The sequence below is a fragment of the Achroia grisella genome, unplaced genomic scaffold, assembly GCF_030625045.1.
Source record: "Achroia grisella isolate CSIRO2021 unplaced genomic scaffold, CSIRO_AGI_Agris_v1 utg4131, whole genome shotgun sequence".
NCBI lineage: Eukaryota > Metazoa > Arthropoda > Insecta > Lepidoptera > Pyralidae > Achroia > Achroia grisella.
In genome coordinates, this window is record NW_026712847.1 from 48,991 (window position 1) to 192,997 (window position 144,007).

The following is a 144,007-nucleotide window of genomic DNA, read 5'->3' on the forward strand; positions in this document are numbered from 1 at the left end:
GAAAGCTGTTTTGACATCCATGTGGTCTATCTGTAGACCATTTTGCGCAGCCAAAACTATCAACAGTCTCAGTGAGCTATGTCGCACTACAGGGGAGAATGTCTCATCATAATCGATGCCTTTCCTCTGACTGAAGCCTCGGGCAACTAAGCGGGCCTTGTATCGAGTTTTATTCCCCGCCTCCTTTTTGATTCGGAATAACCATTTCGAATCAACAATGTTACTCGCTTGGTCAGCCTTCACTAGGACCCAAGTTTTGTTCTTTTTTAGTGCATCTAGTTCTTCCTGTATAGCGTCTCTCCATAGCTTGGCATCTTTTCTAGACAGTGCCTCTCTAACATTAAGTGGATCATCTTCTGATATCGCTTGGTAAGTAACGTAATCAGGAAATTGGACAGGTTTCCTTACTCGAGTCGGATATCTCCTTTCTTGCACTTCAGCTTCTTCACTTACGGTTGTAGGTTCTTCATTAGACTGTCTTCAAAAGATGTACACCGGTCAACTTCGTATTCAATATTCTCAGTTTCCGTGATTGCATCGGTATGATCTCCATCATTCCTTTGCAAATCCTCTTCCTGAACTGCTTCTTCATGTTGAAAGTTCTCATTGGGTTGTTCAGTTTCCTCTGAAATTTTATCAAGGTTGACGGTTGTATACTTTTGTTCTTTGTTTTCATCGTTTATGCGGTAATACTGGTTTTCAAAAACTATGACATCTCTAGATCCGTAACAATTTTCTGTTGAGGGGTCGAATAATTTATATCCCTTTGATTCTTCGGAATATCCAACAAAAATAACTTCTTTGCTTTTAGGAATCCATTTTGTCCTTTTGACATCTGGGATATGTGCAAAGGCCATACATCCGAAAATTCTTAAGTGGTTTAGGTCAATTTTTCTGCCGGTCCATACCTCTTCAGGTATCTTATTTCTAACTGCAACTGTTGGACTTCTATTCTTCAAATAGACTGCAGTATTCACTGCTTCCGCCCATAAACGAGTAGGGAGACCTGCTTCTTGTAGCATCGCACGTGCCTTCTCTGCTATAGTGCGATTTGCACGTTCGGCAACTCCGTTTTGCTCAGGTGTGTATGCATTCGTGAGTTGACGCTTAATGCCATGTTCCCTTAGATACTCGTCTACTTGATTATTTACATATTCTCTTCCATTGTCTGTTCTCAAGACCTTTAACTTTTTACCAGTTTGTTTTTCTGTAAAAGTTTTAAAAAGTTTAATCTTATCAAAAGCTTCACTCTTATGCTTAATAAAGTATACAAAAGTTTTTCGAGAATAATCATCGATAAATGTTATATAGTATCTATGACCTCCGATAGACTCCTCAGTCATTGGACCACTAATATCTGAGTGAACTAACTCTAGAAGTTCTTTGGCTCTCGTAGCCTTTGTATGTTTAAGAAATGGTTGTCTTGTTTGTTTACCCATCAGGCATGCTACACATTGTAAATTGCAAGTAGGTGCATTCTTGAAACTTACCCCTGTTGCCATTTTATCTCTTAGCAATTTAAGGTTACGTACTCCTAAATGCGCTAACCTTTTGTGCCATAGCTCCAAGCCTCCGCTTTGTGTAGTCGCTAATGCACTTTCCTGTGAAGAAGATTTTAGTTTGTATACACCTCTATCAAGCACACCTTCCAACCAATTCTTACCTTTCACAATACATTCATTCTTATTGATTCATTCTTATTCTCTGAGAAAACAACAACCTTGTCGCTTTTGACCAGGCTACTTACGCTCAATAGGTTTGATACAAGCTTTGGTACATACATTACACCTCCAATAGTAATATTTAATGACTCATTCGTCATCACACCAAAACCTTCACCATATACCTTACCTCCATCCGTGCAAAATATTTCTACCTTATTACTAGCCTCTACATAGTTATACATACAATTTCTTCTAGAACTCATATGTGTCGATGCTCCAGAATCTATAATCCATGTCTCATCGTGTTCTCTTGATGTGGATTGGTGATGCTTTAAAGCTAATGCCGTCATTGTGTGAGCAGTTTTAGCTTCTCTCGCATTGTGCGGACAGTCACATGCTTTGTGTGGACCTTCGCAAATAAAGCATTTTATTTTCTTTTCCACTTTCACACTCTCTTTTCAAATATACAAACATACTTCATCTGCCATACCAGCCAGTCTAGACATCGATTGCAAACCTCGTTCTAACATTGCCAAATATTGTAAGCGGTGGAGACGGAAGCAGATACGGGTATTACACACTGGAAGGGATCGGGCGAGTAGGTACACAACACGACACGAACACTTTAACACTATTATTTACAATTTATAGAATACGTACCTATATGACACACACTTTTTCAGTTTTTTTGAGAGTGACTATAAACAAGGTAGCCGTAGTAACCTTACCATTAACATCTCTTTCTTTATAGTATCTTCTATAGTTTGTTTTTAATCTTGGAATCTTAAATGGCAAACATACACCTATTTTAAATATTTAGCTGTTTGAAAGAAAAAAATTGTTGGTTTGTAGCTTAATACTGTAAAAAATTACTATATCTGCAAAACCACAAAAATGCAATTTCGTATTGTATAATATAACGACAATAATGGAAACACTAATATATACCTATGTATATACTAGTGTTTCCATTTTTGTATGTACCTATGTACGTAAATTTTAAAAATCTGTTGAAAACGTAATGTAATGCTTTTATATGGGAAGTTACCTCTGAACTTCTCCCTTTAACAGAATAATTATAGTGGTGTCCAAGTAAACAACGTAGAATAAATAGATAAACAAAATATATTTCTAATCAAGATAATATAATATAAAAACACATTTAATGCAATATATACAATAATATAGATAAGTTATACGGATACATAAATACGACGACAGAAACAGTTTGAATTCAAATATTCAAACATACTTCTTTTGTCAACCTCTAAGCAAATCTCCTTCTAACAGCTTTAAAAAAATATATTTTTAAAAATTAATACCTGCGATACTGATTAAACAAATCGGTATCATAGGTACAGCACTACCCTGCTATAGGTGATAATAATATTTTAAAAATTGACATTTATACCTATTAATTTTGTTTCCGGGATTAAAAAATAGACTCCTTTTGGTATAAATACTTTACTCTTTGAATAGACTCTTTGTATACAAAGCAGTGTAACAAAAATAATAGAGAACAGGAAATAGCCGAGATTATTAACATAAAGTTAATTACTCTGTAGTAAAGAAGTGTGTTGTCTGTCAGTCAGTTCAGTTACTCAGTCACCAATTGACATTTATTCACTAATTCTTGTCTTGTTTTAACCCTAATTGTACGAATTTCTAAAAAAAAGTAGAAAATTCTTTTCTTTTTAATTGTAATATAGTGAATTTTATTACAGTGCTACTTGTTTTATAATTTTTAGTGTTTAAAATAATTAGAATTCGGTTAGAGTGTGTTTACAACCATTTCACTATGTCTTTATCTACTATTGGCGTCCATATAGGAATCATAACAATTTTTATTACGTATTTGCTATTATTTGCCAATATTCCAGTAGAAGCAAGGGAGAATGAAGTTGAGAGTATTACAAAAATTGGTCAAGGAGTAGGCCATATCATGAATATTTATTATTGGTAAGTATAAATTGGTCTCACATTTAAGGATATTATACCAGACATCAAGTACAGTTGGATAGCTATGGATAGCTGTTATACAAAAAGTAGCTACACATTGAATATATCAATTGATTTTATAACAAATTAACCATCAGCAGTAGTCCCTGTAGTATGTATAGGACCTCACAGTCACTGCTTCATTCACATAGCTCTTCTTATTATCGTGACATTGACTTGTTATTATAATATATTGTTATTACTAATTTAATATATTCAGATATAAATGTTTTAAAACATTGTAGATAAGTGGCCATTCAGTGACACTAATAAAAAATTGGGCCTTATTATAGTTCTCAATGTATTTTTTTGAATACATATATTGATGACCTTAATGATGTAATAGTTAGGCACACTTCAACTGGTTGTGAGTTCAATTCCTCACACAATACAAACATTTATACTCATAAGTATGATTGTATTTGTCTGGGTGTTTATATAAAAAAATTGTATATATGTTGTCCAGTACCTATAACACAAGCTCTGCTTAACTTAGGATTAATTGCTACTGCCTGACAATTCACAGAGCACCATCCATATATCAAGACAATTCCTGAATTATTATTACTGTATAAACTTGGTTCTGGTACAAATATTAACTTTGAATGTATTCTTTTATCAAACCATATGTAAATTTTCACTTCGAATACTTCAAATGTATTGATGACATATTAAATGTCAGGTCAACTGGGCATTGCCTATCTGCCTGTTCACATTTACACTAAATTAAATAGTATATATCTAGTCTAAATTAATTTAATTTAAATAGTATGTTAAAACCTATTTTATGCCTGATTCTCTGATCTTGTCATTGCTAAAAACCATTTAATTATACTTAACAAACACTCATTTTGTTTATTGGAAATATTTTTATTTCCAATAAACACAGGTTGACCTCCACCAAGTTAGCCTTAAAAGCATTTGTAAATCATTTCCTAATGAATTCATCACTTGACATTAGACTAGAAACACCAACTGCATACTCATACTATCACTTTCCAGCTACCAGTGTATACAAATTCAAAAGAGTATACCCATTCATCAAACAAAATTGATTGCAAACTTATGTTTCCATCATCATCAATTCCAGCTGCCATACAAAATGCAATGTAAACTTATAGAGCAAGAGCCCACAACGGCCAAATGTGTGTCTTATTAGTAAATGTGAAAGTTCTTGTATGTGTGTCCCCAACGCAGGTAAGAATGATCCCCAAACATGAAACCTGGATCGTGGTTCCTTTGGCAGGTAACAGGCAACAAAGGTGTAAACAATTTCATATCAAATTCGTTATTTTAAGAAACATGAATTGATGAATTACACATTTACTAATAAGACGTAAGTTTGGCCGTTGTGGGCTCTTGGACTATTAGTTTCATATGTAGGGTGAGATTAGGTGGTGAAATTACAGGATAAATAATTTAAGGGGGTATTCTAGTGTAGAGCAGTGAATTATAGGTCATTTTTAAAATGTAAAAAAAGCAATAAATATTTTTACTGTACATTTTTTTATCACCTGTTTATTAATATTATTAAAATACAAAAAATAAATTAAAACAAAAAAGGTTAAAATTTTAATAAACTGGCAGCTGATGAAGTGGGGAGTCTCAAAAAATTGGCACCTAAGTCTTGTCATGATTCCAACTAGGGTTCATGATTTCTCGAGCTTTTCAATTTCTCGGGTCTCGAGAATTCTCGAGCTTAATTTCTCGGGTCTTCTCGGGTTGTCGAGAAATTTACATTTACGTACGTTTTCTCATATTATTTGGTTCCAATAACGTCAAAAATCTCAGTGGTTTCATTTGAGACGAAAACCACTGCATTTTTTGTTAAATATTAAATATAAAATTTAACTATAAAATTAATTATAAAACTTTTATTGTTATATATTATACATATTATGAATATGCAATATTTTTTTTTAAATACTGAAATATATTAGCTTTGTCGTACTGGCCACTTTGATCTTAAATATCTCCTCATTGGTTAGAAATTTCAATTTCAAATTTATACGGCTATTCACTCATGTATTTGTTTTTCAAAAACCGTAATACATATGCGTGGTTTTTTCTTTGGGTCACTCAGCTTACAAAATGGAAAACTTAAAATATCGCGTCATTTACAAGTACGAGTATGAGTTCCGCCGACTAGTGCTGCAGAAACGGCTCGAAGGATTAATGATGTGTATGGTGGTGCTGTCGCAAAACAAAACACAATGCATTTTTGGTTGGAACGTTTTTGTTCTGGAAATTTCGAACCTGCAAAACAATCCCCGTGGGCGGCTGGAGCCCAAGGTTGGTAATGAAGAATTGAAGGCTATTGTGATAGCAGATCCATCGCAAACCACGTCCGAGTTAGTTGCAGGTTGCGGTTTAGTTACAAAACTGTATTAGTCCACTTGTAGCAAATTGGGAGGGTGAAAAAGCTTGAAAGGTGGGTCCCTCATGAATTGAGTGGACAATTCGCGTTTTGATCGACAAACGCGCGTAGACTGCTGCATTACATTAGTCAACCGGCATAATAATAAAGGGATTTTAAATCGAATCATTACCTGTGATGATGTGGATCTTGTATGATAATTGGAAACGCTCATCGCAATGGCTGAACCCTGGCAAACCAACCAAATCCTGCCCCAAGCGAAAATTGACCCCAAAAAAGTTACTTGCGAGCGTTTAGTGGGCTAGTTCCGGTGTTGTTCACTTCAGCTTTCTTAAATCTGGCCAGATGATTACGGCAGATGTGTTTTGTCAGCAAGCAGAAACCATAATGGAAAAGCTAGCTGCTAAACAACCGAAGGTGGTCAATCGCCGTAGGCTACTGCTGCTTCAGGACAACGCTAGACCACACACTGCACAACTGACATTTACCAAATTAGAAGAGGTTCAATTGTAATGTCTAAGACTTTACAATTGGTCCCCGGTTCTTGCTCCAACAGATTACCATTTTTTTCGAAATTTGGATAACTCTGATTGGGAAAAAATTCAAATCCGATGGGTCCAAAGTCCAAAGATTTTATTGATATGTCCAAATGTTCCCGTTCAAATGTTTTTTTTTTTCAGTAAAGAGATCTATGAGATGGCAAAAGTGCATAAATAGCAATGGTACATAGTTTGATTAAATAAACATGTTATATTTTGAAAAAAAAAAAATACCTCAGGTTACTCCCTTACAAAACACCACTTTCATATGTTAGGACCTAATATTATTCAGACTTATATTTATAATGACAGCACCATTTTTGGCTGGTTATTTAGAAAAAATCTACCTTAAACTTGTAAACAAAAATAGTTTCTGTAAAATAAAAAAAAATACATGAAAGAAAACCTTAATATCTTGTATTATTGCGCCGCCACGCAATACAACAAACGGCATTTTAATTTCTATATAGGTACTTGATTTCTCGAGTTCTCGACTTTTCTCGAGCTTAATTTCCCGGGAACAAAACCCAGCGATTTCCCGGGAATTCTCGACCCGAGAATTCCCGGGAATGAACCCTAATTCCAACCCTCCTAGTCATCTAAAATAATAAAAAAAAAGATTATTAATCTGCAATGATGTCACAATCGCACGAACTAGCGATAAGTAAAAAAAAATTTTTGGACAAAATGGCGACTGAAAAAAAAAGTGATTTTTTTTACTGTTTTTTTGAGTTGATCGAATTTTTTAACAATAGTAAAAATTGGAATTTGGGGATGTGGCTAGTTCGGGCTACAGATAGATCTATAAACAAAACTCTCTGAAAATTTCAAGTGAATCGGTCCAGTAGAACTCGAGAAATCGTGGCAAGAGTACTGAAAAAGTCTGTTCTGACAAAAACGCATTTAAAGTTTCGCGTGAAGTTTTTCGCTGTCAAAGTCATAAAATGATATGTTATCCTTACTTTTATTTAATCTGCCATTCCTGCCATTCTCTCTTCCAATCGAGCAGTTCTAGCCTCCTTTGAAGCGTTGGTTGTACGTATTTCAGATCGTTCAATCCGGGCGTTGTCTCGTCTCACAGCAAATGAATGAGTTTCTCGCCCAATTTGCATTCCCATAAGGGTCATCATTTTTAAAATCGGAAAGAAACCTTCATTGAATATGCAAACAGCAATAAATGTTGCTATTTCAATTACCTGAGGTCCGGAATGAATATGTTTCGGCGCGAAAGTCCAAATCAACGAGTTTCGAGACTCATTATTGTTCTGAGTTTCTGAGCCTAAACATCGAGTTAATAATTCATCTGACGATAAACTGTCATAAATTGGTCTATTAATTTTTAAGACTTCATTACACAGAGGAACATTATCATGCTGAAACTCCTCTTCGATACCCTCAGATGCAGCTTTTTGCCACGCACACCAACTCTCCGCACCAGGTGGGCAATACGTATGCTGTGGATTTTCGTCTGTGGAGCTATTATGATAATAAGTAGCCAAAACTGCATTTTTCATGTCTTCAACAGAGTCTGAGTGCCGACGAATTGCTAAGCCATAATACAAAGACAATTTATTTATAATTTTATCTGTTAATTTGCCCTCTCCTTTACCACCAATGCCTTTATTGTCTCTTTTCGCTTTCCGTAGCCTTGCACCCATTCTTTTTTGCACATGTCCTACACATCTTCTATGGATTCAGGTAGACGGAGAAACCCTAATGCTTTTTGTCCAATTAGGAGACCGGGTCAGTAAAATGCCTATATCTCCGAAAATAATTCAAATTTTCAAAAATCCTCTCGTACTCATATTCTTAGATAGTTAAACTTTGAAAATATGAAAAAAAAAATTGATTTTTTTTTTAATTCTACACTAGAATACGATATTAAAGATAAGAGAGTGACATATTAATTCTTTGGAACGGCAATGCATATATCACAGGATAATGTGATGTCATTACTCATGTATATATGTTATGGTCACCACTTACCGTCAGTTAATTTGGTCTAAAGTCAAGTCTAAATTTACCAAGTCAGTATATCTCTTAAAGTAGACATAGTTGTGTAGATGTTCAGTCTTACTAGCAGCAATCAATTTATTCTTAAAATCATTTAGGTCTAGTATAATAATAATAAAAATATTTCTTTACAGTTATTCCTGTGGATACAGAAAAGTTTTTGAAGATTATGCTGGTATAATACAGCAGAAGTACCCAGAGATATCTGTAATAGGTGCAAATTATGATCCACCTGGCTTAAATATGTACTTATCAAGAATGATTGTAAGTAGATTAAGTATTAATAGATGGAATAAATAAATAATAAGTAAAATATGAAGGTCACCTATAGAGTAAATTTAGAGTTCTTCACCAGTTTTCTTAAATTAAATTATAGACTAATTTGTTATAAGATGTCTTACTTGACCAATTTTAATCATTTAAATATTTGAGTTCTGGTCACCTACATCAATTATATTATTAGATGATTACATTATGATCAAAAACAAGACTCCAAATTAATACTTTATGAACTCGGAGTCTTGTTCTTGATCATGTTGCTATCACTGTTGTGGTGAATGTATATATGGAACTGCTATATAATTGGAATTTGATGGGAATAATTGAATCCAATAATCAATCCAACTATAAAAATTATTAAATAAAATAGTAAATATTCTTTAGCCATCATATAAAAAGGAACTGTGTGCCCTATATAAATGCAACTCCATCTCAGGCATCCTATCTAATAGGGAATTGGATATTGTATGATGAAGGTTACATTTGTTTTGAAATTTCTAAGCATAGTATTATTTCTTGAATTTGGTTAGAGAGCTTCTCACTATTCTAAACCACCAATGTCTACAGTATTTAATGTAATATGTTTCCTGGAAAATTATATACTGTAAAAGTACTTTCAATTCTCTAAGTGGCATACATTTAGAACACCTTTAATATAAAATTATATATAACAATCATACTAATTTTATAAAAACCAAAGTATGTCTGTATTTTTACTAAATGGCGGTGTATATTTTAATATATTTTCCTTTATCAAATTAGATATAATTTTGTGTAATAAAAACTCTTATAAGCGCGTAATAATGATGAATGTTACCGACCCTTATTTTCGTTTATTTCCCTTCGATTGTTTAATATATCTATTCCATTCGAATTTTCTGTACTACATATGAAGAAATAGAAATAATCTTTTTTTTTTCAAGTAAACTTCAATAGTCATATTTTTAACCAATCTCAATTGAACTTATGTATTGTTTGTAGTTTGCAAATTGTTATTTAGCAGTCAAAATATTTTTATAATCAAGGGAAAACTTATATTTAGTTTAGGTGTTTTAGAAACTTTCAGAATAATGGTCAGGCTTGACTTAAAATATATTTTTATTTTGTTACAGGGACTAGGCAAAATGATACTAATCATGTGCATATTGAGTGGAGTTAATATATTTGCATGGTTAAACAAGCCCCAACCGTCATGGTGGAGTTGGTGCTTAGAAAATAAAATCTATGCTTGTATGATGATGTTCTTCTTAGCGAATATGATAGAAGGACAGTTAGTGTCCTCTGGAGCATTTGAGATATCACTCAATAATATACCGCTTTGGTCGAAACTGGAAACTGGAAGAATTCCGCAACCGCCAGAATTATTTCAAATAATTGATAATACTTTACAATTTTCTAAAATAGATATACCAAATAATAACTTGGTCCAATAATGTGTACATTTTATTATGTATTTATCAGTATAAAGTTACAATAAAACTAGTTATTTTATTACAAATAGGGGCTGTGGTTTACTTTAAATCTTAATCTGGTAAGTTATGGGGATGAACATTGTAGCATTTACTATATTTGCATAGTTAAAGAGTCATTCAATCTTATCACTAGTAGATACACTATTGTTTGCCAAATATTATAATAATATTAAAGTCATAAATTGCAAGGCAGTGCCGAATTATTACAGTCTACAGTACTTCTATTTTACAACAGATCAGACGGATTGTTTAATTATTTTTATTTATAAAAGTCTATTATAAGTAAACAAAAAAGTACATATAAATATTTAAAATTGTATGAATACAGTTTTATTAGTAAAAAAATGTCTACAATTGAAATAACACACTAAACTACATAACACAATAATTACGAAAGTATAGTTTGGCTTAAATTTGTGATCAATATTAGTCGCGGCACCTATCGATTCTTTTTGTTTTATTTTAGGAATAATACTGGTCTAATCTACATGTTAATGTTAACTAAATATGGTTGTACTGGAACAAAACAAGTAGATGTCGAGTGGTACTTGGTAAAAGACTTACATGCTATATGCTCGCAACAAACGACGAAATACATATTACATTATAACATTACTTGGAGGAGTGTGCTCCTTCGTTACTGGGAACACTATATACTCAGATTCTGTGATTAGATTGATCTAACTGTAAAATATTACTGAAATAGTAATAAAAATTATTACTGATATAGTAGTAAAAACACAGCATTGCTAAATTTATAATCGTCTTCATAACTGCAGATATTTCGCTGTCATTGATTTTAACAGGATAATAAAGTACACATAAGCTTTTTTTAGATATCTAATTCTCTTTTTACGTCAAACTTGGTAATAATTAATAAACCGGTGCATGAATAATATCGGTTTTTATTTTGTAAATTTAGTAGTATATTTTTATATCTCACTAAGCCGTTAGGAAGGTCGAAATAGCAACAAATTATGGGCCTGGGTATTGTGCCTGACAAATCCAAGAAACATACACAATAAAATACTCTTGGAAATGTTCTTTTTATTTTTAAAATAATAAAACATCCATGAAATTCGACCTCTCTGAATTCCACCATTTTTCCACGTTTCAATACAATAACAGCAGCATCACACAGCATATATCGCGGAAATGACGTCGCGTTTTGTTTCAATAAATTATAAGGATTAAAGAAAAATGGTGATGCTTTTTTCTAATTTGAGTTTTCCATTGCATACTTTGCACTTTTAATAACAATATTAATCCAATAATTAATATTTATATAGAAGAATAAAATTCTAAGAAGACCAAATAGCAGTGAAAGTAGCATTTTCATTTCTTTGGGATGAAATAGCAAATTGTGTGACAAGTTTCATTCTTCAGCTCCGTATATTCTCCTATTATGCTATTACCAAATATAGTAAATGTTTGTTTTACGCATCTCCTTAGCATTTTTGATCAATGAATAACATTATACATAAAGGATTATAATTTAGTTCGTCAGTTACCTTTAGGATGAAAATTATATTATGCATTTATAAAAATATGTTCATATTGTGGCTTACAAATCATTATTATATAGTTAATGCCAAGTTCAAAATAATTGTACTCTGACAAAAATGAACAAATAACAAGTCATATTAAAAATGCATTTTCAATATTTTTTGGTTTAGAAACTTGTATTTTGTGAAACAATTTTAATTAAATATTAGAACAAATATTATTTTAAATTTCCTTACATTAAAAATAACTTATAAAATAATGTATTATAATAAGACTAGATATAAATAAGTCAGGAACCTGTATAAGACTAAAACATAATTAAAATGGTAATAGCTGTTTATAGTTACATACACAGTGATTACACTATCAGTTTCCTGCTGTATGCAGTCATAAAAATATTCATTTTGCAAATAATACTGTTTCGCCACTAGTAAATTCTAAACCGACCTGCCCGCATACTATATCAATACGCTGTTCTACATGAAACAATACATATGATGTGACTAACATGGACATTAAGAAAGTTTTATCGCATCATAAACAAGTCTTACAAGATTACATCATCCATCACGTGATCGTGCATCGACATTAGTGATATGTGGATATTCTCTTTTAATAAACAAAGACGGTGAAGTATCAAATCTGTAATCGCACTCTCAATGGTAGTCGCAGTGCGATAACTTTGTGCCAAAAATAGTCGTGCGATGAGAATATAGAATAGGAAATATTTTTAAAGCATTAACTACTAAGTAACTAGACAGGACAAAATTCCATCGAGTCCTTAGTATGGTGCGCAGCAACAGCAGTCAGTGTGGCGGGTCGAGTGCAGCGTGGCACATGGGGCACGAGTGACGCAGCACGAGCTCGTGGGGCATCGCGCGCGCCCCGCACGTGGCGCAGCGCCACGCGACCGCGCCCCCCGCCACTCCCGCGACCCCTGCGCCCAGCGCGCGCCCCGACACCGCGCACCCCGCCACTATCGCACCGCATCCCGAACAACTCGGTGACCTGTCAGCGACTACATATTTATTATCTAATAATATTAGGCACAGCGCTATTATCGTAGTCAAACTACAATTATAATCAATATTTAGCGATTAATGTTCTTTTCTATAAATATAGCGTAATAAGATACAACCTCCACATTGTGTGGTGCATATAACGTTTTTTTGTCATTAGTCTATTGCGACTAGCATATAGAGGTCTAGCGGTTTAGCACACCGTCGTATTTCCGTTGGTCGCGGGTTCGATTCCTCGCATAGTACAAAGATTTGTATTCATGAGTATGATTGTCTGGGTGTTTCCTATGTATATTATGTAGGAATAGGAAACACCGGAAAGACAGTTACACAAAAGTTATTTCTATGTGGCTGCAAAAACGATTGCTCATCTCATCCCATGTAGCTGGAACACGTTTTAAAACAATAACATTTGTACATTTCATGCATGCATGTCTGCTTTCACCATAAGATTTTTTATTTTCTGTAATACGGTACAATAAATAAAGAAATTACTCACCATTCGGATATAGAGGCTTGGCAGTTTGAACAATCAATTTTATTTCCTTTTGCATCTGTAGGTTTACATCTTGTAAAAATTTCTATCGCCAAATTCTCAAAAGTAAAAGGCTGCAACAAGTATTGTTTTTATAATTACACATAACAATAATAATAATGATGATAATGAGATTTTTTTTTGGAAGATAATGATAATAATCTTTATTTGTCTCAAACAAAAACTTTTCACACAATACAACTGTTGCCCATACAATAATATAATTTAAAACTAATGAATGAGACAAAACGGTCTATAACTCAGTGAGGGCACCCTCTTTGCTATTCTGTTATAGCCTTTATCAGTAAAATAATACAATATGAGATCAACGACGACAATAGCATATTAAGTTTTAAACTACAACTAACAAAGTAAACATAGAAATTGACAATGACAAGATTACAAACTAATAAGATTGGACAATAAAAAACTTAAATATATATAATCTAAACATTATTCAGGATTAGTTACAACATTACATAAAAACTAAGAATTATTCAGCATTATTTTATCATATATACCATCAGATGCAGACTTTTGCGCGTACACACACATATCAACACAACTTAGTAGATTACAATACTACGAAACGAGGGATTGTTCTTGCAGCAACCACTTGCTACATTTGCGCCTAAATATTGGTAAGGATAAAATCAGTGATGAACGAACTGGCGGGGGCAAGTCGTTCCAAATTTTTGCTGCAGCATACTTACACACAACTTAATACTTAACAACCCCTAGTTCTTGTGAGCTTTATGAAAGGTTTAGAAAACTGATGATATATGTCTCTGAGGGAGTCTATTTTAGATTTATAAACACTAGTTTTTAGATATAAATATGAAATGATTAAAAAATGTGATGATATATATATATAGAGGATATTAAGAGAAAATTATTAGTTTTATATTGCTTACATCTATGGCTTCAAGTTTTATAAAGGCTTTTGAACACAGATTAAATGCTCGAGCTCGAATAGCAATGGCTGCTATAGTACACCAGGCCTGAAAAAATGCAATTAAACATAGTTCATATTACCTATAATTAAAATATATATTGTAAAGTAACCTTTTAACAACTAATTTACATTTAAAATCTAGACATGCGGTAGCGTGTCAAGCCGAGTTTCAAGTAACTGGCGAGCAGCACCGTGTGTATATTTACACGAACCATTTGGAGCCACTTTTGACCCCCTCATAACTCAAAATCTTTCACATAAACCTGTCAAATTTGGTTCATATATTGAGACTTGCGAGATAAATATGTGTTCCAAATTTCATAAACATATCTCAAACGGTTATTTAGATATTAACGTCCAAATATCGTCATTTTTATCACTGATCAACTATAGATCAAAATTATAACCCACTTCCAGATGACCTAGGAAGTTCAAATTTGCCATGCAGATAGGTAATTAGGTGAATATAAAGGAAAAAATCTGAAACTGGTAAATTGTTATCATTTTATTATAATTTTTCACTTTAATTGATTCTATTTCAACTTATATTGGCCGAATACTAAAATTCTATGAAAACGTCGATAGCCAAAATGAACATTGATCCCTGGCAAAAATAGCTCATCTTGTACTGGACGGACTGTAATATTGTATGAAGTTTACGTTAACCCCTTCTGTGTAAATATACACTCGGTGCTGCTCGCCAGTTACTTGAAACTCGGCTTGACACGCTACCGCGTGTCTAGATAAAACAAGAATGAACAACACGCGGCCCGTGAGCCGCTAGCAACCCATAAACATTTACATATATGTAGCCCGAGCATTTCTATATTTTTTTTTACTTTTTCCCATCAATATATTGCGATAAAATGAATTATAATAAAATGTAACAAGAAACACAAAAAAATGTTTGAATTTAGTATGTACCTACTGCATATACTAAAGCTAATTTTTTTTACGGGTTACTTGTAAGATTCTTGTTCAAACATGCAATACGATCGTTTGTATTAAAATTTGTATAGGAGTCTTTACTTTTTGTAAATGTTACATTTCTTTATTCTACTGTTTATTATAAATAAAGTTTGTATATAATTAATAGACATTAATTTTTGTGCGAGCCGCAAAAATAATTTATATAAATGATGTGGAGAGTGATCTTGAATACCTCCCCTGCGATAGATCCCCCGTCCAATTCGGGGATCGATATTACGGCGGCCTGAGCCGAGGTTCGAACCCCTAGCGGTGCCCTCATACTAAAGTCGTATCCGTCAGGCGGGAGATTGCCTTCAGCCGTTCCATAAATCCTTCCGCGGGTTTGGAGTGCCAACTGGAATTACCCGCTATCGTCTGGTGAAGCTGTGAAGGCCAGCTGCGAACATCAGCATTTTTTTTTTATAACACAGGGGACAAACGAGCTTGCGGCTCACTTGATGGTAAGTGATTACCGCCGCCCATGAGCACCCGCAACACCAGGGGAATTGCAAGTACGTTGTCGGCCTTTTAAAAAGGAATAAGCACTTTTCTTGAAGGTTTCAATATCGTATCGGTTCGGAAATACCATTGCTGGAAGGTGATTCCATAATGTGGTTGTGCGAGGCAAAAAGTTTCTAGAAAACCGCACGGTGGAAGACCGCCATTTATCCAGATGATCAGGATGGTATTTCAGTTTCTGGCGGGTGGTACGGTGGTGAAACTCAGCAGCTGGTATTAATCCGAACAATTCGTCAGAACACTCCCCGTGATATATGCGGTAGAAAATGCACAGAGATGCAATGTCACGCCGCAAAGCCAATGGGTCGAGTCTGTCATATAGACGTTGATTACCAATGATTCTGGCTGCTCGGTTCTGAATGCGGTTAAATGGAAGTAGTTGGTATTGTGGTGCTCCCGCCCAGAGGTGAGAACAGTATTCCATGTGCGGCCGGATCTGCGCCTTGTATAATTGCAAGCGATGGGCCGCCGTGAAATACCATCTCACTCTACTGAGCACACCAAGCTTTTTTGAGGCTATTTTAGCCTTGTCCTCCAAATGACCGCAAAACTGACCGTCACTGGATATATCAACGCCAAGGACCTCGAGATTTGGCTTCACATCAAGGAGAGTGTCTTGAAACTGAGGAGATACGATAAATGGATTCTTTTTAGCGGTAAACGCGCAAACTTGTGTCTTCTTGGGGTTGAATTGAACACAATTTTCCTGACCCCAAACCGAAACTTGATGGAGTGAAGTTTCGATTTCGGACACAAGTTTGTTCCGGTACTCTATAACTTTTGCCTGCGACATATTAGCATGGCCGCTGTACAAGGCATCTCCGGTACTGTCATCCGCATAGCAATAAATGTTGTTGATTTGTAACATGTCATTGATATGCAGAAGGAACAGAGTCGGAGATAGCACACATCCTTGTGGAACACCAGCATTCACAGAGTGAGGGTCGGAGCAAGCACCATCGAAAACGATCTTGATGCTCCGATCTGCGAGAAAGCTGGCGACCCATTTGCATAACTTCGCAGGCAACCCGAAGGATGGTAGCTTTGAAAGAAGAGCTTTGTGCCAAACACGATCAAAGGCCTTCGCAATATCCAGACTAACAGATAGGGCCTCCCCCTTACTCTCAATAACCTCTGCCCATCGATGTGTCAAATACACTAGAAGATCACCAGCTGAGCGACCCTGGCGAAAGCCATACTGACGATCAGAAATCAACTGGTTCACTTCTAGGTATCGTAGGAGTTGACGGTTGACAATCGACTCCATTGTCTTTGAAAATAAGAAGGTGATGGCTATGGGCCTATAGTTAGCTGGATCTAAGCGATCTCCCTTCTTAGGGATCGGATGAACCAAAGCCGTCTTCCAAAGTTTCGGGACTACACCTGTAGAGTAGCAGTACCGGAGCCAACTCAGGTGCACACGTCCTGAGCACAATAGCAGGAATACCGTCAGGCCCACTCGACTTGTGGATATCAAGGGAGAAAAGAGACTTACGTACCAGCTTTTGGGTAAATTTTACCTCTTGCATAAAAGTCTCACACCGCGAGATGACCGGCGGTGATTGCTTCCTATCGTCCAGTGTCGAGTTGGATGCAAAAAGAGACCCAAGGAGATCGGCCTTCTCTTTAGCATGTTGGGCCAACGAGTTATCCTCTCTGCGCAGTGGTGGAAAAGATGGCTGACAGAAATTTCCCTGAGCAGCTTTGGCAAGAGACCAAAAAGCCCGGGATCCAGATGGAAGACTGTTTAGTCTCTTACCAATTCTACTGATGTGCTCCGACTTTGCTGTGGCAATAACTCTTTTGAAGGACCTGGAAGCGGAGTTATACTTCCTTTTATGGGCACTGGTATCTGGATCACTCGACTTCACAGCTGCAATCCAGGCACGGAAGCATTCCTGCTTATGGCGAAACGCCGATCTACAGGATCCGCCATACCAGGACTGAGATCTACCACCGACAGGTACCTGGGAATTTGGAATAAATATCTCCATTCCCTGAAGTACCACATCGGTGACAGATTCAGCTATTACATCAGGATCGTCCAGTGCGAAGCAAACTCGCCTCCATGGGTAAGATGCAAAAAAACTTCGCATCTCATCCCAATCTGCCGACTTAAAATGCCAAACACGACGTCGACCAGTAGATCGCGGCAAAGAAGGACGCGTGAGAGGCACTTCGCTCCGTATCAGACAATGATCAGAGGATCCCAATGGGGCTTCCACAGAGATCTGATATCCGTCCGTGTATAAGTTTGTTATTTTATATAGAAGCTTTAGTACTCGAGCTACATACTAGATGGCGCTGTGTTAAAAGTAGACGTCGATATGGTTTCGTTGTATTACTGTGTACATATAGTACGCCATTTTGTAAAAATAAAACCCTTTTTAAGTTCAGCAATCCAACATCGCTGGTTGTTTTATTTATTCACACCAGAGGACGCTGTAGTAGTCCAGAGTTTAGTGTTGGGTTGTACATTTTTTTGGTCCAAATTCGAGCCGCATGCCGATCTTCCCCAGTATTAAGTGGTAATATGGCGGAAGATAGAACCTAGTAGGGGCAGTGGTTCGCTACTCGGTTTACAATCGGAGGACATCGGAGTTGCTAAGCGCTCAAGGAGTGAGCGAGACAGCAGATCTGACGACGGCGTTGGAGTGAGAGGTCAGAGGCGAGCCAACGACGTCACGGTAACCTTGAAATGTCACATGGTGTGACAAGCGCAAGTGCAGTTGCAGTAATATTGTTGTGGTGTGAGTGAAACGGAAAATATTGTGAGTACATTTAAATTTATTTACGGAAGTTACGCGAAATTGAACTTTCTATTTGAGAAAAAATAAGGTTGGAAGTTATATGGACAATAATAATTTAGAAAATAATTATTATATAACATTTAGTAAAATTTGTAACACTTTTAATAGTTTTAAGAAAAGAGTTGATACGGAGAACCTATGTCTGATTTTTTATTTATTACGTTCTAACACTTGTAAAATTCTTAACTGTAAAACTGAATTTAGAGTAGTTTATAGTTTGAATTTTAATTTATATAGTAATATGTCAGAAACATAAAATAATTTGCTGAGTATGAACATTTAGGAACTTAGTACAATTATTTTCATTTGTATTTTTTACGTAAAAATTGGCCTTAGTATATTTTTATAGTTTGAATTTTCAATTGAATAGTAATAAACCTACATAGAATAAATTGTTAAGTTTATAAATTTAGGGACATTTCTTTATTTGTTTTAGAATATTTTTTATAGTTTCGATTTTCAATTGTGTAGTAGTATACCGCGAACATATAATAATTTGCTAAGTTTAAAAATTTAGGAACTTAGTACAATTTAAAACTTATATTTTTTACTTTCAAATTGAACTTAGAATATTTTATAGTTTGAGTTTTCATTTGTGTACTAGTATATCGGTGACATAGAATAATTTACTAAGTATAAAGGTTTAGAGACTTAGTACAATTCTTGTTACTTTTAACTCTTTAAAATATAATTGTAATTTCTGTAATTAAATAAGATGGAAGGTTTATTGAATTGTCAAAGAGACAATTTTAATAGAATATCAAAGGCACAAATTAACTTTAAAAAATCTCCGAAAGACCGAATAACGGAGTCATATGTAGAAACTAAACTGGATAATATAGAACAGTTGTGGGTTGAGTTTCTCACTACACATCAGCAAATACTTAAGGATTATAAGTGGGAAGATGTACAACGTACTTTTTATGTTAAAGATGAAATATATGACAAAACTGAAGAAATATTTTCTGATTATAAAAGCACACTTAAAAGATATTTAAAAAGTTTTAATGAAAATAAAATTAGTAGTGGTGATAAAGATTCTGGTTCTTCTAAAGCAGGCAATGGGTCCTCTTCTGCGGTAAAACTTCCGAAAATAATTATTCCGCAATTTTCAGGAAAATATACGGAGTGGTATTCCTTCAGGGATTTGTTTATTTCTTTGGTTCATTCTAATAATTCAATAGATGATGTACAGAAGTTACATTATTTAAAGGGGCATTTGACCGGAGAAGCGGAGCAATTAATTAGACATGTTCCGATTACTTCTGCAAACTATATACAGTGTTGGCAACAGTTAGAGAATAGGTACAATAACAAGCGATATTTGGCAAATTGTATTTTAAAAAGATTGTTTAGCCAAAGATCATTAGGTAATGAATCCGCATCAGTTTTAAAAGAATTACTAGATACTACAACTGATTGTATACACGCGTTAAAAAATTTGAATATAGATGTTAGCACATGGGATATTATTATAATACACATTATAAATTATAAACTAGATCAGGAAACACGCAAACAATGGGAATTGAAAATATCAGCTGAGAATTCAAATGAACTACCCACTTTCAATCAATTTTCAGAATTTCTTCAAAGTAGATTTCGGGCTTTAGAATGTATAGAACCAAAACAGCGATCTTCAATTCCTAGTAGCGGGTCTTATCTTAAAACTAAAACTTGTATGCACGTGGCTAAAATAAATTGTGAATTCTGTTCGGAAACGCATAAATTATGTTTCTGCAAAAAATTCGCAAAATTAGATTATACTCACCGTTATGAATTTGTAGCTAAAAATAGTTTGTGTTTCAATTGTCTTGGAGGCAACCACTCTGCCAAGTTCTGCCAGAGTACTACTATTTGTAAAGTTTGTAAACGTAGGCATCACTCTCTCTTACATCCACAGAAAAGGGACCATTTAGAAATTTCAGGTTCTGGTAATTCAACAAATAAAGTCGAAAGTAAAGATAAAAAAGTAGATATAGATAGTGGGGAAACAACTAGTAATATAGTTTCATGTTTTTCTGCTGGTCAAACTGCAGTTCATAGTCAAGTATTGCTTGCCACCGCACTCGTTCAAGCTGATACTCAAAACGGGGAGAGTCGGGTTATAAGGGCGTTACTGGATCAAGGTTCACAAGCATCCTTCATCACAGAAGCGACTGCTCAATATTTGGGGGTAAAGAAAATTCCAGTACAGGGAACGATATCTGGTCTAGAAGGAAATAAAAATGTAACTGCCAAATATATGGTCCAGCTGAAGATACGCTCACGCATCAAACCTGAAATAATTATCATGGTGCAAGCATATGTACTGCAAACAATTACTACTTTTCTACCAAATAAGAAAGTAGTTGAATTGGACTGGTTGGATTTAAATGAAATACAACTTGCAGATCCTCAATATCACACTCCAAACAAAATCCATATTTTGTTGGGAGCTGAGATATATGGACAGATTATTGAAGATGGGGTTAAAAGAGGACCTCATGGTACACTAGTGGCACAAGCTACGTCGCTAGGATGGATACTTTCTGGTACAATAAAGGAAGCATCATTTAGATCAGTAACTAATGTTACAGCCTTGCATTTATGTACGCATGAGAATGATTACCTTAAAAAATTTTGGGAAATTGAAAGTGATCCTTATACTTTAAAACGAATCTTGACAGAAGAAGAAATACTCTGTGAACAACTATATAAAGAAACTACAAAACGAGACAGTGAGGGACGATATATTGTCAAACTCCCATTTAAGTCTGAAAATCTGCAATATATTAACGGAAACTCGAGAGATATAGCTACAAAACGATTGAAGAGATTAATGGTGAAATTAAATAGAGATGAGACACTGAAAGAAAAGTATACAGAGATTATAAAGGAGTACTTACATCTAGAGCACATGGAAAGGATACCAGAAACAGAAAAAGAAAATAGATTAAGTTTCTACTTACCTCATCATGCAGTGATAAATAATGCCAAAGATACAACAAAGGTTCGCGTAGTATTCGATGCTTCTGCAAAAAATGAATATGGTGTATCATTAAACGAGTTATTAATGATAGGGCCAACACTTCAGCCAGAGTTGCGCCATTTAATCATGCGGTGGAGAATATATAAGATATGTTTAGCTGCTGATATCAACAAAATGTATCGGCAAATTAAGGTGTACGAACAAGATGCAGAATATCAGCGAGTACTATGGGGAGATAATGAAAATGGAACAATTGAAGATTATAGATTAAAAAGACTTACCTTTGGTACGGCTGCTGCTCCTTATCTAGCTGTAAGGACACTGCAACAAGTTGCATTAGATGAAGGCGATAATTGTCCAAGTGTAGTTCAAAGAGTAAAAAACGACTTCTACATGGATGATCTTCTGACAGGCTGTGATACTGTTGAAGAAGGTGTTATTATTTATCAAGAAATGAATCAACTATTACAAAAAGGTGGATTTCAACTGCAAAAATGGATGACTAACAGTGAAGATTTGTTAAATGAAATAAAGCAGGGAAATGAACATGCACAGGAAGGGTTGAAGATAAAGTTAGATGAAGTAGTTAAACTTTTAGGACTTACCTGGAATCGTTCAGCAGATACCTTTCAATATTCGGTGAATCTTCCTCCGGTGTCTGGACCTGTAACAAAAAGAAAGATTATCTCAGAAATAGCAAGATTATTTGATCCGCTGGGTTGGGCAGCCCCTAGCGTGATTATAGCAAAGGTATTAATTCAGAAGCTTTGGATCTTGGGAATAGATTGGGATGATGAAGTTCCAAATAATATAATTAATGAGTGGCATACTTACCGCACAGGCTTGTCGGAGCTAACAAAAATTAACATACCGAGATGGTTCGGAACTAAATTCACATCTTCACGAGTCGAGTTACATGGCTTCTCAGATGCGTCGAAGATAGCATATTCAGCAGCCGTTTATATACGATTAACAGACGAACATGGTAATATCCATGTCACTTTGGTTTCTGCTAAGACCAAAGTCGCGCCAATCAAACAAATTTCAGTCCCTAGATTGGAATTGTGTGGTGCCGTATTGGTGACACGTCTTTTGGTCGAGGTAGCTGAAGTTTTAGGCATCCCTAAAAAAGACATTCGAGCCTGGACTGACTCTACGGTGGTTTTAGCGTGGCTTAATAGCCATCCAAGTAAATGGCAAACCTTTGTTGCCAATAGAGTGTCCGAGATCTTGTCAACTTTAGATTCTCAACAATGGGCACATATAACATCAGGTCAGAATCCTGCCGATTGTGCGTCCCGAGGTGTTAGTCCATCAGATCTATGGCAAAATACAATGTGGTTTAACGGACCGGAGTTTTTACATAAACATGAGGTGCATTACAATAAACCAAAGGATATTGCAACACATTTAGAAGAAAGTAAAGTACACCTAACAGTCACTGAAACTACACTTTGGGATCGATACAATTCATTGACAAGATTAATTCGAGTAATATCATACTGTAAACGTTTTTTAAATCTACGTACCGGACAACAGCGACAGAGTACTACTTTTCTTTCAACACAGGAATTGGCGGGTGCTTTAAAAACTTGCATAAAAATTTGCCAAAAACAAAATTTCCATGAAGAAATAGCTCAGATTAATAAAAATATAGAGTACAGTACAGTTAAGGGTCCGCTGAAATCGTTAAATCCGTTTATTGATAGTTCTGGAGTTTTACGAGTAGGTGGGCGACTTGAAAAATCACAACTCAATTTAGATGCTAAACACCCTATATTATTGCCAAAAAATTCACCATTTACAAAACTTATTATTGCTGATGCGCATACGAAAACTTTGCATGGAGGACCACAACTTATGTTGTCCTTTATTGGGACTAAATATTATATTTTGAGTGCGAAATATTTAGTTAAAGCCTATGTTCGCAAGTGTGTTAAATGTATTCGCTACTCTGCAACTACTTCTACTCAATTAATGGGTCAATTACCTACAGCTAGAGTATCTCCAGGAAGACCCTTTCAGTGTAGTGGTGTTGACTATGCAGGTCCTGTGAATGTTAAAACTACAAAGGGTCGCGGTTATCATTCTACAAAAGGATATATTTGTCTATTCATATGTATGGCCACTAAGGCGATACATCTTGAGTTGGTTGGAGACCTTACCACACAAGGGTTTTTGGCGGCTTTTAGACGTTTTGTTGCTCGCAGAGGTTTATGTACAGATATTTGGAGCGATAATGGAACAAATTTTGTTGGCGCCTCGCGCGAATTACGAACTTTGTTCGCTTCTGAGAATAAAAAAATTTCAACAGAGGTAGCCGAAATTCTAGCCACACAAGGTACTACGTGGCATTTTATACCACCACGCTCTCCTAATTTTGGAGGGTTATGGGAAGCCGGGATAAAATCTACCAAATTTCATCTAAGGCGAATAGTTGGAGATTTAATTTTAACTTACGAGGAATTGTCCACAACTTTAGCACAAATAGAAGCGTGCTTAAATTCACGTCCACTATCCAGAATAGACTCAGAACAGGATACAATAAATGTTTTGACACCAGGGCATTTCCTCATCGGAGGACCATTACTAGCTCCTACAGATTACAACTTTGAAAGGTCCAACATATCTAATCTTCGTAGGTGGCAGTTGGTTCAAAGATTGACGCAAGATTTTTGGAGGCGTTGGTCTCAAGAATACCTTACACGGTTTCTTCATCGGTATAGGTGGTCACATCAAAAACCAGAACCTGACGTTGGGGATGTAGTTTTAGTAAAAGAAGAGGACTTACCTCCTTGTCGATGGTTGCTCGGGAGAGTGGTTGCTAAACATCCAGGCATGGATAACATCACTCGGGTAGTTACTATTAGGAATCAGAATTCACTAATTAAACGCCCCACTTCAAAGTTATGTGTACTACCTATTACAGAGTAAATTGTTATTTTTTTTATAGTGTTAGTGTTGATTTACTCATTTTTAGTTAATTAATTATTTAGTTTATTTTTTTTAAGCCCTACTATCTATAGTTTAGTTGTTTATAATATGTTATTGCCCTACATTTGTTATTACGTATCCATGGTGGGCGGCTCCAAGTGTGAAGGACAAATCATGTCCTTGGTGGGCGGAATGTATAAGTTTGTTATTTTATATAGAAGCTTTAGTACTCGAGCTACATACTAGATGGCGCTGTGTTAAAAGTAGACGTCGATATGGTTTCGTTGTATTACTGTGTACATATAGTACGCCATTTTGTAAAAATAAACCCCTTTTTAAGTTCAGCAATCCAACATCGCTGGTTGTTTTATTTATTCACACCAGAGGACGCTGTAGTAGTCCAGAGTTTAGTGTTGGGTTGTACAGTCCGGATGAGAAGTCAGCAGAAAGTCCAACAGTGAAGGTATATGGTCAACAACATCAAGTATTCGCGTTGGCGAGGATATCAGTTGCGTCAAACCATATGCCAAAGCAAAGCCATGAACAGATCTCCCCGCATAGTCGGTGGTACGTGAACCGAGCCATTCAGCGTGATGGGCGTTAAAGTCACCAAGAATCACGACCTCAGCGGAGGGAATCTGTTGGAGCAAAAAATCTGTAGCCATTTGGACGTGTTCAATGAGTCGGTCAGTTTCGGTGTTACCGCTATGGGACCTGTATAAGCATGCATAGATGCGGGGGTGGTCATCGCAATCTACACGCAACCATAAAGGTCAGTACCTTCAAGTGTACCAAGACGGCGACAGCAAATATCCTCTCTGACATAAGCGCACACACCGGCCCGTGGAATAAAATGGTGTTCCAATCTATATCCAGGGTAGGTCAGGTACGAAATTTCGTCGGGACAGGATATTTGCGTCTCCGTAAGGAAGAGCAAAGCCGGCCTCGCCGTCTCTAGGTGGTGGTGGACGGCGTTGAGATTGGAATGAATTCCCCTGATGTTGCAAAAACTGACTCTGAGCAAGGGAAATGCCGAAGGAGATTTGCTCGGTTTCCTGTTGGCCAAATTGAGCGGAGTATTGCCCACCCCAGAATACGCAGGGCAGCCTGAGTGTGATATCTCAGGGGTGGATTCTCCAGTAACACGGTTACTGGTACCACCCTGGGGTAAAAATCTCTTATATTCCGCTGCCATGGTATGTAAGAAAGGGGTGGGTAGGGGAAGGAAGTAGGAAAGGGATAGGGGGAGGGGGAGGGGCATCCGGAACCTACAGCTCACCATGCGAAACGCGATAACGCTTAACGCCGGTTTTCTGCCGAGGTGTGGTATTTCCCGGTTCGAGCGGCCCAATCGAGCTGAACAACCACGTGTGATCGTACAGCTTGCTCTACCACAACTAAACTAAAATAAACTAAAGCATTAAAGTAGTCCGAAAAGAAAACAGATTAAGGTCCGGGCGCTCAGAGTTTGCGTTTCTGATAAGTCGAGATCGAATGGGCGATGTAACTTTAAACTGACGTACGTACATAGTTTTAAAAAGTCAAACCACAATAAAACTGCGTCAATAAAACCAAAATAAAATTGTACGTCAGTTCAAGTCACATCGCCCATTCGATCCCGGCCTGTCCGAAACGCAAACTGTGAGCGGGCGGACTGTACCTGTGGGTGCTGCGCGGGGTGCAGGTCGGGCACGAGCGCGCACAGCCGGCCGGCGGCGCGCAGCGCGGCGTCGGGGCTCCCCGCGCCGCCCGCCGCCGCCGCCGCCGCCGCCGCCAGCGCCCGCGCCGCGCACGCCCACAGCCAGTGCTGGGCCGAGCCGCGCCCGTAGCTATTTACAGCTAAGCGATTCTTAGCACCTTCTATAATGACCAAACTGTATCTAAGTAATCGCACGATAACCGAATCTACCTATGACCTACCAAAACCAAACTTACCAAAGACGTTTTTCGATTAATAACATTGTTGTGGAAATAACACTTGAAGAATTTCTATGGTAAGAATTATATTTAAAACATTTTATATAAATCTGTTCTAAATGTTTTAGTTATACTTTTCTTATTTTTATTATTAAACGTATCTGAGATCACTGCAAATGTACTATTTAAATTCATATGAATTATTATTTTTGTATGTTTGACAAATATCTAATGCACACGTATAGGTGAATCAGTAAAAAACGTTTTTGGTTTAGTATCTGCTGCTTACACTTCGCAAGTACATAAATACTTTATATTGTTACCTATTAGCCCAAGAGCCCACGACTGCCAGACATACGTCATTTTAATAAACGTGAAAGTTCTTGTATGTGTGTCCCCAACACAGGTAAGAACGATCCCCAAATATGAAACCTGGATCGTGGTTCCTTTGGCAGGTACCAGGTAACAAAGGTGTAAAAAAAATCATACCAAATTCGTTATTTTAAGAAACTCCATATTTTCATATATTGTTCGTAGCACTATTATAACTTGCGCTGCTCATTGCCAGACACGTAGTGTGGTTCCAACCCCCTGCCGGACCCCCCTAAACTATACTATTTTAGAAATAAACTTACGTCATTTTAATAAAGCTGAAATTTATATATATTATTGAGAGTTCTCTCAAACTGAGTTTCCTAAATTGCCAGACAGTTTTCTTGGTTCCTTATCATACCAGACTCATTGAAACCGTATATTGGGTAACAACGGTGTATACAATTTCATATCAAATTCGTTATTTTAAGATGCTCCATTTTTTCACATATTGCTCGTAACAGTATTATAACTTGCTCTGCTCATTGCCAGACCCTTAGTGTGGTTCCAACCCTCCGCCGGACCCCCCTAAACTATACTATTTTGTAAATAAACTTACGTCATTTTAATAAAGCTGAAATTTATATATATTATTGAGAGTTCTCTCAAACTGAGTTTCCTAAATTGCCAGACAGTTTTCTTGGTTCCTTATTCCACCAGAATCATTGAAACCGTATATTGGATAACAACGGTGTATACAATTTCATGTCAAATTCATTATTTTAAGATGCTCCATTTTTTCACATATTGTTCGTAGCATTATTATAACTTGCGCTGCTCATTGCCAGACACGTAGTGTGGTTCCATCCCCCCGCCGGACCCCCCTAAACTATACTATTTTATAAATAAACTTACGTCATTTTAATAAAGCTGAACCTTATATATATTATTGAGAGAACTATTAAACTGAGTTTCCTAAATTGCCAGACAGTTTTCTTGGTTCCTTATCCTACCAAACTCATTGAAACCGTATATTGGGTAACAACGGTGTATACAATTTCATATCAAATTCGTTATTTTAAGATGCTCCATTTTTTCACATATTGCTCGTAACAGTATTATAACTTGCTCTGCTCGTTGCCAGACCCTTAGTGTGGTTCCAACCCCCGCCGGACCCCCCAAACTATACTATTTTGTAAATAAACTTACGTCATTTTAATAAAGCTGAAATTTATATATATTATTGAGAGTTCTCTCAAACTGAGTTTCCTAAATTGCCAGACAGTTTTCTTGGTTCCTTATAATACCAGACTCATTGAAACCGTATATTGGGTAACAACGGTGTATACAATTTCATATCAAATTCGTTATTTTAAGATACTCCATTTTTTCACATATTGCTCGTAACAGTATTATAACTTGCCCTGCTCATTGCCAGACCCTTAGTGTGGTTCCAACCCCCCGCCGGACCCCCCCAAACTATACTATTTTATAAATAAATTTACGTTATTTTAATAAAGCTGTAATTTATATATATTATTGAGAGTTCTCTCAAACTAAGTTTCCTAAATTGCCAGACAGTTTTCTTGGTTACTTATCCTACCAGACTCATTGAAACCGTATATTGGGTAACAACGGTGTATACAATTTCATATCAAATTCGTTATTTTAAGATGCTCCATTTTTTCACATATTGCTCGTAACAGTATTATAACTTGCTCTGCTCATTGCCAGACCCTTAGTGTGGTTCCAACCCCCCGCCGGACCCCCCTAAACTATACTATTTTATAAATAAACTTACGTCATTTTAATAAAGCTGAAATTTATATATATTATTGAGAGTTCTCTCAAACTGAGTTTCCTAAATTGCCAGACAGTTTTCTTGGTTCCTTATCATACCAGACTCATTGAAACCGTATATTGGGTAACAACGGTGTATACAATTTCATATCAAAATCGTTATTTTAAGATGCTCCATTTTTTCACATATTGCTCGTAACAGTATTATAACTTGCTCTGCTCATTGCCAGACCCTTAGTGTGGTTCCAACCCCCCGCCGGACCTCCCCAAACTATACTATTTTATAAATAAACTTACGTCATTTTAATAAAGCTGAACCTTATATATATTATTGAGAGAACTATTAAACTGAGTTTCCTAAATTGCCAGACAGTTTTCTTGGTTCCTTATCATACCAGACTCATTGAAACCGTATATTGGGTAACAACGGTGTATACAATTTCATATCAAAATCGTTATTTTAAGATGCTCCATTTTTTCACATATTGCTCGTAACAGTATTATAACTTGCTCTGCTCATTGCCAGACCCTTAGTGTGGTTCCAACCCCCCGCCGGACCCCCCTAAACTATACTATTTTATAAATAAACTTACGTCATTTTAATAAAGCTGAACCTTATATATATTATTGAGAGAACTATTAAACTGAGTTTCCTAAATTGCCAGACAGTTTTCTTGGTTCCTTATCCTACCAAACTCATTGAAACCGTATATTGGGTAACAACGGTGTATACAATTTCATATCAAATTCGTTATTTTAAGATGCTCCATTTTTTCACATATTGCTCGTAACAGTATTATAACTTGCTCTGCTCGTTGCCAGACCCTTAGTGTGGTTCCAACCCCCGCCGGACCCCCTAAACTATACTATTTTATAAATAAACTTACGTCATTTTAATAAAGCTGAACCTTATATATATTATTGAGAGAACTATTAAACTGAGTTTTAAATTGCCAGACAGTTTTCTTGGTTCCTTATCCTACCAAACTCATTGAAACCGTATATTGGGTAACAACGGTGTATACAATTTCATATCAAATTCGTTATTTTAAGATGCTCCATTTTTTCACATATTGCTCGTAACAGTATTATAACTTGCTCTGATCGTTGTCGAACCAAGAAAACTGTCTGGCAATTTAGGAAACTCAGTTTGAGAGAACTCTCAATAATATATATAAATTTCAGCTTTATTAAAATGACGTAAGTTTATTTATAAAATAGTATAGTTTAGGGGGGTCCGGCGGGGGTTGGAACCACACTAAGGGTCTGGCAATGAGCAGAGCAAGTTATAATACTGTTACGAGCAATATGTGAAAAAATGGAGCATCTTAAAATAACGAATTTGATATGAAATTGTATACACCGTTGTTACCCAATATACGGTTTCAATGAGTTTGGTAGGATAAGGAATCAAGAAAACTGTCTGGCAATTTAGGAAACTCAGTTTAATAGTTTTCTCAATAATATATATAAAGTTCAGCTTTATTAAAATGACGTAAGTTTATTTATAAAATAGTATAGTTTATTGGGGTCCGGCGGGGGGTTGGAACCACACTAAGGGTCTGGCAATGAGCAGAGCAAGTTATAATACTGTTACGAGCAATATGTGAAAAAATGGAGCATCTTAAAATAACGAATTTGATATGAAATTGTATACACCGTTGTTACCCAATATACGGTTTCAATGAGTCTGGTATGATAAGGAACCAAGAAAACTGTCTGGCAATTTAGGAAACTCAGTTTGAGAGAACTCTCAATAATATATATAAATTTCAGCTTTATTAAAATGACGTAAGTTTATTTCTAAAATAGTATAGTTTAGGGGGGTCCGGCGTGGGGTTGGAACCACACTACGTGTCTGGCAATGAGCAGCGCAAGTTATAATAATGCTACGAACAATATGTGATAAAATAGAGCATCTTAAAATAATGAATTTGACATGAAATTGTATACACCGTTGTTATCCAATATACGGTTTCAATGATTCTGGTGGAATAAAGAACCAAGAAAACTGTCTGGCAATTTAGGAAACTCAGTTTGAGAGAACTCTCAATAATATATATAAATTTCAGCTTTATTAAAATGACGTAAGTTTATTTACAAAATAGTATAGTTTAGGGGTGTCCGGCGGGGGGTTGGAACCACACTAAGGGTCTGGCAATGAGCAGAGCAAGTTATAATACTGTTACGAGCAATATGTGAAAAAATGGAGCATCTTAAAATAACGAATTTGATATGAAATTGTATACACCGTTGTTACCCAATATACGGTTTCAATGAGTCTGGTATGATAAGGAACCAAGAAAACTGTCTGGCAATTTAGGAAACTCAGTTTGAGAGAACTCTCAATAATATATATAAATTTCAGCTTTATTAAAATGACGTAAGTTTATTTCTAAAATAGTATAGTTTAGGGGTCCGGCGGGGGTTGGAACCACACTACGTGTCTGGCAATGAGCAGCGCAAGTTATAATAGTGCTACGAACAATATATGAAAATATGGAGTTTCTTAAAATAACGAATTTGGTATGATTTTTTTTACACCTTTGTTACCTGGTACCTGCCAAAGGAACCACGATCCAGGTTTCATATTTGGGGATCGTTCTTACCTGTGTTGGGGACACACATACAAGAACTTTCACGTTTATTAAAATGACGTATGTCTGGCAGTCGTGGGCTCTTGCTCTATATGTATTATTGCACTCATTAAATGTTATGTAATATGACTTTTATATTGAAATATAGTCAAGTCAAAGATTTTTTAGAAAAAAGAAATATACACGTGCATTCCAAGTTTATCCCAGATTTTTGTGCTTAAAAAGATTAGCAAAAAGCAAATTATCATTGCCCCTTTTGGACAGACAGGCATAGACAGGCAATACTACAGATATTTAAGGTTAAATTGCACCTGTTTACCGAAGAAAATAAAAATTGAAAGTGAAAGGTCGTGGCAGTGCAAGTAGTATTAAAACATAATTACCAACAGAATTTTGACTATACAAATGGCCTGCCAAAATGAAAAGTTTCTTGATTCGTAATGGTGACGCCTTTTTAGATGCTTCGTCATTAGCTAACTGAAAAATATAACGTCGTTAAGTAAACTAATCGTCAAAAACTGGATCCAAACCGGCGAATACTTTGCGAAATATTATTCAAGACGTTTGCGACATTTGGTTCGCCGGTATTTATTTAGATGTAAAGCTATGAAAAATGAAACAAACTTTGAATTGTGTGTAAAAAAACACGATTAACATTATACACTTACCTGAAACGCCATCGTTGCCGCTTGCAACATCCTTCCAGTCTCTTTTAACTGTACAATACCTTGAATTGAAGGTGTTTGATTCAAATTGTCGCTAATTTCATCCACTGTGTTTTGTTTAGTCGTACCATCCTATTTAGAAAAATATTTGGATTTTTTAAATATAAATTAGAAGTGCCGTGGTGTAGGTTATAATTAGTGATAAATCATAGCGTAGGCTGTCCATGCGCCTATGTTAACGAGTCAGAGTAGGTACTACAAAGAGTACCACAGATGATGATATATGTACATATACCAACTATCAGGTCGATCTTTTGTGCCATTTCATAAAAATTACATTAATGTGGCGTCGATTATAATATGTTAATTCTTGAGGTTTTTTCCGAAATTGCTTTGCAGTAACTAAAAATATTGTACACTAGTTGTACCCGCTTGAAATTTACATCTGTTATTTCGATGCTATATTACAATAATATAAGTTTCATCAAAATCCTTTCAGTAGTTTTTACGTGAAATAGTAACAAACATGCATCCATCCAACCATAATCACAAACTTTTACATTTATAATATTAGACTATGTTGGGTACTATTATTGGGTATATTACTTTCCTTCATTATCTAGCGTCTACATATATTACAAGTCATTCAACAATACCTTATATTTAGAAGATCCAGTGTATAATTTAGACAAAGATTCATTATCTTCCAAAGCCATATAACACTTTTTTAATCCATCGGTATTATTTGACATTAAATAGTATTCTACTGCACCTGACCTGTAAATTAAAATTAACAATTATTTATTTATTAAAACTTTAATGCACAGATACACAAATAAAGGTGCACATGGCGGAATTATGGTGACATTATTCAGGTGCTTTTTTTGTAAGGCTCCAGAAACTATAAGTTTTCAAAGGTAATTTCGGTGCTATTCGAACAAATACTCCAATAGACTACTGCTATTGAGTAAAAACAACATATGCATGATGACTAGGGCCCTCACAAAACACTGCAAATTAAACAAATAAGTTTAAAAAATAACAAGTAACACATAAGTATTATTTTTTTATTCTATTTAATTTCGTTCTGTAATCACACAACAACAAAATAATTCTCTTTAAAATACGGTATATTCCTGGGATTTCCAAAAAGTTGTACTGTCTAAAACATCTCAAATCAATAAAAATCACTATTTAAATTATTCATATACATAGAAAAGAAAAAATATATATACCAATTCTGTCGGTCAATGTAGTAATCGCCGATGTTGCTATATGTTTGCTTTATTTGCGTGTCCACTGTACTAGGCGACATCTTCAGTAGTTCTACCACACGAAACCAATGACCCAAACGTTTGCGAAGGGCTATAGCCAGATCACTGAAAATTAACGAGAACGTGAAAATGGCATCGAAGTAAATGCACTAAAATATTATATTTTTAATTTATGTTCATTTTGCATTATAATCTATGACTATATATAATACGGGAATTTAATTAAGTTACTATGTTTATTAGGTACTTATGCAAGAACGCTGCCGAAATACAATATAATATAATTAGACACTGCAGCGACACCTAAAATTGATTTATATTTACTGTTAATTTACATTTTTTTTTTAATAAAATACAGAAACTAACCGTCTGTCTTCATTCTGGTATATCTTTTCAGCACCGTCGAAATCTTTGAAATAAGCAAGTATTTCTGCTTTTTTAAGGGCATTTGAATGTAGCTGATTCAAACGTGACACAAATCTTATACCGGCGTAGTCATTTCGTCTCACAAATGCAGCCTCGGCCGTCTCTAGCGCCAACTCAGATTCAAAATTCTTCAACGCTGCTTCTGCTAGTAATAACCTGCAATTATTAAACTTAACAATAAAGAAAGTATATCGTATTTAGAGTGGTTCCATTAAAAACAATTATTTTATAAATAAATATTTTAAACTGACCCGGGCATTGTCCTGTCTTAACTATAAATAATGAGATTAGCATTGGTAAAAACAAATCGCGTAAATTTTTCATTTTTTACGTTTTTATTACTCTTTTCTGAGATTAATAAACAACAATAAAAATAAACGAAATCCGTACAGCTGTTCACGGGTGCTACAGTGACGAAGGAATAAGAGATTCATTTATGTATGGATTTCAGATTAGATTTAGAGAGAAATAAGAAGGCTGCTGACAGACAAGAAATAAGTGAAACATATTTTGCTGTAGGCATCTATTTTTTATTTTTAATGGGTTGTTTGTTCTATTGTCAGGTGCATGGAACTGGAGTACTGCGACCTACATAGATCTATTGTGCTCGTCCTTTTAAAAGTTGCTATCTAGCTATAGTTATCAGTGATTTAACATTTTACTTATACATTTAAATTTAAAGCTTTAGTTTATGCTTACCACAACTGTGGATGAGGATTGTCTTTTATAAAATTCTCTGCTTCTTTCAAACCAACTTTTTCTATAAGTTGTCGAGTATCTCTTAAAGATTTCACCTCAATTCGCACTACATGTTGTGGAGTACATTTATCAGTTATGCTGTCTAAAAGTGCTGTTGTTATCTCCAGTTCCTACATAAAAATAAATTATTTCTTATTAATGAATAATTTATTGGATAAATAAATTTACCATTATAATTCTTAATCACTTGAAATGTAGTTATATATAAAGTATATAAAGGGTGATATGAAACTGCTCTAGTAATTGTATTTTTAAATCAGTGCAATTAACGGAATATAATTAAAAGTATCTAATTACACTAATATGCTTGTAATGTAAATGAGAGTGTCTGCGCTAAGTCGTAATAATTATAATATTTATAGTCATTTTGAAGTGGTATATAGTAAACTATTAATACCTAAAGTAAGGCAGAATTTATTATTACACAGGGTTATGCGGAATAGGTGATATATAATACAATTCAACTGAGAACTTCCTTTTTGAAGTCGGTTGAAGGTGTATATTTTAATGCGATGATATATAATTATTGTAATCCGTACTTTAAATTTGCATAAGTAACCCTGCATGGTGAGGGGTTCTTCTGGTTCGGAGTCACGCAGGACGTAGAGGCGAGCTTTCTCTGCCACCGCCAACATCTGCGGATTGTCACTTGCCCACAGTGCGCTCCAAACATCTTTACGTAGTGCTTGCCCGATGCTTATATTGTTTGCCATGTCTGTGTCCAATAGATATAGCGAGCCAGGTTGATCGATTATATAAAATTTACTGAAAATTCAAGTTTTAACAATTTCTATAAATCTTACCAGGAAGTTATGTGCACATATAATGTAGACTAAAAGGTGAGTTTTACATTATTCATAAAGCGATAAAATTAGTAGACAATACTAAGATAGACAATTATTCAAATTCATACCTTGAGTTAGAATTAAGCCCAATTTTATAGGGCTTAGAGTTCATATTAATGGCGGTGATCTTCTTGAAATGAATTAATGAAAAGAGTGTTATATTTCCTGAATCCCTTCCAACTAGTAGATGACTATCGGAACACGTGATACAACATATTGTATCATCTTGATATGCCACATCGTTATTAGATGTAGCAGGAGTTCCATCGGCATGGTATAGTTGCTCTGTACTTCCTAAATAAAATAATATATTAACTAAATCATATCGGTCATTAATACTACAAAAGTGTAATAGCTGTAATAACATATTTTGTGTTACAAATTAATTACAAAAGGATTCGACAACATCAGTCGAGTTTAGGGGAAGATAGTGTGCAACATTAGAATAGAGACTTAGATGTCCAACTACATTGTTTAGAGTCGTAAGAGTAATCAACAATATGATTGTTGACTACTCTTATGACTCTTAAGCAATACGCTAATTAATAAAATAATTTGTAATTGGCTCATAATTTGTAACCATTTCACAACCATGAAAATTGGTTCATAGAAGATAAGACAATTTACGCATATTTTGCTAATAATAATTTTTTTTTTTGCTATGGCAACATGTGCTTTTGTACGAATAACTTACTTGGTCTACTGGGCGTGGCAAATTTCCAAATTAAGAAGGAATCCTTAGAAGCGGCCACGACGATAGCTTTACTATTAATCGTAACATATGATACAGGTATAGTAACTGGCTTAGCTGAAATAAATACATGTAATAATACAGCAAGTACAAAATAATAAAATATATGTTGTATAAATTTGTTATTATACTAACCATCACATTGAATACCTTGCTGATTGGATATTATAAGAGTGCTTAGTGTTGCAATTACGCAATATTCATTAACACCGCTCATGTCAATAACATCGGGTATGTGATTGATCCAAGACTAAAATTACAACAATTAATCAATAATATATTTAGTCATGTAGTTCTATTGCCGATGTATAAGATAGTCAAATCTATCATGTTAGTTAAGAACGTATTTTGATCAGAAACGAGACATAAAGATCTTCTATTACTCTTTCCAAATGAGATTGTATATTATGAACAAATACCAGCAGTAAATGGTATTAATATAGAATAAAATAATTCGGTTAGTAGACAAAACTAGAATAAATCAGTCACCAAAAGCAGTATCAACAAAAGGCATTGCAAGCTCTGGGTCATTTCATATCTTTAGATTATTTTAATAGTAATTTTACTTAACTTAAAACTTAAACAGCAAGTAACCAAACTACTTCAAAACTAAATTAATGGATTGTAAATCGTTATGGGACGAATTGATTTCTGTTATCAAACTTACCTGATGAGTATCCGTGTCCCAAAACGTGACAGTTTCAGTTCCAGACACGAAAGCAAGTGTATTCCCATAGAATGCATATTTATGGTCTGGTTTGACATTAGCAAAATATATGAAAGAGTCAATTGCGATTGCTAATCGTAGAGACCGTTTTTCCCAAGAGAGTGCTCGCAACGTGCCGCCTGGTACGCGTAGTGTCCTTATATGCTATTAAAATATTAAGGGGTATATAAATGTTTTTTTATTATTTGATTAAAACCAACTCTAAAAATTCAAATAGGTTTTTTCAAAAAAACAATATACATCATGGCAGAAATACCGACTCTTAATTTATTTCATTATCTTAGTTTATACGTATAACAATTAAGGTAGCTATTATCCATACGGTTCTGTAACCCATAGACACAAAATGTAAAACTACGAAATTATATTCTATATCAAATTGAATTGACATCTTATAGTTGGATTGGTAATCAACTATACACTCATTACTTTACTCACTGAATATTAAAACTAAATTAAACAATAAATGTACAAATTATTATAACGATAATTGTTTATTTATTACCTCTCCGTATGCAGTGAAGAACTGGACTACATTGCTTTGATCAGACGTTCCTGCTGCTGCAAGAAGTGTTCCGTTATGGTTCCAATGACAATCAATAGCTACCATATTAGTTTCTACAACAACGCTATCTGTAACAAATGCATATTCTAACTATAAAAATGGCAAAGAAATAATAATAATTATAATATTTTCACAACTTAATGGTTTATCAAATCCTGACGAAAATATATCATAGGCATATGCAGCATATGAGTCATACATATAAATCATACAAAAACAGAGATTATGGTCAAGCGCACTAATTCGTGAGTTTTCTAGCTAGTGATATACTGAGGTTCATAAACAATACTGACGCGTTATAACCATTTATCTATTACATATTGACCTGTAAATTATTTTAGAACCATTCTTTCATATATAAGTACACAGCTTATTACATAATTTCAAGTGAACTCATCTTCGATCTATGAAGTCACAAAAACACCTATGCTGTTGTGTATGTTTATTTTAATACATGAATTAAGGAGAAAATACCTTCTTCTGTACAATTCTTCATCAATAATATTAAACCACTTCTGTAGCATATTGCTAACACAGGTCTATTAGTAGGTGCACTTCCAGCAAACCAATCCATTGATATTACCTCCATAGAACCCGCAACACCATTGACTGTCACTGGCATCTGAAAATATTAAAACATGTAAAAATCTATTATAGGTACTGTGCACCATCGTTTCGCCAGATTAATTACAGGGTACACATACACAATTTCAGTCAAAAGTTCGTCTTGTCTGAAGTTTTTTTTATACAAAATTTTTAAAGAAATGAGCTTGCGGCTAACTTGATGGTAAGTAATTACCGCCACCCAGGAACACCCGCAACATCAAATTTCCAAGTACGTTTCCGGCCTTTTATGAAGAAATAAGCTCTTTTCTTGAAGGTTTCAATATCATACCATTGCTGGAAGTTGATTCCAGTGAGTTTTTTTATTCCTTTCATTCTGTCCTACTGACCCATAATAATTCGATTGTTTGATTGATTCAAAGTGCTGGTATTAGTATTTTCAAACTTCCTTTTAAAAGTAGGACGCCCCGGTACTTACTCTATTATAAGCTATTTGTACCTTTAAACTAGATTGCCCGTGAAAGGTATCCAAACTTGATATTTCTATAAATATTAAAATACTAGCTACTGGCCCCGGGTTTGCACGGGTTTACATGTATTAAAACCTGTATATAGATATGTATTATAAACCTTTCTCTTGAATCACTTTATCTATTTAAAAAAACCGCTTCAAAATCCGTTGCATAATTTTAAAGATTTAAGAATACATAGGGACTGTCAGCGACAGTGACTTCGTTTTATACTATGTAATAATGATAAACCTACTGTAAAATTTCCTTGATCATCATACAAATGAAGCTCTCCATTTGTTAGTGCAAATAGAAGCAGTGAATTGTCCGGCGACCATTGAACAGCCGCTAGTCCTGGTCCTTTAATGTCTTTACCCCATACTCTGGAACCATCCACTGAACCCACTATTACAGCTCCTTAAACATATTAAACGAAACTAGTGTCATGTGAACATATTCTTTATTTATATTATTAACAGGATCTTACGAACGAACTAATTTAATGGCAAATAAAGGTATTAACTGCACCTTATAAATGGTTACAGATTATAAGAATTTCAATTTCAATTTACTTCAAATGAGAATGGCTTGCAACTTGCTATATATTTCTACTCTTGGATTCCACTCTAAGGAAAATATTTCTTATTTACCATCTTCATATGCAATGCAGATCTTCTGGCCATCGGAACCCCAAGCCATGCCTGTTACCGTTGACTTGTTTCTGTTGTTTATCATTTCTTCATACCATGAACCCTTAAAATAAACTTCAAGAGTAATTCCAATATAGTTAGTAGTAGTTAGTTAATTACTAGTTAGTTCTGGAATTTTAACACTAACCTGGACTATGACACTAGGATAACCAAACCAGGAAGGCAAAGTATAATATTTGAAATTATATTTTTGTATGTTTTGATAACTTACTTTCACTGTAACTTTCATGATTTCAATGTGATATATTTATTGTTATGTAGCTATTTGTATAGATGATTTATTTATGCCTACAGTACTTAATCCTAATAATATTGAGTTATGTAAATTCTTCTTCTGGGTGAAGTTTGAACTGACCCATAGTTGATAATAATTTCATGTGAAACAATTAAAACTTGTAAGACTACTTTTGATTCCTTCATAAACTGGTAGGACAATATTTAATAACCAATGATAATCTCACCTTGTACAACATCCAAACAATGATGACACCATGCTCATCACTTGTGGTCAATTTTTGAAATACCTCATTCCATATAGCAACACATAGTTGACCAGTATGACCTTCTAAGCTAAGATTCATAGAAAGGTTTCCCCCTCCTCCTTTAAAAAAAAATAATTCGATTATTATGTCAAAGATTAAAAAGTTTTTATAATGAATATAGAAACAGCAATTAATGTGAGCTTTTATTAGCAAATAGACCATAATTTTTTTTAATATACATCAATATTGATATGTTGTTTTAATTTTCTATAGATATGTTATCTAGTAAATAGTAAAAACAAAGTTTCCTTACCTGATTCTAATTTCAAAACTTTCAACATTCCATCCTCTCCTCCAACAGCAATGTATCCAGATGAATGATTCCATGAAATACATGTAACATTTGATTGTTTCGGGATAGCAATCTGTCAAACCAACATTATTAACTTAAAATTTGATTAAAAATAAGTTTATGTATAATATAACCATTCATATACCATATGACTAAAACATGTTAGATATCACTAGAATTTGGAATACTGTTGGTTTCTATGTGCCTTATCATAATGAACAATTGTTTCCACTTTCTTTGCAAAATTATAAAATATGCTGCAATTATTGCTTTTATTTTAATATTACCAACTTACGACGAAAACTAGGGTAAAAAAAATATATTGAAGTTAGATATTAACTTATTATATACTTCAAATCACACACATTTTGCCGATTTTTAGAATTAGTATGAATATATGAATATAAATGACAAAAAATTATTGTTCAAATAACGTGGATTAATTTAAAAAGTAATGTAATTAAATTTTAACAGAATATGTTGAGCAAATCACAACATACAATCGGACCCCTATATCAGTGAGACATATATACAATAATAAAGAAGACACTCCTTGTAAAACTCCTTACGTTACTTGTATAAATTAAAACATCGAAAAGTTGAAACGGGAAACATAACACTCTTTAACATTTAAATTTTCACATGTCAGCCCTTTTCATGTCATAAAAATATTCAAACAGTTAAATTTAAAAAATACGGAAGATCTCTGGGACATGTCAATTAAAGTACTTAGTTCATTCATAGATATTGTTGCTCCTTATCTGGCTACTATTTTCAATAAATGTGTTGATAATGGCGTGTTTCCTCAATTAATGAAATTTAGCAAATTAATTCCACTCTTTAAATCTGGAGATAGATTTGAGCTAGGCAACTATAGACCAATTTCTATTTTGCCAGTTCTAAGTAAAGTATTTGAAAAGATTATGTTTAACCAAATGTTAAAATACTTCAGGGATAACGGACTGCTTCACAGTCAGCAATATGGTTTCACTGCCGGCAAGTCTACTACTGATGCAGGTGTAGCGCTTATTACACATATATTCGAATCATGGGAAAACTCACAGGATGCTCTCGGCGTTTTTTGTGACTTGTCGAAGGCGTTTGATTGCGTAGATCATGAAACACTTTTGTACAAGCTCAAATATTATGGTATTAGAGATAATGACCTAAGTCTAATGAAAACTTATCTAGAGGATAGGGTGCAAACTGTAGATATTGATGGTGTAAAGTCTAAGGGAACTAATATAAAAATGGGCGTTCCTCAAGGTTCAATATTAGGCCCATTTCTCTTTTAATTTATATAAATGACCTTCCCTACATGGTAGAGAAAGTTGCAGATATAGTGTTATTTGCGGATGATACTTCGTTAGTGTTTAAAATTGGTCGCCAATGTAATCAATTAGACGATGTAAATTATGCTATCTCTGCTATACTAAATTGGTTCACATGTAATAATCTATTATTGAACTCCAACAAAACTAAGTGCATTAAATTCACGCTGCCTAATGTAAAACAAGTAAATACGCAGCTATTGCTTAATGATGAAATAGTAGATTTTGTTAATGATACAGTTTTTTTAGGAATAACAGTGGACTCGAAGTTACAATGGGGGCCCCATATTTCAAAATTAGCCAGTAGACTTAGTTCTGCTGCTTATGCAATTAGAAGGATAAGGCAATTAACAGACGTGGCGACGGCAAAACTTGTATATTTTAGTTATTTCCATAGCATTATGTCATATGGCATACTGCTATGGGGTAAAGCTGCCGATATAAATACTATATTTATTTTACAAAAGAGAGCCATACGTTCTATTTATGGTATGGGTTCTAGAGAGTCATTACGTCAATGCTTTAAACAATCAAATATCCTCACCGTTGCCTCTCAGTACATTTATGAAAATATTATGTATACAAGGAAAAACTTAGATAGTTTCAAGAAACTTAAAGACTGTACAAGTAGAAACTTACGCAATAAAAATAAGCTAATTTTACCTAAATGCCGTCTACACAAAGTTAGTAATTAATTTTATGGTAATTGCGTAAGATTCTATAATAAACTGCCAGAGTCTACGCTAAATCTTACAGAGAGGCAATTCAAATCTTATATTAAACAAATGCTATGTAAAAAAGCCTATTATAAGATAGATGAATTTATAGATGATAGCAATATATAGCAAGAATAAGTTTATTTGCGGACAACGTTATAATTTTAATTTTCATACTGCTTTCTTGATATATGATAGCGTAGCAGCTTTTGTATTGATTGCCGCATGCATCCTTATGTAAAGTGCGAATACTGTAACTACCATATAGTAATTTTTGTAGCTGTGACGTGGTCGTGTGGAATGAGTAGTCATGCTCACTAAAATGTCCAGACATGTGGCGGCGTGGTGGGCCGGGTCAATGGGCTCCCTAAAATATGGTCGAGCGCAGTGATGGCTGGCTCATCCGTCATACTCGTGAACGAGTGCTGCTTGTAGGGACTGGTCTGCTCTTATCACTACGACTGATTTAATCTTATTGCATGATTATATTTGACCCAAAAAATTTGTGCTTGTTGGTAGTTTGTATTCACACGTTTCGACTTGTAAATGTAAACTTACAAGGATTGTTTAAAAGAGCAACACACAAGTTTCTTGCTCGTTCTTCTTGTGATGAGACAGCTTTCCGAACGAGTGGTAGATAAAAAACAAATTGTTATTGCAAATATAACTACAAATAATGTTTTAGGTGTTTATTACTTATTAGAAAATTTGCAACTGAATATACAATATTTGACTTATCAGTTTTTTCATGTTACTTAGCGACAATTCGAATTTAGAATAAGCATACGTCACAGTCCGCAGCGAGAAAAACCGGAAGATGAACAATGATATGTGAAATATACATAATGATAATATTTAACATGTGAAGTCGTTAAGATATCGTGGTGGTCTTAATTCGCGACCACTACGTGAACGTAATACTCGTGTCGTAGAGTCTGTGTTGTCATGGACTTCTTCTGTCATGTCTTGTTCAGTCATTGTCCCATTAGATGTATCACTATCATGATTATTGGTAACATTGTGTCGTATTTCTAATGGGAATAGTCGTTGAACAGGCCTTACTCTATCTCCAGTAGCTGTACGAACTTTGGCCACTCTAGAGAATTGATCTGTACCGTCATAAAGTTCCTCCACTATACCTAACGGCCAATTAATCCGTCTGTTATCCTCCATCTCTATTAACACCACAACACCGCACTGTAGCTGAGCGTACTTCTTGTTACGAGGTTGAATTAACGTACTGATATATTCTTTTCTGAACCGCTGTCTGAAAGCGTCTCTTATATTTTGACAGTGTTTTGCTCTTACATTCAATGACTTGCTATCAATTTCATCTAAATCTCTTACTTCACACTGTGCCTGCGGTTGTATAAACATAGATGGAGTTAATGCTCGAAGTTCATCTTGACTGTTGCTTATGTAAGTCAGAGGTCTATTGTTAATAGTAGCTTCACAATCGCAAAGTATTGTTTGCAACTCGACGAATGAAAGCGATGCTCTACCTAACACTCTTCGAAGAATTTGTTTCAACGTGCCAATAAGCCGTTCGTAAAACCCTCCCCACCAAGGTGCGCTGGGAGGTAAGAACTTCCATTTGATCCTTGTTATGGTAGAAAACTGCAATATTTCATTCAAATCAAGAGTATTGAATGAATTGAATTGAATGAATTATCTAGTCCTCTAAAATTGGTACCGTTGTCGCTGTATATAGTTTTTACTCTACCTCTTCGTGCTGTGAACCGTCTTAACGCCATTATGAAATCTCTTGTAGATAAGGACTCGACGAGCTCTAAATGGACGGCCCGGTATGTAGCACAAGTAAACAAGACAATCCATACCTTTGATTCTGATCGTAACATAAGTGGACCTGCTAAATCCACGCCAGTGGTTTCAAATGCAATATTTGCCTCCATACGATCTGTTGGTAAGCTGCCAGTAGGAACATAGCAACTCTTTGCTTTAAATCTTTTGCATTTTATGCAATTACTAACAACCTTTCTTGTTATTTTTCGTAACCCTATATATATCCAAAATGTCTCTCTCAAATTACACATTAGTGATTGTACACCTGCATGTTGAAGAGTAATATGTCGTTGTTGTACCATACGTTGTACGATAGGCTCTTCACTTGGGAGTATTATAGGATATTTAAAATCATACCTTTCAGTTCCTTTATCAATTTTTGTTTTCAGTCGTAATAATCCATTATCATCTGTAAATAGTAACAAGTTTTTCATATTTATATTATCCTTATACCTACTCTGAATTATTCTTATTAATTTTCTTTCAGCATTTTCATACTCTTCGTAAGTCAAGTCTGTTGTTTTTGGTTTTCTTTTTATTCTTAACATCCAACCTATCATCCTGACTATTTTTATATAATTTGAAAAATATCTGAGTTTTTCTAAGAATAATTCTTCTTCAATAAGCATAGACTGAATACAATGTTTTTTCCTTTCTTGATTTACCTCTTTATAGTCAATTCCAAACTTCTCATTTGGCCAATCTTCTTCATCTAATAATAAAAAAGCAGGACCTTCCCACCATTTACTTTCTAGTAACCTCTGTGGATTTATGCCTCTAGAAGGTAAGTCTGCTGGGTTGCTGTCTCCAGGAACATGTCTCCAAGCTGTAGAAGAGGAAGAATTTTTTATTTCTTTAACTCTGTTTTTCACAAAGATACTCCAATCACCGTCTCCTTTGATCCAGGTCAGTACAACGCTCGAATCTGTCTAATACCAAACCGGACAATTTTGTAAAGCTAATGTTTTTGTTACAGTTGCAGCCAATCTGGTCGCTAGCGTCGCGGCGATTAATTCGAGTCTAGGTATAGTAATTTTCTTTAATGGTGTCACTCTAGCCTTCGCCATAACTAGTCGTACGTCTATTTTCCCGTTGTAATCCGCGCGTAGAAATATACATGCTGAATACGCATTGTTACTAGCGTCACAAAAAACGTGTAATGAGTTTTTACTCTCATTTATGGGTGAACTAGTGAGACGTCTAGGTATTACACACTCATTAATAAGGTGAGCTTGACTAAGCCATGTTTTAAAATCTTTTGCAAGGTTTTGAGGTAACTCTTCATCCCAGGTAAGTTTATATGTCCATGTCGCCTGTATTATCATTTTTGGAATGATGGTAGTAGGGCATACAATACCTATTGGGTCGAAAACTCTTTGTGTTATAGACAATAACGATCGTTTTGTTATTTTCTCATCTATATTTTTTAAGGAATTGCAGTTACATCTGAGATTATCTCCATTTATATTCCATAGTACTCCTAGTATAGAGCTATTTTCGACCTTGTTATCTAATAATATTGGACTCGATACCCAACCTCTAAGATTAAATTTACCGTTTATCATTAGTTCCTTCGACTCATTGATGAATTTATCTAATGCTGCCTTTGATGGTAAACTGGTCACACAGTTATCAACATAAAATGAATTTTTCAGTTGTTCTGCTGTTTGTTTCAGGTGATCATGATAATGATCTAAATGATGATTTATAGTCGCAATCAAATGAAACGGGCTTGAGGCTACTCCAAAAACAACTCGTCTGTGCCGATAAGTGACGATAGTTTTATCCATATTACTTGGATGAGACCACCACAGGAATCGTAGATAATCGCGATCGTCCGGAACTATTGCTATTTATAGGAATGCTTTAGCAATAACTGCTGTTACACCTATAGCTTCCTTTCTGAAATTAAGCATAAGTTGAGGAATTTGTTCAAGTAAGTTGACGCCTTTTTCTAAACAAGAGTTCAACGATATGCCGCATTTGTCCTTTGCTGACGCATCGAAAACAGGGCGTATTTTAGTAATAAGACTCGATTCCTTTATAACTGCGTGATGTGGCATGTAGTGACCTTTAACATCTTGATTGGGTGCTACTTCAATAATATTTAGTGCAAGCCATTCTCTAAATACAGTGTCATATTGTTCTACCTTACCTAATTGCAGTAATTTTTTCATCGTGGAATCTAAACGTTTTCTCGCTACTTCAAAATTAGCAGATGGACGAGGAACGTCATGCCAAGGCAAGCATACCTCATAACGACCTTCTTCATTGATCTTTACTGACTGTTGGAATGATTGTAAAACCTTCAACTCCTGTTGAATTTTATTACTTTGTTCTACTGGATCTGTAATACCCAAAGTCTCCAATGTCCATAGATCTGAAATGTCAATTTTTGTTAAACAATGTAATGTTGTTGTCATTGTAACTACAGAACTATAAATACCAGTAGTTGGTCCTTGAATTGTCCATCCTAATTTAGTTTTTATAGCGGTCAAGTTTTCTAAGTGGATTATGTCACCGGTCAGTAAAGTTCCAGAGAAGTCGGCTCCAAATAATAAGCTTACGTCATCAGGTGAGTCTACTTTGTCAGTCAAAATGATACCTTTATCTCGCAGTTGCTCAATTATTACAGACGATCTTATTTTAGGTAAAAAACCGCAGATGTTGTGTTGTTCTAAAACTGATAAATTCAAACTAAAGTCATTAGTAACACTATCAACACTTATGTCAAAAACGTCACGTTCTTCGGTTTTCGTTTCTATGCCGCCAAATAAACAATGAGTTATTCGCTCTTTTCTAGTTGACTTTAAATTCAATTTTCGAACAACATCTTTTTTGATATATGATCTTTGAGCCCCGCTATCGATAAGAGCTCTGACAGGAATCCTTTTATTTCCCAAACTTAATTACCACTACCACGGTTTGTAGTAATGTTGTAGGCTTTAATTGACATAATAAATTGTTCGCCTCATTCTCACATATTTCCTTTTTCTTTTGTCCTTGTTCATCTATATCCGGACACATTATAGTAAAATGCCGTTTTTTACAGAATAAACATTTTGGGAAACTTTTACATCTCTTCATAAAATGATGATTATTTGTTAAACAGATTGGACATGCTTTCTTCGATTTAACAAACTCTTTTCTCTCTTTTAAAGTCATTCTCGCCGCCTTATAACATTCTGAACTACCATGCGAATCCCTATCACACCATATGCATATTATGGAACTTTTACGCTTTTCTTTTGTTTGTGTTTTTGTTTCTGACATGAAACATATAGTAGGGGACTTTGGTTCACTAGATGTTGTTGGCGTTAGAGTGAAACCTTGTCGAGCTAATTGGACTCTCTCTCTTCCGATTCTACCTCTTGTCTTAAAAATTCGACAAGTTCAGAGAGTCCTTTGTTATTATCGGACCTATGCCTGTTCGCGTACCTATGCGCGTAGTATTTCTTCCGGCAACACTGACTCTGCCATAGGAAATAAGATTGAAGCGTACTTATCTTTTGTTACTCCAAGAGTCTCCAGTGCTTGGAGATGCGTTTGGAGTTTATCATACAGCGCAGGCAGGTCACTAGAGTTAGATAATTGATTTTTATCTTGCATTAATGTTAATAAGCCCCTGTCATACGTCTCTATTAAGACATCGTCTCTTGTGAATCTAGCCTTCAATGCGTCTATAGCTTTTGGATAGTTTGCAGCGCATGGTGGATAACTTTCGACTAGCTGTCTTGCACTGGAATTTGTTGCCATAGACTGAAGTAGATATTGGAACTTATCGGAGTCATTGATCTTCTTGTTATCATGTACCTTCTGGAACTGTCCTTAGAACAACAGCCACGACTTCACGTTCCCGTCAAATTTAATTATCTCTAATTTCGGGATTAGGAGCCTTTGTTTGTTGTTGCATTGGTTATTATGTGACTTCACCATAGTTTTAGCTGAAACGATAGAATGGTTGGAACTACATTGTAGCGGATCACTTCCTTTTATGTACTTCGTGTATTTTGTCCTTATCTTTGACCATTTTTCCCGATATTCGAGTGTTTTGTCCTGGTCGGCTTGAAAGGACTGTTCGTCGAAGTTATCATTCTCACACCATAGGTTGCGAATTGCTGCTTCACATTCGAATAGACTTTCGACACTATCTGTGAGTGTAGTATATTTTTCGTCGATTGTCTCGGAGTCTTTTGCTTCGAACGCTTTTTCTATTGCATCGGATATGATGGTGAATTTCCGTCTAAATTGTGTTCTTTTGCGTTTCAGGATATCCATGGTGTACTATTTTTGTTTTATTTCGTCACGGTCGCCACTATATTGCAAATATAACTACAAATAATGTTTTAGGTGTTTATTACTTATAAGAAAAATTGCAACTAAATATACAATATTTGACTTATCAGTTTTTTCATGTTACTTAGCGACAATTCGAATTTAGAATAAGCATACGTCACAACTATATTAATGACCTAAAAATCAAAAATACTTGAACAGCTTTGGTCTTCCTCTGAAAAATATAGTTGATAAAGAGACTTGCGAACTAAATTGGGCTCTCTGAGATGTGAACTGCAATATTCTGCAAACTGTAGGCATGTTGCAAACTATTTTAAGCATAAATCAAATTAAAAATAAAATTAGTTAATTAAAAGAATAAGCAATGTCAGAAGATTTCAATTTATGATATTGCTAACCTGTGCTACATTACTACTACATTCAATTCAATATACAGGCAAAATTATCCTTCGGAATTACTGAGTGTGTAATATTAAATTATCAACTGTTTATCTCCCCTAATGGAGAAACATGCGGGTAACATAGACTAGCGTCTAATATAAACAAATTTTAACAAAATAATTCCAAGTGAAGCGGGTCTAGAAATATAATGTATATATATATATATATACTAGCTGTCCCGACAAACGTTGTTTTGCCATATAAATTAATAACGCTATAAAAAATAGGGGCTGATAATAGAAGGGTGAAAATTTAGGAATGTATGTATTTTTGTATGTTGTATCATAAAAAAAAATTAGAAACTAAAAATTTGTCTAAAAAATAAAAAAAAAATTAGGGGTGGACTACCCCTAACATTTAGGGGGATGAGAAATAGATGTTGGCCGATTCTCAGACCTACTCAATACGCTCACAAAATTTCATGAGAATCGGTCAAGCCGTTTCGGAGGAGTATGGGAACGAAAACTGTGACACGAGAACTTTATATATACAAGAAACATTCTTATTTACAGTCATTATGCTATTGATGTGGGTAATGGCATGGTGCACCTGCCTTTTTTTTATTTCATTAAGAAAATCTATTATGGAGACCCGCCTATCTCAGGGGTTGGACGGATGTGTACTGTGAGACTCCTACTCACCATGAACCCCACAATAGCGGCGGTTGCCCGCCAGCGGGCCCTCCTCGACGCATAGGGGGAGGGAGGAAAGGGTATTATTAGTAATGTGGACTGATGATCTCATTGCTAGCAATGTACCTTGTCAGGTTGATCTCCACGCGATTCCGCCTGGAAACCTTCGTGATAAATTCTTGGTCAATTTGTCACGATGGGCTGACCTGAATTTATGTTCTTCTTATTTCCTCCACTGGTGCCCCGCCAGCGTAAACCATTAGCGCAGGCGGGTACAACGTTCCATTATCGTCACTTTTCCCATTTACGCCACCTCCGCCCACCAACCCCTGAGACTGCCGCCCACACAGAGCCGCGCCGAATCCGTACGTATCTTTACAAAGGTAGAGTCATAGCAGCAGCGGGCCAACAACGCGACGTTTAACGGCCGGGACGGGACCCCACCTGGGCCCATTGTCCCAGTCTGCGACATCTCCCTTCACCGGTCTATCGGCCAACACAGTAGCAGTAACCCGAAGGTATTACTACCGTCCCGCCCAGGGCGTACCAGAACTGAACCGTTGCTCGGCCACCGTTGCCCGCGGACGTATTCACGAAGATGGGGGACCTCCCAATGGCTGGATTATACGAGGTCGTCCGACATGGTGCCCCTTGGTGCACCCGCCTAGACTAACGGTATATGCGTACCGTATTTGCGGATCATTAATGCAAGATGATGAGTTTGTAGTCTGTTCAGTTAGCCAATATTGCGAATACACCACGAATTAACTACGATGGTTTCCAGTAGATTCCACGGACTCGACATGATAGGGTAAACCTGCTAATAATAATAGGGCCACTGGCTGCCATCAACATACAACCACTTTTTATCACGATACTGATAGTAGCTTGTGGGATACCTAGACTCGAGTGTATATTTATACGTATAATAAGTAAAAAATCACGGGTTCTTACCACGTTTTATTTTTATTGAGATCCCGTGATTTTGATACTAATAATATGTATAAATAAGGACCGTGTCAAATTTAAAATAAATAATCAAGTGTATATTGTATTATATAGGCTATTAGCCTATTAGTAATAAGGGCTAATGGCGCCAATAATTAATTGAACTGATATAAAAATTTCATCTTCGCACTATCGTCTATCACTGGTGCCTCATACATGTCCATCCGTTACTAGCGCTAATAAAATTTCCATTGCTTGCACGAATTAGCTGTACAATGTTGACTATAGCAACATCCCGATATTTCTGCAACAGACGACAGACAGACAAAAATGTTTTTTTGCTGTATTTATATTCATATGCACGTAGTAAAAAACGGTTATTTTAAATTTACAAAGAGATGTGACGGGGAAATGAATAAATCATATTAAAACTATAGAAAGTATTTCCGTTTTTTTTAATATTTTATAAACAGCAAAAATACAAGATTAAAATATAACTTTTAAATTATACTAACATTTAATTATATTAAATAACTATTCAAATATAATAAAAAACTATTTATATAAAATAATTTACAAGTATAACTGCTTATGATTATTATTATATTCTTTTTTATTTGTATAATGGCATCTAAGCTCGATACACGTCTAGCCCACAATGCACTTGGTGTGAAAATAAATATTAATATTCATATATCGTAATGACGTATGGAAGATAAATCGATGTTTAAATTGTTCGCTTTTATGTAATTTCTGACGTATTCACGATCACTATCTGTCAACAAAGTCCAACTTTCCATTTCTACTAATACTTCTAAATTCATGCAACTTTGAATAATTCGCTCTACAGAACTCATTGTTAAGAAATCCGACTGCATTATTCTAAATTCTTTCAGATAAATGAGTGGGTTTTTATCTAAAATATTGAAAATCAAATCATCTGTGAATTGCACTGCTGTTCCTGTATGAATATATTCCACATTTATACAATTTGTAAATATAAATAACAGTTGCTCATCTGTGCATTTAGATACGCAAGTTAATTTCTTCAAGTTTCTGTAAGGTAAAATTTCTAACTTTTTCGTGTATAATGACGTATGCTGTATGAGTGTACAATTGTATAAAGTTAAGTTTTCTAATAAAGGACACATTTGGCTTATGTACATCAATGCATTTAAATCGATTTGATCAACATGTTCGAGATGTAAATTTGTTATATTGCACCCTTTTACCTGCAAAACATGCTTAACTTGATCAGCATAAAAATCACAAGATAACAATTTTAAATCCGTTAAATCTTTGAGGCCTATTAATACCATCAGATCGCTTTGCAAAGTGTTATGAAATACAGTCATACTACAAATAAAGGGACACATCTGCACTGCGAGCTGTAAATGTTGCATAGTGGCATAGCGACTAACATAGACTTTTAAGTTAAATGGCTTAGCAGTGGAATTTGTTAAGTCAATAAATTCCAATATTCGACCAATGTCGTCACACCTACCAATATCTTCTAAAGTTTTACACTTTAAAAGTAATTTTGTAAAACCTTCTTTTGATACGAAAGTTCTATACAATTGTACACTTCTTAAGTTTTTTAATTTTAATATTATATCAATACTTTCATTTGTAACACATTTAGAACATGAGACGTCCAACTTTTCAATGAGGTGACAGTTTTCAACTATGCATTTTAATATATTATCTGTGCAATCATAATTTATAAATAAATATTTTAAACAATGTAATTCTTTAAGGGATTGTACAACACCCTCTTCCATATCAGCTGTTTTCCACCCACCTGAAAGCGATCCGAGGTTCAAGTAAACAAGGCCTCTTAGCATCGGTAACTTTGAATAAAATACAGAACGTAACATTTTTGGTATAGTATCGACACAAACACGAGTTAAATTTTTAGTAAACAGAACTTCTGTCATCCTTACAATCACATTCATTTGTGTAACGAACTTTCCCATAGAAGCTCTAAATCCCAAAGACTGTTTTGTTTTTTCCAGTAGTTCAGATAAAGCTCTAATAACTTCATTTGCTAATAAATCATGTATCATCCATGGCACGTTGTAATTCAAGAACTGGCGTAAATAGTTTACGTTTTCTGTTAGTACTGTATGTGCTTTATTTATGTCTTTTTGAGCTAGTGTTGCGATTGGTTTCATATGAATTTCTGCTAGTAATGCTACCCAGTCTCCCAGTTTTTTCAATGCCAGTTTTTCGAGATTTTTTGGTTGCTTGTATCTTGACATTGTTGAACTGAAAGATAAATAAAGTAATAATATTAGTATAAGTATAACTGTCTCTTATACCCATCTCATATCTTAAAAAACAATGCAAGACGTGGAAAGTCTATATAGACACAAGTATTTTTTTAAAGGCAGCTAATATTCGGTAAAATGTAAATATGCTTGTGATAAACGCAACATTTGAACACCTAAGCGCGCCCACTGAGTTGTTTCCATCAGCAGACAGTCAGTCGGAAATAAATTTTCACCAAAAATTTTTGGTTGCTGTCTGTTTAGAACGCACAATGGGCAATAGGCCCTAAATCGGTGTAGTAAATCACTGGAATGTCACGACCCTGCTGAAAAACAGGAATACAACTATAATAACATTGTACCTAAATGTGAAAATCGTATATTTGGTATTTAATCACTTCTATAGATCAGTGGACATTGGTTTAAGTGAATATTTCTTGTTGCATTTTCTAATTGTGTCTCATCATTAAATAATAATTTAGAGTTTGTGTTTGCTATATAAGGTTTACTATATATAATAAACACAAACTGTATTTTTATGTATATATATACACTATACTTGTGTCACCGACGTCAAAAATGATTAACAGAATTTTTATCTGTTTGTCTATGTGTATTTATATATTATAATTTCAAAAACAAGAAGGAGATTTTCACTGTCTTATTCGTAAGTTAAATAAAAAAGTTATGTAAATCTTAATACCACACATACAAAGTCGGAGGCATAAAATTATTTTTCAATAAAAAACAATACAAAATATAAAAAAGCCGTAAATTAAGATTATTTCGAATCTATAGCAACAACACTTATCGTGGGTTGCTGTACTATCTCCATTTAATTTAGAACTATTATTTCTTATTTAAATATAATGACGAAATTTTATTGGTCAATTGTCGATGTTTTATTTCATTCTACATATTTAATTGTAATACTTACCAAGTTTTAACAAATGCACACAACAAAGTAATCGTTAACCCAGTAAAAACCAGGAATCGAAAGCAATCATAATACAGATGCCACTAGGTACGGTACATATTAATAGAAAATGTATTTTTAACTTTCAGTACGAATTGCGACGTAACTAGGCAGCTACTTGTTAGCATCTCTATTTACCATTTAGCCGTCTATTTGGTGCGTAATTCGATGCAAAAGGTACATGCAAAGAATCAGAATAAATAGATAATTAATGTAATATACTTACATATACTTTAAATTAATTTAGAAAAATATATAATCTATGAGAAGCAGTTGTTGATTATGTATATATTTTGTTACCAAAAACATAAGGGTTTGGTTTCTATAATACAATTCCTAAATAAAATATGATGATTAAAGCACCGATGAAACTTTTTAAAAAGTGTATTAAACATATAACGTTATGGAGTAGTAAATTATGAAGCCTTTATATGAATATTTTTTATACCTTTACTGTCATCCCGGATCTGGTAGTCCGAGGCATTGTTCATTTTCTATTTTGTAGTGAACGTAACACCAGATTTTATTATTTAAATTCACTCTGAATTTAATATGATGACATATAATCTAGTCGATACCTAGGTACTAGGCTTCTGGAAAAATAAAATTAAGGACCTATTTCGACTGAATTTTTCGGATGACTTTTTATTGTTCGTCTAGTATGTATTTTTAATCCACATAAATAAACGGATGTCTGAAGAGGACAAAATTTTAAACCGTTAATATTACTTTCCTTAATTTTCAAATCCGTCGCACAAGACAGAAATTTTAGTGGATGGCAACTTTCATATATATAATAAAGTACTCTGTGATGGCAACTTACGCTACTTATCGTATTGATCACTATTTCCTTAGGGTTGTTCACTCAAAGAATACATTCAATAAAATATCGAATAACAGAAATGTTTTTGCAGGAAAACATCGATGTTTTATTAATATGGAATACGATCCAATTATCCATAAAAACATAATATCTGTTTCTTCCAGTCAAACGCAGATAGTTTAGATAGGTATTTCTTATGTGTAAATATAGAATCAGAGATCGGAATGTTAATCTAACATAGACATGTGTCTATGTTACTAGGTACTTATATAGTTTAATAATATTTAAAAGTAAAAAAAAATTACCTAATCGCATTACAGTAACTAAAGTGGAATTTGACTGATCTGAAGGTCGAGTGAATGATACCTTCTAAATCCACTCATTACAAGAAGGCGTAGAGCGTTAGTTCGATCAAATATTTTCGATAATCTCCTGCAAACTAGTACCTATTGTTTAATTTAGGCCTCTCAGCAAGACCTTTATTGCATTATTAATCAACCTAAATAAAATGCTACGAATCTGGGAAATCTTCGCATGTATTATTTTTAGTAGGGCTCTCAGAACTAGTTCGTTGTCAACTAGATTAACTACGGTTCCATCTCTATTATGTATTATATATTATGAAGTTCCTTGATTATGAATGATAGTTATTTATTTTGTTTGGTAGTGCTTTATATTGAATTAAATTGTTTAAATATCAATAAATACGCTAAATGTAAATATAATCATCGTAAATTTATTTAGTATTAGAAGAAAATTGTGGGGCATAATTTCTAATACTTATCAAATTAGTAACACCAAGACAGGAGAATAATAAGTAGAGTAATAAAAATCAAAGACATTTTTCAATTGTAAATAAAAAATAGACTGGACCGTATTACTAAATGTAAAATCATAAAATGCACTTAATCTTTCATTATGTTAACCGAAGTTACAGTACGGAAACATACACCCAATTTTGATCATATTGTTTTACGTTACTCGTTGATATTTTCCTTTAAAAATTATCTTCAAACGTATAAAAATGTTAGGGAGAAAACAGAGCTTGAAGGGAGAACCGGTCCTCGCGGACTATGGTCCAGAAGAGTCATTAAATGAAAGTGCCGATATAGAATGGGTAAACAAGGTAAATACTGTGATAATACTGTGGTAGTGGTGGATAATTGAATAAGAATTAATATTATCTGTTTTATATATATTAAGAACTCTCTTTGTTCACACTTATGTTATTCTGCTAAATTTTATATTGTTTCTTTTACAGTTATGGGTTAGAAGAATTTTAAGATCATGTGCTCTTTTAAGTTTATTATCTGTTTCATTAAACACTCCAAAATCTTTTGAGAAATATACTTACCTGCAAACTGTTACATTTGGTGTTGATTGTAGTGTAACTCTTTTGTTTACTGCTGAAATGATTGCTAAAATGCATATAAGAGGCATACTGAAGGTAATGTAACATTAAAAAAATACATTATTTTTTACAAGCTGTATGATTTTAATTTTATTAATTTCAATGTTACAGGGGGATGTAGCTTACTTGAAAGATCATTGGTGTCAGTTTGATGCTTCTATGGTGTTTTTCTTGTGGGTTTCTGTACTATTACAAATGTTTGAACTAACTGGAATTGTACCCAGATATAGTTACCTAAGTATATTAAGGGCCCCAAGACCATTGATTATGATAAGATTTCTCAGGGTGTTCTTAAAATTCTCTATGCCAAAATCAAGAATCAATCAAATATTCAAGTAAGTCCAATCCATATATTATCTTTTAATATATCAAATTAATGTGTATTAAATTTTAAATTCCACTTTGCAGGAGATCAAGTCAACAGATATATAATGTGACACTATTTTTTCTCTTCTTTATGTCTTTGTACAGTTTATTAGGTGTACAATTCTTTGGTGAACTGACCCACCATTGTGTCCGAAATTATACTAATCCCAAGTAAGTAGTAGTTGTTATTATATTAAAACTTATAATGCTTATACAAACAATTAACTTTGTACCTGGGACTTTTGTAAAATACATAAATTTAACTAACTTATTGCTTTTTTTTCCAGTGAAGTTACAATAAATTCCCTAGCTATACCCGATACATTTTGTTCACCTGATCCTGATTCTGGATATCAGTGCCCAGCTGGAATGAAATGCATGAAACTTAATTTGTCCAAGTATATAATGGGTTTTAATGGCTTTGAGGAATTTGGTTAGTGATTATTGTTTATTCAAAAAAATATTTGATATGTTCTCAGTATATAGTTTATACATTTAAATGAGTAAATTGATAGGAAAGTACACTATTATTGCTTTAAAAATACTGTCTGACATGTCGCCCCTGCGATGCAGCATACTCTGCAGTTACATGCTCTTCCCTCACCTGTGGTACAGGATAATTTCTAAATTCTACAATATTATGATACCTTGAATAATACAAAAATTCCTACTACACATATTGACTTTTTCATTGTTATTATATTAATTTAGCATTTAAATTTAAAATAAAGTTATCAAGTAAAAACTTAAACTCTTTATTTTGTTACAGCAACAAGTTTATTCACAGTTTATCAGGCTTCATCTCAAGAAGGTTGGGTTTTTATTATGTACCGTGCTATAGACTCGTTGCCGACATGGAGGTCTGCACTTTACTTCAGGTAAAAGACAATTACAATTATAATTAGGTATATCTTTCAATTACAAGTGTATAAATAGCATAATATAATGTTGACTCAAAATATTACAATTTTTACTATGAGAAAATGATATATTTTAATCCTAAAAATCGATTGTTCAAATTTGGTCGACGTTAAAAACAATTTCCTGTTAATTTATACTTTCGACTGACTCTGTCGTGAATTGAAAATCGATAACGATCAAAAAGTTAATCCATGGTCCATGGTAGTCTCGGTCCTGTGCCACTTTGGATAAAAATATAATTATATGTATACCGACTGAATTGTATGAATGTCATCTGTTGCGATCATGACGTAGACAATTGAAAATGCCTCTAATTACCCAAATCTGGAATAACGATCCTAATTATTTTATTTGATATAATTATTGTAATTATTTTACAGCACTATGATATTTTTCCTAGCTTGGTTAGTGAAAAATGTATTCATAGCTGTAATAACAGAAACATTTAATGAAATAAGAGTACAATTTCAACAAATGTGGGGTGTTCGAAATCCTATAACAAAAGGTAGTACAACACAGTTTTTCACTGGCGATGACAATGGTTGGAAGCTTGTAACTATTGATGAAAATAAACATTCAGGTAACATATACAATCTGAATTTAAAATACTTGATAGTCATTTATTTTTATTTAGCAAAAGCACAATTTCCCAAATGTATTAAAAATAAATATTTCATTATCAATAGGTATAATAAATTCTTAATAAAATAAATTGCCTCTCTTTATACTTATTTTTTGGTACATATTTACTTAGCTTGCGGAGGTTCTGTTTTAAATATTAATATAATAGTTGTTGTATGTCGCTAATATATGTCACTATAATTTAACTGTGTTAACTGGATCCAGAAGGGACATAGTGCCAAATATAACTTTTTATTAAATTCTACTATCATACATAAATAATGTATGATTATGAAACTTTCAGGTAGTGCACCAGACATTTTCCATAAAATGTTACGCTCTGCATATTTCCGTTTACTAGTGATGGGCGTCGTCTTAGCTAATGGAATCATAACGGCAACAATGAATTTTAAACATGACAACAATCCAAGAGAATTCTTTTATGAAAAATACTATTACATTGAGGTATCTATAAAATTCATTCTTGTGTAGATTTAGGATAAGTAATTTCTTTTTAATTATACTATGTTATACATTATATATTATTATACCCAACATCTAATAAAAGTACAATAAAAGACTATGTGATTACTAAAAAATGGTGCTATGATGTTTAATTTCAGATTGCATTCACAATTTTCTTAGACTTGGAAGCATTAATAAAAATATGGTGTTTGGGATTGAAAGGTTATTTCAAGCATTCTGTTCACAAATTTGAATTGTTACTAGCTATTGGCACTACTATACATATAATACCGCAACTTTATATGTCAGTCTTCACGTATTTTCAGGTAAAGTAAATATTAATAACCAGTAGTTCCTGTGATTAGCGCGTTCAAACTGTTTGTTTGTTTTACAAACAAACTCTTCAGCTTTATAACATTAGTATAGATATAAAATCCATTGTCACTGCAATGGGTGGTATAAGAGTCATTTTTAATTTACTGACTTTTTATTTCCCCAGGTTCTTCGTATAGTAAGATTAATTAAAGCTTCACCACTTCTCGAGGGATTTGTATACAAGATCTTTGGACCAGGAAAAAAACTTGGTAGTCTTATTATATTTACTATGTGTTTGCTCATTATCAGTTCTTCCATCTCAATGCAATTATTCTGTTTTCTCTGCGAATTTACGAAATTTGAAACATTTCCCGAGGTAAGTGATTTTTATGAAAAATTTGTGATAACATACAATGTAGTATTTACTACGTAACTATATATAGAAATACTAGATAATACGACAAAACTCGGTTGTTTTGCCATATCATTTAATATCTATTAAACTATACAGGTTGGTGGTAGAAGGGTGAAAATTTAGGAGTATATACATTATTGCTTGACACAAAGTAAAATAATAAATTTTATATAATTTCATCAAAATCGGTTAAGCTGTTTCAGAGAAGTATTTAATCTATTAATAGTTAACACTGTGACACGAAAATTTTGTATATTATTAAATAGATAAAAGATATGTACACACATAGAATTTGGTAACAAATAATTATTTACCTGAAATTATTATACAGGATTACTTGGGTGGACTTAAATTCTTTGATCACTGCACCAGCCCTTCACTTTCAATCACGGTTATATTATATGACAGTCAATCAATTTTATTTTTTATTAATTATATTATTATATTATTAAGCTTTTATTCAAATTGTTAAAATAAAAAATCAAGAATATTATACTATCCTATGTGTAAATAAAATTTCAAGTTATTAAATCGTATTAATAAAGAATTTATAAATTAAAAAAAAATATGTTTTCTACCCCAAGTTTTTTAAAAGTAAATAGAATAAAGATATACTACTGTTTATTTAGCAAATAATTAAAGTATTGGTATACTAAATAGACAAATGTCTTTTAAATTTCAGGCGTTTATGTCTATGTTTCAAATATTAACACAAGAAGCATGGGTGGAAGTTATGGACGAAACTATGGTGCGAACAAGTCAGACACTTACTCCTCTGGTTGCTATATATTTCATATTATATCACTTGTTTGTCACCTTGGTAAGACATATTTACATTAAATAGTTCTTATTTATTTTCTCTATATAAATACATTTGTATATAACGAATTAATATGTATAACATTTCAGATAGTGTTATCGCTTTTCGTAGCAGTTATTTTGGATAATTTGGAGTTGGATGAAGATATAAAAAAGTTGAAGCAACTTCGATACCGTCAACAGAGTGCAGAAATTAAAGAAAGCTTACCTTTTAGATTGAGGATATTTGAGAAGTTTCCAGACAGCCCTCAAATGACTAAATTGCATAAAGTTCCTGGAGATTTTAATTTACCTAAGGTGTGTTTATAATCACAATTAACACACTCCCATTGTCCCCTTGTCCCAGCTAAACATAGCTTGTGTTAAAGTTCCTAGACAATCATATGAATACTTAAGTACATTTTTTTGTAAATACATACATAGAAAACTAACCAATACAAATAATAATACTAAAGGTTAGTAATGTTTCCATCGTGCCTGGAACGAACCTCCGTCCATCTAAAGTAAATCGGTGCGCTAAACCCTTAGAGCAACACATATAAACGCTGCTTGTTTTTTATATTATGTTCTCCTGGTCACTTATTAACGTAATGTTATGTAGCCTTCTTCGATTAATGAGTTATTCAACACTAAAGGAGTTTTTTTATATCTATGACATAGTTTCTAAGATTGGCGTATTCATCAAAAAAACCCTTCAGATTAGTAATATTTGTATAGATAATGATTATGGTACATAATTGTAAGTAAAGCATGTTTTGCAAAATACGTATTTATTAGAACTTTACATTACTTTATTGATTTTTTGTGATAATTAAAATATCTATAAATATATTTTATATTAGATAAAAAAATCGATGGAAAGTTAGATACAAATATTTATAGTATAATAAACATCTACTATTACAATTTATGTTCAAGTCATTTCGTATCGATCTGTGTGTTTTCTACATAAGAAGTATGTATGAACAATTGATTAACAGAAACGGCCAGTTTGTTAAAAAAAAGATCGTTACTATTGCAATTACATAAACTAAATACGTTTATCAAAATCAACATAATTAATAAAAAAGTCTATAATTTCAAAGGGCTAAAATATAAAATACATAAGCCAATTCTTTTTTCATCTTAAAATTGGATGTGTATATATATATATGTATATGTAGTGGTTTATGGATCGATCAGGTGCGGGAGTCGTTCATGCGGCAGTTCGTGTGCGAAGAGGGCGGCGAGGAGGAAGCGAGCGTGGCGGGCGTGGTGGGCGTGGTGGGCGTGGTAGGCGGCGGAGCGGGAAGCGGCGCGGCGCCCTCACAGGGTGACGTGTCGCGGCGCGCGTTTGAGTACATCGGCGTCGCGAAGATCGCCTTCCCGTATCGCAAGCGCTGCCTCGTCAAGACCCTGGTCGTGGCGCCGCCCTCGCAGCGGCCCAGCTCCGCGCTGCGTCGCCACGTCGTCACCACCATTATCGAGTGAGGTCACAGCTGTATCTATCATAATGGACAGCATAACCTGTTAGAATGGACTGATTGACCTGACTTTATGCTTAACTTATCATTTAGTGGTTCAGTTTTACTTTTAAAGATTTTTACTATTTTATATTAAGTTTGCATTATTTATTTATTTTCAGGTATTTTTAGTTTCACCCAGGTTTCATCATGCAGGTTTTTATTTTGTTTTGTTACGCTATTTATTTTCATTTTATGAGTTATATATCTACGGTATAAGTACTTTATAAAATACCAATTTGATTTTAAATTAAGAGAAAGTTTTTTTTATTCTTCATTACTCCAATTGCTCAATAAATTTAATTTATTATATATTCAGGGATTCTAACAACCATCGTCCATTACTGGGAGACTCAGCTATGCTGGCAACAGGTGGAAAATCCGGCTTAAAACCTCAAGGGACCATATCTAGTGCTAAACAGTTACGAGTCGACCAAAAAAAGTAAGTGGAATACATTTCAAGGCAGTCAATAACTACAACTATTACTATAAAGAAAGAAACCCTACAGATTAGTCAGAACCAATATATAAGGTTAAATCAAAGTTAACTGAACTGGAGGAAGAGTTGAGCAGATTGCATTATGCTGGCATGTCGTGGGATTATCTGAAGTCCGAAGAAAGGGGGAGGACTCGATAGTCCTGAAATCGGGCAATCTGCTTTACTTCCGGGAGGGCGATCAACTGTCCCAAGGCGGTGTCGGGTTCCTCGTCCACAAGTCCCTTGTGAATAATGTTATCAAGGTCGAGAGCGTGTCGACTAGGGTAGCGTACCTGATACTCAGAATTACCAAACGGTATTCATTGAAGGTCATCCAAGTGTACGCTCCAACTTCGACGCACTCCGACGATGAGGTTGAGGCTATGTATGAGGATATCTCCAGAGCCATACATAGTACAAAGACTCATTATAACGTTATCATGGGGGACTTTAACGCAAAATTGGGCAAACGAAGCGGTGATGAGCTGAGAGTGGGGCAATTTAGTGTCGGTGATCGGAACTTCTGAGGTCAAATGCTGGCCGACTTCATGGAGAAGGAGAACCTCTTTATGATGAACTCCTTCTTCAGGAAGCCGGAACACCGAAAATGGACGTGGATTAGTCCCGATGGTGCCACAAAAAACGAGATAGATTTCATCTTGTCAACGAGAAGACAGATTTTCAACGATGTCTCTGTGATCAATGCCGTCAAAATTGGAAGTGATCACCGGATTGTAAGAGGCACATTGAATCTGAATCTGAAACTAGAACGATCCCGACTGATGAAATCTACGCTCCGCCCTACATCTATACAGATCCAAAACCCCGAAAGCTTTCAGCTAGAATTGCAAAACCGTTTCGAAAGCCTTGGTGACTGCGTTGACGTGGACGATTACAACAACAGGTTCGTGGAAACTGTCCGTGCGGCTGGGTCTAAGCACTTCAAAACCCGCCGCGCAGAAAGAACCGGAAAAATATCTATCTCTACCCTCAAATTGATGGATGAAAGGCGAAGTATGGTCCTGCAGTCTCAGACTGACGCTTCTCAGTATCGGCAACTTAGCAGGCAGATCTCTAAGTCCTTGACTCGTGACTTACGCCACTTTAACACAAATTGTGTAAAGGCCTCCTTTACACAATTTGTGAGAGAGAAACAAGGGCTCAAAAGTCTTTAACAGGGATCTGGCTGCCGGATAGAGCCAGCTGACGCGACTTAAGACGGATAACGGCAGGATCGTTTTGTCTAAACCCGAACTTTTGAGGGAAATTGAGAAGTTCTACGGACAGTTATACACGACAACACGGGCACCTGTTAACAACACGGCGAAAGACACTAGAGCCAAATTAACCCGACACTATACCGAAGATATCCCGGACGTCAGCCTGTACGAGATTGGTATGGCTCTTAAACAACTTAAAAACAACAAGGCGCCGGGCGATGATGGAGTTACTGCTGAGCTTCTGAGGGCTGGAGGTAGACCTGTTCTACGAATCCTCCAGAAGCTATTCAACTCCGTCATCCTCGAGGGCAAAACGCCTCAAGCATGGCAAAGGGGTGTGGTGGTTCTGTTCATCAAGAAGGGAGACAAATCGCTTCTGAAGAATTTCAGACCCGTAACACTGCTGAGCCATGTTTATAAGTTGTTTTCCAGAGTCATCACGGCTTCAGTACCATAGACCACATTCATACGCTGCGGCAGGTAATTCAGAAGACCGAAGAATACAACCTGCCACTTTGCTTGGCGTTTGTGGACTATGAAAAAGCCTTTGATTCGATCGAGACGTGCTACAGTCTCTCCAGCGGTGCCAAATTGACTATCGATATATCGAAGCGTTGAAATGTTTGTATGAAAACGCTATGTCAGTTCGCCTCCACGACCAGAATTCGAAGCCTATCCAACTGCAACGAGGTGTCAGACAAGGCGATGTCATATCGCCAAAGCTGTTTACCGCTGCGTTGGAAAATATCTTCAAGCTTCTGGACTGGAGCGGGCTGGGCATCAACATTAACGGCGAGTACATCAATCACCTTGGATTTGCCGACGATATCGTGGTCATGGTTGAGACCCTGGAAGACCTTAGCAAAATGCTCGAAGACCTCAGTAGAGTCTCACAAGGAGTAGGTCTTAAAATGAACATGGACAAGACGAAAATTATGTCAAACGTCCATGTCGTACCTGCTCCCGTAAAAATCGGTGATTCTACACTCGAAATTGTCGATCACTACGTATACTTAGGGCAAACTATTCAGCTAGGTAGATCCAATTTCGAGAAAGAGGTCAGTCGTCGAATCCAACTCGGATGGGCAGCGTTCGGGAAGCTCCGATATATCTTTTCGTCCAAATTTCCGCAGTGTCTCAAGACGAAGGTTTACGACCAATGTGTGTTGCCAGTGATGACTTACGGAACAGAGACGTGGTCGCTAACTATGGGCCCCATCAACAAGCTCAGAGTCACTCAGAGGGCAATGGAGAGGGCTATGCTCGGAGTTACTGTGCGTGATCGAATCAGAAATGAGGAGATCCGCAGAAGAACCAGAGTGACCGACATAGCCCGAAGAATTGCGACTTTGAAGTGGCAATGGGAAGGGCACATAGCTCGTAGGACAGATGGCCGTTGGGGCAGTAAAGTCCTCGAGTGGCGACCACGGACCGGAAGACGCAGCGTGGGAAGGCCTCCAGCAAGGTGGACCGACGATCTGGTCAAGATCGCTGGAAGGCATTGGATGCGAGCAGCGCAGGACCGATCGTCGTGGAGATCTTTGGGGGAGGCCTATGTCCAGCAGTGGACGTCTTCCGGGCTTCGATGATGAAGCCAAATCATATTATTAAGTTTTTAAAATGTTTTTATTTAACTTTAATGCACTTATAAAAGTTACATATGTCGGATTAAACACTTTTTTGTCGTTATCAACCAGTCAGCCATGAGTGGTGCAGAGAAAGATTATTGGTTGATACACTTATATTACTGCGATTTTTCATAACAGCGTTTTTTTTAATCGACCGATTAAAGAACGCTGATTTAATCGATAGATTTGCTTTCTTGATTTAATTATTTTAGAAATATGAAAGCGTAGCGGTTATTGTATTGATTGCCGCATGCATTCTTATGTAAAATGTGAATACTATAACTATCAGATGGTAATTGTAAGTAGCTTTGACGTGGTCTAGTGTTTTGAGTAGTCCTGCTCACTAAAATGTCCAGACTTGTGGCGGCGTGGTACCCGGCCCACCACGTTGGGCTCCCTAAAATATGGTCGAGCGCAGTGATGGCTGGCTCATCCGTCATACTCATGAACGGGTGCTGCTTGTAGGGACTGGTCTGCTCTAATCACTATGACTGATTTCCTCTTATTAATTGTTTAACCAGTTGGTTATATATTCAATATTTTTTAATTGAATTAGTGCTAATTGGTGGTTTGTATTCGCACACTTAAACTTAAAACTGTAAAGTAATCATAAAATTATTTAAAAGAGCAACACGCAAGTTTCTTTCTCGTTCATCTTGTGATGAGACAGCCTTCCGAATGAGCGGTAGATTGAAAAAATGTAATGACTATTCAAAAGTGCTTCAATGTAAGTTTATTTGAATAAATGGTTTTCTATTTCTATTTAAAGATTATTTGTCGCACTAAAATTATTAATACTCCATTTATTCTGAAAAAGTGTGCTAGTATAATCGGTTGTACCAGGTTCGGTTCGCGGTCCATACGACGCTCGGTACGCAGCGGTTCCATCAAACTGAAGCAGACGTATGAGCACCTGCTGGAGAACGGCGACATTGGGGCCGCCTCCCGCGTTGTGCCCGCTTCGAGGTCCCGTCCACCCTACCTCGACATACGCCTACTACAGGCCAAACGACAACAAGCCGAAATGAGAAGGTAAAGTGCCTTCTAATTACATACCATGAACATACCTATGAAGGTATTTGTTTACCGTAACTAACAATATGATTAACTTTAAAATTAACGTAATATTATTAATGATCTTTCAATTATACTTGTGATGTACCTTATAGTGCCTAGCATCACCTGTTAAATATTTATTATGTTCACGATATAATAATATATTTAACAAGTGGTGCTTGTGGGCTCAATATGGCATCACCATATGTCAAAATGTGTTATTGCATGATAGCACTTAACCATTAATTGATTAATTTTATTTAATATTCGGCCAATAACGGTCCGTATTTTATTCCTTTTTCACTCATAATTTTTTAATGCACATATTAAATTTTATGTTCAGATACCTCTATATATGCGTCTACGTTTATATTAATTTTTCTGAAGAAGCCATCCGAAAAGAATAATACTCAACACTTAATAAATGTGTATTTATTAATACTTATTTTCATACTAAAGTCAAAGAAATCGCTAAACAGCAATAAATGGAATATGTTTTAATTTTAGAAATCAACGAGAAGAGGATTTGCGAGAGAACCATCCATTATTCGATACGCCATTATTGATAGTCCCACGAGAATCACGGTTCCGTAAAATATGTCGTGCTATCGTAGACGCCCGGTACGATGCTCGGTTGAGAGACCCTGTTACGGGCAATGAACGAAAGGTCCATTACAAAAGCTTTCAGTAAGTAAATTATAAATGCTTAGGTTAACAAAAAAGCTAGTCAAATCATTATTCATATATTTTGTTTATTCTTATAAATATATATATATATATATATATATATATATATATATATGTATATATATGTGCTTCGAATATTATATACCCGAGGTGCTTAAAGGGGAATAAGCATACAAAAAATGCTCTTTACTATTTCTAATTATATAGGTATATTATATATGTACATTCGCATACTGTAATATTAATATATCTCCGTACATGTAATACTATTAATACATTTTATTTCAGTAATTTCCTTGGCCTAGTTACATACATGGACTGGGTTATGATTATGGTCACTACTCTATCTTGCCTGTCGATGATGTTCGAGACGCCTACTTACAGAGTTATGGAAAATTTTGTGTTACAGGTAAATATATAATAAAGTATACAACTAGTTATCAGTCTTAACATAATCTATAGATTCAATTATCACCCCGCATATATGTATTTCAGATAGCGGAGTATGGATTCGTGATATTTATGAGTCTAGAATTGGCCTTAAAAATTCTTGCTGACGGTCTTTTCTTTACACCTAAAGCATATCTTAAAGACGCTGCCGCTGTATTGGATGTGTTTATTTACATTGTAAGTAGTGTTTATATATATATTTGCATACAAATAACTTAATAAGTGTGGTGCGGCGGTGGCTATGATCTAGCCTTCTTCGATGGACTATATTGTTGTATAGGAAACTGGCTGGTCAAATATGAATGACTTACCCTTACTTCAATGTGCTTGTTCTTCAGTGGGCCCACACGGTTACAGGAATCTCAGGAATTCACTCAGGTTGATTACAACTATTAAGACATGCGTGCGATATGAGTGCGACGTGCGCGCGCGGCGAAAGCTATGACATCACTGATTATTGAATTAGCCGGGAGGGGTGTCAATGCACATCAACAAACCAGGTACGCATCGCGTTTGGCGTAACCATGCCCCCCGCCTTGACATAATGTCAAAGTAAAATTAACAAAAAAAATAAAGGAACTACATAATTGAACCTTATTGCGAATGCGACAAATACAAAAAACAATAAAGAAAAAATACAAAAAATATCAAATGCGGAATTTACTAAATAAGAAAAATGCAAAGGATTTTAACTTAACTTATTAACCTATTATAAATGCGTACTACCTATCTTATAGAATACATATTATTGCAAAGGCAATGGACATATGCGGTGCGTTAGGAGGGATAAGGGTCCATTTAATTCCATTGTTAGCTAATTCCTTATCCCAAACAGATCTACATTCTTGCGATAAAAACAAATAAAGTTCACGTAGGTAGGATCGTGCCCCTATAAAATTAGTACCATGATCCTTATACATGCATTGAATAGGACCGCGGCGAGCGAGAAAACGTTTTAACGCGGCGAGAAAACAAACTGTACTCAATTCACTTGCGAGCTCAATATGAACAGCCCGAGTGGTTAAGCACGTGAATAAGCAAACGTATGCTTTGCGAGTGGTTATACCACGACCGCGATAAGGGTTACAAAAAACGGACCTGCGAAATCACAGCCACAATGGACAAAGGCTTTAGGAACTTCCTTCACCCTTAGTGCAGGCAGATCACCCATCGGTGGGAATGTAGGACGCGGTTTATTGCGGAAACAAATATTACAATTAGCTACGATCGTGCGAATCATACGTCGAGCTGCGAGAATCCAATATTTAGTACGTAGTATTGACATTAACAATTCTGGGCCTGTATGCAGGTTTTTACGATGAAAGTGTGTTACAATTAATTGAACTATATGATCTCTGCCCGGAAGTAATATAGGGTGTTTATAATCGAAATCTTCATCAGAATGAGTCAGACGACCACCAACTCTTAAGAGATTGTCTGATAAAAATGGATTTAATTTAATTATTGATGCGGTACAAGGTTTTTTATTATTTAACTTGCTAATATCGTTTTTAAAATGAAACCCCTGCACAGCGCGAACAATTATACGTTCGGCGAAATCCAAATCGGAACTGGATATGACGCCGCGTGGAAGAATGTTAGCGAACTTATAAATATAACAAATTACACGAAGTAATTTCATCCATGACGAAAATTTGCGAGCGAGCGAATATAAATAAGGTTCCATAGAATCTTCAATGGTAACCAGTGCGATAGGTTTTAATTCTGGAATGTCCGATGAATCCGCAGCAAGAAATGGCTTAATTGGCCATTGTCCCTTTGGTTTACAAATCCATGGTGGACCATTTAACCAAAGGGGGTGCGTTGCGAGTTGAGCAGGACTCAGTCCCCGAGACAGGCAGTCACTGGGATTGTCCGTGCCCTTAATGTGATAAAAATGCGTTGGTTCCATGTTTTCATGAATTTGCGATACTCGATTCGCAACAAACGTATGCCATTTGTGTGGCGACGAGTGTATCCAATTTAATGCGACCGTAGAATCCGAAAATGCGAATACCGATTCTATGGGGTATCTTGGCGAATAAACTTGATAAATAATTTTGATTAATTTAGAAAGAATTACAGCGGCACACAACTCCAATCGTGCCAAAGCAATTACCTTTAATGGTGCTACCTTTGACTTGGCACATAAAAGTGTAATATTTGAAGTACCATCTGGCAGTTCAATATACGCGTATACACAAGCACCATATGCGCGTTCGGATGCATCAGCAAATCCGAGAATGTTTAATTTGCAATTATCAATAACACCTATATGACGAATAAATTTAATGTTAGAAATGAGTGGTAATTCAGATTGGAATTGATTCCACGTGCGAACAATTTTTTGCGGGGGCGTTTCGTCCCAATCGAGTTTTAAAATCCAAAGTTGTTTAATTAAAAGCTTTGCATATAATATTATAGGCGCGACTAAACCTAAAACATCGAAAAGTCGTGCGACTGATGATAAAATATTGCGTTTGGTGCATGGACGATTAATGGGAGTAACTTTAAATGCGAAAACATCATCTGATGGAAACCAACATAAACCTAAAATTTTAAGCGTTTCATCCTTATCGAATTCCAGATTTTGCGAAAAACGATTACTTTCTGGAATGTGCTCTAAGACCTTTTTACAATTGCTAGTCCATTTTGCCAGTTCAAATCCACCAGTCAAAAATAAAGCGGTGAGCTCTGATGCTGCCTGCGAGGCATCTTTACTATTCTTAACTGAACTAACAACATCATCAACATATATGTCTCTCTTTACAATTTCATGCGCGATTGGAAATTTATTTCCTTCATCGGAAGCTAACTGAGCTACAGTACGTAATGCTAAGTACGGGCTGCAACGTAAGCCAAATGCAACTTTATTAAATTCAAAGACTTGGAGCGGTTTATTAGGACTAAATCTATATACAATACGTTGAAAACAACGATCTTGCGGGCGAACTTTTATTCGTAAATACATTTGTCGCACATCAGCTGAGATGGCGACTGCGAACAATCTCATATTCAAGAGAATAATAAATAAATCCTGTTGTAAGGAAGGACCTGTATGTAGAATATCATTAAGCGAAAATCCAGTACTAGACTTCGCGCTTGCGTCTAGTACCGGCCTTATTTTCGTGGACACTTTGTCCTCACGTAAGACTGCGTGATGCGGTATAAAATAACTAGGGCTGTTATTTTCAATTACGTCTACGGGAGAAATATATTGTTTTCCTATATATTCGTGAATTACCTCATCATAAAGGTATTTCAGTTGCGGTTTCGATGCGAATTTACGTTCCAAATGATAAAATCTGCGTTTAGCGATATCGAAAGAGTTCCCTAAAGACTTAGAACTATACTTAAATGGTAAAGCGACTTCGTAGTGACCTGATTCGTTACGAGTGGTCGTTGTGGTATAAAAATCTTCACAGTATTTATCGTCTATACTTGTTATTGGTTTGCGATCTACTTCTTCAATCTCCCAAAATTTGCGAATTAATACTGAAACCTCGCACGAAGTGGTGGAACAGAACGAGAATGAAGAAGACGTAGAAGTTAAGGTGGGAGCTTCACCTAAAATAAGATAACCGAGAACAGTCTCCAACGCGTTTGGAGTACCAGGTGAATTTATAATTTTACCTCCAGACAAAAGGGTCGCGAATAGATTGACACCAATCAAAAGGTCAATTTCTGATGGTGTTCCCCACGTATCATCTGCGAGCGGAATATTAGTTAAGTAACTGAGCGCGCCAACATCAATTTGACATGTTGGTAAGTTACCTGTTATTTTATTCAAAACTAAAGCGCGAATATTATAATATTGCTCATGATTAAATCTCGATCGCAAAGAGAGATCAACTGCACCCTTAACTGGTTCAGTGGCGCCACCTATACCCTTAACGGTGGTATGTGCGTCCGGCTGCATGGTTAAACCCAATTTTAAACAACATTTAGAAGTAATATAATGCTTTTGTGACCCGGGGTCCAATAAGCAGCGAATGACAACATCACTCCCATTACGAGCAGTAGCAAATACCTTGGCAGTAGCAAGTACTTCAGTCACATACGGCTGCTCATGAATGGACGATGAAAGCGTGCATAACGACTCCTTGTCTCCACCAGTGGTGGTTCCAATAGGAACGGGAGTTGGTTCTAATCGTGTCTGTTGTGTGGGTTGTGTGTGCGCAAGCGGAGGCAATTGCGACGAAGAAGATGGTGGTAATTGGCGACCGTGCGTGGAAGATGTCTGTGCGTTTTTCGTACCCTGAGATACTTGCGTAGGTGCGGAATTATTATTTTTAAAACAAAGCAACGTATGATGTCTCGGATTGTTACAATTTCGACAGGCGGAAGTTGATTGACAACTGAAAGAGTTATGTTGACTACTTAGACATCTAGTACACATACGGTTAGTTTTAATATAATTAAATCGATCATTAATTGTGAAAGTTGAAAATTGTTTGCATTTATATAATTGAGAATGTGAATCACCTTTACATAAGGAACAATAAATGCGTTGCGTAGGATTAGTACCTAAAAATGTACGTGGCGATCGAGCGATCGATCGTTGATGCGACTGTGCACGACCACTGGCGGACGCGGCGGCGGGACCGTCCAACTTGGTGGCGGCAGCGGCGCCGGCGGTGCGGTTACACGTGCGTTGTAATATTTTTACGTGTTGACGTATAAATTTTATAAAATTTTCAAACTGCGGTATGTCATCTTCTCCTCTAATTGATGACTCATACGACTGCGCGGTAGCCTGATCTAATGCCTTTAATCCCATATAAATAAATATAAAATCATCCAGCTTTTCAATTTTAAGTTGCTTTAATGCTGCGATAGTCGACGAGAAAGTATCAATAAATTTTTCTAAGTTTATTGCCGAAGGACCGTTAATTGATTTTAAAGAAAATAATTTATCTAAATATGACGTTGCAAGAGAGCGTTTATCTTGATACTTGTCGATTAAAGCTTGCCACAATATAGGATAATTTTCGGCTGCTGGTACTAAGCCAGCACACAGATTTCTAGCCTTTCCTGACAGGTGACTCATAAGATAATGAAAACGTTCTGAGTCCGAAAAGGATTCATTGTCATGAATAACCTGTTTGAATGTTTCGTAAAAGAAAGGAAATTCTAAAATATCACCTGAGAAGACTGGTAACACAATTTGGGGGATCCTTACTGATCCCTGTTTGTTGTCTGGTAAAGCAGACTGACAAGCGGGAGCTGGAGTTCGCGAAGATTGAGGTTGTAACGAGACCGCCATCATCTTTATAGAATAAAACATTTCGTCAAAAGCGGTGAGAGATTGATAATTAACTACATAATCAGGGTTTAGTTCCAAATTAAGGAGAATAATTTCATCGACAATTTTAACATACTCGGTGCGCATTTGATCGATCAGGCTAACTTTTGCAATAAAAACATTACGATGTTTCTCCATTTTAGTTTTCGAAGATAATTCATAAATAGACTGAAGTTGCGAAAAATATTGTGCACGTTTTGCTTCATACATTTTTAATTTTGCGTTTGTGTTAGCCATTATTATTATTTATATATATATACTTCTTAAAAAATAACAAAGGAAAACCAATAAATGCGATATATAAAACTATGTGCGGTAATAACGTACAACTATACCTGTACTACCGTAAAAGGGCGAGCGATAAATATAATAATAAAGTATAATAGGTATTTAATGTACTAAATACCTACAAGACAGACAGATGTACTTGTAGCGAAAATAAGTACACAAATGCGAGAAATGATGCGCGATATAAACTAGCATACATAAAAAATATATGCTTACTATGCTATAAAACTACTAATTAATAATGCGAAAAATAGGTACAACTATTATCTATATATACCTATATGCGAGAAAAATAAAATAATGCATAAAAGCAATATTTTAAATATGCGGTGCGAGAAGTAAATCACAATAACGTTTTAAACACTAAAGCGCGTGACAAATAAATTTATATATACCTACTCATAAGCGGTAGTATGTAGGTACATAAGTGCGACAATGCGAATGTAGGTATCGACCATACATCTACAAAAAAATATGCGAGCGAAACATAAACTATACATAAAGCGAAATCGAAGTGAGTGATGTCATAGAAAATCAGATAATATATCTATAACTATAACTAAAAAGATATAAAATAACTATGTTCACAACTATTATTTTACGCGGGAGTATTCTAAAGCGTTGTTGTTAGTCACTGTGTCGATACACCACGTATAACTTAATCATAGGTACGTAGGGCACGATCTTTAACCGACATGCAAGGAAATAAAATATCTATTACGAACAGAAATAAAATCGCTGCTTATCAATAATTATTCAGATTAAATAGTGTGCTTTCCCTGCTCACTTTCTTGTGTAAAGACTACGGTAATTAACACTAACAATCTTAACATTCAAACACTACAATCATCATACATAATATTCGACAGGTAATATTGTTTCGTCAAATAGTATAACGACAACTATAATATTTCTAGAAGCTTCGATCGATCGAACAATATCGATATAATGCGGGTGAATGTGAAATTAAATGAACGAAACAACGCAAACAGATATAAAGCGAAATTGAAGAACTGAGCTGCGAGTTATGAACAATTCATAAGCGACATAAATATAAACTTATTTATTAACGAAAATACCAATGTATCGTTATATTTGTGCAACCGTGGTATGCAATTTGAATAGATCCTATTACATGCGCAATAAGGTTCAATATTACATGCGAGTCATTCACTCGACTTTCACAATAGGAAAAAATTAAAACAAATTTTAAATAAATAAATTGCGATTCCTATTGTGATCCGGCGACGGAAGGCCAATAAATGTGGCGCGGTGGCTATGATCTAGCCTTCTTCGATGGACTATATTGTTGTATAGGAAACTGGCTGGTCAAATATGAATGACTTACCCTTACTTCAATGTGCTTGTTCTTCAGTGGGCCCACACGGTTACAGGAATCTCAGGAATTCACTCAGGTTGATTACAACTATTAAGACATGCGTGCGATATGAGTGCGACGTGCGCGCGCGGCGAAAGCTATGACATCACTGATTATTGAATTAGCCGGGAGGGGTGTCAATGCACATCAACAAACCAGGTACGCATCGCGTTTGGCGTAACCAAAGTGTTTCCTAAATTATCCTCATTTTCAATATCAAATTGGAACACAACCATCGGTGATTTATATGATAATAATCCTATTATGATATAGGTATCAGACTGATCTGCACCTTCCTAGGAAGGTGAAGGTTGAGCGCTCGGGGCCAATACCTTTCCTCCGGCATTGACTATAGGGCGACAACCTCCAGAGAACAGGATTTAAGCCTTTCAGGCGGATGAAATTACTAGATAAATATCCATCTTGTTCTTCACCCTGCACATGTTGACATGGAAACCATCATGGTTAATTTATGGTGAATTGATTATAATGGGCTAACTGACATAACTTAATGCTCTTCCTATCATCCTACACTGGTGCATGGCATCAAATTATATTCATCTATAAAAAAAGCGGAGAATGTGGAAATTAGTTTAGTTAATTTCCCCATTCTGAAGCTAACGCGGGCAGGTGGGAAGATGAATACTGAAAATACAGAAAATGTACTCCCTCTAATATGGTTTAGTGCAATGATGGCTGGCTCATCCATCATACTCGTGAACGGGTGCTGCTTGTGGGGACTGGTCTGTTCAGCGAACACGGATTAGATTTTTTTGCCAATAGCATATGCTGGTGGTCACTCTATTCTCCCAAATTTGAGTTTAAATGAATCTATTAATGTAAATATGTACAACAATTAAAGAAAAAAAAATACAATCTGAGTTTCTTGTCAGTTCTTCTCATCTCGAAATCATTCCGAACTGACGGTAGATTTGACATACCATAAGAGTCTGTAATGGACCTACATGAATAAAAATATTTTGAATTTTGGATAGGAAGAGAAAATTGGAGAAAGGGAGAGATGGGGTCATGTTGAGTTGAGTATCCTACGCTCCTTACTTGCCGTATGTTTCCAGGTGTCGCTGACATTCTTATGCTGGATGCCTGTGCGTGTACCTCCAGGGTCGGCTGCGCAGATGCTTATGATCCTACGCTGCGTGAGACCGCTTCGCATCTTCACACTCGTGCCGCACATGCGTAAAGTAGTTTACGAGCTGTGTCGCGGTTTCAAGGAGATCCTATTGGTATTATCGCTAATTGATGACTAAACTGTGTGTAATTGTCGAAGATAGCAGACGTATGGTTTTTATCTTGTAACAGATGTTTTAGAAGAATCTCTTTGTTAAAATACCGAACACTGCAAAATTTGATTTAATTTGTGATATCTCTTTATTAATCTAAAATAAAGGTTATGTACTATAAAAACTTTGTTATGTAGAGGGTGACCTATGTCTAAGTATTTGTGTACCTAACAACTATCTTTAAATTCAATACAATAAAAATTGAAATTTTAATGTTTCCATCTTGTACTATTATTACCGTAAGATTAAAAGAAACTCAGACTTAAAATGGGTTACTTTTTAGACTTTCAAGTTTTTTTTATTTTGTATCACTTCTAAAACTGCTTACAGTTATAATTTGTTATATTTTTATTCAGGTATCTACTCTGCTGATTTTGCTAATGTTCGTATTCGCAAGTTATGGTGTTCAGTTATATGGTGGAAGGTAATTAGAATATTAGTTTTATATACATATTTCGAACTATAACTAAATAAAAAGTACACAAATCTGTATAAGATTTGTGTACTTTTTATTTAGTTATAGAGTTCTCAACATTTGAAAGTTGAGAATTTTATTGTCTTCATTCTTCTATGAAAAACGACAATTGGAAGTATATTAAAAATTGTAACAATCCATGTAGTTAGAATAGAGTAGTATATGATTAACGATTAATATCAAATGTTCAATTAGTTTTAAAATACCACATTTTATAAATAATATACGTTGTAGGCTGGCACGTTGCAATGATCCCACTATTAAGCGTCGTGAAGACTGCGTGGGTGTATTTATGCGACGAGTATTTGTTACAAAAATGAAGTTAAGGCCTGGACCGAATGAGACTTTTCCTTCTATGCTTGTCCCCAGAGTATGGTAAGTCATTGCAAATTATTGTCTTTGTTCATTTAATAAGTATAGTATGGATTTGAATTTGTGTTGATAAATAGAGTGGAACTTTCAGCTGGTGTTGGTCGATATTTTATACAAATTTAAATAAAAAATATTATTATTTATGCCCGAAAATATGTAAATATTCTGTATTATGCTTGTAATATGTAAATATTCTATTGTATAACACATTGTTGGCACATTGAATGTTTCGAATTAACACATTCAATTTAAAATAAACAGATATAGCTCAATAACAGATTCGCGTAGGCGAAACTGCTGAAACAGTTAATTCATTTAAATATCACATATAACGCAATATTATTTCTTATATTTTCTTATGCAGGGCTAATCCGAAGAGATTTAATTTCGATAACATCGGCGATGCTCTGTTGACTTTGTTTGAAGTGCTATCATTTAAAGGATGGTTGGATGTTCGTGACGTGCTTATCAAGGCGTTAGGTCCCGTAAGTGTTTGTTTTATTTAAATATATCTTAAAAATCTCTTTGAGGGTAAGATATGGTAGTGAAATTACCGGCTACTAAGACATACAAGAGTAACACGATAACGTGATTTCTGTAGCGTTGTCCACGTATATATGCGAAGGTTGCCATTTAAAATCTGATGAGCCGTCAGCTTCTTAGCTTTTTGAGTTAATTAAAAAAATGCAATTTATTCCAGGTGCACGCACTTTACATTCATGTTTACATATTCTTGGGTTGTATGATCGGACTGACGCTATTTGTTGGCGTGGTCATAGCAAACTACTCTGAAAATAAAGGCACGGCTCTGTTGACTGTAGACCAAAGACGATGGTGAGTATGCAGTTCTGTTCAATTTCATTAGTTAATGTTTAATTTGCTTAAAGTTATGTAACGAATAATTATTTTCTTCATACTAATATTAGATTTTTTAAAGTTTGTGCATTTGTTTATATATACTAAATATAAATAAATGGTCAGGACTACTAATTTACATAAATCACTTTATCTTAATTCACGGGAGAAAATTCGCGATGTTTAGTATTTTGGCATCATTAATCATATCTATTTAAATACTTCTTCTTTTAATAAATACGTCTTAATTTGTCATAACTGGATATATTGTATCCTATTAAATTTTGTCCTTATTAAATCTTGATAGATTTGTAGTATCATATATATAATTATATTCGTTTATTCTTATATTATATCTATAAATCCTGCTTCGATTTATTTTGACTGTATTATTAAAATTATTAGAAAATGATGACTTATTGTTTTAGGTGTGATTTAAAGAAGAGATTGAAAATTGCTCAGCCGCTTCATTTACCGCCGCGACCAAACAAACGGAAAGTGCGAGCTTTTGCTTACGACGTAACACAAAATTTGAGCTTTAAGAGGGTTATAGCTATTGTCGTACTAATCAACAGTGGACTGTTGGCAGTAACTGTAAGTACTGGCAGTTTACTAATATTTCATAAAAATTTTAATACTATACAGAGTAAATATTAAAAATTTGAACATTGCACAAAATTATATTTATTTTTAATTGATAATTATGAATATTACTTCAGATACTGTAATATTCAAATTATTACCACTTTACCTATAAAGTTCTGTTTCATTACATTTATGTTATATATACATTGTAGTGGTCTCGTTATTCACCTTACACCGAACAATTGGCACTCACGTCGGCTCTCTTAACCCTGGTTTTTGTCGTGGAAGTTCTACTGAAGACAATAGCGTTCACCCCTCGTGGTTATTGGCAGAGTCGTCGCAACAGATACGATTTACTTGTAACAGTGGCTGGGTGTATCTGGATATTTATGCACTTTATACTAAAGGTGAGAAAATCTATACTATATGTTGCAATTCTTAGCTGTAAAATATTCTCCGGCCTGGGAACGTATGTCTCCCCACAGTCAGCACATGATGACGTGATGACTGACGTGAGTCGTGAGTCTGACACTCCATGTGTTTAAAGGCCAAGTCCCTTATTGTCAGATGACTATAAACTATTAACCATTTTAGTTACATAAAAAAGATTGTCAGTTTATTTATCGTTGTAGATGTTCTATAACAATAGTTGACAACAACCTTGGACAATTCACACAACATTATATATTCCCAAGCAAAACAGAGGTTGTGTTATTGGTACTGGAGAACTGATATAAATACTTAAATATTTACTTAACTTAACTTTTTGTAAATACATACTTAATATGCATTTAAATCACCCAGACCAAAACAAACAATCATACTCATGAATACAAATGTTTCCGCCGTGTGAGGAAATAGAACCCACGAAGATTTCTTCTGATGCCATCCATGAAATAAAAAATATTGCACTAGTACATTTTTGTAGTGAACATTTTATATTTAAGCCTTACTGTAAGTCTATTTTTAAATGTACTATTCATATCGTTATAGATATAATTTCCTTTTTTTAGAATGACTTATCATACTTCGTTGGATTTATGGTAGTGATATTGAGATTTTTTACAATAACCGGCAAGCATACGACACTAAAAATGCTCATGCTGACAGTTGGAGTGAGTGTGTGCAAGAGCTTCTTTATCATATTCGGCATGTTCTTGCTCGTGTTCTTCTATGCGCTGGCTGGCACTATTGTCTTTGGGAACGTTAAGTATGGCGAGGGTATTGGTAGGTGAGTTGAACTTCCCATTCATTTAGTATAGAATAATTATTATACATTTAACTGTTGTTAGATATTTCGCGATATTACGATTTTCTTTAATAGCCTTTATATATTATTTGCATGCATTGTTTCGTTCAAGAATTACATAACAATTATTTAAATATATGAGATATCGCATTGGCGCGATATGTCGATGTCGCGGCTTGGTCAATACACATAATACATTTATTACCAATTATTAAAAAATAATGGTTTTGGAGACAAAGGCGGCGACTTGTAATATTATTGTGTACAATATTATCTGTACTTTTTGGTAATTATTATAAACTGTCACATATATTGCACATTATAATGTTATATTGTTTTTCAGGCGTGCAAACTTCAACTCGCCCATTCACAGTGTGGCGATGCTGTTCCGCATTGTAACAGGCGAAGACTGGAACAAAATAATGCATGACTGCATGGTCGCACCACCATATTGTACTCCCGCAGACAATTACTGGGAGACGGACTGCGGTAACTTCACCGCCTCTCTAGCTTATTTCTGCACCTTTTATGTTATTATTACATACATCGTTCTAAATCTGCTTGTGGGTACGTATTTACTGAAGTATGGATTTGTTACTATAATTATCTTATATATTATAGTAGTAAATCATATTTAAATTTATATCATTACAGCTATTATCATGGAAAATTTTTCCTTATTTTATTCTAACGAGGAAGATGCTTTGTTATCATATGCTGACATTAGAAACTTTCAAAATACATGGAACGTTGTTGATGTGCACCAAAAAGGTGTAATACCAGTAAGAAAGGTTTGTAATTTCAATAGATTTCCTCTTATAACATAACTAGCTGCCCGTTTAGTTTTCTCACGGGTGTATATATATTATTATACATATAAATATATCTCATATCGCTCTATATCTGTCTGACTAATGACATAATATGACCATTTCGTGGCAATTAAGACATTTCATTGTATAATATACATATGTATACACATTCAATAGTAACGAATAGGCATTTCGTAGACAGAAGATTTAGAATCTAAGCTGATTTTGTTGTGTCTTCAGGTGAAGTTCATTTTAAGACTCCTTAAGGGGCGGTTAGAGTGTGATACACATAAGGAGCGGTTACTATTTAAATACATGTGCTACGAGCTGGAGCGACTGCACAACGGAGAAGATGTTACATTCCATGATGTCATCAAGTAAGTAAGATTCATTGTTATAATAGAGTACAATGTATCTACCCCGTAACTGTTACAAAATGCAGCATATGTTTATATAAAATCTGTCAATGAGATATGAGAGCCGGTAACAGTTTATCGAGGTATCGAACCGAATTAAAACTGTAACCGAATTAATTAAAGAAGAAATATTTGTAAAGTGAATATAAATACTATAGACTTCATGCTCAATTTCTTTTTTTTATTATACTCACTTTTATTCATATTGTAATAAATAATATTGATATTCATATGATTGAATTGAATAATGTTGTGTTACAGTATGCTTTCATATCGTACAGTGGATATTCGTAAATCATTGCAAATGGAAGAGTTGCTAGCCAGAGAGGAATTCGAATTTTTGATTGAGGAAGAGGTTGCAAAACAAACTATAAGGACATGGCTAGAAGGATGTTTGAAAAAAATAAGAGCCAATAGCAGTGTAAGATGCTTATATTTTATCTATATATCATGTGGACCTAATAAACCATGTTGTAATAACTGTAATTATTTAATAAACTAACTTCTGTAATATGAAAGCTTAAAAAATGGTTTGTTAATTTAAATAACAAAAACAGTGGCGTCAAGTTTCTGCCATAACCTGACTAAAATTAATACTATAGTATAACATAACAGTATTTTATTGCAGAAACAACAGACAAGCCTTATAGCGGGTTTGAGAAAAACAAACGAACAAGTTGTTGATATGAATAATGAAAAAACTGATAAGGAAAAATTTGAAACTGAGACCCAGGTGATTTTTTAGTGTTATTCGTCCTGGATTTTTTTAGATTATGATAAAACGTTTTTAATAAGTAATCGGTAATATATTTTTTTATTCACAATATAACACATTTTGATTGTTTTGCAGCAAATCATCGCTAATGTGGGAAGAACTGAGATCACTGAATCGACATCGCAACCTCTAATGTCTAGTGCGTATTTTTTTAAATTTACATATTGCACTATCTAATACTCTTTATCTCGGGATTCGTTTGTATATCGCTTAATACAAGTCCTTAAAGTAAAATTATGTACTAAATTTCTTGTGTCTATGATGGCTTATATTAATAAAAATATAATAACAAAAATTATTTTGTGTTTACTTTCAGATATTACATCCTTTGATACGCAACCAAAAAGATCCTCAACAAAAGGACAATTTAAACGGCCTGGATTGCCATCTGTTACGATACCGAGGTAAAATAGGACTCAATTATTATATTTTATTAAATATACTGTATCGTTATTAGTTATACAAACATCCATTAATATAACCAACTAGACGTATGTATAATACTGATGCTTAGCAAATTACGTTAAATAAACAAAGTCACACTATTTTCGTTACCTACTTAACTTAAGCAAAGTAGGTAACGAAAATACTGTGACTTAGTTTATTTAAAGTCAAAATCTCGAAATATTAACCATAAATACGAATATTACATAAACTTAAATGAATGCTGTTTACAAACATTAATCCATATTTAGGACCACTTCCCACAAACACGACCAACTTGAGAAACAAAATTTTTATACCAATAAGACATAAATATTATTGTAATTTCATATCAAATTATCACTTTTTTTATAGACCGGAGAGCCCTGTTAAGAAATATCTTCAGCCAACTTTAAGTGACCCGCACCCTGCACTTAATAAGAAAGCCGCACGTAAGTACCCACATTTGTACAAAATATTAAGTTTAGTGTATTTACGTAAAGCTCATACACCAATAGAATTATTCACGTGTTAACTATTGCCGCTGATGCAACGTTTTCATTATTTAAAAAAAATGAGATTTTCTTAATCATTGCACTAGCTTACGTTGCTCTGGGTCTCTGTATTGTCAGAATTTATTAGCAAATATGACAATTCCATAGCTGGCTATGCAAAAATTGTCAAAAAAAGTGCACTTCCGACGACCGTCAAAGGGATTGTTTCTGATATGACTATGTATAAATATTTTGAGAAATGAATACAATTTACGAAGAATTTTTAATTAAAAATAATTTTTAATTACAAGGTAAAATAAACATGTACAGATTTTTTTTTTCATTTACTTCGCCACTAGTAAATACCTAACGCCGCGTAGTCCACTACCAGTTTGCCTTGTGTCGGTTTTCGGTCATAAAAGTCTGAAGTATATTGATATGTAACGGATGATAGCACTCTGGAATGCTACTTGTTATAGCGGTGATGAAGACCAACAACCGTGGTTCCCATAACAGTTCTGGGATGGGGTCTAGCGTGGTGGTGGGCAGTGTAGGCGCCGGCGGTTGCTCGGCCGCTCTGCACGAGGTGCAATCCTGGTGGGGATCACAGCTCTCGCACTATGCTCTCGTCGACTGTGACTAGACTGGCTTGTATACAGTATACAACAACCGAGTATATTATCGTCTCAGTACACCGTAACACCGATGGAGAACTTCAATGTCATCTCATAAGAGAAGAATTTTGTCTACTGTTACCTGGAGGCTTGGGCTATGGTTTGTATGGTTAATATTTAACTTATTAATTAATATCTGCAATCCGTACCAAACTGAGTATAAATACAATGTCTCATAAATCATAAGAAAATGGTAGCCAGAAACAAATAACAAATACACCTGTGCAAAAGAAAAAACCGTTAATTGAAACCATATACCAATTATAATATACAATAACATAATTAGTAAGTAAGGTTACTCTTATTCTGAGTCGATTAAGAAGTGACGGAATCAATATAGAAGCTGGCTAACTTTGACCTTGGCGATGAACACTAAATACTATCCCTTTGTACCTATTATTGTTGATTTTTTTGTATTACAGTGTTGTGTTTCGCCGGCACTAAGTTTCTAATATGATAATTCGCAAGTTAGTAATATGATGGTGTAAAGCCAGAAATAAGATAATGCATTAGCAAAATATTTCGACGGCAGTCACACAGAAAAGGTCTAAACAAGAATATATTATATATGTTGCGTTGCACAATTAATAAACAAGAATATCCAAATTCGCAATTTAATTTATCTATATACACTACGCAGGGCGACGGAAAACTGCTAGTGATTAATAGCAGTACATTGTAAATGTATAAAAAGTAAAAACCATATTCGTATTTATTGTTTTGTTATCGTATTATGTCGGTGATTGAACTGACGACCGCTACTCAACGAATAAAGGTCTGTAATAATTTATTTAGATAAATGTATCATTGTTGTTGAGTGTAAGTAAATATTTTGTTCCCTAAAAATATTCTCAGATATAAGGAAACCTGCTTCAATTGTAGTGTTACCATGTTATTCTTATTAGAATAATATATAAAAATATAAGGACTTAGGTAATGTGTAGATAATTTTAAATAGTGCCAAATGTTACGAATACATAGTATATTTAAATAAAATTACCATTAGTCCATATAATAGTTTTATTATAATACCTACTAAAATCATTGCAAATAATGACACATGCCTAAAGAAAAGAGCATAATAATGGTAAGAGTTAATATAAGACACAAATAACGTCCAGCAATAGGATAGTAAAACAGTTTCGCTCTTAGTTTGAGCGTGGACGCGTACATAAGTACTGTGGTAATGTCTTCTTGAGATGTATCTTGGTGAAGAAATGGTCGCACACACAGCTCGTGTCCAACGGATTGTGTCCGTCGACACTCTTTCGAAAGACGGGCTGCCTAAAATTTATTATATAAATTATATTTCTTTTACATATGAAATACTTATTCTTACTAATATTATAAAAAGTAAAGTATGTGAGATGGATGTTTGTGACACTTTCATGTAAATGTAAAAACTACTTTATACATGTTAATGGAACTTTCAGTTAAATAGGTTATGCATCAGAATAACACAGAATTTTGCATCTCATATCATATCACAAAAATATACTAACCTGTATAAAAGGTACAATTACTGCTGATATCCACAAAAATTGATTGAGAACACTAATGCCCATCATAGGTTCGGTTTGAGTATCCACTTTATCCAAATTCAATATCCACATGAGCCCTGATGCCGCCCATGACATATTAACGATTATGAACATGCACACCGCAGGTGCTAAATCATTGTTTAAATATTTTAATAACTTACGAAATTCTGCAATTTCCTATAATACAAAAAATAGATAGATAATAGAGAATAGATATATTTATATATATAATATATCATCAGCATGAGTATTATGGAATGAGCAGTATAGTCTCATCTATTCAAACAAGCACTTTGCTTTGTAGGCTATGGTTCAGTTGAAAGTTTAGATGTAATAAAATGTAGTGAATTTCCATGTCTTATTCCCTGGAATGACAACACATAATATCACGGGCATCACATAATAAGTTAATGACCGTGGCTACGGTTACCACTTACCTACATAAAAATAGAAAACAAATTTCAAAACTTTTTAAATGGCAATAATAAGGTTTGTTATCGTTAGCAATATTTGGTGTGCTTCAAAAATATTTATTGAGACGTTATTTCTATTTTAATTTTAGATATCAGATCAGACGGGATTAAAATACAAAAAATAAAAACCAATATTATATACATATAACAACATTGGTTCCTTTTAGGCATGTATAGGATATATGTGTAACACTAATAATAAATATAGATGTTGAATATAACTCACTCTCATCCAATTTAGCGGCGTTATAGTTCTGTTGAGCAAACGTTCTTTTAAGAACATGAGATGCGCCTGCAATAGTTGCGCTTGCAGACAATAACTAGCGACTACAGTTGCTTGCACCATATCGTGTATGAGGGTGCACACAATCAGAAGTATTTTTAATAACAATACTACTTCATTAGAACTGTAAAAAATATATTAATAAAATTTATTCTTTCATCCTTTTTATAATACCTTTCCTAGTTATAGTCGTACTATGAATTCAATCATAATCCCTGTAAGAAATGTAAAAGTCTGTGAAGATATTAAAATGTTTGAAAGCTAAATTATAATATAAATACCTATATGCCAAACTATAACAAATATAAATATCAATATGTGATATACCTACTGATGTCCTGGAGTATGTAGTTAGGTATATATACCTACTTATTTCATTAACGCGAGTGATTATAACTTTTTATAGGTTTTACGTACCTACCTACCTACCTACCTATGAGTATCAGATAGATTTAAGTGTTCAGCGAGCATAGTTTTACAAATTGAGGCGTGTTCATAGGCTACAAAAAGTAAAATGCATTTAAAGCATAAACAAGCTTCAAACGTCTTCTACTTCACGAATCAATTAGACGTGGTTTACGAGAAGTAGTTGTTTTCTGCTAAATTCAGTGTCGAAATGTTTCAAACGAAAACTTTTTAATGCGATTCTATTAAAGTTATAAATAATAATAATATTGTAATTATTATACCTTGACTCCATCCACCTAAACATAATGGTCCCCCTAGTCATCATCAAATTGACTGAGCACAGGGAAAGACACATCCATAGGACACTTAAAATTATGAAGAACCAAAGCATACGAAGCAATCGTCTGGGTTTTGCTGTAGGCATGCCTTGGGGAGCATAAGATGATAAAAGGAAAACCTGTAATTTAATACATCATTTGGAAATTTATTTGGAAATTCGGATCTGTTAAAGTAGTAATAGACTAGTGAAAATAATCTTCATGAAAATCCAACGCATAGGCAAAGAAAACAATAAAAAAACATACCTAGGTAATATGTTTTTATTGTTTTAATACTGTTCTATATATATATAATATTTATATAGTTGTATAATCTGGTCACCGCTTCATATTTGTCCCCACATATTTTAGTACATACACTAAACCTTAAAATTTGTGGTATCAATATAAAAACATTAAATTAAAAATTAAATAAAAACATCTTTAAAACCCTTACCCTTTCCATTAAATTTTGTAATTGTTCATTATCGGATATTCTGAATAAATACAATGCATAAAGAAACCCTATAAAATGTAAAATACTGGGACCAATATATGTGAAAACAATGTTTCCATAACACACTTCTTTGTATGTCTCATATTCCAAAGGCGACACTAAAGCAAGAGGCACCAACTTGTAACAGAAACCTCTGTCCCTTCTGTAAAACAAAAGTAGTTTGAGTGGACATTGGAAAAATAATTTAAGTAACTGTATTATTTATTTATATATATACTATACAAAACAAATTTAGTATATATATCATTTTATTGCTTATAAAATATGATGAACCTAATATTTTATATGTAATAACCACAAAGTATTTGTTCTTAGGATAAAAAGAGCATTTACCTAATTTTTTTTTATGAAAATAACGGGTAATATTTCCATTAGGTAATTTTTGTTAGATGTTCTTAACTATCCAAGACTCCAGAGAAAATACACAAACTATTTATATAAGCATTTGTATATATTCATTTCCCTTTAATTATTATTATATTACATAATAATGCTCGCTGTTACCTTTTCTGAAACTAGACTAGACTGAAAAGTAATCTGAATGGGTATCCTAATCGCACCTAATTCAGCCCCCAAGCACCTTACTTTGTAAGCTTTCGAACAGTAGGTTCGGGCGGTAGTGCTTCTTATATATAAGCGATGGTTACCGCTTACTATCAGACAGGTTGTTTTCTAACTAACTTAAATTACATAAAAACTCCCAAACGGCTGAACGAATCTTAATGAAATTGAACGTAAAGACAGATTGTATCATTACGGATAGGTATAGGATATTTTTGTCTCAAAAAGCAGCCAGTCACGGATGATGCTATTTTATTATAAATTATACTATTTTTCGTAATAAATGTGTTAAACTACGTACCTGAAACATGACATATATTGCAGAATATATCCTAGAAACATATATACGGCTACTTGAGCTGAATGAAAATGTGACACACAAATTGCAAATTTTGACGAATTCGATACATCCACTAAAGGCCGTAATCCCATAATTGTGAGTAACTTCAAATATGGAAGTAATATCTAAAACAGATTTAATAAAAAAAAACATTACACGTGCTGCACTATTAACAGATGCATATTGAGTGTGATGTATATAACCAGGTACATTTATACAATGTAAATCTAAGGAAAGATGTTTTAGAGATCATTGTGTAGTTTAGAAGTAAGCAGAGGAACATACAACAACACAACTTTAACACACACACACACAACTTGAACAACTTTGAATATTCCATTTACCTACTAATATATTTGAATATTATTTAAACAGAAAGTGCACCATACCTTAGATTTGCAGTAGTGTAGTATCGCGGATGTACTCATATACTCTGTATCTGGAGATTCTGTTATTTCACCAATCTAGAAATAAATAGCAATAGCAGATGTAGTACCCATTTCTATAAAATCATAATACATAATAAAAACATTTTATTTTTGTTGTTGTTGAGTATTGTTTAGATAGATATGTACTTTTCTTACAATCTTACAGTCATTATCTAATAAAAGAGTAAAGGAAAATTTTCTACCTTCATGCATTAAACACACCCGTATCAGATAGTCTACGTACCTACTACTTAGTAAATAAGGGGTGGCTTAGAGTTCGCAAGTTTGTGTGTATAGCGTTGTCTATCAATCAAGTGAAGTGAAATTGTTGTATACGACATTCTTCAAGTAAATATGCAATCAGCTTGAAACTCGTTAGATATTATATTTAGGTATAGGTTACCACATCACATATACAGTTTGGGATATTAATTAGTACAATTTTCCTTTTTATATGCAATAGATTTTGGTTAGCAAAATTTAACGCAGAGCTAATCTAGTCTAAGTATAATTTCAAGTTCACTCTACAAAAAAAGAAGTAAAAAAAGGTAAGATAAGCACGGGAAAATAATCCTTACTTAAAAACGTTTTTCTTAAAAGGGAAAGTTGAGCGAAAACTCAAATTCCGACAATGATATTTCTACATTCATATTTGATAAGTCAAAAAAATTAACTACCTTCTTATATCTAATAGTATTAGACCACCCACAAAGGACGAATGTCTTAATTTCTTTTGCTACGGAAAATACACGGGAGATAGAAGCGGAGAGTGGGTGCAGTGTTTTCTATGTTAAAGCTGTATACAGCCTACCTACGTCTGTAATCTTAGAAAATAACAATGACACTGCATTTAGATAAAAATATATACAGTATAAGAGTTATTGAGAAAATGAAAAATAAGAAGAATAATTATTAAATAAGTATAAAATGGATATAAGATGTTAGTTGTTTCAAATAATCTACCTCATTCTAAATTACCTTTACATTGACTGATCCATGCCATTCTGATTTTACATTGGTATAGGTTTTTATTTCAATACTTTAAACAATACTGTGAATATTTTTTATGACAATACATTAGTTTTGCATATTTCATAGGTTTCAATGAAAAACTCACATCAACACTGTTACCGTCGAAGCTGGATCTCGTAGATCTCTCCATCATCTTGTCGTTACACAGTACATGAGTCTCCAATAGATCACTAGCTACATAATTATTTGAAAAATTAACATTAACTGGTTTATTGCCCATTTATAGTCTGTAATTACTTATTATTAGCACATTATAACAGAAGATAACAAAAATAATTAAAGAAATTCATTGACAACGATGATAAATTTAACCAACCGCATTTCGAAAGCTAAATATAATTAATTATTATGTAGATACCTACATACTCACCACTGTCATATGATTCGCTAGCATTGTGCATAGTATCACAGTGCCTACTTTTACTGTCGTAGGTATCACAGCGAATAAATAATAATATAGACAGCTAAAAGTATTTTATATCCATAGTTTATTTTGGTTACTACAGAGCAATCATAAAAGATACGTATTTATTCATTAAGGTTTCAATTAGTTAAAGATACGTTGTGTGTATTATAAGTACGAGTAACTACTATTATGCTTTGATGACCAAAGCAAAGGAGACGTAAACGCAACTATAAGTACCTATATAAATAAAAACAATATCAGAATGACGCATTCAGAGATAATAAGTTGAACTCGATTTTTTTAGTAGTAGGTATATAACAAAGCATCTTATATAAATAAGATGCTTTATGTAGTGCCGTGTATGCCGTGTGATATAGCTAGGAATATAGGAATTATTTCCTACTAGCTATAATACACGGCGTTACTCGTGTGCAGTAAAACCAATGTTATTAACTTGTTATGTCTACATATAAACGGAACTATTTAAAATTGATCAAGTATTACTTGTTTATCACAAATGTAAATCACTTTCAGCTTTCTTTAAAACCTGGAATATACAATGTGTTCAAACTAACGCAGTCTAGATAAATACACATGGTTTAGGTACGCATAACTTTATTGTGTCCATATTGGGTGTGGTGGGAAACTGATGATACTTTGTTTTATAGGGTATTTTCATGTTTGTTACATGCGACTTTGCAAAAGTAATGATCCTTGACAATAGAAGAAATTAGATAAAATTAATTTTCTGTCTTTTCATAGGTAGTCAATGGTAAACTAATCCTACATTTAATTTTTGTAGTACTTATACAGAAAGACCTGATTTTTTTTAGGATTTAAAAAAAAATCTAATAAATAAGTACTCAATGTGTTTTCTTACTCCTCCATTTTCCATCATTTAGACTTAATTAAATAAAAATGATTAGAACATTATTTTATTTCTCATTGTTTTATTGAACATCTTATCTTCAAGTGCTGGAAACGAGAAGTACGGTTCTCGTGATCATGACAAATTTAAACTATATACTCATATTTAGAAAGATACAATATCATACTATTGGAAATGGACAAACATTAATGATGGCGTAAAAGTAACCAACTGTTACTATTAGATAAAATATTTTCTTGTTCACAAATAAAAAAAATGCAACTTTCATTTCACATTGTATTTTCGATTAGAACCAATGCAAAATATTAGTTTAATTGAATGTTATTACAATGTAATAAATAGGTATTAGGTAATTAAAACATTTTGGATAACTTCTTTTTAGTTAAAAATCCTGTTCTTCGAACGATCTGTTTTCTTTCTTGATAATGCTTTTTCATTTTTTTATGTTTATCTGATTCAGACTTCTTTCCACGCATTGAAAATTTCATCTCTTTGTTACCTCCAATTCCAGAAGACATTGCAGAGAAACCTTCCTTCGCAAGTCGGTCACCTAAACTTGCCTTACTGACTTTTGTTATACTTCTGATATTACTTGACATGTTGGGGGCTTTGCTCAACTCATATATAGTTTCCTTATTGGAATTATCCAAGACATCTGCCTCTCGTTTTTTATATTTAATAATTTTATGCTGTTTTTTAACCTCCTTTACCCATGTGCGGTCCTCATCTGAACTGTCTTCAGTTGATTCATAGAGTTCCAAATCAGAATCTTTATCTTGCTCTTCTTTATTCTAAAACACCAAATAGTTTTAGCAACGCGGAACCAGTAGCTATATCATAAAATATATTAATCCTTACCTGTACAACAGTTGTTTCGATTTCCTTGTCTTTAACCTTGTTTTTAGTAAATTTAGACATTACAGGATTCAGTAACCTATATTCTTCTGCTTCCTTATCAACTTCAAACTCGGGATTCTCAAACAGGGCCTTAAACAAGAGATGATAAAGTAAATATTCATTTACAGTACAATCAACAATTTTATAATATATGTATATTTATCATTGATATTACCTTAAATCTATCGTCTTTTAGTAAGTCGGCAGGTTGATTTTTCTTACGACTATTGTTATCCATAAGCCTAGTAGCCAAATCTCTATTGACTTTCGGCAAATTATCTTCAATTTTGATTCGGGACGGCCGCTCTTGTTCAATTTTTTCTCTTATTTTCCGTTTCTTATAATCTTCAAATGCAAATGGATCAGCAATGGATTTTGCTCTTTTATATAATCTCACATCCACAAAATACCTGAAAATAATTAAAAATAATGTTTGTTTGCTTTGCATTTTCTAGCATCATTACTATGATATAAATAATGTATTACTTTGGAAGTATTAAGTGTTACTTTATATAGAGAGATGTTCTTTTAATAGCTGTTTTCAACATTATTGTAATGGCAAACAAGCTTGATTTACGGACTGATTTTAAACGGTAATAGTCGCTTATATTCATGAACTGCACTACGGACATCACGTTATTATGTGACGCCCCTAATACTTATTATTGCCATTCCAGAGGACTAAGATGTTATGTTTATCCAGTAATTTTACTGCCTAATCTGCATACTTGTTGGTTACAAACGAAACAGCTTGCAAAGCGAGCTGCTTGGCGGCTGAAATAGGTGAGACTGAGAGGTATCTCAGAGGTAGCCTTAAACACTCACAAGACGGGTACGTCTTGTGAGTGTTTAAGGCTGGATTTCACCAATCGCAGTATAAACAAATTCAAGGAAACTGAGTTCAGCGTAAAGTCGAAAAAAAGATCGACGTCGATCTCGTTTTACTTTAAATGGAATTCAACAGCATAATATAGATCACGTTTACCAAAACCAAATTTAGATTTTCATTCGTTCACAGTGTTACACGCTCATAAAATTATATTTGATGCAAAGGGTAATCTAACTAAAATAATTCAATCGTGTGATAATTAGGATAAGTTTTTAATTCAATAAGTACAAAATATATAACAAAAATCTTTAGCTATAAATAAGGTAAAACATTATTTTACTGGGGTTTTGCACTACTTGCTATTTTCTTTTTATTATATAATATTGTCAAAAAATTTATTGATGGCTATATGACAAGTGACTGCTTTAAACACGTTTAAAGAGCTAACCGTAGGAAGTCGGTCATTGAGAATTTGTAAACGAATTTAGCGAAAACTAGTTCAAATTGCAGCAGTGAAATGCAAAATGAACCTTTGAAGAGTTCGAACTAGACGGGGTTAGTTTCTCTGGTGAAATCCGGCCTAAGTTACAGTCAGCATAATCGAGATTATAAATTGTAATACTGTGTTTAATTACATATTGTACGTATGTATGCATAGTGTGCATGCACTTTCTCGAACTGACAAGAAAAGTAATCCAGCATAATAATACTCACCCATGCATATAAGCTCTTAAAAGATTTGTGCCAAGCAGGTGATCTAAACCAAGAGATTCCAACTCCTGTTTTGTTACAAATTTGTAATCGTCATAAACGGTTTGTGAAGCTGAAGTTTCTAATTCTTCTGTCAAATTGTCTAAGAACGCACACCATCTCGGTGCAGGCCCTGTATTAGAAAAAATAAATGCTGAATGCTGTAAATTCATTTTTATATTATAAATAATAGTTAATGAGGAATTACATCAAACCTACCTAGAGAAGGAATATAATATATTTGCATTTTTTGTTCTTCAACTGCCATCATACTAAGTCCAGTGTTTGGAACAACACACAAGTCATTAAAGTCTACCGATGATTCAATACTTGTGTACTGTTTACCCTGGAAAATAGACTCTTACAATGTCAAAATATCAAGAAATTTATATTATTTCACGCCTTTACGGGATAATCAATAATTATGTCATAAATATTTGGCTTATAAGTAGTATTTAGGATGAAGAAACAAATACAAAACAAAAAACAAAGTGAAAATAACTTAAATTTTTTTTGGTATTACAGATTTCACATACTTTTGTAATAATATTATTTCTAGAGAATATTTCTATAAAATAAATAAATATTTTTTCTACAGTGAGTAGCCCAAATATCTATAACATTACTTTAGCGAAAACACTGCAACTAAAATTACAATTGCAATTGCAATTGCAAACAATATGAAAGGGACACATTGATAAAGATTTTTTTTTATATACAATATGGTACATTATTTCAAATTGGAATCCACATAAAAATATTTCAAGCACAATATTAGTGATATTGAAAAGATTAAAAGAATTATTATATTCATTTCAGAACTGCCAATAATATAATATGACAAAATATATATTTTAAAACTATCCTATGAAGAATATATTATAAAACTAAGGTCCAAAATATGATGTTGATACTAATCAGGCTGTACAAGCACTTTAAAAGATTGCAGTGGTTTACCTTAGTCTGGTACAGCACATACCACTATAATATTTAGAGAAGGAATTTCGTACACATGTTAATATAATAATAAGAAAATAAAGAGAGGTAGTAAATACAAAAATACAGCTTCTAGCCATAGTCCCAGTTACTATTTAGAAAGTTTCCCATAGGGCTTTATTCAAACTATTCAATGATATCAAAATTATAGACCATTGTAAAATTAAAGGTATAGTCTCTGCCAATATAATATTGTAAATTAACAAAATATGATATGATGATTACAAAATACAAACGAATTTCCTCCTGCAAATGGTTATATTGTAAGAACTGGGAGTGTTATATACATAAAAATAATAAAATCATACTGTGTTTTTGTCCCAAATCTTCACAACTTTTGAATCCATGGTGTAAACATAGTCTAATTGTTTATGGAAGTCTATATGTTTGATAGGTATTTCATTTAGATGATCTTTAACTAACAGAGGCTTACTTGATCTTATATCATATAATAAAACATGCCCAGTTGATGTTCCAACACCCATTCTCAAGCCTTTATCAAATTTAACAGTGGTGATAGCTGGTAAACTATTATTCCTAAAAAACAAAAAAAAATTGTATAATAGTAAATGAACATGCAACATCTTACTATACAGCCTCAATCCATAAGCTGGGAATTTTACTATGTTGACTAGTTAACTTGATATAGGAATTTATTTCATTTTCCTATCCTGATACTGTATCAGGTTATACTATACATGTTTTTTCCTACTTGATTATTATCATTCAGTAATCATGAACAACTAAACATACATATATATCTGTATCCCTGGATACAAATATACATACAGTAGGAAAAAAAACATATATAGTATATACACTATATTTGGAATAATTGGAAAAACTCATTTGAAGATACTGCCTGCCAATAACAAGGGCATAACCATAGGGTTTTTTTTTCAATTATTCATATGAGGTTAATATATATAGATATATTAACCTCATATGAATAATTGAAAAAATAACAATAGTAAGTTATAAATATAATTTAGTACAACTGAATTAAATTTGAAGAAAATCAATACTAACCTATAATCATAGTCTGTACAATGAACGGCACAATCCAATATTCCTTGCCTAGTCTTAGTACGAGGGTCCCATGCTTCAACATGCCCACTTCCACTGCCAGTAATAAGTAGACCATGTTCTTCATTGACAGCACAACAGTTTATTTCAGTTGCTTTTGTCACATATGGTGCCAAAAATTGGCCCAGTTCTAGATTAAGTCTATATATTTCCTATAAACAGGGCTTTCATAAATAAGCATGTAAATTGTTATCTGTCAACTGTATAGATTAATACTAAAATTAGACTATAATTAATTGGATATATGTATATATGTGGCCCCATATCTATTTCTTATGATTTTTATGATCTTTATTTAAAATCACTGAGGTTCAATCCTCATCCATACATATAGAATAGTATTGGAATCGACAAAATTACATCAATTGTTACACATACTTTTCACAGTGTACAAAGAGCCTTGCAATGTGTAAGGCCTGTATCTGTACATTAATAAGTATTAAATACATTCTAAATAAAAAATATAACTTACAGAAGAAGCACCAACAACAAATAAGTCACAAGAATTTGTATAATATGCAATATCTCTTCCAAAACGAGGAACTCTTAACCGATAGTGTCTGCCATGACCAACATGAAACTCAATGTAACGGTCACATTGTAAAAATACAATCTGCAAACAAAAATTCATTATATCATTTGGATAACCATAAAAACATAGATAAAAACAAAAAGAATTAACTTGTTTCACAAAATTTTAATACAATATGCTATTCTATTTTTGTTATATTATCCATAACAATTACAATTTCTGATGACTCTTATAGCTACAGTTGCAAAAATAATTCTGACATACATTACACAGTTTACAGATAATAATTAATATTGTAATAGATATTCAAATTTTTATGTGAGATATGATATTAATTAGAATCATTAATATATATTTACTGTAAAATAATATTTAAAAAATATGTTTAAATAAATGAAGATTAAATTGTTAAGTATATGCTACATATAAATATTTTTAGTATGCTTATATAAATCCAATACCTTTGTGTAATCATCACTTAAAATTTCAAATGTAACTACTTCAGAATCTAAACATCTTTCAAATTTCAAAGACAAGTTGTTGACATCATAACATTTGATTCTTGGTTTGTAGATACCTGTTGCCATAATATATTGTCCATCTTTAGAAACTCTTATGTTAGTGCTCACACCAGGCATATCAAATTCTTGAATAAGTTCAATTCTTCTTCTAAGATCTACATTTTTTTTCAACAATGCTCGTTTTTTTCGCTCTGTTAGCCACTGTTAATTTAATAACATAAATTAATTAGTTAACAGTTTGATAATAAATCTACTAGGAACTGAAGTACATAAATAAATAAATAAATAAAATAATGATACCTTAAAAAAACTAATTATATTAAAGTCGTCACTTATACAATGATACAGTTATAGATATTGTTCCGAATAATTAATTAATTTTTATAATTGGTGGGTGAGAAACAACCTAATAAAAACTTAATATATTTATTGAAATGATAAATAACCGATATGAACAGAAGATCACAGATCAGGATAAAAGACCCTTCAACCAGTGGGTTTGTGGGTGGGTGAATTTATATATGAAATGTATTATATTTCATATATAAATTCACCCACCTATAAATTAACACAAAATGTATTCGTAAGTTACAATAAAAGTAAATAAAATTAAAGTCATATACTTACATCTGGTAACGACTTTCCAGTGCTAAGGTTGTAAATTTTTACATTATCTATTTCAAACACTTGCATTTTCTTAAAATATTAGTCAACATAACATTAGAACAATGATAATATTGTTACTGCTATAACATTTTCTTTGAGGTTATCTTAAATTAATAGAGCTGTGTGTGAGGCAAAGAATATACTACTCGTGTGAGGTTATTTCACACCACAGATAAATATTTATAATGTCACTACTGTCCATCTAGGATCTTGTATAGATGTTCTGTGCTACTGTCACTCTGACACGCTGGGTTTTTGTCTCATAAAACCACAATGAAGAAGTAACAAATAACATATTGTACATTAAAAATCGAAATTTGTATGAAACTGTGGCTATGTAGTGAGAACTTTAATAAAAAAAGAACAATTTCCTTTACTGAGAATGATAATCTGATTTGATTTGTATCAATAATAATGTGATTGCAGAAGCAGGGATGCTGTTACACAAATAGATCAATAATCAAACATGATAGAGTTTAGAGAGGACACTCTACAATTGTTTACTTCTTCGTAAATTATTATAGTTATTAATTGAACGTTGGCAACCTTGAACGGAGTGATAGGTACCACCATGGTCATGAATAAAGCATTATTTAAAAAAATTATAGGTATCATTTAGTCAATATTTTGCTGAAAGGAAATTTCCAGGGCCGTAAAATACTATAATTTAAAAAAAAGTCGTCAATCTGACAAGCTAACAAATTAAATAATTTCATATCGAAAAAGCATGAAATTACTGTTTCAAACACTTCGAAATACCCATAATAAATAACCTATATAACATCGTTGTTGTGCTTGATATGGTTTAATGTTTGTTTAGTAATATTAATTAGATTACCTACATTATTGAACAGCTGTCGCGCTCACATATATTCAACCAGGTTTGAGTAAAAATATATACATTTTATAGGAAAAACGAGTGAATTCTTATAAATTATTATACAGGCTTATTTTGAAATTGCTATAATTTTTCAATAATGGCGAAGTCTGTTAAAAAAAAGCCACAATTGCCTAAATCAGTGCTAGATATGAAGTTTATGAAAAAAACAAAAGACCGCATAGAAAAAGAGATCGAAAATACTCAAGATCATGATAGTTTATATTCCAATATAATCACCAGTGAAATGCGACACGCAACTGGTAACTTTATAACAGAATCCAGTTTTCTAGTTTGCGAAGACTTGTTAGAAGGTAGACTTTCATATAAAGGCATGAATTTGGAAATAGAACGCCTTATGGAATTAGAGAGTAAAAACGAAGAACCAGATCAAGATATGCAAAAAGATATATCTGATGATATATTGGCTAAGAAAATGGAAGCTTTTAACAAAAGGAAGAGATCACATAATAGTCCCAGTAAATACAATGCTATTAAACGAAGAAAGTGAACACTACCAACAATTATAATTAATGATATGTGAGGATTGGTAAGGTTTCAATAGTAGATTAAATATACTCTTTGCTTGAGTTGATTAATAGCATACAAGTTCAAACAAATGAGACATTAATGGTAATTGTATAACAATAATTCTAATTCAACTGATTGTTACATAGTCTACTCAGTGTATAGAAGATTTCAATTAATGAAACACTATTTTATTCAATAGATATTTAATGTGTTAAACAATTACAAAATTAAATTACATGTGGAGATATTTTGTTGAAAAATTAAATTATATCAGTCTGTTTTAATTTTTATAATAATACTTGCTATAGTATAGTAGGATTATAATTATAGGATTAGTAAATTGTATATAGCTTTCCCATGCAATAACAATAAAGTTCTTTTTTTTTACTATTAAAATATATGCTGCTTTTGTTCCTAAGGTGCTTCCACAGTGATGCAGTGTCACACACACCAGCTCATTTGTTCACATATTGTACTACAAATATTTGTGATCTCATAAAGACTATTGCAATCACATTTGTTCTATCTAGACTGAATATACAGAAATTTGAATTTTAATATTGAGTTATTATTTAATCCAAATAATATCTAATAGATTACAAAATAGAAAAACAATAAACATAAAATTGTTTATTGTTTTTCTATTGAAATTGTCCTTAAAACAATAAATAAAGCAACTTTAGTTATTTATATTAGATGTTTATTATTATGTACTCTATTGTAAGTAGGGTTAACTTGAATTTTGTTTGATTTACATTTCAGTCTGTATTAAACATATGCATGAATTTCATTTGACAGCTTTACAAATTGATCATGTGCCTATGTCTTCAGTGCCAGTTGCACACAGTCATAAATATATACATATATTGTAGAAACAAATAAATAATTTTACACAGCTTATTCATCCTTAAGTCCACTTTTTTCCTTTATTTTTATATGAGTAATTTGAAAGCTATGTTTTATAAGTTAATAAACTTTTTAAAAGAATTAATCTGTCATTATAAAACATTAAGTATTCTCAGAGCAAGGTTTGTGTTCAATATATTTATATTTTAATCTATATATGATTACATACTTATGTAAATAAAATTACAGATTGAATTTTTTTTGCCCTATTATGTTACTTCACAACCTTAATTTTAAAATGTAAAAGACCCTTTGAAATTCCTATTTTTAAATTTAATTTACATTGTAGAAATTAATTTCATGAAACTAGTTCAAAAAGTTAGTTTGTTTTAGTAAAATCGAAAAAATCATTGCCATGTCAATTTTAAAGCTTGTTTAAAATTAGTTTCAAGTCATGTTTACACAATGAAATAAGACATGGGTCTATATTGTTTTAAATTGCATGGAATGTGATACTGTTGTGGTAAATTAATATTGGGAATAAACATGGCATTTTTAAATGTGCATATGTGTTATCTTTTTCTTGATCATTATGTATGAATGATTGATGATTGCGGTAACGGTCAGGAAATGTTCAGTCTAGTCCTTGCTGCATGAGGGTGTGGAGGTCGCGGAAGGCGGCGCCGAGGCGACCCTGCAGCGTCTGTCGCTTGAGTAGGAAAGCGCGTATGTCGAGTAGCAGTCGGTGTATCTGGGCGCACTTAGCATACCGTTCCTCTCGTGGGATGTCCACGCCAAGCGCACGCACGGGGGCACCCACGTTCGCCCGAACCACCGATGAGAAGTTGCGTACGATCAGGCGCAGTGCGTTACATCCGCATTGCATATATCTGGTTAAGCAAAACACAATATTGCTGTCAATATAAGCTATAAGCGAAAACCGTGTATACAGAAATAAAGAGTTTTAATTACTAAAATTGTACTAGCGATAAGATACTGACATTGACAATAAAAAAGAAATAATTATGTAGATCTGTCAATGCTATAAAACTCATTACATTATCCCCAGTTGAAAATCAGTCATGATGTTATTACTGAGGTGCAATGTTTAGTTCTATTGGGTTTCCTATCTGATACTGACATTGACAATCAAATAGAAAGGATTAGCTTATTTAATATGACAATGCTATGAAACACATTATCATATGTTCCTTATTATACACATATAAAACAATTTTTAAAGATTTTCTATCTAGATAACTTAGGGCGAAGTTTTAAAATACAGAATTTATTTCATATAAAATTTTCTTTTAGCTAGCTATCTATCAATGTATGACACATATGTCATACATTGATGCACATAATCTCGTAAAACAAATCATAATCACATATCTATCATAAGAATGATATTCCTTGTATCATTTTATTATTTATGGAGCATTTATTAATAAGTATTAAAATATGTATAAGTGTTTTCAGAATTTCATAGATAATACCGCTGTAAATTAACTTAGTGTCCCAGCCCTCCAAAATATTCACATCACAATACTCAACATCAACATAATTCGGATACTACACACAGTTTCGGATACTATAATAATAATAATAATAATATAAATATAGTCAAATATAAATAGGGTTAAGTGAATAATTTGGTACATACGACTCATATTTAGTCTGCAACAGCTCATATATTTTGGGCAGCATTAACAAACATATGTCTAGATTCCATAGGGATCTGAAAGGTAAAACATTTATTGGATTAAAAGTGGGCCATGGTCAACAATAAATCACACAGAGGCATAACATCGTAAGTATCCATTGAATAGTACGATAACAGCTATAGATATATATGTTGAAGCTATAGATTCTGTGCATTTTGACTTTGTGCTCATTCTCTTTGTATCTATGGGCAACACTTACCACTTTCCATCAGGTGGCAACATATTAGTCAGTGCAAAAATAATATGCAACAGTTTACTTACGGTTTATGTGCCATCACATTGAGGATATCCAATATGACTGCTTTGTCTTCTAATTCAATAATGGATTCTAACGCCAACTTTAAATTTTTGTTGACTCGTACAGAATGAAAGATCTAAAAATAATGACATTTTACTATTTATTTTTATATTAAGAATGATATATATTGGGGGAAGGGGATTGTTAGTAATTGGGTCTAGTGCTAGCAATCTACCATGTTAGGCCGTCCTCCACGCGGATGACCTGGAAACCTTCGTGGTTAAATCCTGGTTACTTAATCACTATGGCCAAACTGACCTGACCTTGCTTATCTTACATCCTCTACTGGTGCCCCGCCAGCGTAAACCGTTAGCGCAAACCACCATTCCATTATCTTCCATTAAAAATAAAGGTTTAATTACTTTAAATGACACGATCACTAACAATAGTAATACACATCTTTATTAAAATGTTAGCGCCGTTTATACCATTAATCGAGAATTTGGGTATTGATGAAATTTAAAATTTACTTTTTACAATTAAAATATAATCATAAGTAAGTGATTCACATAATCCATATAACGGCGCATCCGATCGTCGTATGTACCTGGAGAGCACGCTGGCGCGCTATTAGGACGGCCATCATGGAGTCGTGGCCGCGCATCATGACGCCCAGCACCTCCTGGTCACTAGGGGCGGCGGTAGGCGCCCTCGCTCCCCGTCGTAGACCACCGCCAGCACCACTTAGGCCCCGCTACACACATAACAGGTTAATTAAGTTGATAGGTGTCAATAGGACAGTCGGATATAATATACAGGAATCCCCCCTATAACACGGCGAATTCTCCTATATAACGCAGGTATTTCCCATTATATTTCTGTACTGTTAAATTTATAATAATTTGTACAGTTCACAATTGTTTTTTTTTAGTTCATATCCCTATGATTTTATTAAAATTGTTCTTAGTTTAGTTTGATTTTAATAAAATGTACATATTTTGTTTTAATATAGATTTTTCTTGATATCCGATTTAAACCCCCCTTAACGCTAAAATTTAAACGTGAATTATTTATAATGCGTTATACGGGAATATAATAACAGAATCGGAATCAATCTACCGTTTTATAGGGTTTTATAGTAATATATACTATAAAACCCTATAAAACGGTATATATAAAAATTTAATTTTAGCCGCAACTTCGCTAAGGTATTTACTACAATTTACAGCTGTGTATGTAGTTATTTGTTTTTAGGAATGCTCCTACGAAGTGTTCTGACAGTGTACTTAATATTGTTTCCACATCATTACATATCATTAAACAGTACAAAACAAAGTCGCTATCGCTGTCTGTTCCTATGTATGCTTAAATCTTTAAAACTACACAACGGATGTTGATGCGGTTTTTTTAAATAGATAGAGTGATTCAAGGGAAGGTTTATTCAAATAATACATGTACGTGCGAAGCCGGGGCGAGTAGCTAGTACAAGAAATTTATAAAAATCTCATCTTATTCCTTGCTGACGTCGTAAAAATAATAATTTAGAAAATAAAATAAATTGTCACGGATCAAAGGGTTTTTAGTCGATATATGTATAAAATTAGATAGCAGTAAGGTCCGGTCATGCGTAGCGTCTGGCCAAAACTAGGTTTTACAAATAAAAACCTAATTTCTGTGTTCGTATTAGCTTTGCCATAACCGAAACTAAGACAGTTCGGTTACGGCATTTCTGTTATAGAAGTTTTTATAAATTTGAATTCAATTGTTAAAAATATGCATTTGCATAAATCTATTAATTTATTAATTATAGATTCATGCAAATATTTATTTATTGCTATTATTAATTATTAATAAATTATTATTATTAATTATATAGTTTCATTTCTTTAATTTCAATGATTATGATCATATTTCATATATCATGATGTGATTGTCAAAATTTTCAATTCCCCGAGAATGGCGTGTGTTTCGTACGACAGATAATTGTAACAAAATTATGTGAAATTTCATAACATGGGATGTTTGTTAACACAATCATGTTATTCATTGGCAAATTTGATAGATTGATATGAAATTTGACACATATAGAAAACCATATATTGTAAGTTAACGTTATTTAAAAGTAAATAGAATATTTATGAAAACTTACGCGAGCAACGTCACGGGATATTTTCTAATTACAAAAAAAACGGAATAAAATCGTACCGGTAAAAATTCTTCGAGATCCAGCCCAACAGGCCTGTCTGTTGCAAACGGTACGAATTCTGGCTCTGATTCCCTTTCTTGCTCTCGGTTGACGCTGTCCACTCTTCGTCTGAAGATAGTAATAATAATGTTATTTCTATGGATAAACATAGTTACAAGTCAAAGTATTTATAACCACAATTAATTACCTGGTATTATCACTGGATGTTCTTGTAAATGAAAGAGATCTTTGTCCCAATGACGGTGGACCCAATGATATCTCGCTATTACTTTGTCGTAGGTTGCTGTTTGCTAAAAAAAAAAGTATAAATATTTCTATATGTTATACTGTTATGAGATTGTAATTTATAAGATTGTGGAAAATGGCAAGAGCTACACCGACAAGGGCGTGGCTTCTAAATTATGAATGAATATATAAAAACAGTTATAAATGTAGTTATTTATATATACATATAATATATATCTATAAATAATAAAAACATGTTTTTAATGTAGTACAAAAATAAATGAAACTTACATAAGCTTGTCGTAGATTTTGTTTCTTTGTATGAATTATGTCGGTTAAGTATGCTGGTCGAGTGAGGGCTGGCAACATAATCTCTCGTGGAAGATATTTGTGTTACTGTGAATCTGTTATCTTCTTTAGCGTTGTCCAACACCCCTGGGTTAAGTATTATAAAAGCAAATTTTAATGTTAAGAAATTTATTCCTCATTAATAGGTAAGTATGACGGTGTTAATGATAATAAGCTTACATGTGTATTTGTGAATGCATGTATTAGAATAGCGAAGATAACTGAAATGGTAGGTTATAGAAAACACAGTAGCTAGTGTATTTTGGACAGGGTAAAAATTCCTGATGTATTTAGTTTTTACCCAATCCAAAAACGACATAACTTCGGGGACATTATTATTTTCTAAGATGAGTAGTGTGATAAAACCGGTAAACAATTATTAACTCATAAATATATTATTTAAAGTTATTTAAACATCTCATTAGACCCGACGAGTGCAAATGTTTATGTGGCCTTAAAATGGGATGTAATAGTTGTGATTTATTACTGTGGGTCTACTTTTAATAGGCTTTTGTTTAATATTTATGTTTATACATATATATGCAAGCGAACTATACTAAAATTTCAAGTACACGTATATACTTACTTGTAAATATGTCTGCTTTCTTTTCTAATACTGTGGATGTTGGTATTCGAGAGTAATGTTCCGAGCGTTGGCGCTGTGGGGGCGAGTGCGGCGGCGAGGGTGATGGCGGCGCGGGAGGCGAGGGTGGCGGTGACGGCGAGGGGGGAGGCCTGCTATCTTCCACCGCCAAGTCGCGTAGCGAACTACTTATACCTCCTTCCAATCTTATTCTCGATTCTTGCGCTGGGTAAATATAGTAGTCATAAAAAACAAGTTCATTAACTAATTTTTATGTGTATGACATTTGCAGAATAAGTCAACTAAACAAATTCAATTATATCTTTAGCTGTAATTGTTATTTTTTTGCCAAAATTTGTTATGGGTTATTACACAACTGATCCAAATAGAAATATTAAAATATATAGAAAACAGCAAACCATGAAAACAATCATACTTTCATTCATAAGTATCATTTCATATTCTTCATCGCACAAATAATCTAACCCGCGACAATGGCAAGTATGCAGGTGTATTATTAGTTTATTTTTTATTAACTACAGCTGTACACGCGTCTTCGTCCGCGTGGAATTTAACTTTATTTTTCTAAAATAAAAGTAGCCAAAGTTACTCCTTATTAAATCAGCTACCTGCCAATAGAGGTCCCGTAAAAATCGGTCCAACCATTTCAGAGATTAGCCGGAACAAACAGACAGACAGAAATAATAAAACTAACAAATAAAAAAATGTTATTTTGGTGTATGTACAGTATTTATATTCATATGCATGTTGTAAAAAACGGTTATTTCAATATTACAAACAGACACTCCCATTTTATTTATATTTATAGATACAAATAAATCACATTGTAGTATCTGTTTGTAATGACTACGAACCTCATGTTATTTTTTTTTAATTATATAAAATTTCTAAAATAAAGCTAGCCTCTATTTCAGAGATTAGACGGAACAGACAGACAGACATTTTAAATTTACAACTTAATGCAAGTACCGTATATACTTTCGTATGCATTAGCGCAACACCTTGCACTAATGCACACGAAAGTATGATATTCAGGTGGGCCGTAAGCTAGTTTGCCATTCCAATTATATAAATAAAAATACTATTTTTTTTTTCAATATAAGCCTACTACCTCATTTTTGGACTTTACTGATATCTTCACCGATTAGTAATTTATCCGTTTGAATGTCTCCAAAGTGATACAGATAAAGTAATTCACAATAAACTTTATCTAGTAAGGACTTACTTGAAATCGAAAAGTCCTCATAAGATAAACTGGTTACCGGAGGTGGAGTACGGGTTACTGAAATAAAAAAGAATGCTTTTCATTGTGAAAAACTTCAATATTCCTCATATATGTATATATAAACTGCCGGGATCACTTTCAGTTCTCATTTTTACATATCAACTTACATGCTCTAGAAGGACGGAAAATTTCAGTGTAGTCATTAATATTGGATATAACAGCACCTGAATCCTCATCTGCTTCTGTGCCAGAAGTTGATTCTTCTGCCGTCTTTTCATCTAGAAGTGTTGATCTATGTAACACTGTAAACAATTAATAAATATTATGCTATACAGAGAATGTACTTTACAAAAGTCACTCTAAAAATTTTTACCTTGCTTAGGGGGTTTTTCTTTGGAAAAACTTTTTCTTACACTATGGCCCTTTTGGAATGGTGAGAGATCCCTTACCGCTAATGGTGCCACAGGAGCGGGACCACCAAATGGATATACTTTATTGAGATCAACAACTGATAATACTACGTAAGTTGAATGAAACGAACCAGCTATCTGAAAATTGGAGTCATGTATGTTAGTCATAATAAAATTAGTATCTTCAACTATATTACTATTTCAAAATTATAATTCAATTAACAATAATAATTTCATGGATTGGATCTTACAAGCTGCGTTTGTGCTACAGTGACGTCATGGATTTGAGTCCAGTGGCAATTTACAGTGTCAAGTGTCCGTATAGGTTCCCATCCGACCACATGTAACCCATCATTACCACATCCTAAAAGTGTTGCACCATCCTCACTGAACACCATATGTCTGAAAACAGTTATGTATTAAATATTGTTTTGTAAAAAACAAACATTCTGCATAGACTAAAAAAATCGTCCATTTTCCATAAGTAGTAAAGATCTTAAATTGAAGGACGTATTTTAAAAAATTAAATTTTACCTGATAGATGTATTATCTTTTTCAAACTTTGATACCAACTGAAACTTTTCCATGTCCCAAAAATTAACAGTCTTGTCTGTGCCACAACTGGCTAGAAGAAACTCGTGAGGATGAAATTTTACACATGTTACGGCTGCCGTGTGTTCTATAAACTCCTGAAGCACTTTACCAACTCGAACATCCCAAACTTTTACAAGCCCTGTTGAATAAGTATATTCTACTTCAATTACAACTTAATGATTTATAATATATACATACTGACACATACTGAAGACCACAATATCAGTATTAATAAATAATATTTCACTTCATTTATAACATAATTATTGAAGACCATAATTTATGCATAGATATTTAAGATTATTCCAAAGTTCCCTTTATACTGTAAGTACATATATTAAATATCCCTTTGTATTACTCAGGTTCTTGCATGGGTTGTTAGTGACTAAAATTATGATTTTCACGTTGTGAATTATAAGGTATTTTTTATTCAATTTTATTTAATCTATTTAGTAAATAAAAGATACAACTTGGTTGAGATTGGAAGCAAAACTATTTAATATTAATCATAATTACATAAGTACCCTCACATAAAACAATTTACAAATAATAATCAAACTACCCTTAGTTTACATACATAACATATCTCATCCCTTATAGTCTTTAAGTCTCAATTTACATACTAAATAGATTCATCAATTGAATTACATACTTTTATACACTGTTTTCATACACTCACAGTTGCATGACATACTGTGCCCACTACGCAAATTTACTTAAGGCACACAAATTATCTCTGGTCACAAATCAGGGTCTGGTATTAATACTTCCGGTGACTTATCTGGTTCAGTATCATCTGGTTAATCCAGGATCCCAGGATGGTCTGCGTTGAAAGCCATTGCAATCTTTACTACCCCGAGCTAAGATCTGATCTGCGTGGCGCCTATGTATTTCTCCATCCTCTGTTCTCACCCTATATGTACTTGGACCCTCTATATCCACAATGGTAGCTCTGAGCCATTTTTGTCCTGACTCATATACACGGATTAATACTGCCTGATTCTTTTTAAAGATTCTATTTGGGACCCGGTTTGCTGCTGCCTCGAGTTGATTCTGGGCATCATCCGGTACACAACTCGGGTGTAAATTAGAAATAGCAGTTCTTTATCTACGACCATTTAGAATTTCTGCTGGTGTCTTATTTGTGCTATTTGGTACAGTGCGTAAATGATATAATGTTTTTGAAAGCTTCTCTGACCAAGTTATATTAGAATTGGCATATGTCAACTTCTTAAGTTTATTTTTAAATGTCTGTATAGCCCGTTCAATATGTCCATTCGTGGCAGGATGATATGGTGGTGAGTATTTGTGCTTAATGCCATTCCTCTGAAGAAAAGAATTAAATTCATCTGAGGTAAAAGCCCTGCCATTATCAGATACCAAAATCTCTGGCAATCCTTGTGCTGCGAAACTCTTCCTTAGCACACTTATAACTGTTTCACTGCTCATTGATGGAACAATCTCTGCTTCAAACCACTTGCTGTAACTATCCACCAATACCAGAAATGTTTTTCCTTGGAAGGGTCCTGGCAAAATCTATATGCACTCGACCCCATGGTTTCTCAGGAGGTATCCATGTCTGTGGGTCTTTCGGTGGGTTATTTCTGACTTGCTGACAATGTACACACACTGACACAACTCTCTCGATGTGTCGATCCATATCATGCCACCAAACATATCCTCTAGCATAGGATTTGGTCTGAACCACCCCAGCATGTGGGGCATGTAATAAATCCAAAACTTTACTCTGTAGTGCTTTGGGTATAATGACTCTGTTGCTCCATAGTAAACATCCCTTACTAAGTGAAAGAGCCTCTTTACGAGACCAAAACGGCTCCAAATCTGGATCTGGACATGAACGGGGCCAGCCATGAAGTATATGAAACATAGCCTTCTGTAAAATTGGATCTTTCTTGGTTTCTCCAGCAATTCGTGTCACGTCAAGGTCCCAACCCTCTGGCTGCTCATCCAGCAGAAGCAGTTGCCAAAATACATCTTCTTTTAGTGCGGATGTATTTGGCTTGTCCATCTACTAAGGGAGTCTGCATTCCCAATTAATTTTCCTGGTCTATATTTAATATTGTAATTATAACAACCCAGTTTCAGTGACCACCTTAACATTCTTGGCGATATTTGGTCAGGAATGGGTTTTACAGGATTGAAAAGACCAACAAGCTGCTTATGGTCTGTAATAATATCAAATTTACGACCAGCCAGATACTCATGAAATTTTGTGATACCAAATATAATAGCAAGGGCCTCCTTATCAATTTGTCCATAGCTCCGCTCATGTGGCTGAAGAGTTCGAGAAGCCATCATAATTGGTCGTTCTGACCCATCATCTATTACATGAACCATCACAGCTCCTAGACCATAATCAGAAGAGTCACAGATTAACAGCAATGTTCTGTTTAATTCATATCCAACTAATGTCAAATCCGATGACAGAAGACTTTTTGCTTTGTCAAAGGCCACTTGTTCTACAACACTCCACATCCAGGGTTGTTTTGAGTCCAATAGTCTGTACAATGGTTCCAGAATAGTTGCCTTGTCAGGCAAAAATTTTTCATAAAAATTGTACAGGCCTAAAAATGCCCTTAATGATACCTTATTCTGGGGTGCAGGTTTCTCTTTTATCTCCTTAACCTTTAATGGAGATGGATGTAGTCCTTCGCCATCAATCATGTGTCCTAAAAAGGTTATGCTGTCTGATGCAAAGACTCATTTTTTTTTTAATTAAGGCGAAATCCCATAGAATACAGTTTACTTAATACCATACATAATCTTCCATTATTTTCCTGCATATTTTTCCACAGACAGCAATGTCATCGAGCAAACATGCTACTCCTTCCATGTTAGCAAATGCTGTTGACATTAAACGCTGGAAAATTGCTGGTGCTGCACTCACACCAAATGCCAAACGGTTCATCCTCATTAATCCCATGTGGGTATTTAGTGTTAATAGATTAGCTGTCTCTTTATCCACTTTCACCTGTGTATATGCTTGCTTCAGGTCAAGTTTACTAAATACCCGTCCTCCACTTAATTTTGCAAAAGCTTCGGCTGATGTGGACAGTGGGTATGTGTCTGTATTTATAGCAACATTAACTGTGGCACGATAATCCCCACATATGCGTAAGCTGCCATCCTCTTTTTTAACAACTCTAATAGGTGTGGCCCATTTTGAATACTACACTGGTGTCAAAACGCCGTCATCAATCATTTGTATTAAAGTAGTTTCCACCTGTTGCTTGAGTGGAAATGGCACTGGTCGAGCTTTGAAATATTTTGGTGGTATCTCAGGCCGTACATGCAAAGAAACCTCTGGACCAGTATATTCACCTATTCATTCATTCTTGAATAAACTTGGAATTTTATTTGTGAGGGATGTTAATTCATCATAGGTCCAGCACAATCCAGAAATATGTATCGCCAGAGGCTTGAACCAATTCCTTCCTAATAAACTTGGCCCTTTGCCTGTTATCACCAACAGCTCACATTGTGCCTCTTTGCCACCAAGACTAGCTCGAACGTTAGCCAGTCCTAACACTTTCAGTGGTTCACGCCTCCATGTCACCAATTTTATGTTGGTAGGAATTAGTGGGGGTGGTGTAACCCATAATTTGTGGTAAATTTCTTCTGATATTATTGTTCTTGAAGCTCCAGAATCTATTTCCATAGAAATATTCACTCCATCTATCCTCACCTCTGCTTTAATTACTGGGAGGTTATTCTCCCCACAATTCCCCTTTTCAAGCGCACATCATTCACCCCTAATACCAGCCTGTCCCTCAACTGACGTTCTAAGTCCGAAAAGTTGCACTTCACAGCTAATAATTTTCCACATTGAGATAAGAACAATGAACGAGCTTTATCAATGTTCTGTTTACCATAGCCAGCGGCATCGAGAGCACACAGTAATTGTTCTTTATAGTCACTCCATTTGTCTGTTTTTGGATTAAAATGTTCCGGAAGCACTATATTATTAATATTTTACATCATTTTCGCAAAATTACATTTATTTTCCTCAGTCGCCATTAAAAGATACAACTTGGTTGAGATTGGAAGCAAAACTATTTAATATCTAGACACGCGGTAGCGTGTCAAGCCGAGTTTCAAGTAAACTGGCAAGCAGCACCGTGTGTATATTTACACGAACCATTTGGAGCCACTTTTGACCCCCTCATAACTCAAAAACTCTTTCACACAAACCTGTCAAATTTGGTTCATATATTGAGACTTGCGAGATAAATATGTGTTCCAAATTTCATAAACATATCTCAAACGGTTATTTAGATATTAATGTCCAAAAATCGACATTTTTATCACTGATCAACTATAGATCAAAATTATAACCCACTTCCAGATGACCTAGGAAGTTCAAATTTGGCATGCAGATAGGTAATTAGGTGAATATAAAGGAAAAAATCTGAAACTGGTAAATTGTTATCATTTTACTACAATTTTTCACTTTAATTGATTCTATTTCAACTTATACTGGACGAATACTAAAATTCTATGAAAACGTCGATAGCCACCAATTGACATTGATCCCTAGCGAAAATATCTCATCTTGTACTGGACGTAAAGTAATATTGTATGAAAACGTCATCATTACCAATTTACGTTGACCCCTTCACATCAGTGTCGATAACTAGCAAAATTCAAATATTGCATTGAGCGGTAAACACTAGTTGCTATAATTTAGATTCTGTCTAAAATATACTCGTACTTATAACTAGGTGTATAGTCGAATGTCGTATTTATTATGTTATTAACTGAGATTTGGTATTAATTATTGTTTCAATATTTAGCGCACATCGATAGTGTAAAATCATTATTTTTATAAATAATTATTAAATAATAGGCATTTCGGTATAGGGCGCCGCGGCGGCGCTGTGTGGGAGCGGTGCGATAAAACGTTGACGCGAACCTGTCCGAGCGAATGGCAGCCTCATATGTCTCAATGTTTTGTTTCTCGATATCTAACCTATAAGGTTGCGATTTATGCTACGAAATTCATAGCTTTCTTAAATTATACTTATATATTTGTGGTTATATTATTATTACATTATTTTAGTAAATACGTATGGTATAGACAATAGTTTAAACCAAAAATTAATAATAATTTTAGTACAGTTATAAGTAGGAATGTATAGTTAACTCGAGAATGAGAACTCATTGGTAACAAATTGTTTTCTTGAAAATTCAATAGATAACAGTCAATTTGTTACATAATCGTCTTTATGAACTATAACGTGTCAATACGAAGTTTCAGATATTAAATAATGTATATGTTGAAAGAGAACAATTCCGTATTTGCTTAACATATGCTATTACTATCCACAAATCACAAAGCCTTAGTTTTGGCAGTCCTCTTTTCAACATAGGCTCCTCTATATTTAATAAAGGGCAGGTTTACGTTGGACTCTCCAGAGTTAAGGGGGTCTTCCTATGTGATGGGTTGAAAAATCGATTTTTTTTTTTCATAAATTGCTCCCTTAACATGTCTAGAATACGGTAGTAAAGCGATTTTAGAAAATTCGAAGTCGTTTTAAAGATACAGCAGGTAAAAGAAAGAGCGGTTCGGAGCGGTGAGTTGGCAGTTAGAGACCGGGCCTATTGTGTACCGTCGGCTTTATACCTGGCCTCCCTTTTATTAATATATTTGTTTATACAAGTTTAGACACGTTTCTACAGACTTAAACAGAAATTTCTATTGTTATAATATTTTACCGAAGTTATTTTAGTCTTGGTTGAACTTCGAAGAGAGCAACAGCTACAAATTATTTTTTTTCATAATGAGTGGACGGAAAGGAAGTACGAGTGGAAATGTTCATCCTGGTCGTAGTAAAAAAAGAAAGTTTAGTGGAAACCGTTTTACCCACCAAAATGATACGGTATTTACATCAGCTTCGGCCAAAAAACTTAAAAATAACATGAACATGAATGTTCCCATCGCTTCGAATTTCGCATATTGCATTTTGGAGTTTGTTTCTGTATTTGCTGCAATCTCTGAAATAGTTATATGTAAAACTCCTAAACAACGAATTATTAATTCGTTGTTTAGAAGCAGAGACACAAAACAATAACGAATCTTTGAATTCTTTGATTTGGACTTTCGCTCCTAAACATCTTCATTCTGGTCCCAAAGTTGTTGAAATTGCTAGCTACTTAGCAGTTATTATCTTTAATGAAGGTTTTCAAGGTATTTTAAAAGTTATGTCGATTATGGGATGCCCTGTTGGTCGTGAAGCCCAAGCGTATGTTGAGAAACGGGATGAAAAGCGAATCTTACGCTCTGAGCGGCGCGTAAGTGATGTCGTTAAACAAGCCAGGATTGACTCAAGAGCTGAACAATCTGCTTTAAAAGAGTTTCACGAGGAAGAGGAAGGAATACTCTATGGACCAGGCATCGCCGATTGAGAGTAAGTTGATATTTTAATAGTTTTTAACGGACTTGAAACTTTAAACGCGTTTTTCTCAAAACTGTGTTTTTCAAACTTTCCTCCATTGTATCTCAGAAACGGCTGGACCGAATTACTTGAAATTTACAGGGCACACTCAATATATGTAAACGCATGGAATGAACTATTATCAATCGAAAATTTTCAAAACTTCGATTTTTTTATAGCAAAAAAAAAAAAAAAAACGCCTAATTTGCAACTTTTATTTCAAATGTCTATCAAAAATCCAATTTTTTTTATATTCATTTGATTATTGGTCATTCCGTGCTTTTAAGCCTACAAATTAAAACGCCGTTTTTTTTTTTTTTTTTTCAGATAAGCCGATCAGCCGGAATCGTGGAGGAAGTGGGAGCTCTTTTTTTCGAGGCGGGGGTGTTCAGAGCGCTGTAACTCTAGTTTGACTGAATATTTTTAGCTGAAATTTTATATTTATACTGTCCAAATATGTGTTAATAAATGATAAAAAACTTGAAGCTCTAAATATTTACTGGTCGTAGAAAAAAAATCCTAAAATATCCCTAAAAAACAGGCCGTCACATAGGAAGACCCCCTTAAAACCTTAGATGGAGTACGTCTTAACAATTTAGATCCAAGTCACGAGAGCTCTATTGTAGATCTGTGGACGTTATACCGCCCCGATTTTCCCAAAAATTCCTGATACTGAATTGGCATTGCACTTGAACATTTAAAAGTTACAAGAAAATATAGAAAATAACACAAAAAATAGACAATTATACCCCGTAAATATACGAAAATACAGTTATCAAAAATAATTTGGTATTAATTTAGTTATAAATAAGTACCTCGTATAATTTATGTACAAAAAGTAATGATATCCCATTAAAACATAAATGTGAAATGATAGCCGAGTTTAATATTATGATATATGGCTTGATTGTTGACTTCTACGACAAAAGAGATGAGATCGAAATGGGTGCCAAGTTCAATGGTCTGTCCTGAAATGTATTTATAACAATATAAAATATCATTTCTTCTTATAACTTAGGATAATATACTGTAGCCTAAGGTCTAACTTGGCTAGTTTTCATATACGAAATATACTGTAGCCTTCGCAAGTTCTAAACATGTTACTTGTCGGTTCCTATTTTAATATTAGTAGTAACTAGCAATCGAAAGTAATAATTGGTATATGAGAACTGGCCCTAGCCGATGTCTTATCATCTTCTAGGTAACACCTTTATATGAATAAATAAGTTAATAAATTAGAAGGTTAATGAAATCATTATTTTTTTATCCATATAATAATACGTATACATGTACTACATATGTCTTTAATTTTACCATAATCATTTAGGTATTTATTAATAACACACATTTTTATGTAATGTACATCAATTTTTCAAATTGTGTTCTACAATATTCTTTGATACCCATATGGGAGTGAAGAACTGATTTATGAATGTGAAAAAAATGAACTGATAGAAGATACTGACCATCTTCGCAAGCGGAGGCAATCCATTGTCCATCAGGGCTGAACTGTAGGCTATTAACAGCAAGTCTGTGACTGGAGTATGTTACAATACATCCACGTTTTCTGGTATCCCATAATTTTATATTGCTATCACATGACCCAGTTGTCAGATAATCCCCATATGGATGAAAATCCATGCATTTTATTGCCCCTTTATGTCCCGTGAATGTTCTTAATAATTTAGCTGCTTCCAAATCCCAAATTTTCAAAGCACCGGTTTGTGAGCCTGCACATACTAAGTCTTCAGAATGTCCAAAACAAACACATTCTACAGGAGTTGTGTGACCACTTAGACTCTAAAAAATAAAGTAAACCTTATATTTTATAGAAGATTCGCTAGCTGACTGATATGAAAATTATAACAAAATGGTAATTTTTAAGTACTGTTTTTAAGATAATATTTTTATTATTCTGTCTGAACTAAATTTTTATTTTATGATCTCAATTACAATTCATATTTTGGTTACTAACTGCAACTGAAGTTTTTTGTGTAGGTTTAAATAAAAGGGTAGTGTTTTCTTTCCTTCCTATATTTATACACCAAATGAATAATCTCTCTCTCTCTCTCATAGAAAACAATAAATTAATGCAAATAAGAATGGATATGATTAATTTACTCTTATACATTTTATACTATAATATAAAATACATTACAAATTATGCTTTAGTTCAATTAAACATATAATTATTATCATTGTTTCGTCATGAAATTTGATTAAAAAATCAAATTATCAAGTTTCAGTATAATGTACTCACTGCTGATAGTTCAAAAATTTAATGACTCAATGAAATTTAGTGAAAAATAATAATAGAAGAGATATGTTTTCTGATACAGGATCAAAAGAAAATGGGTCTAAGGCAATAATTTTAAACTATTTATTCAAACTCATTCATTTTATTTCAAGTTTCTCAAAACAATAAAAGTTCAAGTTATTAAATGCCTACATCGGGCATCAATCATGAGATTTGGCAGTTTATTGAAGATTTTAATATAGCATCTTTATATGAATTATTACTTTAACAGGTGCTGAAGCTAATTTAAATAAAGCAGGTTCATTTAGTATTTTGTAGAACTGTATGTATGTATTAAGTGTATAGTTTAATATATCTTTATAACATTACTGATAAAATAATACAGATATAATTTTTAAATGTATTAGTTTTGTTTATAAATAAATTTCATCTATTTTTTAAATTTCAATAGTTTGTGAGTAGTAGTTGAACGAAATAAAATCAAGTAAAACATTGCCAAATACAATTCAACCTCAAGTAGGAGTCTTGTTGAACTTAATATTAATATTTTTACTCACCATCAAGCAGCTCTGTCTACCAATAGCCCATAAATTAACTTTTTTATCGTCACCTCCAGTTGCTAAGACTTGATTCGATTTGTGTCCCATTGCCAAGCAATTGACATTTGCTTTGTGGGCGACGAATTCTTCTGCAGCAAAAAAATGTAACATCTACATATGTACAAATAGAAGTCATAATTATTTTTATGATATATAGATTTAGTGATTAAATACGTACGCAGTTTCCATGACCTACGAATGGATTCCATGGCATTTACTAGTAAATATTTATACATAAATCCATTCCAAGTATAAGTGTTTAACCTTGTGGATTTAAACGAAATCCTAATTAAGGTAAAATGAATAGTGTCTATATACAAATATTCTGCAAGTAGTTTTAAAATACTTTTGTACTGTTTTGTATTACAAATAATATATTTTATTTAAATTAAAGAACTGTGGTGTGTACACATATTTTTTTATTGTAGGAATTTGACAATATGACACAAACTGATGTAAGAGTAGAGTGACAGTAATCAGCACAGAAGAGTAATAATATGATCAGAGACATCATTGTATCTGAAAATAGCATTTTGGTTTAAATTAAAGTGTTTGAGAAACTATAGTAAAGATTACACTTTCTTTGTTGTTTTTATTATATTATTTTATGATGAACGAGGTTCATTATCAATATTAATATTTCTTATACCATAATCCACAGTAGGTTTATATACTCTGTGACGATAGAGCTAAATACAAGGAACATAATACTCTAAACAGGTAACATTCCGTGTTGCCAACACAACTACAAAAAAAATATGCTAAATTGTTCTTAATATTATACCAAAATTATGCTAAATGTCATAAAATTATGCTAACATTTTGTCACAATGTCAATATGTCATTTAATTGTAATTCTTTAATAATCAACAAAATCTAGACTTTTATGTTTTAATCAGCTATGTTTTTGAATAAGATATCAATATCTTGGTCTTCATTTTGGACGGATGGTGTTGCTGATGTAGATCTGGAAGCTTGATTGTCGAAACTGTGTGGCGAATCTACTATCATCGTGCGGCAACACCGTTGCCTAGTTACGATGGGGCAAGAAGAATAACAAGCTTGTCATTCGAGACCGAATCACTTTCCTGTACATACCTATATATTCATTGTAAATATTTCGTAATTATAAATATGTACATAACAACAATCTGGACTCATCATTTCACCTCCTTCTTTTCCGCTGCTGCTACAAGAACACAACATAAACACAAATAATAGCGGTAACAATATAGACGCTAAAATTGTAACTCTTCATGTTACCTATAGATCGCGGAACTTCATCCGGAATGGTGTAAGAATAGCAAAGGCCTTCTTTAAACCGAATCTGATGCACAAAATGGCATTTAAATTTTATTGATAAACGGTTGCGAAGTTTGTTTTTAACTATATTCATTTGACTAAAATCTCGTTTAATTTCTGCATTGGAATGTGGTAGTGACAGTAACGATATCGCTAAATCTGCAAAGGTGTTATTATTAGAATCGTTTTATTTCATGATCAAAATATGCTAAAAAATATGTTATATGCTAAACGACAAATAAATATGCTAAATATCGTATATGCTAAATTTAGCATAAAATATGCCAAATTGGCCACACTGGTAACATTAATATGTGATATTTGTGAGATAAATCGCTATTGTGTTTATGGTCATTAATATATTATATTTTGTTTATTTCGAAGACTAGACTGAGGGATGTAAATGACATTATTTTTTTATTAATCCAAATTTCAAATGTTACTAGCTGCAGCGATATAGTGCTGTACTTACGGTACAGAATTGTTCAATCGTATTTATTTATTTAAAAATATAGTATAAACGTTTAGTTTAAAGTTTTATACGAAGTTTACAGAACATATTTCCACAATATTCGTACGTACACTATTGTTCCATTACTGTGTTTGAATTAAACAGTACAAAAATATTTTTATGTAGTTCCCCAATTATTTTTATTTTTACGATAAAAAGTAACAGGTACAATCCAACTATTTTTTATTCTTTCAAGCAGATAAATATTTTAAACATAATATAATAATAATAATAATTTCAAGTCAAATACACAGTGCCATCTAGAACCAAGTTAAGTTAGCTAGAGCTTCGGTTATGGGTACCAGAGAACTAATACAAATACACAAATATATTATTTTTGTAAATACATACATATTATACATTGAAAACACCCAGACTGATACAAACAATCATACTCAAGAATACAAATGTTCGTACCGTGGGAGAAATCGAACCCGTGAGCATTGGAAGTAAGGCGGTATGTTAAACCGCTAGACCACCGCGGCCGTGAAACATATGTGTTTTATGAAATGTCACCATACGAAGGTATTTTATAAAAATAATAGTTATAATATGGTATATATAATATAATTCTGTTTTAGTCAACATGTCAATAAAAAAATATTGTGATAAAGCCTTATAATTATTTAGGTCCTTATAATTATTTAGGGGAGTAAATGTTATAAATCTTTTTGTTACGAATTTCGATAAATATAATAAAATGTCATGAATCTGTTCATGTCGTGATTGTTCTAACGTTCAAAAATTCATTAATTTTGTGTTAATGAGTTTTGAATAAACACAACTTTGACAGCACCCAACACTATTTAAGAATCTCAATATGTTCCAATACTGTGAAGAAATTCTGATTGTTTTTAAGTTTTTGTACTTTATATCGTAAAACTTTGTTGGGCTAAAAAGACTTATATCCAGAGCCGTAAAATATTAAATAAATAAAAAAAATGTCAATATGATGGCAACATAGCTAGGTACCATAGGTAATGTCAAATTTGTCTAACAGATAAAAAAATATTTATTCCGGGATAAAAAATGAAAATCATACAGAGTTTGTGTCAAAAGCTTAATTTTATAAAATCTCCCAATATACAAAGTAGATTTATAACCTATAAACAAGGGCAGGAACCCGTACCAAATATTAGAGAATATTTCTATTACATCGACCATCAAGGAATGGTAAGATGAAGCTGGATGTATTCTCGATTTTCCATTGACATAGTAGGCTCCAGTATTTATCATAGTACATTATTTAACTAAACTATTTGTTTTATTGTTAATTAATTAGAAATAGTAATTTTATCAGCAATTTTTAGAAACCTTAGTAAGCGGATTTGTTGGGGAAATGGTTTTGGAAATTACGTCAAGAGAATTTAGTATCTATACATTGTAACAGGCAATACATACAATATCTGTACATTAGATATTGAGAAAAATAATAATATGCAGATATTTGTTAGACCAAAGTATGAAACAAATAATATAATTTATAAAATATGTAATTATCAATGTCATTTTTTATAAATTATTCCCTTGGATGTGTCAACATTAACCCATTGTAGATGATTGGGCCATAAATAGATTGTGCCGGCAACATGTCTCAGTATATGCCGGGCTTTTTCAACTCATCTTGACTTGCTGCAGCTGGGGATGAGGATTAACTTTTGGACTATGCAACCCATCAATGCCTATACATTGAAAGAGTGGTTGAAAGCCTATCAGAACATAACCCTTCATCTTTACACTGTGTAATATGTTCAGATTGACTTAATGGATCATGACTTCAAGGACAACTCTGGAGAAATTTGTCTGAAGCATTACTTATACTTATTATAGCTGACGCCATAGGCCTTGTGCTCTCCTTAGGGCCTAGTACTGCTTCAAATACAGGCTCTCAGATTCGCACCTGAAATGGAATTTACTCAGCATGTGGGATGGGTGTGATTCTATTGCTCTAAGGCAACCCACTCATCTACTTATCTTGTTCTTTAAATCTCTAATTGTCAGTAGTGGCATAAAATGATCTAATACTTTCTTACCCTTGCATATGAAATAAAATAAAAATAATGGCATCTTTTTCTAATATCCCTAACCCACATTCATTTATGTCGTGATAACTTGTTTTTTTCTGTTTTTGTTGCTTTGTTTACTTATTTATTTTTTCTAGTTATTTTTGGATGATTCTAAAATGAAAAATTTTACTTCATGTTACAAAGAAAAGAAATTTTTGGAGTTTTTCTTCAAGAGAGTTAAATTAAATACTACTGGAAGATATGAAGATGAGTTTCCTTTTGTGTCATTATGTGGAAGGGAGAGAAATTATATTAGATGTGATGATGTCCCAATAGTTTATACCCATTTGATTAATAACAGTAGTGGCATATATTTTTTAACATATGGTTATGCTGGAGATTTACTGAAAACACAATTTCTACCCGAAAAAATATATATGTCAAATACAGGCAGAATCTATCATCCTGCAGATGATAAATATGGAGGAATTGGATTGATACGATCGAAACTGGCAATAGAGCTTAGTAAACATTTTAAGTTTAACAATGGGAATAATCTATCACCTACACATTTTATCTGGAATAATGAAACATATGAACTAGACAAGAATTGGTTTTCTGACAAAATTGAAAAGTTTAATGTGAAAATAAAAACAGATCCTGATTAACAATTCCTATGTACTTAAAAAAATAATAAGATAGGTCTAGATAATTATTCATATTATGGTGTATATTATTTGTTAGTAATTTTATTAAGACAATATAAATTACAATATCAATAATTTAGAATGTTATTTGTTATGAAAATAAAATCATGAAAAATATTATTTTGAATTATTATTATCACAGATACCTTATATGGCAAAATAAATAAATATTATATCCATTAATACTACTTGCTCATGTTGTTTCCTCTTTAGAAAAAGGTTGGTATGACCCTGGCTGTACCCAAGATATTCCTTGTGAAAGTCCTTCATTTGGTTTCGGTGGTCTGAGCATTACATTTTTGGCAGTGTCATGAACCTCTGGATCATATGGTTTAAAAGTTATGTAATGTTTGTCATCTATAGGGGGATCATCATAAATGTGATCAATACTTGATGCTACACATTCTTTCACTTTGTCTATAAATGCTTTTCTGTTAGTTTTGTATCTGTAAAAGAAAATGCATGGTTAAGCCTAAATTTATATATTCCTCAAGAGACATTAAAAAATAAATATGGTAGTATTTTTATTATTATACATAAACACAGTCATAAGGCTTCACATTACTAAAGTTGTTCTTAACCTGTTCATATTTAGCTTCCAGTGTGTCTATTTAGTGTTTAAGTAACAAAAAAAAAACATTGACATTTAGAAAAACCTGAGCACACAAATATAATAAAGAAAAGCAGTAGTTGATATAATGTAAGTTGTTGTTTCTGATGACATTCTTATAATTAATATAATATTCTATAGTGTATAATATGTATGTGGATGGATGTAAAGGGAGACAACACCCTAAAAAAAGATGGATGGATTGTGTGAAAGATGATATGAATAAAAGAAGTCTTAGATACCAATATACCGATGACCGATAGAGAGCAGTAGAAGAGAATGACATACTGCGCAGACCCCAAATAATGGGATACAGGACAGGCAATGATATTATTCTATATTGATTAATGCTTTTGGTAAATCAGCTATTGCAAGTAGTAAATACTAATGTATGTTTTTGTACAATTCAGAAAACTAGTAGCATTAAATTCTCTAGAATATTGTTAGAGAGCATTAGTTTCTGTTACCCTCCTTCATATACTTGAGGTGTTGCATAGCTACAATGTTAGTATTTAGACTACCATAAATAGGATTGAACTTACACAACTGAAGCTTCTACATTTGCTGGCACTTTAATATTCAAGTTATGAAATATCCAGTATATGTATTTTAAAAGCTGCCAAACATGGTTGCGCTTCCTGTCCCATTGTGGAAAAACTTCATTTAAATGTAGAATTCCAGTATTAGGCTCCACAGCTGGATGATACAGGTTTGATACAAATGTTACAACCTATGAATACAAATTAATATAAGGCTTGTGAATATTACATACGATAAACAATAATGATAATTATTTTAATTGTCAACTAACAGGAAGATCATCATCTGGAAACTTATCTGGTAAAGCCAATGTAAATCTAAAAACACCTCCTTCATAATGGCCAGTTCTAACAAAGATTACACCGAACCATACTGAAAATAGAATGGTTAATTTGAAAATATGTGCATAATAAATTGTTTTAGAACGAATAATGAGACAAGTAATTTCGCAATATTACTTACTGAGTGAGTTTTCATATGAAGGTATAACGTAAATACCTTGCAAGTTTTCAGTTTGGAGCATACGACTGAAATAAAATCAGTAATTATTATGTTATTATGAAATTATGACCTACCGTTAATTTAAACAACTTAAAATACACCAAAGTTTTGAGAGATTTACTTTCAAACAATTACTTACTACTCTGCCATTATAGTATATTCTTGGTGGAACATAGAATACAACTGTCTCATTTCTTTAACGTTGCTATTTAATTCTTCACTCATTTTATATTTTATTTAAATAATGACACACTTCTTTAAGAAGAAGTGTGTCTACCAGAACAAAAAGAAAATGTATACAAATAAATAATAATGAAATATTATTTATAGAAACAAGACAGTAGTAGTAGTGGTATATTTTATCCACAAGTGGATAGGCAAAGGTACGAGACCATACAGCCTAATCTTCAGTAGTATTTCCATGAAATTACAAAAATTCTTCAAGGCGATATCGCCAAATCTTTTCATTAATTATAAGTTTGTGTTAAGTCCATAATTGAAATGTTTATAATTCTCCGATAGTTGCTATGATAAAGTCGTAAATTGGTTTAAAAGTTACAGTGCATTTGAATAGTTCTTGAAGCGATGGCTGAATAATCTTATATAGTTCTTGAAGCTTGGCAATGAGCAAAATTCTGTTTAAATTAAAGACCAGGCAATATAAAAATAAATGTTCTAATGTTTGATTTTCGTTACTAGAGCATAAAAGACAAATCGGAGAATTAATGATCTTCATTCGGTGTAAATGTGCATTGAATTTACAATGTCCAAATCGCAGTCGACAAATTTGAGTATAAAATCTTCTCTCTAAAAATTTTTTCCCTGAATAAACCAGGGTTTTTTGCCAATAGTGAAACAAGACAGGTGAAATTGTAGATTTAGGCACAGAGCAATTAAAACCAGATAGTCGTACACTGAAAACGGCCATAGAGTTAACTCTAGCGATACTACAGACTATACTATGTGCGCTGTAGCATGGTGCGGGTGACAGTTGCTTCATTAACAATTGCTACATTTGACAGGCAGCACATGTGGTATAAATAGTTTGAAATAAAAACACCGTACTAGTTGGCATTAGCTAGCGCAGTTAAGATAATATTACACAGTAATAGTAATGCGATTTGAGCACCGTTGTCACTCGATTTAATCAGTCATTTATTGAATATGGAAAATTTAAATTGTAATGGAAACATATTTGTCAGGTAATTCACCATAATAATAGTTTTTGGTGGGAACCGCGTGGAGATCGACCAGGCACGGTACATTGCTAGCAATGAAGTAACCAATCCCTATTTCTAATAAACGTCTCCCGCCAATATACAATTTTTTTTGTAAATTGTTAACAATTAATAAACTACAATATATAAATTTATTAATTATAAATAAATGGATAAAGGCAAGTTTTAAATAATTAATCATTAATACCTCTCAGATATACCCACTTCGAATTTGAGTACCTGATGATCCCGGATAAGCGCGGCGGGTGTTCGCAATTAGCTGGGATTATCCTGCACGTGGCCCGAGATTTATCCCTTATCTATCTTCATTCATAATACTTAGCTATGGGTAGGTATACCGTATATTAGATGACAACAAAATTATTAAAGGTTACTACCTATATGTAGAGGTATTTATATGTGATATTAAGTAGGTATGTGATCTACATAGTTTTGTGCAAACGAAAGAAGCGTTCAAAGGTACCTATTAGAAATTTAGAAATAAGTTAACTTAATTTTAACTTTGTTCGAACTTTAGTAGTTTTTATGAAATAATAAGAAAATCGCAGTCAATGACAAGTTTTGAGCACGGGACAAAGATGGAGTAAAATTTTGCTTAGGTGGGGCGTACAAAAAGATTTGTTATATATTATAATATATAACAAATCTTTAGTTATTCTATTATAGTTATTCTATTGTAGGGGAGAAAAATAAAATACTTGGTGTTCAAAAATCACAAAATATCAATAATAATTATTAGCAGATTAAATAACAAATAAGTAATTGTAAATCAATAAAAGTAGTAAATAGACTAATTTAAATAGAATTGTATGAAATGGAATCAAAAAATTTTTTATATTAAAAAAGAAATTTACATACTGTTGTAATAGGTACTTTTGACTTTTACATATTCTATCTTTAGGTAGGTACGAGTATATTAAGTCATGCCTACTGTTGCTATGCCTATTTCAAGTATGACTTATCTATACCAAAAAAATATGACAAGTGAATACAGATTATAGAGTTGTTGCAAAGAACACAAAGGCTAAAAACAGGCTCTAAAAAGTTAGGTGTGTCCTCTTAGAGCCAGACAGTATTTCACGCTGGCCCATCGTTTGTATTGTTTATACGAGATACATATCTGATTGCATATGACATATTGATCTAATTTTGGGCTGAAGATCCACAATGTCAACTACTTGTATTTGACCCAATTCAGAAGCGAGCAGTTAGAATCGTTGAATAACGTCTTATTGACAGATTCGACAGTAGGTACATATTGTGGAGAGTGTTCTATTCTCTGTAATTATTTGGATTACTGCTGAATTCAATATTCGCACAACCCGCTAGAAATTAAAATAACCTCCTTCGCAACTGTACCTACGAATTGAAAAAAGGCTGAGCTTTTTGTCAGTTCCCAGAAATGAATGATATTTTCGAACTCATATGATATGATTGAAACCTTTAAGAAAAGAATAATTCCTATTTACAAAAGCTTTCGTCTTATCGACAACTTCCCTGATATTGCAGGCGAAAATGGGCGACGGGAATCAGTTAGCGTCAGATGTGCCGTAAGTCCGTATGGCCCTATGATATAAAAAAACCTGTATAATCTGTACAAGTTTTTCATATCATACATATCTGCGCATACTGAGTAAAGAGTAAGTTACGAGTAACGAATCTCTATAATACTTTGACGTGAAATTTGATTAAATAAATTTTGATTTACCCTTACTGCTTTTTTGCTGCAGAGCTGAGTGGTGCGTTGGTTAAGGTCAACCATTCACATACTCTAGACATTAGAACATTGTTATTATCAAATACAGATGAGGGTAGGTATACATTTCTTATGCTGCACCTATGTATCTTAGATCTTAATGAGTGAATGAAATACCAAAATAAGTAAATATTTCAAGAATATTTTTGTCATACCTACATATTAAATATAGATACAGATTATATTATATACGCACACTGATATATAGTATAAGTAGGTTGATATAATTGGCCTGCTTTCCGCCCAGAGTATATACCTACATGTTTACTACAATACTAATTTCCTTGCTGCAGGTTCTTTAATGTCCTTTTTTCATTATAAACAAACAGTTAATATTGTTTTATGTAGGCAGTAATCCATAACATTTTATGACAGTCGTTTTCTTCGTAGAAAACAGACGTTAATTCGAGGAAACATATGGACGTGATGGCGCTACTCGATTTCAAAGTGCCGCTAGCAGAGCGTCTTGATCATAAAATTTAACCATTTGATGTACGCTCTGCAGTCTCGGTAATTCAGACATGTTGTCTAAACAAATAGCTTAATTTGATTTTAGTTTCGGATGATTTAATATAAACGTGAATGACCGAGTTAGCTATATATCTGGGTAGTGTGTAAATTAGGTTTGCAATAAATGTAAAATTGGGTAATATAGAAAATCATACCTATAATTATAATAAAATAATATAATCATACCTACTATTAGGTACCTATAGGTGAGAGTGGACGGACTATCTGTAAGAGGGACTATTCACCTGATTGTTAGCAATGAGCATACATGATCTCGAATTTGCTGACTCAAGCAGAGTGGAGCTACTTATTCGACCAATTTTTCATTTTATGTATGTAGTTTCGCGCCGCGCGCACTTCTGCTGTAATTCTTCTCATTATTTTATAGTTGAGTGACTATATTAATAAATACTTCAGCAAATATCAGTGTTCCGTCACTCGTATCAAATAGCGAGCACCAGATACGCATATAACTGTACCTATAATTAATTTATTTTAAAAAAATGTCACCATTCTCCGTCGCGCCGAAGATTTGTTTCGGCGGTTGGGCACTGTGGAAGTAAAATAAAACAATAACGTATATAATAAAGATAGAGAAATAATCTTTATTGAAATAACTTAAATCTGGGCACTGTGAAATAGTAATTTTTATCGGACTTCAATAACGGAGCCTTCATTTATTTCTCAAACAAAGCAATAATACCTATAACTACAATATAGTATCTTTTAGAATCTAAGTATTGATTAAACAAAGTTAATAGGCCTCTAATGAGAACGGCTATTAAATTTTGTAATAACACACGTAAATTTAGTTTGTTCCTAAATGTCAATAAGTTTGAATTATTGTTATGTAATTATAATTATTGTATGTAATTTTATTGTCTCGGTGAACACACCGAGACAATAAAATTACATACTGCCAAATTTAACTAGGTATATAATTACATAATGTAGTTGCGTTACTTCCAATTTATATTCTTTTTAAACAAAAATGGTTAGTAGATAACCAAGTTACTTCAGTCGACAGAGCGAAGATTACTTAAAAACTTAACAGAATTTTTATTTAATTAGAATGTCATGTAAGATGTAAGATGGTAAGTGGTACCCGTTGCCTATATATAGGTATTACCTACAAAAAAAATCATATGGAAATCACATCATCATGTGAGGCTCTTGGTCACCCATAAGTTGCCATTCTGGAGGACTACGATATTATGATCCTGCATACTGTAATTTTCACGCTATATCTCACTTTTCATTTGAAATACAGTCTTCATAAATTTTAAAACAGCTCAGATTTTAGTACGAACATAAATGTCACAAGGGCTGACATAGCCTATAGGCATATTATCTTGCCTATTACCTTTAAAAATAATCTGGAAGTGGGTCAAAGACTAAACCAGTAAGTAATAAGTATGCATATTTGTTATAACTACACATAAAAGGGCGTGAAATGCGATTTTAAAGATAATGAATGTAATTAGTACGAAGGTTGATAATGGACAATAACGATAGAGAAGCCGGCTAGTGTCTACCTATACTGTATTCTACATCGAAGACAACACAAGTTACAAGTTGTGTTGAGAAGCCCCATAGATGCATCTTGCTTGGGTCTGCGTCGTTCATGCGTGTTATGAGACCGGTCGAGAAGCGTCACTATATCCAAGAAGCCATTTCAATGTTTACTTTCGGATAATATATCAGTTGTATTTTCTTACCTAATTTCTGTTATTACCTAGCTATCTAAGTCTTGTACTTGCTATGGTTAGCAATAATTATATATACATACTTAACATAATTAATCAGATAGGTATACTGTGTGGGTCGGCGCAGTACGTCCTCTTCCAAATGAATTTTATTGGACGTCGTATCTGGGTATACCGGCTTTTTATACATATCATCTTTCATACAGTCCATGTATATTTCTTTCAGTCATTTTCCGATATTTTTTATACAAATAGTTGTAGGTGTACGAGATCTCATATTAAGCAGTCTTTATAAGCAGTTTTTATAAAAATAATTGTATGTCTGTTTATATGAAATAAATGGGTAACGTGGATTAGAATTTTCTAGTTTTATATTAATAGTAGTCATTAAATTGAACCGCATAATGAGGTTTGGTTCTTGGATAGTTAGGATGATTTACTTCTTAGGAGAGTAGTCTTTCTTATGACACTACTAACATATGCCTCTCTTAATAAACCGTTTTTAATTACAGAATTTACGGTATATTTTAATCTATCTATGATCCTACCTATTATCAACGAAGAATTAATTCCATACCTCTATCATTATTAGTCGAACTGAAACATGAACTGTATAAAAATACTTATTACCAACATCACCACTGCATGAGTGGTAAATATCATCTATATAATAAATATCGTATACTTAGAGTCACGTGGGGCAAGTGTGCGCAGCGGGTAAGTGTACGCACTCGAAGTATTTCAAAAACGGTTTATAGGTACGAACTGATAACACCCCTCCTCATTAGCGCACAAAAGGCTATACTTAGTGCAACTTTTTCACTGTCCGCCGGTGAACCATTTTGTTTCCGTAAGTGAGTATTGTTTTTTGCTTGAAATATTGCGATTTTTGTCTTAAATGAGAGACTCATTCCTTTGTAATATATTTATATTTTGAAATCATGCTTTATACCATCGAACAGTACATTTTATGTAATATAAGCCGTGTTTAATCTTTTGGTGATGACGATTACGTAATATTGCTCAGTTCTGGTTAAATTTTATTTTGATGGTTTGGGGTAAGTGTGCGCATGCGAATACGTACCCCGCTCCGCTTTGGCTTTGTATTTATGATGCAATTTGTTATTTCAGAGTTTAATTATACATAAAAAATACCTCGATTATAAAAGAAATGCCGGATAGAAGTGTTGTCACAGAGGAACAGCTAGAAGCTGTTAAAAGATTAATTTCGGAGGTTGGTAGCAAACGACAGTGTGGCACCCGCAATAATGAGTGTACCTTCGTCTAGGAATGAATATGTACGACTGTCATCCATCCAAGAAATACCGAAGTTGGCCTTAGGCATTTCTTGGATGAATGACTGTGATTCAAAATCGGCGAAAGAAAGGCAAAAAGTCAATCATTGATACTGTAAGTCCTTATAAAGTAGAATTGGAAAAACAAAAAACAAGAGGAAGAATAAATTGCCAAAAAAGAAGATACGACTTGATCTGAAAATAAATAAAATGATGAGCAGGAATTATTTTGCCCACTGTGTGGAGAAAAATACATATTTCCACCGAATGAAGACTGGATCCAATACAGCATCTGTAAGAGCTGGTGGCATGAACAATGCAATAACTTTGAAAAGGAATTATTTGAACTGATGTATTATTAGGTTGAGGATGTCTATTTTCTGGTTTATCATATGAGTCTGACACTATTTACTGTATGTTACATGTTGCGTACACTTACCCGCACTACTGCGCACACTTACCCCTATACTTGGGTAAGTGTGCGCATTTAAACAGTTTTGATTTTGTTGATTTCCAAAGAATTTGTGTAAATGATAATTATTTATTTTGCGTTTAAGTTGTTGATTATTAAATTTTTTATATAATAAACCTTGTTTTGTTCCAGTTAACTTCAAATATTTTATTATATGATACTTCAAACCTTAAGTGCGCACACTTGCCCCACGTGACTCTATCCATCGAGGCAAAACATTAAACCAATAAAAGAATAATTTAAATTAACCTATGTAACATGAAAATTATCTAAGTACTTTCTACGGTTATATCTGATATATGCATACATGTTCGGTTTACAACAGAAAGCAAGAAGTCGTCTTAGTATCTTTGTTGTCTGTGTGTCATCCGCCAAGCAGCGTGCTTTGTACGTTATCATCATCATCATCTCAACTCGGAAGACGTCCACTGCTGGACAAAGGCCTCCACCAAAAATCTCCACGACGATTGGTCCTGCGCTGCTCGCATCTACCGTTGTGTTTGGGTGGAATGGTGAGATAGTTTTTTGAGCTTGTGTTAAGAATAGGTACTAGGATTACTGACATAAATACTTATATATTTTTGTAAATATGAGCATATCTACTATACATAAAATACACTCAGAGTGATACAAACAATCATATTCATGAGTACATTTTTTTGCGCAGTGCGAGAAATTGAACCCGCGTCCACCGAAATAAAGCGGTGTGCCAAATCACTAGACACTCGAGTCCGTCAAAGATAAGCCAAGCCAATGACATTACAGAACAACCGGCGTAAGATCTTACTTCTCCGGAATGGCAATGCATGAGTGGTATTAGTGAAGTCACAAGATAAACGTAATGGTTGTTCATCTATATAGACGACGGTGACCACATACCACTAGGGGGCCCGGTAGCTTGTTTGACATTACATAAATAATATAAAAAAATATTCCTATGGAGCTCTGGATAAAAAGAGAATTTTATCAAGAGTTCCATCTGGATATTATTGATTACATAGAACTGTTGCGACATTAGATTAATAGTAGTTACTAGGGGTAAGTATAATATCGGTATTCGATACCAAATTACAATAATTAAAATTAAATTCAAATTATAAATTGAAATTAGATTTGTATAAAAACTAAAATTTCCCGTAAGATTTACGACGAAAGCCCCTGATAAGTATATACACGAGTATCTACATACGTAGTGTTTTTTTTATAATATCAGTAGTCGTACTTACGTGGTCGTTCCCACGCTTTGCAACGGATTACATGAAATGCCCTTTCGGTGCTTCGCTCCGACACTGACCTGTGCTTTTTGCGCAAAAAGAATGGTCTGATAAATCACGGGTTCGTTGTATGAGATATGGATAAAATTCTTCGATTTTTGCCTTTTACTTGTCCAAGTTTTTTGTTGGTATCGATCACAGATGATCAACAATAAAGGTATTAGGTACCTGCACAGATTTGACAGTCGAGGTGCCTTGCGTCACAATAAAGGAATGATAATATCAAAGGTCCATGTTATGAATGCTTAGTTCCGCATAAAATGTTGGTATAAAATATATGTAAGTAAGAGTTTATTTATAATAATAATAACCTTGGACCTATCACTAGTGCTATTTAATTCCAAGCTGAGTTGAACTTATTAGAATTGAAACTTACTAGACAATTAATAGAAATAGTTAAATAAATGTTATTTCTGTAAGTACATGCTCATGAATACAAATATTTGTATCATCGAAAGTAAGTCAGTGTCCTAAATCGCTAATCCACTGATTTTTATATTATTCTCTAAGTGGGATACAGCCACATAACAGCTAAAAACTTTTCTTATTCTATAAATATTATTACATATGAGATACTTTAAAGAATGTTTAGTTGTTTAGCAATTTCAGTCACCCTTAAATGTCTAGATTAGATTATGACTAGACTACTAGACTAGATTATGCATATTTCACAATTTGAAAAAAATATTATTCTATGGATATTTTTATATGGGTATTCATTACACTTATAGTATCGTTTATACTAGCAGTTTCCGGTCAATTTATTTAGTTTTTTTTTTATCAAAGACCGCCTATATTTGGCCTTGTATTACAATCTATCTCAAGCCCCATTAAAATTTGTTCAACCGTTTATTCATGAAAATGTAACAAATATAGCCTATGTGTTATTCTAATATACCTAAGCTATATTATTGTAAAGTTTCATTAAAATCCATTCAGTAGTTTTTTCCTGTAAGAGTAACAAACTTTCACATTTATAATAGATAGGTATTAGATAAAACACTAGGTACTAGTTTAATAAGATCCGACGGCAACACTAGTAGATATCGAGTCGCCATTGCAAGTCGTAAGTGAACTGCCACATTTATAGCGCCATTAAAATAAGCAACGAACCATGTATCGTGTTCAACGAGTATGAATGTGAACATTTCCTTTAGTTAGCTAAATTGCGTATAATGAGCGAGGGCGGTGAAGGGCGGCGCGGGCACCCATTGCACAGGTGCGCCGCGCGTGCTAATATCACTAACTGCTGCCGACTGTACCGTGCCGCCCGGCGCGTCCTACCCTCCCGCATGATATCCTTTGCACCACCTAATTCACGTAATTAAATATATCATTCTAAATCTAAAGTGGCCTAGCTTAGTTGTTTACTACCCCCACTTTTAGAGATCCTGTGTTTCACTCTGATGTTCTGATATAAAATAAGGCAGAAAATTACAGGATGTGGAGACATAACGTCATAGCAACAGCATAGTGGTACCGTTGGTTGTTCATGTGATCCCTTATCATTCCATTTATATGAAGAAAGGTAGAGGAACTCTAAAGTAGACAGACTTAATAGGAAGTTTACCTACCAGTGATTCACATACTTGACTCGATAAATCTACATGAAAAACCCACTGACATAGAACCGTCGCTAGAAATTCTTATTAATGTTTGTTTATGAATCATCATCGATATGATGGTTTTTACACCAAAAGAGTAAAGGTATCTTGTATTGTAAGTTCTTAAAGGAACTTAGAATTTAACCATTAGTCTTAAAATATATATTTTTAGATATTAATGTAAGTATACATAAAATGTAGATTAGAAATGACTATTTTCCAACAATCAAAATTTAAATGCCAGTAAAGCTGTAAATGTTAATTCTCACAACTTTCTGTATGATATTGGCGTATGACAGGATTTAGCATTGGGTATAGTCGGAGCAACGTAAAATATAAAAAACAACAATTCGTAAAATATTGTAAAGATTTATTTACATTACTATCACAATTATACTCGTCTATATAGTTAAGTAATAAAATCAATTTAAAAATAAACAACGTGTTACCTAAGATAAACAAGAACATAATTACAAGTAATAGACACAAAATTAATAATGATAACGATTTGACACATTAGGTACCTACAGGGTATATCATGATTTCAATATCGTATTAATAATATTTATATATACTGCCATAAAATTAATTCATATTGTTTCTTTTATGAATCACTAAGTAGGTAAGTACCTAAAGCCTTTAAATGATATCTTTAAGTACATACCTAAACCTACTAATAAAATATACCATGAAAGATAAATGTAGTTTATACTCGTAGTTCTAAATACTTAGAATCATAGATTTTTGAGATCGACAACAAACAATATTGAATAATAGTAATCTTTCTTCGAATTAACTTAATTTTTAAGTAAATATATTATGTAGATCATATAGCTTACACAAAAAACTACATTAATTAAGGACTTTTAATATATTAATGTCCTTTTTGGCGATAATGTCATTGGCATTAAAATTAGTTATTCTGGCGATTGATATTTTTTCAAATATGTACCTATTAACGATTGCTGATTTAGAAGTCGAGGAAAATTAAATGTTATTGTTTGTTCTGCCTAGTATCAGTAGGTATACATTATTACACCATTGTTAAACAATTGTATAAATATATTCGATAAATCAAGCCGTCCATTCAATAACATGTAACTTTATTTCCACTAACTGATGATTTTTAGGTGATTTCATACAGTAGCTAATATTAATTCATATCATATATTGAAGTGCAGTTAATAGATAGCTCGCACCAAAATTCCCATAACAATAATTAGATGCATATATGAAAAGAAGTATCTTCTGTGCTATTTTCATTTTAACTGCAATATTTACGTGAATGATTCATATTAAAATATGTGGTGCAGTAAGATGGTGATTAAAGATTATCAATGTTTTTTTGGAATGAAAATGTCTATCTACTCAGTGGATTAACAGTACTATGCCAATTAAACATCATAGATAAGTACTAATTTTAAGTATTATGACCCTTTCTGAAACTTTTTAATTTTGACAATAATAACAATCAGTCCATTATTAGGACTTCATTATTGCATTATAATTTAAGATATAAGCGCGCCTTGTGAATGTGGTTTAATGTGGACGGGGTGGGGCGGATGGGGGTGAGGAGGGTGGGCGGCATGCGGTGGCTGGCGAGCTTGGTGGCAACGTTGTGCGTGAACATGAGAATGAGCGCGCAATTCCTCGCCGTGTTCTCGATAGGCTCGTTGTTTATCTTCGAAATCTCTTAAACGCTGGTTGTAGCGTTCAATTTGATCTCGGAGTGCAGCATCTTCTATGGCGGCACGCTCTTCATCAAGTTCCAGACAACCAGCTCCGTCAAGCCGCTCCAGATCAATCCAACCACGCCATCGTACACACACTCCGTTCATAATGAATCTGGATACTATATGTGCCTGATAACAAAGCAAAAAATATCGTTAGTTGGTGCTGTGTGGTACAGTAGTTCATTTACTAAAATAATTATTGGCAGAAGTTAACCAATTGCATTAAAATTTACATAGGCCAAACGAGTAAGTATAAATCCTTTATAGCGAAAACAATAATGAAAATCCAAGTATTCGTTATTATTTTCTTATCAGTAATGTTTTAAAATGAATTTGCCTATAAGGAATGCTATTTCTAGAATATATTGGTAACTTTTGACAGTTGCTGCGTAAATATTCGGAATGACGAAAGGATGAGTTTTAATAACAAAATTGAAAGACGTAAAAAATTACGTGGTCAATTGCCAACGAGGAATGGATACTATTTAAAACAGGAAGTAAAGTTTTATTCCGTGATACTATCGCGCTTTATTTTGATTTATCCAAGTTACAATTTTTTAAAATAAACAACTATAATTAGAATATTTTCAACTGTTGGGAACTATTGGGCATGTTTATCTATATCTAGAATTTATTAAACATAATGTCGATACTATTAAGTAATAGAAATATAATTTACGTCCCTATACCGGTAATCTTCGGACTACATTATTTATGGCAGACACAAAAAGGTAGAGACCGAAATTAAAAAAAAAATGAATGCGCCGTTGGTGGCAGAAATAGCAAAAGTCCACCAGTAAGCAAGCAATTATTCATCGGTCATATGGTGAGCAGAAGTGGTCCTTCCAAAGATAAAGTTTTTATGGCACGTGAGTTTCTTTTAGTTGCCCCTTATTGAGGGTCGCCTACCTATGTTGTAGACAAAAACAAAGACGCCAGCTATTTTTTTTCTGTCACATGCAATGTTTCATTATCTTAGAATTTTAATTCTTTTAATATTTAATACGTTCATCTGAATGTTTCACGCAATATTTTCGACAGATTCAGCTTAGACGAGACTTGATTGATATATGTAAACTTATCTCATCATTTTAAATGCGTAGGTAGTTCTCGCTTCATGTCACTATTATAAAATATAGTATTAAAGAATAGATAAGTATTGCTTTCTTTTTATTTCATACTCTTTCTGTTTATTTAAAAGAATATTTAATATGTTGTTTTTTTTTTCAATATTTATAATAATAGATACCTAAGTCTCTTTGTTGCGCACTACAAAATATTTAATCGGTTAATCTGTACTGAAACCGGCTAATTAATTAGTCAATTCCGCAGAATTAACTAATTAATTTCTTTGAGAGAACTTATTCTCTAGTGGTAAATTATTTACAAACGCAACAAAGAGACTTAGGTATCTATTATTATAATTTAAAAAAAACGACATATTAAGTATTCTTTTAAATTAATCTAACCTAAAATGTATATTTTAACTACATTTCAATTCAATAGGTAGTAGTTAAAATATACATTTTAGATTACTTTTGGTATTGACTGCAATTACCTTTCTCTTTCTCTATAGCTCATTCTACCACCAGCGGCCTATTTCAGTGTGAAAAACAGACAGAATCGAACGACATAAGGCAAGCGAAGTCATTCGGGATCGCGTGCTCACCTTGTTCCGGCATCCGCACCGTACAATGGTTTAATTGGGGTGTATTGTAGCCACGAACCTTGCAATTTTACTAATAACCTCCTCTGTCGTTTTTGTACTTATTTTTTTTTAACAATTTATAATACGCTTGCCGTATGCTTTTGTAACACGTTATGCGTCGGCGTCAACTCTTTATTTGTAAAAAAATTAAGTCCAGTAAGTTAAATTAGAATTACCAGCGTCAGTTACCTAATACCATAATTGTCCCTAGTTTCTAACTGGTGGGTAGTTAATAATGGAAAACCATTCCATGAGCTATAAACTAAACATAGCGATCTGGTATAAAAGTTTGATTAGTTTTATTATTGTTAATTGGTATCCGAAATTTCTATATTATATTATGTAGTTACTCCTCTGCATATTGTATACAAAATCTAATTAATGTCTAGTCAAGAGGGTAGATTGAATAAGATATTAAGAAGAGGGATCGAATGGAAAGCGTCGACGGCGGCCATTTTGTCGGGCGGGTGTTACGCCGCGACGCCTACCAATCGCAACGCTGTTTTCCCTTATTGATTTTGGGGGAAATGTTTTTCCGACTTCTCCCTACGCGATACGTACCAAGTGAATTTTAAACTTATAGTTCTGAGTTCACATTTAGATCTTTTAAAAACATTTGTCATCATGATCTTGTATGGAGTTGTAATATCGAAGCAATCCAAAAAATTATTAACGTTTTAACAAGTGTGAAAACTTCAACATTTCCTTTCACTGCTCCGTGTCCACTAACAATGCTGTGTTTCTTCTTATAAGAGAAGACTACTGTTATTACGCTATCTGGATTACTTTCGGTTTAATTTTAGTTTCTTTCAATTACTTATACCCATCTGTTCCGTGATTTTATCAGTGTTTATTGATTGGTAGGAATCTAATGATTTTCTATATAATGATATTAATCTACTTCCAAATACACATATACGAGTTCAATATATCTCTCTATAGAAAAATTGATATTTTCTATGGAGAAAAGAACCCTAGCTTCATTACACTTCAGTGCGTAGTTAAATGAACCGAATGTAAATAAATATAAGTATTCATATGAATGCACAACGGGCGGCCTGTGATGCGTTATAGAGGGTTCAATTCAATAAAACGAGCACGAATGTAATACGTAAATATTATACAATTACATAGTTACGTATAGCCATATACCTCAGAAGGCCAATTAGACATATTAGAATATGTAGTAATGATTATATTGCTAGTTCTTAATATTTATTCAGAATTAGGCAGTTGCCTTGTACTTATCTAGATAAGTATCAACAAATATTATTCTATAAGCACTGTTTATAAAATACACATTGGTCATTGTAGCACATAACTTTATTAAAAAAATATTCCTACATGAACATAAAAAATTGGGTATTTGTTCAGAATTCGCAAAAATATTCTTGATGAATTTTTATTCAATTTATTTTTCATTCAATGAAAATTTATATATTTATACCTACCTACTAAATTTCATCTGGAACGATTAACAGTTAGATTATTTATTATCGAATTCACTGAGACAGCGCCGCAGAAAACAGCTAGATAAATCCATTCCTCCAAATTAATGCCTCGACATGTTTCAAAACGCGTCCCAAATTACATGAATCAAATAATGAACCCGAAGAAAAGATGTCATTCACTCAGCCGCATACTGGAGTCGGACGAACTTAGAGCGTGACCGAGACGTTATATGCGGTGTTACGGCTTTATACTTTTTCATTAGCGGCTTCAATGTTATTTATGTCTTAATTTCGGTTATGAAAATGTGGGCCGGAAGCAGTATTAGCCGTTGATGACGAGCCTTCGTCTGGTGACGAATGATGTCATTAGCAGGGTCTACTTACATTGTTGTTTATGAATCACACTCCTTTATTTTATCTATAAAGGTCTACATACGTACTATAATTTATATTGACCGATCGCTTTTGGCGTGTTTGTATTTTTATAAAACTTTACTAGGTACTTAGATAGATTCTGTCTTTCCCCATAAAAGTAAAATTTGATTAAAATCTGATATAAGTATGTGCAAAGGTTTAGATTTTAATAATTTTTTTCTTTACGTACACGTTTTCTACACGTCCCAGTCGATGTTTTTTTGTTAATGCAATGAAAATTTATATCATATAGAAAATTCGGAAGAAAGTTTGGGTTCGGTTTCATTACTTATTTTGAGATTGTATGATATTATTATTTTGTATGACTTACAAATACAATTTCAATATTTTATAAGACATATAATATAGTACAGTAAGGTCCCAGAGGTTGTTATACTTACTTGAAAGTTTAAACATAAATTATATTGTAAGGATTTGTATGGTATTCTTTACATAATTGCATTTGCACTATTACATACTTACACTTTACATAATTGCATATACAATATTTAAATTTACATTTATTGACATTGCTACTGTATTCAAAGTCAATCGACATATTGATGATATGGACGAAGTAAACGGTTCTCTCTCTTATGTTTTAAAATGGTTTACGGCAAATAATATGCTACTAAATGCAAATAAAACTAAATGTATCAAATTTACTTACTCTCCCCAATGTAAGGCCGGTAGATTCAAAAATCGTATTGGACAATAAATCTATTAATTTTGTTGACGATACTGTATTTCTAGGTATCACATTAGATTCCAAGTTGCAATGGGGTGCTCATATTACTAAATTGGCGAGTCGACTTAGTTCTGCCGCTTATGCGGTAAGAAGAATTAGACAATTAACAGACGTGGCAACGGCTAAACTTGTCTATTTTAGCTATTTCCATAGCATTATGTCGTATGGTATTTTGTTATGGGGCAAAGCAGCTGATATAAATACAATATTTACTTTACAAAAGAGGGCCATTCGCTCCATTTATGGTATGGGTTCCAGGGAGTCATTGCGAGAGTGTTTTAAGGAATCAAATATCCTCACCGTTGCTTCTCAATACATTTATGAAAATATCATCTATGCCAGAAGGAATATAGACAGTTTCAAAAGAGTTAGTGATTGCACTAATAAAAGCTTACGTAACAATAACAAACTGATTTTACCTAAATGTCGTTTGGCTAAAATTAGTAATTCGTTTTATGGCAATTGCGTAAGGTTTTACAATAAAATATCAGAGTCTGTTATAAATCTGTCAGAAAAAAGATTTAAATGTCAAATAAAACAGTTCCTTTGCAAAAAAGCTTACTATAAAATTGAAGAATTCGTTAACGATAATAATGTTTTTATAGAAAAACTTTAAATCTATAGCACTGACAAAATTATCTGATTACATTAATAATGAGTGCGTAGTGACTTCTATGTTGATTATCGCATGCCTCTTACTTGTTATGCTGTAATAATTTATATAAAAAAAAACATCTATTAAAAAGAGCAACACACAAGTTTCTAGCTCATTCTTCCTGTGATGAATCTGCATTCCGAATGAGTGGTAGGATCAAAATATGACTATTCAAAAGTGCTTGTTTTTTGCAAAAATTGAGTTTATTTGAATAAAGATTATTTCTATTTCTATTTCTACATAATTATGTTATATTTGTATGATTAATTAATTATATTATATTTGTATGAACAAATATCACTTGCCTACTTTAGGTTGGGCCATAATAGAAAATAGTTTTAACTCTTTAGTTTCATAATTATTAGGTACTTGTTTTAATTGTCGTTATACTTTAAATGATTGATATCATATATAATTATAATGACAAACGATGACAAGTAAAACAGTAATCTATATATATAAATAAAATTGGACTGTCTATTTGTAATATTGAAATAACCGTTTTTTACTACACGCATATGAATATAAATACGGTACATACACCAAAATAACATTTTTTACAATTTTTGTTTGTCTGTCTGTTTGTTCCGGCTAATCTCTGAAATATTTGGACCGATTTGACGGGATTTTTATTAGCAGGTAGCTGACGTAATAATGAGTAACTTAGGCTACCTTTATTTTAGAATAATTCTCTAATTAACTTTTTGTTAAATTCGAAGACAAAGTCGCGGGTACAGCTAGTCTTGTATATAAGAACAACATTGAGGACATCGTTTTACTATGTGATACTATTCGAGTAATAAGAGGATTTTGCCTCTTATCTTGTAATTTTATTGTTTTGTCTCACCATCTACCCGAAAAATATCTTACAAAGAAAGCTTGACAACTAAAATAGATAAGACCAAGGTGCCCATGTAGATACTTTATTTCAAAGTCTACCTCCAATAAGGTAAGTTGTGCAAAGTCGTTTACGACATGAACCAAGCAGCTTGCTTCATAATTACAGAGCACGGAGGCATCTTACTCCTCCAAAATAATCATGCATTGGTATTTAGGTACCTCTGGCGCCACACGATAACGTGATGGCCGTGAGTCTGTAAATTATGTATATGTTTGCTATTCCACTTACATAATTAAAAATATTTTATCTTACCTTTCCGTTTTCCTTTTGAAAATCACAACCCCGGTTATTGTAGGGCGAGTGGTCGAACACGAGCTGTAGGTTGGTTCCGGTGGCAGTGAACGCAATCTCTGTGTGGCCCTCCCTACAGCCGCTGGTGAACCGCATCTGCCGTTCTTCTGGTGGACGGTCACGATAACCGGTGTACCTCACCTAAAACAATAATATTATTATTTACATGGAATACTCGTATTACGCCGGAACTATGAAGCCCCAACTTTAAATTCTGCCGCCGTTAATAATTTCAATCGATTCCAAAACTTGTGTACTTTATTGCTTGAAATTTAAAAACCGCTTTGATGATATTTTTAAAATTTATAAAATATATGTAGTATAAGCTCTATTTTGTATTTATGTTACATTATATATCCTATACTCTGTATTGAATCATAGTGCTGTCATGATGTCCGATCGTAGATACATTAAAAGGCACGTCGTAATATATATTCATCTTTATTCAAATATCAGGGAAAACGATATCAATGCATTCCAGATATTCTTTTTATATACTTGTAATGTAAACATGTCAAATTTACGATGTGCTTATTCAGTGCGATCTGGCATAATCTAGTCAGCCCCTAGCGCCATGCGTTCGGGAAAAGTATGCAATATTATCTAATCTGTGTATTTAGAAAACTAGCTTACCCGGCAAAAGCTGTTTTGCCAAATAAACTTAACTAATTAGGAGTTGATGGTAGAAGAGTGAAAATTTTAAGTTATAAGTAATAAGAAAATAGCTTGAGAATGACCACTATTATCACTTAGATGCATAGGGACTGGTACACCAGGTTACTAAATTTGCTGTCAAGGTAGGTACCTAGATAAGAATAATTAGGGAGGAGACGTTTCGAAGAAGTGGTATACTGAAATACATTAATAATCCATATAAAGTATCTATCATCATACGTCCATCTACGCTGTACCAATTACTACTCGCTAACAAGTTCCTTTCTAAATTTTCATGCCCCTATACAATCTTAGGTGGTCTAAACCGGTATAGACCCTGCGTTGTATAGTAACTGCCCACGATGGTATTTTTTGCTATGTATTATTATTATGTTACCACTATAAATTGATTAACTATACATATCGAAACTTATTAATGTATTCCGTATCTATCTATATTTTATTATTATTAAGTTATAAGTATTTAGTTAGGCACATAAATTACTCATTTTTAACGTAGAACATTAATTACCCTTGGCCCTGATTTTTTAGATAACTAAGAAACATAAATGGAGCTTCAACAATTTAAAAATATCTGCGCTAATGTGGCTAAGTATCTGCTTACGCGAATAACTGGAATCTTACTAATGATATTTATTATTAAGTCGGTAGGTATTCGTTATTTAAGTAATTGACTATTTTTAAATGAAATTGTACCTACATATCTACTTTTTAATTGCGTACTTCTTACTAAATTCTTTTTCTTTTATTTACTTTTGGGACAGTAACATGTATACAATATTACTAGAAGACATTCACAGAAATATAAAGCTGTTTTCCGAATCCTCCTTCGAGTTTATAAAGTCCAAACTGAGTCTAATATAATTTAGCTGTACTTATATTATCTTTGTCTTTGATCAACATGAAATTAAATATTAATTACTGTAAAAATATTGTCAAAATGGTGCAGTAGGTGACTAGTGTACGTAGGTGTAATAAAATTTCAATTATTGGAATAACATGTAAAACTAACAATGACATAATAATGTATCATATTTTCCTGTTATTGTCCTTACATTATTTTTCATAAAGTTTATGTTATATTTAAAAATATGAATTATTTTAACCATATCAATAATAATATCCTGTCGGTAGTTACTAAAAAATATCCTAGATATTTGCTTACCTCACTTTCTCTGCTCAATCTTTTAAATAGGTCATCAGATTCAAATTTCGCTTTCTGGTCTGGAACAACTCTTGGCATTTTGAATATGAACCTTGGTTCGGCTGTTCGTATAAACCAATGGAATCAAACGGTAGCATGCCAGCAAGGGGCAGGGTCCTCATAGCGTGCATAAAAATGTTGGTCACACCAGGACACAAGCAAACGTCACTTATAGTACGCACACCACGTTGACTCAGCGCGATACGATGATTCAGACTTATAGCTTCGAAAAATCCTAATGAGTTGACACAACTACCTGTCGCTGTGACACCCGATCACTGAATGACTGAATGATCGTTCGCCCTGCGATCCGAGGAGAGTTTCCATCAGGGCGGAGTCTCCAAATGGAGGGATTTACAGAACCAATAGCAGGGGCCATCGCGCCGCCCGACGCCTTTATACGCTTTCGGGAGCTTTCAAGCGAAAAAGAGGGTTTTTCTCCCCTTGACGTTTTCAAAATAAATACTGTAAACGACAAAAGCACATGAATTTATAATAATGATAGGCATTATCCGCTTTCAACGTTTCGAGTGTTTTATGTATTTGTATCAGATCTTTTTGTTCCATTGTAACGACATCAAAATGTACGTTATGTACGGGCATATTTATGACAAAGGGGTTTAAATATCGTGATTCGTATACAACGAATGAAACATGATACTTTTGTCAGACACGTAAGCTGCATTTATTGGCCATCTGATAAATTATATTCCATTTATACAGGGTCTAACATACGTACTTTTAAATTCAGTTATAATATTGAGTTTATGAGTAGATGTAACATTTCTTTTTTTCACTATGCATTTTATTATTTCTTTATTATATTTAGGACAAGCAAAATGCTATATTTTTGTTTAATTTCTGTATCTATTATTTTTTAACAAATTATCATTCAAATGTGTTTGCGAATATACTTCAGACTATGTAATGAATAGTCTAAGTCAATAACAGACGCGACCTCTAGTTGGTCACATATTGCTTTTTCTGCAAGTACCTATATTGTGTAATTTTCTCAAACACTTTCAGAATGCTAACAGCCACCTAGGTAAAATAAAAGTATTCAAGCCCTACTTAGGTAGGTATATGTAGATACTTATTCGTTCTAAAGTATTACAGTATTCTTATGCTGGCATTTTAATTTTTATTTCGCTTACATTTAATACGAATTTACTTTTCTTTTATTTTACTAATAAGTATTATAAAAGTGAAAGTTTTCGAGAATGGATATTTGTTAGATACTATTTAACGCAAAAACTACATACTAAACGATTTTTACGAAACTTTATAGTAACAAAGCTTATATATATGGAATAATAGATGGGCTGTAATTTAAAAAGACATCATGTACCTAAACCTAAATCTTGCGAAATATAAGAAAATGTCAAATAGGCGTGATGCAGACGAAGTTATGCGGTCAGCTGGTGCTATACGCAGGCAAACTTTTGTTGCTGGCAAACGTAATTGAATAGAATATTTAATTGACGAGACTATACTAGAATATTTTATTGAGTATAGATTTTTAACGTTTATTGTTACTGTATAAGCTATATTACTGTAAAGCTTCATCGAAATCCGTTTAGTAGCCTTTGTGTGAAAGAGTAACAAACATCCATTCATCCATCTATCCATCTATGTTCACAAACTTTCGCGTCTATAATATTAGTTAGATCCAAACACAAGAACGTTTTTTATATAGGTATATAATTAAGTACCTACATGTGAATAGATCACAATTATTAGTAGAGAATCGTTCTGTTTAAAACAAGTTGTTATTTATGTCTGTTCGCTTAAAAGGTCTCTTTTAAACTACTAACACAACGGATTTTAACGCAGATTTTAGTAATATTAATTCAAGAGAAAAGGAGTAAATTTATATGTATAATACATGTACCTACTCCAGTGCAAAACCGGGGCGAAAAGCCTAATAAATTAATAATTATGGATTTACCTACCCATCTATTAGCTGCATTTAAATATATAACCTTTTATGAAAGAAGTGTCATAAAAAATCTATAGCATCTTTTAATTTTGGTAGTAATGACATTAATAATAACAATTACCTACTTAGCTACTGTTAAAAAGGAATTTGATATAGGAATTGATAGAACGGCCGTCACTTGAATATCTTGTCGAACAATAAGGCGGTGGGCTTTGTGAAATGTATCAAGTGTGTCTGTCACACTATCAGAAAAGTGATCGGCTCAAGACAACAATGTCGTTAACTGTTGCTGCCTATTGTCAATCACACAACAGTATTCTATGACACAAGTTTCGCTACCAAAACATTAGGTTTTCACGTACCTATTTATAAAACATTCTCCAAAAATATTTCTAACATTATGCGGATTGCGGATGTTTTCTAAGTTTAATAGGTACCTATTTTTTCCAGAATGCTAAATCATCATTGTAACTAAACGAATAGACCGATTACTATGAAGTTTTCTTTTTGTTTGGAAGCTGATACGTCAGAGAGATAGTTCTTAGCTACAATTTATCAGATTTTGTTTTATTCAGGAGTTACTGAATTACCTATATAATCATTAATTTACCATATTGACAATAAGTAGAAAAACATACATTTTTAGATATTATTTATTATATATTATTATAATCTTATAAGTACAATTGTACAGCTAACATTACTCTACAGCTACATTTTTAATTCCTCTAATCTATAGATATCTATATTAAGAAATAAATTCTGTGTCGTACTTTATCAATCATTAAGGATCGAAAAATTAAATAGGTATGAAAAATATACCTAAATTATTTTATTTTTTCAATCAATGTACCTACCAGATAAAATATACGTTACCATTTTTTAATTTTGTATTTTTATTGTTGTAATAAATTATATTATCGATAAAGTACGACACAGAATTTATTTCTTACATACTTAATTCTAGGTGTCGTATATTACGAATATTTGATATGATCACGATTCACGACTTTCATTCATTGAGAATGATGCGACACGTCAACAGGGCAACCGTTTGATCTTGCGCAGTCCCTCTGCATTCTTTGCATTGAGGGATTTGATAATTAAATCCAACAAGCAGTTACACATCACTCTCCGGGAGTAAATAATAACCATTGATTGCTACAATATTTATAAAATCACGTACGTAATGAAGAATTGTGTATCGACAAGTCAAAAAACACACAACTATGTGAATAGATTTAAGAATTAAATAATTCCTAGTATAGAGCATTTATTCGGATAATTTGTAATGTAATAGGAAAACAATATTACTGATTACTACTACATAGTAAAAATATGAAGTAGAAGATAATGCCCCCATTGCTAGTAGTACTATAAGAATCCTATCGGATGATACGTGATACTCCTGAAACCATTATAGTGAAATCCTGGTATATTCGCCAATGGGAATGATGGGTGTTCATGTTAGTGACCTATATCAATTCTATATGGATTAAATAAGACGTCAAGTTTTGACATCTTTCCAAAATTACCTACCACAATCGTTTTTAGTATTTAATCTGTACTATATTATTTAGAGTAAAGTTTGAGGATTTGATTGTTCGTACAAAATTCTAGAAAGTTCTTTTTAGTACAGATCATTTTAGCGAGGAAACTACATAAGATCATTAAAGATGAAATGAATAAAGTAGGAGTAAAGCGATCAAGTATTTGAATGTATATAAACAGCGCATAATAAAACAAAGTTAATTGGTATTACATTTTTTGTAATATTAGATATTAATATCAGTTCCTCTACTTACAGGTACTGTTCAGGAATGTAAACAGTTAATTGT

At 33.5% G+C, this 144,007-nt stretch overlaps 10 protein-coding genes and 1 pseudogene across 17 annotated transcripts; 4 read left to right on the top strand and 7 right to left on the bottom strand.

Annotated features, from left to right (window-relative positions):
• The first annotated feature begins 3,160 nt into the window (after nucleotides 1–3,160).
• LOC131844830 (thioredoxin reductase-like selenoprotein T homolog CG3887) lies at nucleotides 3,161–10,580 on the top strand. The gene is made up of 3 exons (XM_059193804.1): nucleotides 3,161–3,623; nucleotides 8,726–8,855; nucleotides 9,983–10,580. The coding sequence occupies exons 1-3, from the start codon at nucleotides 3,463–3,465 to the stop codon at nucleotides 10,301–10,303; spliced, it is 612 nt and encodes a 203-aa protein (XP_059049787.1). The 5' UTR covers nucleotides 3,161–3,462; the 3' UTR covers nucleotides 10,304–10,580.
• Nucleotides 10,581–11,459: 879 nt separating this feature from the next.
• On the bottom strand, nucleotides 11,460–45,455 carry LOC131844832 (WD repeat-containing protein 35). The gene is made up of 26 exons (XM_059193807.1): nucleotides 44,640–45,455; nucleotides 44,123–44,594; nucleotides 44,023–44,074; nucleotides 43,701–43,791; nucleotides 42,784–43,479; nucleotides 39,777–39,888; nucleotides 39,443–39,582; nucleotides 38,922–39,024; nucleotides 38,528–38,688; nucleotides 37,673–37,820; nucleotides 37,139–37,266; nucleotides 36,574–36,777; nucleotides 36,042–36,156; nucleotides 35,850–35,963; nucleotides 35,224–35,449; nucleotides 34,850–35,075; nucleotides 34,251–34,420; nucleotides 33,492–33,707; nucleotides 33,087–33,230; nucleotides 32,508–32,628; nucleotides 31,855–31,983; nucleotides 31,570–31,663; nucleotides 26,221–26,420; nucleotides 14,317–14,403; nucleotides 13,367–13,476; nucleotides 11,460–12,856 (listed from the first exon to the last, which is right to left on the bottom strand). Exons 1-26 carry the CDS (start codon nucleotides 45,453–45,455, stop codon nucleotides 12,655–12,657), a joined length of 5,277 nt encoding a protein of 1,758 aa, XP_059049790.1. The 3' UTR covers nucleotides 11,460–12,654.
• A 5,112-nt stretch (nucleotides 45,456–50,567) lies between these two features.
• On the bottom strand, nucleotides 50,568–53,828 carry LOC131844825 (uncharacterized). 3 transcript variants are annotated; one of them, XM_059193797.1, is made up of 3 exons: nucleotides 53,677–53,828; nucleotides 53,190–53,377; nucleotides 50,568–52,250 (listed from the first exon to the last, which is right to left on the bottom strand). In XM_059193797.1, exon 3 carries the CDS (start codon nucleotides 52,241–52,243, stop codon nucleotides 50,672–50,674), a length of 1,572 nt encoding a protein of 523 aa, XP_059049780.1. In that variant the 5' UTR covers nucleotides 52,244–52,250; nucleotides 53,190–53,377; nucleotides 53,677–53,828; the 3' UTR covers nucleotides 50,568–50,671. The 3 variants fall into 3 exon arrangements, with proteins under 3 accessions (XP_059049780.1, XP_059049781.1, XP_059049782.1); XM_059193798.1 differs by lacking the exon at nucleotides 53,190–53,377; XM_059193799.1 differs by lacking the exons at nucleotides 53,190–53,377; nucleotides 53,677–53,828 and adding an exon at nucleotides 53,455–53,504.
• An 871-nt stretch (nucleotides 53,829–54,699) lies between these two features.
• On the top strand, nucleotides 54,700–81,905 carry LOC131844833 (sodium leak channel NALCN). Its single transcript, XM_059193808.1, has 35 exons — nucleotides 54,700–55,177; nucleotides 55,313–55,498; nucleotides 55,574–55,797; nucleotides 55,871–55,999; nucleotides 56,116–56,261; nucleotides 56,598–56,706; nucleotides 57,130–57,329; nucleotides 57,675–57,835; nucleotides 57,994–58,161; nucleotides 58,335–58,526; nucleotides 59,248–59,385; nucleotides 59,475–59,681; nucleotides 60,567–60,850; nucleotides 61,206–61,328; nucleotides 65,056–65,244; nucleotides 65,776–65,955; nucleotides 66,244–66,364; nucleotides 66,451–66,582; nucleotides 74,453–74,620; nucleotides 75,034–75,101; nucleotides 75,387–75,527; nucleotides 75,889–76,009; nucleotides 76,225–76,358; nucleotides 76,808–76,973; nucleotides 77,177–77,371; nucleotides 77,978–78,195; nucleotides 78,557–78,780; nucleotides 78,868–79,004; nucleotides 79,266–79,402; nucleotides 79,703–79,862; nucleotides 80,070–80,174; nucleotides 80,292–80,355; nucleotides 80,533–80,620; nucleotides 81,015–81,091; nucleotides 81,613–81,905. Exons 1-35 carry the CDS (start codon nucleotides 55,076–55,078, stop codon nucleotides 81,774–81,776), a joined length of 5,358 nt encoding a protein of 1,785 aa, XP_059049791.1. The 5' UTR covers nucleotides 54,700–55,075; the 3' UTR covers nucleotides 81,777–81,905.
• A 15-nt stretch (nucleotides 81,906–81,920) lies between these two features.
• LOC131844834 (uncharacterized) lies at nucleotides 81,921–88,305 on the bottom strand. Of its 3 annotated transcripts, none has more exons than XM_059193810.1 (9): nucleotides 88,078–88,305; nucleotides 87,793–87,881; nucleotides 86,637–86,711; nucleotides 86,209–86,372; nucleotides 85,287–85,488; nucleotides 84,794–84,969; nucleotides 84,048–84,228; nucleotides 83,310–83,525; nucleotides 81,921–83,091 (listed from the first exon to the last, which is right to left on the bottom strand). In XM_059193810.1, exons 1-9 carry the CDS (start codon nucleotides 88,106–88,108, stop codon nucleotides 82,849–82,851), a joined length of 1,377 nt encoding a protein of 458 aa, XP_059049793.1. In that variant the 5' UTR covers nucleotides 88,109–88,305; the 3' UTR covers nucleotides 81,921–82,848. The 3 variants fall into 3 exon arrangements, with proteins under 3 accessions (XP_059049793.1, XP_059049794.1, XP_059049792.1); XM_059193811.1 differs by having other exon boundaries at nucleotides 88,070–88,305; XM_059193809.1 differs by lacking the exon at nucleotides 88,078–88,305 and having other exon boundaries at nucleotides 87,793–88,048.
• An 865-nt stretch (nucleotides 88,306–89,170) lies between these two features.
• On the bottom strand, nucleotides 89,171–95,313 carry LOC131844821 (nucleolar protein 10). 2 transcript variants are annotated; one of them, XM_059193791.1, is made up of 10 exons: nucleotides 95,241–95,313; nucleotides 94,554–94,814; nucleotides 94,033–94,173; nucleotides 93,504–93,712; nucleotides 92,783–93,011; nucleotides 91,698–91,824; nucleotides 91,443–91,611; nucleotides 90,075–90,309; nucleotides 89,861–89,989; nucleotides 89,171–89,793 (listed from the first exon to the last, which is right to left on the bottom strand). In XM_059193791.1, the coding sequence occupies exons 1-10, from the start codon at nucleotides 95,304–95,306 to the stop codon at nucleotides 89,356–89,358; spliced, it is 2,004 nt and encodes a 667-aa protein (XP_059049774.1). In that variant the 5' UTR covers nucleotides 95,307–95,313; the 3' UTR covers nucleotides 89,171–89,355. The 2 variants fall into 2 exon arrangements, with proteins under 2 accessions (XP_059049774.1, XP_059049775.1); XM_059193792.1 differs by lacking the exon at nucleotides 95,241–95,313 and having other exon boundaries at nucleotides 94,670–94,795.
• A 567-nt stretch (nucleotides 95,314–95,880) lies between these two features.
• LOC131844829 (M-phase phosphoprotein 6) lies at nucleotides 95,881–97,287 on the top strand. Its single transcript, XM_059193803.1, has one exon. The coding sequence runs from the start codon at nucleotides 96,257–96,259 to the stop codon at nucleotides 96,665–96,667; it is 411 nt and encodes a 136-aa protein (XP_059049786.1). The 5' UTR covers nucleotides 95,881–96,256; the 3' UTR covers nucleotides 96,668–97,287.
• A 692-nt stretch (nucleotides 97,288–97,979) lies between these two features.
• Nucleotides 97,980–114,712, bottom strand: LOC131844827 (katanin p80 WD40 repeat-containing subunit B1). Of its 3 annotated transcripts, none has more exons than XM_059193801.1 (16): nucleotides 114,597–114,712; nucleotides 114,377–114,507; nucleotides 113,029–113,362; nucleotides 105,048–105,246; nucleotides 104,765–104,915; nucleotides 104,477–104,651; nucleotides 104,328–104,405; nucleotides 104,104–104,160; nucleotides 102,861–103,082; nucleotides 102,218–102,361; nucleotides 101,889–101,991; nucleotides 101,701–101,809; nucleotides 100,103–100,249; nucleotides 99,519–99,631; nucleotides 99,197–99,271; nucleotides 97,980–98,423 (listed from the first exon to the last, which is right to left on the bottom strand). In XM_059193801.1, the coding sequence occupies exons 1-16, from the start codon at nucleotides 114,652–114,654 to the stop codon at nucleotides 98,168–98,170; spliced, it is 2,352 nt and encodes a 783-aa protein (XP_059049784.1). In that variant the 5' UTR covers nucleotides 114,655–114,712; the 3' UTR covers nucleotides 97,980–98,167. The 3 variants fall into 3 exon arrangements, with proteins under 3 accessions (XP_059049784.1, XP_059049783.1, XP_059049785.1); XM_059193800.1 differs by having other exon boundaries at nucleotides 104,271–104,405; XM_059193802.1 differs by lacking the exon at nucleotides 102,218–102,361 and having other exon boundaries at nucleotides 104,271–104,405.
• A 2,548-nt stretch (nucleotides 114,713–117,260) lies between these two features.
• LOC131844820 (UPF0598 protein CG30010-like) lies at nucleotides 117,261–118,990 on the top strand. Its single transcript, XM_059193790.1, has 2 exons — nucleotides 117,261–117,404; nucleotides 118,393–118,990. The coding sequence occupies exons 1-2, from the start codon at nucleotides 117,261–117,263 to the stop codon at nucleotides 118,903–118,905; spliced, it is 657 nt and encodes a 218-aa protein (XP_059049773.1). The 3' UTR covers nucleotides 118,906–118,990.
• Nucleotides 118,991–119,050: 60 nt separating this feature from the next.
• LOC131844819 (protein crossbronx homolog) lies at nucleotides 119,051–120,847 on the bottom strand. Its single transcript, XM_059193789.1, has 5 exons — nucleotides 120,735–120,847; nucleotides 120,557–120,621; nucleotides 120,366–120,466; nucleotides 120,097–120,284; nucleotides 119,051–119,390 (listed from the first exon to the last, which is right to left on the bottom strand). Exons 1-5 carry the CDS (start codon nucleotides 120,818–120,820, stop codon nucleotides 119,138–119,140), a joined length of 693 nt encoding a protein of 230 aa, XP_059049772.1. The 5' UTR covers nucleotides 120,821–120,847; the 3' UTR covers nucleotides 119,051–119,137.
• Nucleotides 120,848–131,774: 10,927 nt separating this feature from the next.
• On the bottom strand, nucleotides 131,775–140,361 carry LOC131844826 (protein big brother-like; annotated as a pseudogene).
• Between the last annotated feature and the right edge of the window lie 3,646 nt (nucleotides 140,362–144,007).

Coding starts and splice junctions, on each gene's coding strand:
- LOC131844830 (XM_059193804.1), top strand. CDS start 3,463: ATGTCTTTATCTACTATTGGCGTCCATATAGGAATCATAACAATTTTT. Junction 3,624..8,725: donor ATCATGAATATTTATTATTG/GTAAGTATAAAT, acceptor ATTTCTTTACAG/TTATTCCTGTGGATACAGAA. Junction 8,856..9,982: donor TGTACTTATCAAGAATGATT/GTAAGTAGATTA, acceptor ATTTTGTTACAG/GGACTAGGCAAAATGATACT.
- LOC131844832 (XM_059193807.1), bottom strand. CDS start 45,455: ATGGATAAAACTATCGTCACTTATCGGCACAGACGAGTTGTTTTTGGA. Junction 39,889..42,783: donor ACACAGACTCTACGACACGA/GTATTACGTTCA, acceptor TTGGTTTGACAG/ATTGCTATCCCGAAACAATC. Junction 35,450..35,849: donor TGCCACGCCCAGTAGACCAA/GTAAGTTATTCG, acceptor TATTTTATTTAG/GAAGTACAGAGCAACTATAC.
- LOC131844825 (XM_059193798.1), bottom strand. CDS start 52,243: ATGTCAAGATACAAGCAACCAAAAAATCTCGAAAAACTGGCATTGAAA.
- LOC131844833 (XM_059193808.1), top strand. CDS start 55,076: ATGTTAGGGAGAAAACAGAGCTTGAAGGGAGAACCGGTCCTCGCGGAC. Junction 75,102..75,386: donor GTTCAGTTATATGGTGGAAG/GTAATTAGAATA, acceptor TATACGTTGTAG/GCTGGCACGTTGCAATGATC. Junction 80,175..80,291: donor AATTTGAAACTGAGACCCAG/GTGATTTTTTAG, acceptor ATTGTTTTGCAG/CAAATCATCGCTAATGTGGG.
- LOC131844834 (XM_059193809.1), bottom strand. CDS start 87,927: ATGGGCAATAAACCAGTTAATGTTAATTTTTCAAATAATTATGTAGCT. Junction 84,229..84,793: donor TTTAGGTGGATGGAGTCAAG/GTATAATAATTA, acceptor TATTTTTTACAG/TTCTAATGAAGTAGTATTGT. Junction 83,092..83,309: donor TAATTGTACCTTTTATACAG/GTTAGTATATTT, acceptor AATAAATTTTAG/GCAGCCCGTCTTTCGAAAGA.
- LOC131844821 (XM_059193791.1), bottom strand. CDS start 95,306: ATGCAAGTGTTTGAAATAGATAATGTAAAAATTTACAACCTTAGCACT. Junction 94,815..95,240: donor CTGGAAAGTCGTTACCAGAT/GTAAGTATATGA, acceptor TTAAATTAACAG/TGGCTAACAGAGCGAAAAAA. Junction 91,825..92,782: donor AGATTTGGGACAAAAACACA/GTATGATTTTAT, acceptor TCTATTTTCCAG/GGTAAACAGTACACAAGTAT.
- LOC131844829 (XM_059193803.1), top strand. CDS start 96,257: ATGGCGAAGTCTGTTAAAAAAAAGCCACAATTGCCTAAATCAGTGCTA.
- LOC131844827 (XM_059193800.1), bottom strand. CDS start 114,654: ATGTATAAATATTTACTAGTAAATGCCATGGAATCCATTCGTAGGTCA. Junction 103,083..104,103: donor TGAGGACTTTTCGATTTCAA/GTAAGTCCTTAC, acceptor ATATTTACCCAG/CGCAAGAATCGAGAATAAGA. Junction 99,632..100,102: donor CGCGCCAGCGTGCTCTCCAG/GTACATACGACG, acceptor CATTATTTTTAG/ATCTTTCATTCTGTACGAGT.
- LOC131844820 (XM_059193790.1), top strand. CDS start 117,261: ATGAAAATCATACAGAGTTTGTGTCAAAAGCTTAATTTTATAAAATCT. Junction 117,405..118,392: donor ACATCGACCATCAAGGAATG/GTAAGATGAAGC, acceptor TATTTTTTCTAG/TTATTTTTGGATGATTCTAA.
- LOC131844819 (XM_059193789.1), bottom strand. CDS start 120,820: ATGAGTGAAGAATTAAATAGCAACGTTAAAGAAATGAGACAGTTGTAT. Junction 120,467..120,556: donor TTCATATGAAAACTCACTCA/GTAAGTAATATT, acceptor TTCTATTTTCAG/TATGGTTCGGTGTAATCTTT. Junction 120,285..120,365: donor TTCCAGATGATGATCTTCCT/GTTAGTTGACAA, acceptor TTGTATTCATAG/GTTGTAACATTTGTATCAAA.